The sequence below is a fragment of the Thermobia domestica genome, chromosome 9, assembly GCF_964235325.1.
Source record: "Thermobia domestica chromosome 9, izTheDome1.hap1.1, whole genome shotgun sequence".
Classification (NCBI taxonomy): domain Eukaryota; kingdom Metazoa; phylum Arthropoda; class Insecta; order Zygentoma; family Lepismatidae; genus Thermobia; species Thermobia domestica.
Genome location: NC_137462.1, coordinates 185,957,899 through 186,102,077, shown reverse-complemented (window position 1 = coordinate 186,102,077; position 144,179 = coordinate 185,957,899). Strand labels below are relative to the sequence as shown.

Genomic DNA, 144,179 nt, shown 5'->3' with positions numbered 1-144,179 from the left:
ACATATCTCCATAAAATATATATTTGATTTTAATATACCGGTATTAACTAAAATGATTCTGGTCCCGTTATTTGAACACCCTGCCACAAAGCGAGAACTTCATAAGATTGCTTAAGATAATGAAACTATCTTAATTAATTTTATTTTAGTATCTTTTGCACCCATAACTCCATTCTATCACGGTGCTAACATTAAAGGAATGGTGCACATATATTTGTTGACGCAAATTTTTCCTATTCTAATACAAAAAAATATATATATAATCACTCAATGATCTTAACTGTAAACTAGTAAACATAAAATATTTTTCATTTTAAAAGCATAATGTAGCAAAATATTCGAAAATTACATTTTCCCCAAATTTTCCGTTTTTTCCAAGCTCGGTAAAAACAACTGGTTTTTTACCCAAAATTTCCTTTTTTTTTTTTTTTTTTTTTGCAGGCCTTCACAACACTAGTTAGCTTAGGTTAGAAATGGCTCTTTGGGGTGAAAAACGGAAATGGCGCTGCTATTAATATACTAACGTTTGTGTAAAATTGACATAGGAGAACTTGATGATACAGAGGAGGACCAACCAGTCATTGAGTAAAAGCAATATACTCCAAGATTCACATCTGTCTCCCTTAGCCTCGCCAGCAAAAACATGGGACGTAAAACTTAAAGATTTCCAAGATTCATTTTTGTATAAACTTCTGTTAGTACATTATGAAAACAATTCGTTTTTATATTAGATTTTCTTCTTAATTTAGAATCGGTTTCTTTAGATAATAAGGTTTTTCACAAAAGTTTGTAATGTTTGCACTTGCTGAATTAAAACCATTCGTTCGAGTTTTCTTTATGTCGTTAGGTACATTTCTGTAATACTCGTGTCAGTGGCGTAACAATGGTCTTTGGCGCCCCTAGGCAAAATCTCTAATGGCGCCCCCCTCACCCATTGAATAGCCCCCATATATGACCATCTATAACTTATGCGTACGCGCAGAAACGGTCATAAACTGAATATTATCATTGACAGTGGGAGGATATTGACCATTTTTCTTTTTATATCGTTGTGGTATGTCTTTTAAAAGTAAACTGGAAAGAATGCCCTATTCATTAAAAATATACTCATGTAAAATTCGGACTTTTTTTTCTTTTTTTTGCAGTGGTAGAGTAAATAAACAGTAATATATGAACCAGTATTACCAAAAGGATTTCAATTAATTATAGTATGTTACAATTTTACATAATTATAAAATAAATAATAAACCTTGTGAAACCGATTATAAGCATGTTTCTAGTATCAGTTATTTTTTTAAAAAAAAAAGTCGACAAATTGTAGTTTATACAAAATTGGAAATGTTTCTTTCTCACTTTTGCTTCTGTAAATTCTTTTATCAGATCAGTTCCAATTCATGAGCTCTTTTTCGCTCAATCTTCAGCATGGTCACACCCCAAAGGCGTTCTGAGATATGTATGGATTAATTTGAACTTAAAGATTGATCGCCCAGCAGTTGCAACTGCAACAGGAAGAGTTACATATAAACAAAGCGCAGTTACCAGATTTGGAAATACTGAGCTGAGGTCAGATTCGGTAATAAAATGAATCTCTTTCCGGGTTGAAAGATTTGAAAGTCTGTCTTGAAAAATGTCTCTGAAAGTCAACACTATTCGTGGAAAGTCACTGGATAAATCGTCCGCATACAGAAGCGCAAAGTTATAAGACCGCTTGGTGACCTCTTCTCCAGGAGTGGTTCGAAACTTTGACGGGCATAAGAACGAAAATTTTTCACAAAGTTTCCTCATTCTTTCGAAGCGTACCCTTATGTTTACTATTACGGAGTCGAAGATAGGCCATAACACTTTGATCTCGAATTCTTTGACAGTGTACGTAAATCGCGTATCTTGTGCCAATTCATCACTGGCTTCCTTCTTTCTGCTAACTTATCTGAAACACCAAGTTTGCGCGAGCAAGCACTGGCTTTCTCGAATACTTGAGGCACATTCTTTCTAAGATCTTGCACCATTGTACAGCACTTTTTCAGTTCTTTCTGACACTCTGACAAGCATATGCTAGGGTTCTGCAGCTTTTTTGACACAACATTAATGCTTATTAGAACTTTTCCCGCAAACCAAACATTACCACGAAATCGAACCCTTCCATTTTTCGTTTATAAGAGCTGCTTCTGTCCGTTGTTTTTCCTTTCCAGTAAGGCACATGACATTAAGACATTCCATAACATAATACGAGGTTCAGATTATGTGCTGCGCCGTGAACATATGGGGCGTTTTTGGCATGTTTTTGAATCCGTGTTTGCAAGCCAGAAATACGACCACTCACTCCTGCTGCTTCATCGTAGCCTTGCCCCCTGCACTTCTTAATGTCAGTCTCATTTTCTAATAGGGCTTTTAGTATTAAATTTTCTTAATTTTCTGTACAATGTTCGTTCATATCATAAAATCCAAGGAAGCTTTTTACAATTTCGAACTGTGGGAAATGATCACTAGGTTTAGAAGATAACATAATGAATGATGATACTTGCATGCTCGATTTTTGTAATATCTTGCGTCGAATCCAGGATAATGCTGGAAGTAGGAGTCTCTTGGATCTTATTCCAGATGTCTTTCTTAATTTTGTTTTACAGTGAGATCGATGATTTCATTCTGAATTTGTGAGCTTAGATATTTGATCTTCTTCCTGTCGTTTTCTAAAAGGCTCTTCAAAACTTCATCAAATTCTGCCGTAAGATTGATAGTTTGAAGGAAATTACCTGCACTGAGAAAAATCCGTTCTCCGTACAGCGGTATATTATAAAAATATACGGAATCCTCTTGCTTACTACAGAAATCAGTATGGAGCATACGTCATCCATATGCTACATACGCACTGAACTTAGATGTTACATCATGCCGTTGCAGGATGTCTGACATCTAACAGTTTTTCGTATATCATATGCATATGCTTATGTTACATTCCTTAGCTATATGTTATATACGTTCATTTGCATGTGAAATCCTGATCTCCTATATTGTTTCATACGGATAGTACGCAGGGCTGTAGTCGAGGGTACACTGTGGTACACGCCGTACCAACTGCTTAATCTTAGTCATTAGAGTGTACCTTCTGCTTCGAAGCGTACAGTACTTTCTGCTTTTGTTTCGTTTATTTTGATTTATATATTTAATCGGGCCAGGACTCCAATGATAAACTGACTGTATAACCTTTTTTCTTATATTCTTAGAAGGTGTTTAAATATATGAGTCATGAAGAAGATCCAGCGCGATTTTTTCTGTTCCTTCTCTGAGTGAATTTGTTCCTTCTCCATACTCATTTACGTATGTTATTGATGGTGTGACTAAAGTAAAGAGTATCATAAAGAAAATAGCATGAAATGCTTTAAGACTATAAAACAGCAATGTATGCTTTATTTTAATTGAATTAATTAATACATATGATTTACATTGTCCATTAAAATGCCTTCAATGTCTCTTATGACAATGATAAATGATCACAAATCAGTGTATACCCTCTGAAAATTTTAGGATTGCAGCACTGAAAGTGCGTAAAAGATGGAACACTTATAGGGAAAGTATTATAAAACATACATTTTCAGTTATACGTCTGCTATACGTTAAGTCCAAAAACTACAGGAATTACGCATGTAACTTACCTTTTCAAGTATGCCACCTACAATATTTTTCTTAGTGTGAGTTGTAGTATTCTTTCACAGATTCTCGAGTTTACAAAGTGCCACATTACCAGAACACAACGAAATGATAAAGAAACATTCGCTTTAATTACTACCTACCAATAATTAATGCTCGCTAATGTTTCCAAATCGAGTTTGCTTACCATTTTTCGCCTTTTGAACCATGCAGATTTCGCCATTACTGGCTGAATATGGCTTTTTGAGTTTTCACGTCTTGTTAGTTATTTTGACAATTTCTTCCATGTATATATGCCATTAATCCATTCTTCTCGGAAATTTCATTCCCGCAAACACCCAGCAAGGCTTACAGTAGATCACATCCAACTTGTGAGAATAACATAACCATAGTTATTCTAGGAGAAAACCAGCTTTATTTCGAAACGTGTAGTACCCATTGGCAAATCTGAGGTTTCCATCATTTTAATTTGTAGGATACACAGTAATCATGGCCTGCATGAGCCATAGTTCAAAATCTGCTTTTTTAAAAACAATATCTGTCACTTCAGATGGGCAGTGCTCCTATCTGTCACGTCTACAAAAATACTGTAAGTAATATTGCAATCGGTATTTAAAAAAAAAAAAAAAAAAAATCAGCTAACTATTACTCTCCAATAATGTTGAGTTTAGAGCCCAAAAAGGTCAGTATTTTCATCATCATTTAACATTACGTCATCTTAGTACCGTATCAGGAGCGGACGAAGGCAAAATTTTTACCCGGTCAAAGTGTCTTTTTGGCGCCCTCCCCCACACCTAGTCCTGGCCTTTTTATTACAGCGAGATTAGAAAATACGTTTGCAAATTTATTTTGGGTGCTCGTTTGAGTGCCACCAGACGTTGGCGTCCAAGGCAGTTGCCCGGTTTGCCCGACCCTGGTGCTTCTCCTTGGTTCTCTGTAGCCGCAATACGTGGTAATTGTGCTGTGCTTCATAAACTTCCCAAAAATATAAAGACTCAAGATTCTGTTGCTAAATTTAAAAAAAGAACTCCAGAAATAATCATTACAACACTGCTTTTACTCGGTAGAGGAATACATGAATTGCAAAATGAATAAAAATGTTACATGATGTACAGTAAATCAGTATCATTACTTGCTTTTAGCATTAGATATTTGTTTGAGAATTTCAAAATACACTGCAAGAAATAGCTGCTTGCTCTAACTTTATTTTTAATAGGGTTGGCAAAAACCGTGGTTTTTATTGAAAAAAAAACAGTTTTTTGGTTTAAACCAGGTTTTTTGGGGGGATTTAAATAATTTGCTCTATGTATTCATATCATATATGAACAGAAATAAGTTTGTTTCGCCTTGATGTTATTATGCAACAACCGAGTTACACTGGAAGGGGTCACATAAGCTTAAAGCGGAATAAAAACCGCTTCTCGAGTTACATCCGAGAGAAATTGTCCTCCATTTGAACTCGGGATCAGGACTAATTGGCCACAAATGCGATACGTCTGCCGACTCACTCACGAAGGAATCCTGATAAAAATACGTTGTACTGATCTTTACATGCTTCTTAATATAACTGTCAAGAGTCATTTCAGAAGGACAAAAAGATAAACAGTTGCACAAGTGAAACTATTATACAGAATTACATATGGACAATTTCAAAGTACTACGCAGTGGTAGAGCGTTCACCTCTGGTGCTTGTGGTCCCTTGTTCGATCCCAGCCCCCACCAAGTGAACTTTGTGGTGGACAAACACCGTGTGCGTGGGTTTTCTCGGGGTTCTCCCGTTTCCTCCCACTTTCTTCATTCCACCATTTCATTCATTACTCATCATCACCGTCTCCTTGAGCCTAACCGGCATAAACGTGGGACGTAAAACTCAAAGATTTCATTTCATTTTTTCAAAGTACTACGGAGTACAGAAGAACTAATTTAGTTCAAGTTTCTTAACAACGACTTTTATTAGTCCAAATTAAAAAATACGACATAATTTGCATATCAGTAAGAAAAATGAATAAAGGTATGAATTATTTGAGTCCACTTTGGCTCAGACTCATTTATACATAAATAGATACCAAAGATACTTCTCATTTCACTAAATGCCTCTCGTGGGTTTGTATGACCTCCCACATACACACAAAGTACGGTATTTCGATGTATTTTATCAATAGTAAACATTATTGAAACGAAACCATATTTAGAATTTTTCTTTGATTGCAATTACATAACAATAATAACAAACTACAAAAAATCACAAGACAAACATTCATAAACTTATATAAAAAAAAAAGTTGCTTTTGTAGTATATCTTTCTGAGTAATGAATGGGGAATTTAGGTCTGAATATAATAAGAATAATATACGGGAGTGAAACGTGATAACCCACGAATGTGTGTTCATCAAGATTTTACAAACACTTACACTTTTACGAACATTTTTCGTCTTTTGGTTTAAACCAGTTGTTTTTTTTTTTTAAACCAGTTGTTTATGTGATGTATACAAGATATAAGATGTAAGGCATAACTATTAACCTAGTGTGTGTAATTTTCACTATTATTATTTCTTTTACTTTCGTATTTACATATAAATGACGTGTCCACTTCATATGCATTTCAGTGTAGTGCTAAATGTATGAAAAAAGGACGGAATAAATACAATACAATACAATACAATCATGGCAACACTTTTTAACTCGTTTTAATCCAGATCTTATAGGTCATAGACTTCGTCACTATTATTGAAAGCCTGTTACGCAGGGGGATTTTTTGAAGTTAGTAAGCCCAATAGATATAATATAGGACTGATATCATATTAAAACAGGAGAAATAATTTCTTAATGATACAGTGCTATGACCTCAACGAGTTTACCGTAATGCCAATAATATGATACGCAAATATAATAAACTGCGAGCGAGGTGAGCAGGAATTTTTATTTTTGCCATGTTCGGAAATGAAGACAGCAAAAACTTGGGACTCCATTTATATAATTTGCTTTTTTGTTAAAAACCTGGGGCGCCCCCTAATATACTGAAATGCCCTGTGCCCGTAGGCAATGCCTACCCTATTGCTAAGCCACTGCTCGAGTTTTTTATATTATTATTAACGAGGGAACAAATATTGTTTCCTGATGTGAAAATCCAAAACAAAATGTAAGTCATGGCGCAAAGTAAACACACACGCTTCAGAAAATAATGTTTATATCAATTATGGCTTAAATGTTAACACATGGTAACCCATACAGCAACATACAAAATTAGAAATTCGCTTTATTGATTTGATACAATTATTTTAATCCTTCATGTATAGTCTTATGTGAAAAATCAGCTTTTTAACTTTAAAAATGAATTGTGCAAGAGAAAACTTCTAATTTCTTGAAATAGTAAAATTGTTGGTTATCATGTTCTTGCCTCACACCCTTCATTTAATTCTTGAAGATTTGCGTCCACATCTTCAGTCTCCATGATATGGTAGCTCATTTACTGCAAGAAACTGCGCTATCTCAGCTACGCACTTAACATGGTACGGTACCTGTTTCTTGCTATCTGTTCTGTACCTGGAATTATATTAACACCCCCCCCTGTACAATTTTAACTTATCTTCTTCCAAATTTGAATTCCTTCTATGTGGCTATTAGAGGAAGCATCCTTATCAAATCTTTGCTCCGCTCCAATGCTGACTTCCAATTGCAAAATTCTATTACATTAAAAGTCTGATCTTTTCCTTAAAAATTTCCCACAAGGATAGCAGAATGCTTAGTTTCTTGGAACGGAATATTCTAACCAAGGTCTTGTGTGATACTACTGACTCTGAAAACTACGTTCTTTTTCAACGAACCTTGTTTTGAGGTACTCACGTAGATTAGGCTGAGCAAGTCTTTCCTCCCCAAGATCGATCGCTTGTGCAATGCAATTCGAGGTTGTAACTTTTGCACTTGACAACTTCCTCTGAATACTATCTAGCCTACTGAATGTTCAACGCCCAGTGTTTCAATGTGACTGTTCATGTTGGTCACTTGTGGATCATTGGTTTGAGCATTTGGTCCTCTCGGCTGGCAAATAATAAACTTATCCATACTACTACCACTTTAAACACGACCCGCTCGGGATGCTCCCGAAATGCTCCCGAAAGTACGTTTTTTCGCGTGCTACTCTAGCCAGCTATTTTACGCGCTATTCTAGCCAGCTGTTTTAAGTTGGTCACAAAATTTGTGTAATGGGGGTCAAGGTCGAACAAAACGAGCCGTGGGGGGCTTCTAACAGGTTACTACTGTGCAGTCGCCCCTTGTCGGTCTGAGAGCTCAGATGGTGTGTTAATAATTGATGTGTTTGGGGATGTCAGATCCGACAAGTTGCGCCCAGGATTTGTAAATATAGAACTTAACAAAACATGAGGTACGGGATCTAACCTGGGTTGCATTTAAATGAAATCCAACACGTACAAAAGAAACAGACTGTGATGTTAAAGGGGGTGAAAAGGGGCAAGAAGGGAGTAACTTTCGGGATAGGTTAATCTACTCGCACTTACTTGCAGGTCTGATCGTTGTCCTCTCCACGATTCCTCCAACGGGCCGACGTCCGTCCATCCCTCTGTTTGGCTGGCTGGTCGTTCCAGTAACCAAGGCTAAGAGTTGGCGAAACCCGGACTGAGTAACCAACTTCACGAAGTCCGCAACTTTAGATAAACTTAAAACTTCTTCTTAAAAAGCAATACATCGTCGTTGAATCAAAGGTGCTCTCTAAGACAGCGCAAGGCTATTAATCGTAAATTTCAAATGAAGCTAGCGGTCTACCTTCTATCTCGTCCCTCGCTCCATGTCGACTGTCCCTTCCGATAGTCTCTCAATCCATTTTGTCTGGAGTTCTTTCCGGGTTCATATCCTCGGTTATTCACTCTGATTTGCGTTTCGATGGAAAAAGTGCATGCTCGTAGATTAACCAAGGTAAGGTGATGATAGGAATGCGGACGGGGAAGCAATCTGTTATTTTATTAATTGAAAAATTACAACGTAAGAAATGAATGACAGACAGCAAAGGCAAATGAACTTAGAAAAACAAGTCGATAGGTGATTTAATTTGAAACGAATGATGATGCTTTTGACTGAAATGTTCTTTTAAAATAAAATGTCCCATTGTTCAAAATAAGAAACTTTTCCATATGTCCAAATACACATATCTTCACATCCCCCCCCTGAAATCAAAGTCCCGAATGAAAACATTTCGGAGACAAACAAAAAAAATAACTTTTTAGAATTTCTGTTAAAAAAAAAACTTAAGCATCTTTGTAGTTTCATTCAGTCTTCATGATAAAAACACAGCAGCAAATATAGTCTGAAAAGAATCATATGATAAGAAATGATGAGTACAGCAGAAATTTTTCACACACTAACACAGTTGATAGCAGAACAGTCCATGCCAAATGACGTAAGCACAGCAAGGTCGATGTTGTAAACACAGCATCTCTAAGCATAAAATGTAGGTCTGGAAATCACAGGTACAATGTCCTTACACATCACATAACTGGAAAGTTCATTCAGTACAAGTAGATTATAGGAGTAGGGTAGACAGGTATATGATAGTAACATCACGAAATTTAGGGGATACAGTCAATGACTGCCCAAAACACGTAAGATATGAGAATAGGGACAATAATTGGATAAAATGATGGAATGAATAAAAATCGACGAAAAATCAGGGGGAAAAAAAACAAAAGTAATAACTAAACCATAATCCATACGTATATATCTATATATAGTAAATAAAAACTCCAATTCCAATAAAATTGTAACTCTATAATCAAAATAATCATTACGCGGTAGAAGAAAAATTAATCTAGCTACCCATAGAAAGAACAGATAAAACAACACAAAAGAATGTTGATTTCAGGTTTTAGAAAAACGAATTGTGGAGAATTTAGTTCCACAATGACCGACGTATTGGCAGAGTTATAGCCCTCTGCACTGGCTATTAAAAACCTCAAAAGAAATCAACATGACAGACTATCACCAAACATATTCCTAAATCCCTAGCTAATTATGCGCTAAAAGAAAAGAAACTTCTTTCTTCTTATATGAAAGTAAAAGTACGTATACCCACAGGAAAATGTGGAATTAAGTCAAATCTACAAATATACAAAAATATACATCAAATAAGCACAAATCTTCATCATACATAAATCCCAAGTCATCTTCATGATGAAATACACAAATTTATTATATACACTGCAGGCGATGAAAAATTGATCATTCCAAAAGATCACTAAAATCACACAAGAGGTTATAACAGTGTATATTCCTTTGAAAAGAATACATTGACTGAGTATATTCCCAATAACTAATAACAAATCGTAGGATCAAATCAAAAATCCAGGGAAAGAAAAAAATTGCATTCTTCTTTACATCCACATTAATATCATAAAATGCATCTTGAAAAATGCAAAAAACGTAAGAATTCCTTCTTCATCACTATCATAACATAGATAGCAAACAAATATAAATTCATAGTTGCGTCTATCTCCCTAGTTTTCTTCTGCTAAACATAATGTATCAATAAGATGTTGATTAGATGACCAAGAAAAAGAACGTGTTCTACAAAGTTAACCAACAGTTCTAAGTAACTGAAAAAAAAATGATGTCTATATGAGTACTCCTTTTTCTCCTTATCTTCGTTGTAATTGTTATTGCCGGCAAGACTTAGAAATACAAACAAACCAAAACAAATTCCATAATGACATGGCCAGTGTCAAAACAAAATTCGTCACCAACTTCACAGATGTTCCTAATCCATCAAATCTTCCTTTGAGAACCGTCTTTTTTTCCTTCTTTTTTTTTAAAAAAAAAAACTTCATTGCAGAGAAACAGCTTCCACTTCTTTTCCTTCTTCCAAGGGAAAATACACAGGTAAAAGACGCTGATAGAGATCCCAATTCTCCTTGTCGAAAATACACAATACAATACGGTCTACGTTGTCCACATGATCCTCTAAAAATTTTCGTGTACTCAACAATGCAATTCTAGCAGCAGGTTCCTTAGGGAAATGAAATGCACCAGCAGCGATGCAAGGAAAAGCCACAGTTGAAAACTGATTTTTCAACACAAAATCAAAACAATTGTTATAACAATTCTCCAAAGTCTTCTTGTTCGCATCTCTGGGACCACACGTCAATAATACATGATCAGCGGGGAGATTATAGCCTGGAGCAATCTTCACTTGTCCTGGTTTTAAAGAACGTATTTTCTCACAATCTTTACGAAATTCTTCTCCTGCAGCTTCTTGGATACTTCTATCTGCTCCTCCTAATGGAATAAGTAATTCATTCGTGGGATTGACAACGGCGTCAGCTTTAATCATAGCGATATCTCCTCGAAAAACACTGATTTTCTTGTTGATTGCAGAATTGGCACCAAACTTCGGTTTCAAACCAGAACAATTCTTCCCTGTTTCAGCCCAAGTGGGTAAATGGTTGGCAATCACAACCTCACGAAGATTCACAGATGGAATATCTTCTTTTTCTATCATGTTCACCGCAGGATTAAAAATAATCTCATAGTGTTCTTCTTTTTCTTTCTCTCTCTTCTGTATCTCTTCCTGTTCTTCGGCACAGCAGGCATTCGCAGTAGCATCCTCAACATCTTGTATATCCAAATCAACGTTATCTTCTTCCTCTCCCTCGTTTTCCTTCTCCTGTCTCTCGTAGTACTTCTTCAATCTTTGTACTGCAATCGAATCAACCTTGAATCTTCCTCGCGCAATCTTGAACTTAACAAAATAGGAATTTGGGTGGTCAATATCTTGAATGATTCCTGGACCAAAATAACGTCCACTGAAAGCTCTGGTGGATCCTTTCTTCATGGTGCTGTCCAAAATCCATACCTTGTCTCCGACTTTGAAATTGGGTTTCGAATGACGTTTGTCATAAAATTTCGTTGCCGTCTTATGTCTCTGGAACCATTTATCATGGGCTTTGTCTCGTATTTCTCCAAGTTGCTGTAAACGTTCAGCATTGTCCTGAAATTGACAAGGGGTGTCCAAAATTGCTTCGTGTAGCATTCTACATCTGAATCCATGCAAAAGTTCAAAGGGGCTGTATCCAGATGATAAGTTAACAGTTAAATTGTGGGCTAACACAATAGATGGCAGCAGTTCGACCCATTTTCCTTGATCTTTATTACACAACGCAGATTTCAGTCTCTGTTCAATGTTTCGGATAGCTATTTCAGCAGTCCCGTTAGCGTAATGAGCTTGAACATTTACAAATCGAATCTTAGCTCCAATCATTGCACACAACTCCTTGAATAGGTTACTTGTAAAACATGGACCTTTGTCTGTGACTAATTCTTTGAAAATACCGTATTTCAAAATTACATTTTCATAAAGAAAACTACTTACAGAGGACGCTGTTATGTCTGCTAATGAACCACAAATACTATACCGAGTAGCTGCATCGACTACGACAATCAAATACTTGTGTCTCAAAATATTACTCGAGGAGTACACCCCTCCAATGTCTACAAAAATGCGATAGAAGGGCGGCACTTGAGGATACGTTTGCAATGTACCATAAGCAGAACCAGGTTTGTTTTTGCTGGACTGGCAAATTAAACATTCTTGGCATTTCTGATAAATATATTGTTTCATATTAGGGAAATACACAGATTTCACTAAAAGATCATATGTTTTGGAAAAACCTCCGTGACTTGAACCAATGGCAGAAGTATGAGCCGCATCAAAAACTTTATAGCGTAATGAAACAGGTACAGCAACTAAAAATTTCATACCACTAGATGTTTTTTGTTTTCTATACAAGATTCCTTCTTTAACCGTGAAATAAAATGCCTGTCTTTCAATTTTGGGATTTTTCTTTTCCTTGTTTTCTAACCAATCAAAAATATCCTTATAAAACGGGTCCTTCATTTGTTCATCTCTGAGAGAAGGCTCGTCACTTAGCATATTGTTACACTCTGTAACAGTGGAAGAAAATACTCGAGGGTCTTCCTCATTTTGTTGCTCATCAGAAATGTCCCTGGGGGCACGAGAAAAACGTGAAAGTGCATCGGCTTCTATGTTAGATACCCCAGATATGTGTGTCACAGTAAAGTTATACTGTTCAATAAAACTAAGCCACCTAGCAAATTTGCCTACATTTTTCGTCTGCTTCAAAAACAAAAGACTCTTACAATCGGTTTTCAAAAAAAAGTGACGTCCTAGTAAAAAGTAACGAAAGGATCTAAAGGCATATATTATACTCAAAAGTTCAAGTTCATAAGGGTGTCTAGACTTCTCACTTTTACTTAAGCTACGGCTACAATAAGCAATGGGTGCTAACTCTGGGTCATCTGGAGAGGATATAGGTTGTTTGAGCACGGCAGCCAGACCGCGAGTTGATGCATCACAGAACAAGTATACAGGGTGTTTAGGATTATAATGCATCAAATATGGCGATTTTATGATAAGATCTTTAATTTTCTCAAAAGCATCTTGTTGTTTTTGTGTCCACTTAAACGGTACATCCTTTCTGAGAAGTGAATTCAAAGGTTCCGCAATTTCAGAAAAATTAGGTAAGAATCGTCTTACAAAGCTAGCTAATCCTAGAAAACTTTTCACATGTTTTTTCGTCTTCGGACGTTCATAATTACTAATGGAGTCAGTTATTTTCTTGGAAATTCGCAAGCCATCGTACGAAATATCGTGTCCCAAAACTGTTAATGAAAAATAAGCCAATTTCGTTTTTTCTGGTGCAAGTTTAAGACCACGTTCTCTAATTCGTTGAAATAACTTCTTGGTGAGGTTGATAACATCCTCAAAAGTATTCCCACCCCAGAAAAAATCATCAAGGTACCCGAAAATTTGTTCAGATTCTAATCCTTCCAATGTCATTTTCACTAATCTGTTTAAACCAGCGGAACTAGTGATAAGGCCCTGAGGAAGTGCTGTAAAACAAAAAGAACCAGCTCCTGGGATTGAAAAGGCAGTGACGTGTTGGTATTCTTCCGCGATTTTCACTTGAAAAAAACCACTGAGCAAGTCCGAGCAGCACAGGTAGCGACACTTACTAAGACGCGAAAGAATGTCCTCTATCGAAGGTACAGGAAAACTGTCTGGTGCAATGTGTAAATTGATCGCTCTACAATCCAAACAAAATCTATAAGATCCGGACTTCTTTTTCACGAGAAGAATAGGCGAGTTATAACTCGAGATGCACCTCCTAATAACCTTTTGTTTGAGCAAAGTATCAATCTGTTTTTTAACTTCTTCTCTTAAATGGAAGGGGATAGGAAACTGATTGGTGTGAACTGGGACGTTATCTAGCATTTTAATTTCATGTACGTAGCCCTTGGCCACTCCAAAATCATCCTCTGACCAAGAAAAACAATCCTTATACTCCTCTATAACAGAATAAAACATTTGCTTCTGATCGTCCGAAAGTTGAGGGTTAATGTCCACACGCTTGACATCAAAACCAGCAGGAAAGTTATCGTTGTCTTGTTTACTGGCTAAACCATGATTTTGAACACTATCTGTATCATTTGGATAATGAGCACCCGGCCTAATGTCAATGGCTTCACCTAAATGAAGATTTTTCTCTAAACACAACTTTTTGTTGGTTGGGTTGACTACTCTAATGACAGGATTAACAGGATCCACTCTAGATTCATTGACAAAAATTTCGGCTTTAGAACAGATTTTTTCATTGGGTTGCAAAACATTTTTAATTCCCACTAAATCATTAATTTTTCTAACAGGTACTGAAACACTGGAATTTGGTGGCAAAGTAACAGATTTCGCCGTTATGAAATACGCTTGCATAAGGTTCGCTGTTTGTTCAGAAACTGTGCCTATAGCATGACTTTCAGGTAAAGCGTGATCAGTAGGCTTCCCAAACCTAACTATGTGAACTACGTGAATATCCTGGTTAATAGTGACATGTTGAGGAAGTAACCAATCGTTCCCCAACAAAACAGAAGATGCAAATTTGTCAACCACTCTAAAAGTATGCGTAAATGAATAGCCGTCAATTTTGAACTTCAGTACAGCTAACGTGTTAGTTTCAAGTCCTTTACCCGAGATGCCACGGATAATAGTACGTCTTTTAACGAGTCTAGTGTTCGGAGGAAGGAGCTCTCTAGTGCAAATTGAAATTTGACTCCCAGAGTCCAACAACGCTTTATACTCTTTATTTCCAATAGTAATTTTGATGCAAGGCAGAATCCTATCCCTAACAATAGGCGTAGTAATCGTGTGGGTCTTAAAAACAGGTCTTTCACCATTCCCTGAACTATTTCCGCTATGTAAAACATTACAATTATTACTTCTCCTGACTTGCGCCATGTTGCACTCTAATGCTTTGGCCGGACAGTGTATTTTATTATTCGCGGGAGACGTACTATGATTCTGTTTGCGCTTGTTCTGTTCGTTCTTAACCATAACAGAGGTATTCGTCGCAGAGCCCATTCTATCATGCATATTATTACTATTCTCGGCACTTTTACATTCAGAGGAACAAAAAGAAAAAAAAGAGTTACATTTCTGTTGATGAGACGGAATAGAATCTACAGACTGTTGATCACTGCATTCTTTCTCAGCGGATAAGATATCATAATGCAAACGTGCAAGCATTTCTTTTTTTTCCCGTTGTTCTTCGAGAGGAAATGAAACATGAGAATTATCGCGCAATAAAACATCAGCTATCTTAGCGATAAATTCCGGTGTACTAAACTGCAAGACTTGTTCTTTCGAATTAGATTTAATGAGCGTCTTGTAATTTACTATTAACTCAGCTGACTGTTCTTGTAATAAAAACTCACATAACGCATCAACAGATGGAAACAATTTGTTGCATGTAAGCTTAAAATACTGAGGCAATAACCCTTCAATAAGGAAATTAATTTGTTGTTGAATAGGCATGGCTTTATCAAAACTAAGTATGAGATCTAGCTTCTCATAAATATATGTCATAATAGGTTCCCCTTCTTTTTGATCTCTGGAACGAATAGTATGTTCCGTCACCTTCTTAACTACAAAACTACCAAATAATGTGATCATTCGTCTCTTTATGTCTACATACGACAAGTTCACAAATTCGTCTGTCCTAGTTAAAGCTAGAAACCACGCTAAGGCTCCGTCCCTTAACAGATATGGAAGCAAATGACGCTTCTTTACTGCATTGAACTCATAAATGACGCAGTAAGATTCGAAATACTCAAAAAAACGAATGACGTCTTCCCCATACTTGCCGTGAAAAAATGGGGGGCGCACAATAGAATCTACAGACGTAAGTCGAGCTTGTGCCATAATGCTAGTATTCACCATTTTCTCTAAATATCTCTAAATAATATAACTAAAAGCACACAAAACAAAATAACACAACAAATTGAGAGGGTGGAGGTAGGGTGGCAAAACAAATAGAATTTCATCAAATTCTAACGGTGGGCGGCAAACAAACTAATGCAAAATAAATCGAGGGTCGCAGATATGTGTGCATTCACACAAGTTAAAACCACATCTCCGCCATGTGCAGTCGCCCCTTGTCGGTCTGAGAGCTCAGATGGTGTGTTAATAATTGATGTGTTTGGGGATGTCAGATCCGACAAGTTGCGCCCAGGATTTGTAAATATAGAACTTAACAAAACATGAGGTACGGGATCTAACCTGGGTTGCATTTAAATGAAATCCAACACGTACAAAAGAAACAGACTGTGATGTTAAAGGGGGTGAAAAGGGGCAAGAAGGGAGTAACTTTCGGGATAGGTTAATCTACTCGCACTTACTTGCAGGTCTGATCGTTGTCCTCTCCACGATTCCTCCAACGGGCCGACGTCCGTCCATCCCTCTGTTTGGCTGGCTGGTCGTTCCAGTAACCAAGGCTAAGAGTTGGCGAAACCCGGACTGAGTAACCAACTTCACGAAGTCCGCAACTTTAGATAAACTTAAAACTTCTTCTTAAAAAGCAATACATCGTCGTTGAATCAAAGGTGCTCTCTAAGACAGCGCAAGGCTATTAATCGTAAATTTCAAATGAAGCTAGCGGTCTACCTTCTATCTCGTCCCTCGCTCCATGTCGACTGTCCCTTCCGATAGTCTCTCAATCCATTTTGTCTGGAGTTCTTTCCGGGTTCATATCCTCGGTTATTCACTCTGATTTGCGTTTCGATGGAAAAAGTGCATGCTCGTAGATTAACCAAGGTAAGGTGATGATAGGAATGCGGACGGGGAAGCAATCTGTTATTTTATTAATTGAAAAATTACAACGTAAGAAATGAATGACAGACAGCAAAGGCAAATGAACTTAGAAAAACAAGTCGATAGGTGATTTAATTTGAAACGAATGATGATGCTTTTGACTGAAATGTTCTTTTAAAATAAAATGTCCCATTGTTCAAAATAAGAAACTTTTCCATATGTCCAAATACACATATCTTCACACTACTATTACTACTACTACTATAGGAAAGATGTCGAATATCGGATACTAATTTTTTTTAAAAAAGGAATAAAAACTTTACCAACAGATATTTCATTGATATAGCCTCTTCTAAATGTTGTGTTATCTTTGTAGATTATAACTTAAAAGTTTCGAAGCAATAAGGAAATATTAAAAGAAAGATATATGCACTTTGGTACAAAGTGGCATTTTTCTCAATTTGGAAAAAAAGTTGCCCAATATCGGATAGTAAGAAGTCTTAATATCGGACGGAAATTAAGTAAGAAGGATTTAAGGAAAACAACAATTGAAGACTGTGCATTATTTTAATTATATTACACCTAAAGTTGCAAAACATGTAAATTTAACTAAACGTTCTGCAAAATAAACTACTTTCTAAATATGTGCAAATGTAAATTTATCTTAACTAAATATTGTTCTACGAAATCGTTGACGATTTCAACATGTAGATTTACTTTTAACTAAACATTGTTCTATGAGACAACTTTCTAAATACGCAGATTTTCTGGTTCTTAAACATTGTTCAACAAAAGAGGCTACTTTCTAATAATGTAGATTTACTTGTAGCTAAGCGTTGTTCTACTCATCTTAGTAGGATCTATCAAGAAGTTAAATTACTGGCAAAAATCAGAAACAAATTATTTCGACGTTTTTGGATCAGTGCTCACTTAGCTCGTGTGCCCATTTAAGACATTGGATACATCGTATCCAACGTTCACCACCTTTGTGAAGTTTATACGGCTGTGAACAAAACATTAAAGATTTTGGATGCCTTGAGGAACCTCATTTTCTTTCCCTTGTAGGCAGCAATAGCCCGGAGCATAGCCTCAGGATTCCACTTCTTCCTTCGAGCGATTTCTATCATCTGTAATAATCAAAGAATGACATCAGCAATACCATTCCCTAATATCTAATATCCGATATTTGGAACCTCTGTACTATCCGATATTTGGCAACGTAGATCATGTGGCATCTTTCAACTATATATATCATGTAAACAGAAACGAACTACCAAAACATCATGTAGTATAAAACTACTCTTCTTAACCCATATTATAATCATAGTATGAATATGATTAGGTTACCTTTATGGACGATATAACGCAATCAACTGCAGTATTGAAAATATTTCATAAGGTAAAACACACACACACACACACACACACACACACACACTTCACCACACAAATAAACGAGTTGCGAGAGATATCGTAACCCAGGTGTCTAATGTAGGGCCGGTTCTAAACATTTCTTAAGTGTAAGCAAATAATATTTAGCCGTCCCCACTTAAATGATAATGAAAGAGTAGAAAGTTGTAGTGGACAAAAATCTTCAAATAATTGTTATAATTGGAAATTTCTTTAATATCTGTAGTCTCCCTGTGAATATTAAGGAAAATGGCGAGTTATAACTGATAGACTGTGGATGAATACAGAACAAAGTTCCAATTTTAATAAAAAGAGCATTTTTTTTTATTAGTTAAGCACAAGACACAACTAAGATATGTAGGGCCTTCCGAAGATGTATTTCGACAAGTACAATCGAAACATAAGAAGTCGAAACGGGATATGAAAAACTGATGAGCTTGAAGTATAACATTAACACAGGTTTGATTTTGACATTGAGATATGTTCTTATGCTTCATTAAAAGCATGTTTACATAGTATTTTCTAGTGTCGGTAATCAGGGGTAAAAGTTAATCTGAGAATGTAGGGGGACGCATGACGTCACGCTGTCCCCCTTGCCTATCTTTGCCCATTGTAATTTTTTTAGAAAGTAGGGGCACACCATGGATATTTTCTAGAAGCGGGGGGATGTCATCCTCCCGCGTTCCCCACACTTTTACTCCTGCTGGTAATACGATTATGATTAGCTTAGCTTAATTTCTCGTTTTCTTTGTTACTGAAAAGTTTATATTATAAAGACACTTTTCTGGTTTTCAATTTGACAAAATCTCTTATTATTGCATCCCTATCCATTTCATTGAGTATTAGTCCAGTCATTATAGGTTCAAAACTGAAGGTTTAGAAAAAAAATCATACAAGCAAGGGACTTTGTATGAACATTCTATATACCTTTAAGATTCAAAATATATAAAGTCCCCCAAAATAAAAGTTGTGCTCAAGCAGCCATCTTGGAAAAAGGCGGAACACCCAATACTTACGAAGGAAGTTCTAGTCTTGGGTTTAAAAAATATAGCAAGCACACTAATTGGTCAATTAGTGCAAATTATACCTCGTTAGCATCACAATAAAATAGGCTTTCATACGGCATATAGGTAGCAGTTGTCCGTAGTCCCTATTAAAGAGAAGAAATGGGGGAAATATTTAAGATTTAATGCTTAAATTTCCCTTTTTTCGAATATTTTCGGCTGTAACATGGCAACACTGCATGGAATTCATACCCCCCCAAAAATGTGCAAGTACACTAAAATAATAAATATATTCTGAAAATTACACATTATTCCGACGAAAACAAAAGGAAATAATAATTGGCAGTTCTTATAATTGCATTGTCTGAACTGCGTAAAGAACTCTATAATAACGTTTCACAAAGTAATTTTTTTCACCATTTCACCTGCAGCTATAAATGAGTTACTCATCTCTCGAATCACAATGGAATGGGCACTGAATTGCTATACCGTTGTTGTTTAAAAGTTTTTAATATAATAAAATAGTGGAGGGAATTTTCGGAAAGTTAACTCTAAAAATTCCCTCTTTTTGAGTTATTGCTGTTATAGGGAGGCAACACTGAATGGAAACAAGATCAAAATATTGTTAATAGACACAGATAAACACAGACAAACAGTAGCGTAGCCAGGATGTGTGTTTGGGGGGGGGCCCAAGTGCTGTTATAGGTACATATAGAAAAATTACAAACAAGAAAATATATGAACATAAAAATATATAAAAAAAATTACAAACATCAAAGTACCAAAGTACATTGTCGGACCTCTTTGGGGGGGGGGCCCGGCCCCTCCGGCCCCCCCTTCCCTACGCCACTGCAGACAAAGGATATATCCTTTGTCTGTGCAGATAAAACTGTGCAAGTGAAAGTGCTCAACCTGACATAGAAGACAGTTCTTTCATGCAGTTTGTGTTTGACAATGCACATGTAAACATGAGTACTCTGGATGGTAAGGGAACTGTTCACATCCTGGGTGGTATAAAGTGCATAACCCCAGCTCAAGCAGTATCAACTCCATCGCCTAATATCTGAAATGTGAAAAAGAAAATACCTCCTCAACTGAACAGTATAAATATTGTGCATTACACAAAACCAGTTACATCTTCCTTAAATGTTTCGAAGATACAAAACAGCGAAATGAACAGTGAATTGTTAAGGCAAGGAATCCAGCTTATTCTTTGGATTTATGACTTCTTGTTCTCAAAGAACCGAATGCCATTTTGGAATGGTTACATGAAAACAGTTTTTCCAGAGCAAGGAGACTGTCAAATTACTAAAGTCTTGCCGATTCTTTTTATAAATCTAGAAGCAAGTAATATGAGTGATTCCAATACAGCTTTGATGTATGCTGTTTCAGAGATAAAACGTAAGAACAAGTCATGTGTTGTTACTTTCGACCAACCTCTTTTTGTAAAAACGTGTGGAATTATAGTGTCAGCGGATGTTGAGAGCCCTCTTTCAGCAGTCAATGTACGACTGGGTGGCATTCAATTGCTAATAAGTTTTTTAGGTTCGATAGGTTATATCATTTGAGGTAGAGGAATTGAGGAGCTGTTATCAAGTGTGTATGCTAAAAATACAATTCCCCATCTTATGTCATGTCATGCTTTCTCTCGATCCTTGAGAGCAAATGTACTAATATTTTATGCATTGTTTTATTGCGTATATAAAAGATATAGTGAATTGGAAAGCGATTATTTTAATACATTAATAAGAGAGAGTGAAGAGGTTCTTAGGAATGAAAAGCCATTGGCAGAATTAACATTGTCTGAGGCATATGTCTAAGTGGTAGATGACAAATAAAATCTGTAAAAGAGCAAAGGAAACAAGTCGAACCACAAAATTGTGGATTCAGTATATGAACCAATTGATACTGGTCATGGAATTCTTGCAGCGGAAAGAACTGGAAACTGGAGGAAGCATGTGGAGGACCCCTACCTTTCATGCAGTTAACTTTCCGAAAATTCCCTCCACTACTTTATTATATTTAAAACTTTTAAACAACAACGGTATACCAATTCAGTGCCCATTTTATTGTGATTCGAGAGATGAGTAACTCATTTATAGCTGCAGGTGGAATGGTGTAAAAAAAAAAATCTTTGCGAAGAGTTATTATAAAGTTCTTTACGCGGTTCAGACAAACGCAATTATAGGAACTGTAAATTATTATCCCCTTTGGTTTCGTCAGAATAATGTGTAATTTTCAGAATATATTTACTATCTATTAGTGTATTTGTACATTTTTGGGGGTGTTTTAATTCCATGCAGTGTTGCCATGTTACAGTCGAAAATATTCGAGAAAAGGGAATTATGGTAATTGAATCTTAAATATTTCCCGCTATTACTTCCCTTTAATAGGTACTATGGACAACTGCAATATGTCGTACGAAAGTTTGTTTTACTGTTATTCTAACGAGGTATGATTTGTACTAATTGAACATTAGTGTGTTTGCTATATTATTTTAAACCTCGATCTGCGATTTCTTTCGCAAATATTGAGTATTCAGCCATTTTCCAAGATGGCTACTTGAGCACAACTTTATTCTTGGGGACTTTATATATTTTGAGTCCTAAAGGTATATAGAATGTTCATACAATGTCCCTTGCTTGTATGAATTTTTTTCTAAAGTTTCGTATAATGACTGGACTATATGTCATTTTCAATGGCCATCAAAGTTAGTCCATTTAATCGTTCTTGAAACATATTAATCTCAAACAATTCTTTATTAATTTAGCGGTACTTGTTTAATACATAACAAATGACCAAAGTGTTTGCCTTTAATCGATGTTTTGTTTGTCTTCCATCCAGTAGTGGAACTTCAAAATCACCCTTTCACCTCGCAAAAGTTCTTTTCAGGGCTCCTTAGGCTTATAGAACAATTTAGTCCTTACATGTCTCTTCCGATATAGACGTTAGAAATCAGGCAATGAATAACACAATGTAAACACAAGCAGTGGCGCAGTCAAGATTTATTTTTTGGGGCCGATTTTTGGCAGTAGCGTACAAAATGCAAAGAAGTTCGTGTATTTACGTTGCTAATTTATTAAAAATTGAAAGTTCTAGGGGATCTAGACTCTCGGACCATCTCCGTCGGTGCATCTCTGAAAGCTAGTAGCTATAATCAAAACTTTACTTTGCATTAGGACTATTACCAAATGTTTCAAATTTTCGCTCCATCTAAATTTAATACAAGAGAACAGATTGATAATGATTGTTACACTGTTATAATGAAACGAGCATATGTATACGCTGCTATGATTGGGAGTGAGAAAAATGAAATGAAATTTTTGAGTTTTACGTCCCACGATTATGCCAGATAGGCTAAAGGAGACGGTGATTATGAGAAATGAATGAAATGGTGGAATGAAGAAAGTGGGACGAAACGGGAGAACCCCGAGGAAACCCACGCACACGGTGTTTGTCCACCACAAAGTTCACTTGGCGGGAGCATGGTTTGAACCCAGGACCCCATGCACCAGAGGTGAACGCTCTACCACTGAGCCACCGCGGCCCCGATTGGGAGTGAGAGTTCTGAAAAAAATGTGTTACTTATAATCCTAATGACCTTTCGATTACAGTTACCCTTTCGAGTTCTATACGCATATACTGTACGCAACAACTTTTGAAATAAAATCCGCCTTATGCAGAGTCGTTTTGACGTATGATTAGTCGCATACTAAAGGCCAGACTACTGCAGGGAACATATTAGTCGAACTCTTTATTATGGCACTAATCACGCATCAAAACGACTCTGCATAAGGCCCAATAAGTTTAACTCAGACTCATAACTGGAAAGGCCGTATCTATTCCGTTTTAATTTAACTATTAAATTACTGCATTTAAGTAAAATAAACTTATAGTTTCAAAAGTTTGTCGACTTGCAAATGTTTTGTTAACAGTAACTACTTGACAACCTCCTCACCTCAACATTTGGATGATTATTACTTTCGAAATTTTGTCCAGAAGTCGGAAGAACTATTTAGAGCCTTCGCGTGTATCTCTTCTTCTTTCAAGTTTGTAGCCTCTTTTCTGACAAAATGACCACTTGCTTCTTTCATATTATTACATGAAAAACTAAGTATTATTGAAAAGTTAAAACACATCATTATAAATACATTTGAAAAAACAAACAAAAACGAAACGACTGAGGATAGAAACGAAAATGTTGACAAATGACAAATGGACTAATAGAAGTTAACGAACTTAGATCATTAAGCAGTGGGCAACAATTGTGAGCCAGTGATGTTAGGAGCTTAAGTTAAAATATTCATTACAAATGATCAAAAATCCTATTTGTACCACCTGTCTTTTCTTAGTATTCGCCCTTTCCCTAGACCAATGGACAACAAAAGCCTACCCCATCAGGATTCTGCCGCCTACAGTCGGACAATTTGTTCATGCAGACCAGATGCCGTGGTCGGATTGACGGCGCCGGATGCCGGCGTCTTTCGGCGCGATTTTCGACCGCGACGAATAGTTGCCTTGCCTTGCCGAGCAGTCGACAAACAGCCAGAAATGAGCATTAAATGCGCCGGCGCCGCCGTCGGAAATTTGTCTTACCAAGCAGTCGGCAAACAGCCGTAAAGGCGCAGCCGTCGAAAAGAAGCAGAGGGTCGGAAAGAGGCCTTTCCGACTGTTTTGCCGACTTTGACGGTCGGCAACAGTCAGCACAGAGTCGGCAAGGGGCATTTTATTTTACGATTTTCAACCGCTTGCCGCATCGGCAAAAGGTTGGCAACTTTGAAGAAGCAGATCGTCGTGCCGCCGCGAACGGGTGCCGGCTGCCTTCGGTGGCACGCCACCGTCGACGACGGCAATCCCTCTTTCCGACCGCTACTTCCTGACGGGGTAGTTGCTTTAACTTCGATAATGTGCATTTAATTTACGCAGGACTTTTCTAACCCTTAACTGTGATCATTGAACCGAAGCACTATGTGAGGACACTATGACAAGGCGAAGCACTCTTGAAGACATTTCTTCCAATTGTAATAATACCACCCAATCCATAAGCAAGTCTTACAATTGACTTCCTTTTGTTTGTTGATCCGTTCTCATTTCAAAGACGTATTTGGCAATGATATTCTCTAGCAAGGTCGCGGAACGGTTTTTGGGAATGGAGAGTCTGTTATATTTGTATTTTACGCATATGATGGGGTTGTGGAAAGACTGCTGCTTTCTTTAGTAGTAATGTTGTGGTGCTTAATACATCATCTATTGAAAAGCTAAATTTCCCTGCATTTTATCTCATATTCGTAAAATCCCCCTTCTTTCTTCTTTAAAAAATATTTCCTAAATATCCCTTCTCCGGGGAAATTTTCCTCCAACTAGCATCACTTGTAACTGACATTGTCGCCAATTGAGAACGAGTCAATTTCAATTGTAAGGAGGTGTTTTACAGCCAACTACGCATCATTTATTGCCCTTATCTATTTTATCTATATGATATGTACAATATTTATTTGAAGCTATTTGGAAAATTTTTCGTCATAACATTTTCTCTAATAAATATTTACATTGAAAACACAAAATTCAAGTTTCAATTTGGCGCCCACTTCACCTGCCTTCTCCTGCGAACGCGTAGTTCGCAGGATTCAAGATAAGGCCCTGTTCTAATGGCCCACCGATTGCTGTGCAGTTATGATAACTACCACTAGGCTGCAGCACCTTACACGGAATATTTCTCGGTATCTGATATTGAGAAACCATCCGATATTCGGCATCTTGACCCTACTCCTCCTCCTCCTACTACTACTACTACTTCTCCTACTTATGTGCATAAAAGTAAGTAAATCTCATTTTTGAGTATTATTTTCATCTTATTTTAATAAAAAAGTGTCATGAAAATTTAAAAAATAAAAAACTTTCCTTGGGCCGAGTTTGAACCCCATGCCAAAAGCGATTTTCGTTACTAGCACATAGCGATAGCACGCTCGGCCACGAGGGCCGACAGCAGCTAGTGTTTGATTTCTGTTATTTGAATGCTGCATGGCAAGAAATGGATAATGCCAACCAATCAGAACTGTTTATTTCTCTCCTGAGCTAGTCCTCTTTAAACATACACTACAATATTTTCCTTTCTCTTATTAACAATCACACTTTAAATGAGTAATATAAACACTGACAATAAATACCTTGAAAATTTGAAAGAATTATTATTTAGATAACATTAGTTTGTTCCAAATTAAGCACTTTTTATATTGGTTCACTAACCTGTTGTGAGCAATACTTCTTGATTTAAAAATATGATCCTTTCTAAAATTTTATAATACCCGTAGATATATTTGAATCCAAAGTTTAAATTTGTTTGGACCATCTAAGATTCTGCAATAAAACTATTTAACAGGAACTATTTATAATATAAGGTTAATCGCATTACTCTTATACAGGAACAAATGTGGAGTATCGATTTAAAAATCAAATTAACTAGTCTAAGCAATGAACCCAAGTGTTTTTAAGTGCCGTTGTGAATCGTCGTAATTTGTTTATTATGGGGCGTTTACACTTAGTCGATTTAGTCGTACGACTAAATCGACTCGCTGCACTTGCCACTAAATCGAAGCAACTAGGCCGAATCAGATTGATGGATGTGTTCAATTATTTCAACCACAGAAAATAGAACGTCTTTTAACTCAGTTGCCAGTCGATTAGTCGCCTTCGATCAACAAGCGATTAAGTTGAAGTCCCGTTTACACGGTCGATTAAGTTGAAAGTGACGTCAATTCAACTGAACGCAAATCGACTAAGTGTAAACGCCCCATTAGTATGATCGCTCTCACCAAAAAAATATTTTACATGTTGAGTTTAACCTAGTGAGAAAGGACAGCTGAACAAAAGTATGATTTAATTCAGAGTATATACTGCTCTGATTTACCATAGCATTTATTCCAAATAGTTTTGTTAGTCAAACCACACCTAGCGTAAATATCAATGGACAATGTTAAGATTAGGTTAAAATCCTTCATTTTGGTCCTTTGGTGCCTCAACTCCTAGCTCCGAAATGATGAAAGCTAGTACCGATGGAGGAATGATATTTCTAAATTCATAAAATTGATATAAAACCTAACAAGCAATTTGTGTTGATTTTTCATTTGGATAACATAACTAAATTTTGCGGGGCAAGCCTCCCCGTAGCCACGGGTCTACTCCAGACATGTTGTATGGTAATGTAGGATAAGTAACATAAAACTATCATTTTCAAAATAATAATAAAATCTAAAAAAAAAAAAAAAATATTTGTCCTCAACTGTTTTTGCCCTCCGCTTCCTTCAAAAAATGAAAGTTAGCGTCGTCAGTGGTCAGATTCCTTGATTGATTTGGAATTTAATATCTCTTTCAGTATCGAGACAATTCCTATAGAGACGTAAAATCACAACTCATGAACACCATCGGGAATCAAGTGCGTGTCTCGCGCACCGAAGGGATGTACGCTAATCATAGCTACCAGGGAGTCTTCAAACATGTTAGGATTTCTAGGTACTTACATATTAGTTTGTTGACAATGAATAATGAAAAATCTTTCTCTTTCTCTCTCTTACACACACATATCTATCTATCTATCTATCTAATTCAACTGGTTAGTTGTTGTTTCTTCAAAAATAAATAAAGAAATAAAAACTTCGTTGCATTCTGTAGATTTCACCAACGTATCTATACTATTTTGCAGGGTGTTCTCTGTTGTTTGGTTGGCAGAATCACAAAAAGAAAACTGTCAAGTCACAACGTGAGATGCCTTTGCAGGGCCGTAGGTAGAACAAAGACATCGGAGCCGAGATAATATTACAGTCTTATATACATAACAATTAACAACTACCACCTACTGGCTAAGGACTTAGGCTAGTGACCAGCTTGCTCTACGCTATACATGCTATCGCTTAAATGTGTGGTGAGGACACGATGAGTCAGTGGTAAAGCGCTTATTTTTGGTCCGTGGGATCTCTGGTTCTATCCCTGGCCAAGTAAATATGTAATGGACAACATTGCGTCCGTGGGCACTCCCGTTTGCTTCCATAATTTTCTATAATTATTCACTTGCCTTAATTATCCATCCATAGCCTTAATCATCTCTTGCCATAATCCTTAGCCCAAAGGACATAATCATGGGACGTTAAACCGAAAGATTTCATTATATATATATATATATATATATATATATATATATATATATATATATATATATATATATATATATATATAGGGAGTAGGCACGAACAAAATATAGCAGTGTGCGAAATGTAAATTGAATAGCCGGTTTCTAAAATTTGCAAGTAATAAAAGAAAAATTGAGGGTACCCGAAAATTTCTACACGATTTCCAGATATCAGGGAAGAGAACAGAATCAGGATCAGACATTCACCGAACTTCTACCAAACGTGTGTTCACGTCTAACAAAATAACGTGTGTTCACGTGGGGGCCGGTCTAACAAAATAATAATAATAATCAGTGGCGTAGGGAAGGGGGCGGAGGGGCCGGGCCCCCCAAAGAGGTCCGACAATGTACTTTGGTACTTTGATGTTTGTATTTTTTTAAATATATTTTTATGTTTGTATATTTTTTGTTTGTAATTTTTCTATATGTACCTATAACACCACTTGCCTCCCCCCAAACACACATCCTGGCTACGCTACTACTACTACTACTACTACTACTACTACTACTACTACTACTACTACTACTACTACTACTACTACTACTACTACTAATAATAATAATAATAATAATAATAATAATAATAATAAGTGACGATACTGCCGTCAAGTGAAATTCGCTGTTGCGTAAAATATGTCAAAAGTTTTTTAAAAAAAGTTTGGAAATGATTCTGTTGCGTTTGTGCTGTACTGTGCCAATCAGTTTTTAATTTGTGTTATCAAATGGAAAAAAATAATCAACGAAATAAAGTGGAAAGCCAGCAACCAAAGTATTTCCAAACTATTTTCAATTTACATTTAATCAGTTGTGCTACGTTTGTACTATCAAGATTTCGCATCTTTCTTATCATGTTATCAATAATCAGAAAGCTAATGAATGTTGCTGAATTGACATCATGTGAAATCGCCAGTTTCAAAACTGTTTCAAAACGATTGTGCTGGGTTGTGCAGTTGATATTTTTCGTTTGCACTATTATCAGGAACAGTGGCGTATTTACGATTTTGTTTCGGGGAGGGCTTTGCTAACTTTCGGGGGGGTTTTGCCTGAAAATCTGAAAATTCTGCAAGATTTTCATATACTTTACTATAGTAAGTAAGATTTCGGGGGGGCTTAAGCCCGGAAGACCCCCCTTAAATACTCCACTGATCAGGAATAATTCACAACAGCTTGCGTCAACGCCACGCAATATTTGCGTATTAGTTTGCGATAATAAGCATTACAATGATACACAGAGAGAAAATGTGCATCAGTGAGCCGGGAATCGAAATTGGGATTTTTCGGGGCACTCTGCCGATTCATTAACCACTACCCTACACATTTCGCTGCCAGAAAAGCCATACAGTCTCTTATTCTTGACGTCGGTGTTCTTTCACTCAAGAGCAGTTGTCGAGGTGAGACGGTATGCAATGGTATGCCATACCGCCTCTGATTTTTTAGTAATGAGGACGTACCGTCTTTGGTTTTCCAGTGATCAAGACAATATTTAAATATCCGGTATGTTGAGTCAAAGTTATTATAAAACTTCGAACACTGCCTCTGTTTTTTTTTTTCACTTCGAACACTGCTCAAGAGCACTACTTTCTGTTTTGCTTGGATAATCCAGTGTGCTTATTCAGAACACCTCTGTTGATTGCATTATAATTATTTTAACGAATGAAGAAAAAACTTATTTTTAACACACCAACTCATCCTAGGTTTAAGTCCCGATCAAGTCATACATTTTTCATTGCGTATCGTTGAATTCGTACCTATAAAGGAGTTGTTGCAAGAAAAATAAATTTTTCCTACACTAGTAAAATATAAAAATAAGTATAACAGTTAAAATTTATTTTGAATATTTTGCGTTGTGTTACGCTGCGCAATTTTGTTCTATTCTACTCTCCATATCGCTATATGTTAGTCAATTTCTCATTGTTGATATGAATAATTTCATTTTACTCTTATAGATGGCAATAGTACTGTCACCGGAAGTGTAGCTTGGACCATGTTGAGGAGAGTGGTTTTGGGGAGAGTTGTGTATGATTATTAACTGTATTATAAAAGCAGAAGACATTTTTATTTAAATTTGAGTTTTCCCTCGAAGCGGCAATGGTGAAAAGGAAAAATCAGGTTTTAATTGATTCAGATAGTGATGAAAGTGAGGGTAGTGCGTCAGATCTGGATTCGGTATGTGATGAGTACTCGTAATTCATAATTCGAATCATTTTTAAAACATTAGTACACGTTAATAATTTCATGTTTTCAAGTAAGGAAAGAAATGTGTAGACCTAGCCAGTGGAAATATATTGTCTTTGAAGTTGATTGCGCTGTAAATATAAGATATTTTGCAATGACTACTTGGCATCCTTTAACTAGAAATTCGTACCGGAAAAATGATTTGAAAAAATGTAATAAAGTCAACTATGCCTATTTTCTCAAAACAATGACGATAGGTTTTAATTTTATTGTAAGGTAGCATCATTCAGTGAGTATTAGGTACATATATTTCCTGCATAAGGTAAACAAATTGACAACCTAGTGCAATCGTCAGCTGAATTGAGTATTAAATAGATAATTCGGCTAAACTGCCGCAGATGGCGGCTCCAGATAAGACCCATATGAGCCTCTTTTCTACGTTGTATTACTATTTATTTGTTCTTTCTTTAATGATGACCATTCACTTTGGGTATCTTAGTTTCTCCCCCAGTCTTGCACATATGATATCCAGTGTCACTTACTTCACAAAATATAGCTGAGCGAGCGAAGGGGGTTAGAAGCCCCACAGGGCGTGTTGTTTTCTACCTTTATCACAATTTATACATAAACAAAGTATTCGGTTCTGAGGCCATGACACCAGTTGGGCGGTATTCTAAATGCCATTCTCAACTTTTTTTTGTAGTCTCATGTTGACGTTTCGTCTGATTCTGTTCATTTTCCTGTAAATTTTGTATTCCAGGGCCCCATCTGCGGAAGTAATCCGATAATTCTTTATAGCAAAATAAGAATCACATCGTTCAGGTTGATATTTAGTATATTCCCCAGTCTTGCACATACAAGATCTCCAGTGGTATTTACGTGACAAAATAATTTGAAAAAGCGAAGGAGGTCAGAAGCCCCGCATGTTTTTTTTTTTTTTTTTTTCCTTTCCTAGATTACAATTTAGACAAAAACAAGGTACTCGGTTCTGTAACCATGAAACGAGTCGGGGGAGGTACTAAATTCCATCCGAAGGTTCATCCCATGCAATTGAAAGCAAACTAATAAAGTAGCCTATCCAAATAAAATAATAATAATAACGTTATGTTCTTAATAAACAAATAATTTGAACTTAATGAGGCAAGGTCCCCGAACCCCTACATACTTAAAATTATAATCTAAATGAATGAAATACTCAATAATATGGACAATAAACTAAACCGGCGTACCTGAGAGAACAAAGGACCTTTCTCCGATAAACATACCTTGTAATACTTTCTCTTCCAGAAAAATAAAATGCAAAATGAAACATAAATTGTCCGGTCTATGTGTAATTTACAAGATGCTTTAAGTGACTACACGAACACACTGGTGATTCTAAGCACCTAATCACGATCAGCAAAATTACGTAATTGGTTAACACTCAAATACAGCCAGTGTTCTTCATCCAAGTCGCTATATTCCTTCCAACAACCAGTTAAAAATAAATGCCTTTTTTGAATATACCTAGAAGTACACATATCAAGTGCAGCACTTAATCAGAAACAATGCTCACCAAAGCACCCATATAACAATTTGAAGCATATATTTCAACGACTAGTTGTAAAGGAAATTTATCAGAATATTATTATTTATTATTTTGCCTGCGATAAATCGTGGGATTAATAGGTTTTTTTTTTTTTTTTTTTTTAACCCTGTAGATTCGGGTCTGGAAATGTATCTTCCACATTTCTCCGGATCATACAATCCAGTAATTCATATATAGCACTTAGCGTTTTCCTTAGTCCAATATTTGCTCACTAGAAGAGGCCTTTTCTTGTTGAAGGCCTCTTTGTCTTTGGCAGTTCTTGACCTGATCTCTTTAGTGTGGTAACACAAACAGTGAAGAGGTGCACGACTGGATGTGGTCTGACTGAATGAACACAGTCTTCGAACAGTAAGTAAACGTATGACTGTTCAAGGAGAGGATTGGACAGCGTAGTGGTTAACGCTTAAGCACAGTACGGCGATGATCCAAGGTTTAATTCCAGATCCAGTCGTGCATGTTATTCACTGTTTCTGTGCCATTGAATTCTCGTTTATAGAGGAATTCGTGTGTTAAAAGTCGATTGTTTCCTCCATTTATCAATATAATACAACCGTCAGAGTTGTTTTGAATATGAACAAGCACAACAGGAGCTGTGGTGCAAACCGTGTGGTCTGACTGAATGAATACCGATTTCAGGGAGCAAGGGAATGTATAGCTGTTCAGGGTGCGGACTGCGTATGGTTAATGCATAGACTTGATACGCCGAAGTTCTAGGATTTGATTCTCGGTTTAGTTGTTAATTTTTTCACTCTGTTTATAATTGAATTCACACATATAGTAGGGATGTACCGATATCACTTTTTCACCGATACCGATATTTTTGAACACATTTCTTATATGAATTATTATTAGAAATTTTCAGAATATTATTATTAGAAATGATCAACATTGTAATAGCGTATATTAGATATAAGGCCAAAATTTGACATTGAAAGACAAAAAGCAGAATTTCATATTAGGTTCTACACAAAAAATATATTTCCTCTAAATTTAATCCAGCTTACATAAAATGAACTAAAAAGCAGCAAATACTTATATAGTGTAAACTTAATTCTAAGAGTCAGTAATTGATATTTAGAGTGATAATGCACTTTAATAGTTACGTTGCATTTACTGTTCTCTATTTACATACATACAGTGGCGGCGATTGGACGTTAAAAGTGGGGGGGAGCAAGACATGATCTGAATATTTGTATATCAATGTTAGTTTTCCTGATTGTTTCTAACACTTTGACGAAAGGTTGTATAATTAATAGGATACTATTTTTCAGTTTAAATACCGTATATCGTATTTCATATTTTATTAAATAAATTGACAAGAGCAACGCAACTAGCCCCTTGTACTCTTAAACAACGAAGATCTAAGAAGAGATTTGATTCCTTCCTTATGAACATCTTGAAATTTTGTCTGGAAAATTGTGTGATTTGGCCAGTTAGTCGGGGGCCACCGGTCAGTATTTGGTACCAAAATGTTCACCATCCTCTTAAGTATTGATCAACACCAATATCATCTCTCTTTTACTTACTGTTCCCAAGGTATTAGCCAAAAAGTTCCGATTTCGGGAGATTTAAGGAATAGTGTGTCGGGAAACTTAAATCATAGAGAGATGATATTGGTGCTGATCAATACCTAAGAGGATGGTGAACATTAAGTTCGTTCTGGTAGTACTTATGCGTTTACTACGGACGGTAAAGTGGTGTTGTGCCAAGTGTGTGATAAAAAAAATTGGATGTTCAATGAAATCTCAGTTAGAACAACATATACGAAGTGCACTCCATGCAAGAAGTTTGCGAACTGCAAAAAACAAGCACTCTTGACACAAATGCATCAAGATACTTCAGTGAGTGAGTTTTTCAAAGACTTATTCAAAGCAATAATAGCAGCAAACATTCCTTGGAACAAGGTTCAAGTGCCAACATACCGTGCTTTTCTGGAGAAGTACTGCGGGCGTCGAATTCCTGACGAATCCACTCTTCGAAAGTATTATCTCGAAGTTTGTTATAGGGAAGCTATAGATACCATTAGGGCAGAAATAGGTAGTTCATATATTTGGATTTCTGTGGACGAAACAACAGGCGTTTTGGGACGTTATGTAGCAAATTTAGTGTTTGGAAAGTTAAGTGAAGGTGCTCCATATAAATCCTATTTTATTGCGAGTAAATTGCTGGAACGCACGAATCATTCCACGATTGCTCGCTTTGTAAACGATGGTCTTAAAGTGTTGTGGCCGGGAGGAGTTCAGGAAGAAAAAGTCCTTGTTCTCTATACAGACAGTGCAGCGTACATGTTAAAAGCGGCTAGAGCACTTACAGTTTTTTACCCCCACTTAATTCTTTGACCTGTATGGTCCATGCTCTTCAGCGTGTTGCTGAAGAGGTGAGAAACAACTTTTGCGAAGTAAATCAACTAGTTTCTTCCACGAAAAAAATGTTTGTTAAGGCGCCACAACGTGTTCAAGTTCACAGAGGTCAACTGCCAGATGTGCCACTTCCTCCAGAGCCTGTGCTGACGCGATGGGGTACTTGGATACAGGCAATACATTTCTACAATGAACATTTTCAAAAAAATTAAGCCTGTTGTTCATTCATTTCCATTGGAGTCTGCTGTGTCAGTTGGCATTGTTCAGAAACTGTTTAATGATTCAAAGAGAGAAGATGAATGAAAAAATACCCTCTGTCTAGAGAAATCAATTAATACGATGATATAAGGATGCCTAACTAAGTCTAGGATGCCTAACTAAGTCTAGTCTAGGAGGCCTAACTAACTCTATGGCCTATGGAACCCGGAGGTTCAGTGCCGCGTTCACAAAAGCTCTCCACTGACTTCTATCCTTAGCTAATTGGATCCAGTTTCTACTTTGTATTCCTATCTTTGCGAGATCCATCTTAATATTATCCTCCCATCTGCGCCTAGGTCTTCCTAATGGTCGTTTTCCTATGGGTCTACCAGGCAAGTCTTTGAAAGCGTTTCTACTTTCTTCCATTCTAGCTACATGACCTGCCCACCTAAGCCTCCTAGACTTGACGACCCTAACAATGTTGGGTAAACCGTATAAACTATGTAGTTCCTCGTTATGAAGCTTCTGCCATTCCCCATTCTCGTTCCTCTTGGGTCCGAATATTCTTCTCAGGATCCTGTTCTCAAATACTTTCAGTCTATGCTCTTCCCTCAGAGTAAGCGACCATGTTTCGCAACCATACAGAACAACAGGCCTGATTATCGTTTTATATATTTTAAGCTTCAAATTCCTCAACAGAATTCGCGACGACAAGAGATTTTGAACCGAATAGTAACACGAATTCCCTGCTTTTAGTCGACATTTAATTTCTTCGTGAATATGATTTTCGTCTGTTAATATTGATCCTAAATATTTGAAAGTATCCACTTTATCAAAAGTATTATTTAATATTTTAACGCCTCCACAATTTGCAGTATTACGGTCCCGACGCACTTCCATGTATTTAGTTTTCTCTGCATTTACTTCTAAACCCATGTCCCTGCAAGCGTTTAATAAGATCTCTGCATTTATTTCTACTGTTCTCCTATCATCCCCTATTAAATTTACATTATCAGCATATGCCATAACCTGGTGAATGCCGTTCAGCTCTAGGCCCTGGTTGCTATCTTTGATTTTCCTTATGGCGTATTCCAGCACAAAGTTAAATAATAATGGCGACAACGTATCTCCTTGTTTCAGGCCATTTTCGACGTGGAAGCTCGTGGACAAAAAATTTCCTACCCGGACTTTACTTTGGGATTCATTTAAACATATCTTAATTAATCTAATTAGCTTTCTCGGTATTCCAAGTTCTGTAAGAACGTTGTGTAATGTTTCTCTCCTAACCGAGTCGTAAGCCTTTCTAAAATCAATAAATAGTTGATGTACCGGGGTATTGTGTTCCCACTTCTTTTCGAGTATTTGGCGAATGGTAAATATTTGATCGATAGTTGATCGATTTCGTCTAAATCCGCACTGATAATCTCCAATAATTTCATCTGCGTATGGGGTCAATCTTGCTAACAGAATATTTGAAAGGATTTTATAGGATGTTGACAGAAGATAAATGCCTCGATAATTATTACAGTTTTGTCGTCTTTCTTGTGAATTGGAACAATGATTGACTCTTTCCACTCGTGTGGCAATTCTTCCTTGTTCCAGATAAGGAGAATGAGTTTGTGTATCTTGTTCCACAATTTTTCGCCTCCAGATAAAATTAACCCAGCCGGAATTTCATCTACACCCGGAGATTTGTGTTTCTTTAATTTCTTTATAGCGGCTTCCACTTCTATTCGATTGGGTTCTGGAATATACGGTTCTGCGGTGTGTATCTCCTTTTCTCCAGGCACATTAGTTTTTGGCTGCGTGTTCGGCAAATCATCAAAGGAATCTTTCCATCTATTTAAGAGGCTATCCGCATCAGTGAGAACTGTTCCGTCAGATTTCTTTAAAATATAAGCACGAGGTTGATAGCCTTTCTTAAATTCGCTGATCCCCTTATACATGTCCCGAATATTTTTATTTTTACTATTATCTTCAAGTTCCTTAATTTTAGCTTTCAAAAAATCCCGTTTCTTTGTTCTAAAAGTTTTGGAAGTTTCCCGCCTGATATCTGCGAAATTTTGTGTAGTTATTTCATTCGGATTTTGTAGCCAGCGTAATTTTGCCTGTTTTCTCTTCTCTGCTAGTTTAATGCATTCTTGGTCGAACCATGGTTTGTTCCTACGTATTTCCGCGTGTCCCAATTTTTCTATTGCTGAACTTTTAATGCTATCTCTAATTGCAATCCAAGTATCCTCAACACTAGTGCACTCCGAGTCTTCTAAAACCGAGAATCTATTCGAAACTTCAATCTGGTATTCCTCTCTTACCTGGCTCTCTTCTAATTTCTTTAAATTAAATCTCTCCGTTTTCGGACATTGAGTATTACCTTTATTCAACGATAATCTCCCCCGTATTATCACTGCTACCAGGTAGTGATCAGTGTCACAATCAGCCCCTCTAAACGACCGTACGTCAATTATGCTAGATTGTCTTCTTCTATCTACTAAAACGTGATCAATTTGATTATGTGTTTTTCCATCTGGTGATGTCCAAGTGTATTTATGAACGTCGCGATGTGGGAATTTTGTACTCTTCACGATTAGGTTTTTGGATGTTGCAAAGTTCACGAGTCTAACACCGTTGTCATTACTTTCCTTATGCAAACTTTCGTTCCCTATAATCGGTTTGAAAATATCCTCTCGTCCTACCTTCGCATTGAAATCCCCTAATAGAATCTTCATATGGTATCGCGGGAGTTGGTCAAATATCCGTTCCACATCTTTTATATCGTCACCCTTATCTTCAGTTGGAGCATGTACATTTAAAACAATAATATCACACCACCGTCCCTTAAGAGTAATAAAAGAAAGTCTGTCAGTAACAAATTCAACCCGTTTAATTGCTGGTAATATTCGTTTGTGAACGAAAAACCCTGTTCCTAACTGGTGATTTTTATTTCCTTCCCCGTAAAAAAAACGTAAAATTTCCGGAATTCTCATATCCATTTCCTTCCCACCTAACTTCCTGAACTCCTACTAAGTTCATCCTGTATTTCTCTAACTCACTCGTTACAGATTTTAACGCGCCTGCCCTATAAAGACTTCTAATATTCCATGTTCCAAATCTCATGTCCATTTTCTTTTGCTGATGTCGTGCCAAGTTATCGGTTTTTGTCCGAGGCTTTTGTGAATGTTTCTGAACAAGTACTTTTTTTTTTTTTTTTTTTTTTTTTTTTTTTTTTTTTTTTTTTTTTTTTTTTTACAGGATAAGGGTGATAGCCTTACCCAAACCCCCAAGCTGGAGGACCACTCCTAGTCGTCTGTCCGCGACTGCTTATTCAGTATATTCGCAGCTAACCTCTATATCTAGGGGCCTTCTCCTCGATCCGCAACCTGAGGACGCGCCATGCCGTGGTGACAGGAACCCACGTTACACGGAATACGATGATATATAATGACAAATAGGCTAATTTTTTAGATTAGTTTATTTTGAAAGAAAAACAATTTTTACAATTAATTTAACGGCTAATAAAAAATGGCAAAAGCGTTTCAAAAAATAAGCTATATTTGAGGCTATAAGCATTTCGTAAATTTGTATGGCCTCTCCAAATAGGCTAGATTGGCATCACTGATAAAAAGTGACAGCTCAATATAGCTAATTCAACAGATCCCCTAATACGCAGGTTCCAAATATGTAAGTGTATTATCTATTGAATTTAATCAAATACATTTAATATAAAATTTCATATAAGTTTCAAAAAAAAAAAAATTCACTTTGTTCTGGCAATGTTCTTCAAGCATTCTCACTTGTTTCTTTGTTGTTTTCTGTTTAAAGAAAAAAGCCAGCGAAAAGGGCTTTGGTGCGTCTGCGAAAAGGGCATTATTGTGTCTGCTAGTGAAAAAAGGGACTTTTTTCTTTCACCACCAATTTGTAACTGCGGAATATCATAAATGCTGTAGGCAGAACAAGAAAAAGGTAGAGGTTGATTCTTATTAATCTTTTTTTAATCAATATTCCTTACTATTAGAAAGAAGAAAAGACATTTTTAGGAACTGTCGATTTTTGTGCAATTAAAGAATAACTTGTGAACTTTTTTCTTTTTTTGCGAAATGTTTTTTCAATTAATTTCAAAGCAGCTGACTAACATATCGAATCCTTGTAAGAGGAAATGAAAGTACGCTGGAATTATTGCGCTCCAAAAGGTTAATTTTTTGGGCCATTTTCGTGGCAATTAAAACGCAATTCATGTAGCTTTCTTAACTCCACGGGAAGACAAATAACCAGTACGTACTCACGCCACAGCAAATATTATATTGCACTATTTTTTTCTATGAACCAGTAATACGTACAAAAAGTTTACATTTCTAAATGAAACTATATACATTATGAGGTCACTTCAAAAAAGTGGGGATATCTGACCCCTCCTGCCCCCCTCATCGCGGCCACTGCATACATATAATGCAAACGGATACTACCGTTACAAATTCTTATTGTTTAAAAAAATATGCATGGTGAACCAGGTGTATACCATAAAAAAATAAGAGGATTATTTAAGCGAAGTCGAAATCGATATTTATTACTTTAGAACTAATTGTTTTTAACCAGCAAGTAGGAAAAAATAATGACAAAGTGAACGTCTTGTGGGTTTCTTTCATAGCATTTTCCTCTGAATTGAAACCTCTGCTTCGTTTGGGATTTAAATGATGGGTCTGCTATCCTATCATGGGCGCCCGAAGGGGGAAGGCAGGGTGAGGTCTGAGCCCCTGGCTCACGAAAATGTATACGTACTATAGTAAACCACGTATATTAAAAACCAGACGTAATATAGCATGGAATAGGCCATCCCCAGAAAACTTTCTTCGGACGCCCATGATCGTGACTGAGGACCTTTGGCTTTTCTTTGTCGGTATTTTGGCATGAAGATAGTAAAAATATCAGTTGAGTACGAGTAGTGCAAATCAAAGGCGTACACATGCATAAAGAAATCGATTGTACAAATGATAATAATTTAGATCAACTTTAAGTCTAAAAGAAATTGAAGAAATATAAGTGTCATTGTTAATATTAAACAAATTGAAAATAGTTCCGAAAATGTATCGGTAAATATCGGTGCCCATTTGTCGATACCGATACTCCCAAAAGTGGCCGATATCACCGATACCGATATATCGGTACATCCCTAGTGCAAATCAAAGGCGTACACGTGCATAAAGAAATCGATTGTATAGTTGATAATTTTTGATCAAAGTCTAAAAGAAATCGATGAAATATAAGTGCCATTGTTAATATTAAAGGAATTGAAAATAGTTCGGGAAATGTATCGGTAAATATCGGTGCCCATTTGCCGATACCGATACTCCCAAAAGTGGCCGATATATCGGTGCATCTCTAACCTATAGAGGGGTTGATGTATTAAATATTTATCGTTTCCTCTATTTATTGATATAACTTAGATATTGGTTTCTATTCCATATTGTTTCTCAGTGTCAACTGTTCTATTCGTAATCTCCTGTAGTCCTTTGTTGGTTTTAATTGTAATAACTATTTCGTCTGCATACCTTTCCGTGGGTTAAATCCATATCAACACACCCAGTGATGGTTGCTCGACCATTTTTATTTTTTCTTTACTGTATATCTTTAAAAAGTTCGAAAAAAAAGTTAGGCTTATTGTGTAAGAACAGAAAAAAGTATGTGCTAGGTTAGACTTATATATGCCACGCATGTTTTTTTTTTCTTTTCTTTTCTTTTCTTTTTTTTTATATACATTTGCGGTTGTAACATCTCAAATTACTGCTTCACTGAAAAACTTGACACAAGAACCAGTGTACGCTACACAAAAAGCACTACATTTTATGTTATGTACATAATTTTTCCACCTTGTCTATCAACACCGTAAAGTTAGCTCCAAATTCAAGCATTCAAACCTGCAAATTCCAATTTTCGCACCAGCATCTCATTGTTGACGGAAGAAAAGAAATAAATTCTAATATTATAAGACTCTTGCTTTACACGATTCTAAAGACCTTACGTATAAATTTTAAAGCCTGATATACTTTTCCTTTATTTTTCATGCAAAATCAAAAGTGATATTTTTTCCATACGTACGATTTTTGACGTCTTGTATCTCAAATGGGAAGAGTAATAAAAATTCAAAAAATTTTACCGTTTGAAGAGCCATAGAGATAGAACAGGCGGGAAAAACAACAAAACCAGGGTGTCTATCGGTCCCGAAAGTCATGAAATCGGAAAACGGTCACGAAAGTCAAGAAAGAGTCACGAAATTTAGCTTTTGGGTCACGATTTTTTTTATTTGTACAAATTTAAGTATAGACTGAAAACTTTTGTTCTATAAAATATCAAAATTCGAAGTAGAAATAGAAATGGAAGCGCCATAACAATATGTTTCGGAAAGACGAACAAAGTGATTTATTAAGATTGAAGTAGAACGTGGGCGCAGTGCACAACAGTGTTTTCAGAGACTTTGTGGCGTCCGTCTATCCAAAATGAGTAACTCTTTTGTGGAAAACATTGCGACACAAGAGAAGCCATTATCCGGCCGTATGGCCGTCCCTGCTGGACATCGACAAAGATTGACGAGCTGACGGTGTACGAAGCCTTCCACATATGTGGCAAAAAGTGATAGACATGGAATATGATGGTACTGAATGAATATAATAGGTGGCCTTCTGTATATACAGGGTGGACCATTTATCTTGATAATTGAGAAAAAAACATTCAAATTTTATACGATGCAAGTGTCGGCAGGGGGACATTGACGTAGTTTCGGAAACCACTAAGTAAACAGCGTTGCCAACTCAAAATAAGTTAGGGGCCATGATGAGTCAATGGTAGAATGCTTACCTCTGGTGTGTTGTGTCCATGGGTTTTCTCGGGTTACTTTCGTTTTCGCCTACATTTTTATTCCATCAATTCTTCTAACATTATTCATTTGCGTCAGTCATCCGTTTCTCTTAGCTTAAAGAGTATAATCGCAGGACATTAAACTGAAAAATTGCATTTCATTTTCCCCAACATATGCCTAAAGTTATATATATATATATTTTTTTTTTCAAATGTCAGGTTGTCACATATTTTAAATCTACATGTTAAACGAAAACTTGTAATATCGAATTTTGTAAACTAAGGAAGCTACAGTATCATAAACATCAAGATATTGGTGATTACGACTGCAGTAATAACGCAAGTGAGAAACGGACGGAGCAATTCACATCTAAAATGCTTTAGTGTCTAATATTGTGATCGTGAAATAGTTGATTTCGAATGAATAGGAACAAAGTTACAATGAATTGAAAGTTTATAGTTTTTCAAAAGCCTTTCTGTTGGAAAATTGCCTAGATAAATACCTCATCCAAGATGTTTCAATAATTTTTATGATCATAATACCGTTTAAAACGATTTGATATCTCAAACTGTTCTGGAGATATAACTAACAATTGTAAAGTTTACAACGCTGCTAAAAATTATGTAATTCCGAGAATTTGTAATTACACCTGCTGAAAGCTATTGTTAGGATGTTAATAGAAGCAAAGGAAAGCAACAACACTGAATGGGGTGACATGTAAAAGTAATACAAAACGTCTAATATTAGCGTGGAAATCATGGTTTTCTGGGTCTTTGAAATGGATAGTGATGCTTCCAATGTCGTTTAAGTCCAAGTTCAGGGGAAGTGAAAAATTAAAATAATAATGTCGAATTCATAATATTTCGGGGTTGGGAAACGGCTGATTCGCTGAAATGACTTTTAGAAAATAGTACTCTCGTCAAGCTATGTTTTAAAATCATATCAATTTGATTCAATACGTATTCTATTGAACTAGGTTGTTTCAATATTTATGCCAAAAGTAGAGTATCTTCTGTATTTTTATCATTACACTTTCATTAAAATAAGTATCCTAACGGGGAAGGGGAGTCCTGTTCTTTTCTTTTCCTTGCAAAGAAGGGGCATTTCAGCTAGCATACTATAAACCAATGTACTGATCAAACGTTGAACAGCCTTCCTACTGGTTCCTCGCTTTCGGTACACGTTGTCCCAGTTTCGATTCCCGGTGAAAGAGCATTAAAATTTGAACACATTATGGTGGTTCGGATTCCATATAAATTGTAGTTCCACATTTCAAATAACCTTGTTGCTAAAAAAAGACACTAAAGTTTTATAAGCAAATAAACGCTGAACACGAGAGAAGCACGGAATTGAAGTGCTACAAAAGACAAAAAAGACACTTGAAATCTTTGAAAAATTGTTGTAAATTATATAAATCACATTTTAACATTTTTGGTCCAAAGAAACTTAGAAACTTAAGAGAAATTAAAAAATAAAAAAAATAAATAAATAAAATAAACCCGAAAAAGCAACGATTAAACAGATATGAGTTCAGGTAGTATTTTTGGGGGGTGGGGGGGTTGGTTTTCAATCTTTAGTATGCGCACAATAATATTTCCAGTGTGGGCAACAAAGATAATTTTTCACGATCATTACGCTTGTTTACTTGCTCTTTCGTAGGCAATGCAACCATTGCAATATATAGGAAATCTCTTGGTAGTGTATCTCCAGTCGGGATAGGTCTTGTTAATAAGTGACTTAAATACTTTCATTACATTATCTCCTAATCCCTTAAGCATATTCGTAGGTACTTCGTCGTCTCTAGTGGCCATTATGCTTCGCATGTCTTCGATGATTTGTACTACTTCACTTTTCAATATGCTGGGTCCTTTTTCTTCATCCATCTCTTCTTCTGCTTCGGTCACAATATCTCTTGGGGAGTTCTTTTGGTCATATATATTCTTTATGAATTTCTGCCAGATCTTTTTAATGGTCATTGATTAGGTACGGTCATTGTGGATTGTGATTCCAAAGTGTATACATTTGTTAAGGTCTCCTTCCGAATTCGTTCTTTTCGATACGAAAGTTTCTATCTTGCTAATATTGAATATTGTTGAGTGTATCTAGCAGAATCTGCTTAACTTTTCCCTTAATTTTCTACGCTGCTTACATATCATCTATTGCACAGAATGTTTCTTCTCTCTCTTCTTTGACATTACTGTCCATACTTTATGGTTATTTTTAATTGATTTCGATTTCTCCTCTCTCTCTTTTTTGGTTGGCTTAAACAGATTTCCACTTCCGCCACTAGAAATTGTGGTCCGAATGAATGAATAAATCTCCTGGACTGTTCCACGTGTATAGCTTCGTTTTATCTTTCCGAAAACCACTTATTCGTCACCACTATATCATGTTAAAGAAGTGGTTAAGCATCTGGTCCCTCGCATTTCTACTACCTAGTCCAAATGATCCCTCTACCTTACTCGCAATTCCCTATCCCACCATGCTATTGAAGTCTTCCATTATTATGGCATTAATCTTATCTCTTCCCGCCTGATGCAATATGTTACTAATCTTATATATCACTTCGTTGTCATCGTGGTCAGTTGTTGGCATATACAATTATATTAAGAGTTTTTTTTTTTTTTTTTTTCGCACTTAGAGTTACAAACGTTAGGCGGTCACTACAATATCCCACCTTGGTTACATTTTCTGCTGTTTCGCTTCTCATTGCTATCGCGATACCATTCTCGGTCTTCGAGTATTGTGTAAAATATTGTAGAAATAGTATCTTCGACACTTTTGAAATGAAATCTTTGAGTTTTACGTCCCATAGTTATGCCGGTTAGGCTAAAGGAGACGGCGATGATGAGTAATGAATGAAATGGTGGAATGAAGAAAGTAGGAGGAAACTGGAGAACCTCGAGGAAACCCACGCACACGGTGTTTGTCCACCACAAAGTTCACTTGGCGGGGCTGTGATCGAACCCGCGATCCCAAGCACCAGAGGTGAACGCTCTACCACTAAGCCACCGCGGCCCCTATCTTCGACACTGTTTCACATTTTTCTGACCATTGTACTTCACTAAAAACTACTACTTTCACTTTACACTTATCTTTTTCCACTTTTAAATGGAGGAGAATAAAAACAATGATGGTTTTTCTGAGATAAGATATTCTGAAGATAAAATAGTTCCCCATGAAGGTGGAAATTACTTTGGGGAGGATCATCAACGGAGAAAATAATAATAATTTTTATTTCAGCTTAGGAACCTGGAACGTACGATACGCATCAGAATATATAGTTCTAGGAGCAGTGTGATTTCTTACGGAACGCGGATTCAGGATAACGACAATTTGTCGTTGAAACGTATGCGTGGAAATGTTATACGAGTGGTTTGGTGAGTATTGTTTCTGATTAATATGCATCCCATCACGTCAGTATATAATCACAGCACTTCTCTTGTTATTAGAACACACACACATTAAAAAAATAATAATAAAAATAAAAACTCATCACTGTCCTACGTATATACCTCCAACTATCGACTTCTATCTTCTCTGCATTCGACAAATACGAAGTCGGTCACACATACTACTTCTTCATAGCAATACAAAGATATTTCTCATCAACATTTAACACATGTATTTGCACAGAACCAGAATTCGAACTGTTGATAACTCGTTCATCAAAAGGATCTTACAATTTCATAACAAGCGATGACGTCAAACAAAATACGAAACACGTAACCTACGACGCAACCATTAACTCCGAATACTAGGAACTCGTGAATCGGTTCTTAGAAACTGATATACTCATACTAAAATCTTACTCTGTAGTTAATTGTTTTATAAATTAAACTTCGTAAGTTTATTATATCCGTACATGTTATATCCAGTTTCAAATTGGAATTTGACAGGAACGTATAATACTTTAATCAAAATATATGTCTTAGAAGCCGGTTTATCATAGCAACTAACAAGTGATTACACAAAGGACGATCCACAAAACAATGTGTTATGAAGGAGAAATAAGTTGAATTAAAGTTTGAGTTGTAAGTCTTTCAATATTCTGGTACACAACATACTTGTATTTATTACAGTACAATGGAAGCAGAGTGATATTAAAAGTACAGACCCTCGTGCTAGATTGTATGCAGCTACCGTCCTGCCAATTCCTTGATTCCACATGTTGTAGACCTACTTAGAGGCAGAGAAGTCAGTCACTGTTGTTTTCACCTCCTCCTGGTTGATGAAGCATCCAAGGATTTAGAAAGTGCGCTAAGGATCGAAATAGGTAGTAATCCGAATGGGGCAAGGTCAGGACTATATCCTAGATGTAGTACTAGTTCGATGCCGTCAAGTTCCTGAATTTTTTGTTGCATTTTTCGAGTCGAGTGTGTTTTCACATTATTCTGTTGTAGCAGGGTGCGCTCTCGTTTTACTAACAGGGTATTTTTGGTGTAGTGCAGCGTATATTCGCTCTAACTGTTCGGAATAAAAGTCTGCATTGACAGTACGGCAATTAGAAACGAACTTGGAAATTAATTACACCTTTATAATTCCACTAAGAGAACACGAATTTATGTTCGAAACGGCTGTTTGACGACCGGTTTCGGAAGTTGGCTCTTGCTCAGCCACTGTCTTTGCACGTTCGGATTTCAGAGAAAATAAACACATAATTTCGTCGCATTTGACATTCTGTTTCAGAAACCTCACATCACGGGGATTGTGCAGCAGTTATAGGCACACATTCACTCTCCTCTGAACATTAGCTGGGGCGGGACAATACGGCAGCTTTTGTTGGCTTGACAGTTGTGTGCTAGTGGATGGATTTTCCTGAATGGTATGTTGTATGACCTCCTCTAAGGGCGGCTCTAAGATATTTTATACCCTAGACCCCCCCCCAAAAAAAATGTCTGCGCCCCCATAAACCCAAACCAAAATGAAGCTTTGTTACCCCTGACGTTTTCACCACATCATCACATTGCTACCATTTGTTTAAGCATTAAATAAAATAAAACTTACTCGCGATGCCTCTCTCTTTGGTATTAATAAGTAATCTATAAGCCAATTATTTTTTAAAAACATTTTTATTTATATGGTGTTTGGAATGAAATTTTATTAATAAAACCACAGGGCAACAAGAAATTAAAGTTTTATTGCAATGTAAACCATGTCGATGTCCATTTTAAATATAAAACAAAAGATGGTTCTAATCTACCGGTATATTATAAAATTGAAAGTGACTATGTAACTCTTAATCTCTTGAACCGAGCGACCGAGTTCGATCAAATTTTTGACGTAGATGCGATTCTGGCCTGAGAGCGTTTTTAGCTATCCACTTTGATGGTAGAACTAAGGGGGATGGGGAGTTATAAAAAATAAATAAATACATAAAACTTAATAACTCTTGAACCAAATGACCAGTCTCGATCAAATTTTCAACATAGATAAGGTTCGTGTCTGGTGGTATGTTTTATCATTTCATTTTGACGGAGCAACATTGGGGAGGGGGAGGAGATATATTAAAATCAATATATATAAAAATAAAAGTGACTATGTTCGTGAGTTAATAACTCTTAAACCACCCAATCAAATTTTCAGCATAGAGGAGGTTCGGACCAGGGGTGTTTTATCATATCACTTTTATGATAGAACCTAACGTTGGTGGAGAGGAGGGGAGAGATATATAAAAATAAATAAAACTTAATAACCCTTGAACCACCGGACCGATCTCGATCAAATTTACAACGTAGATGAAGTTTTAAACCTGAGATGTTTTTTGTCATATCACTTTGATAGTGTAACTTAAAGGTGGGGGAGAGGAGAGACATTTAAAAACGATCGAAAACGACCGATATTAATGTCAAATCCGTAGTTTTCGGGGTCGATGAGATGAACAGTAACACTTCTGATGTCGTTTAAATCCAAATTCAGCCCCTCAACTTGAGGGAGAAGGAGGGAGATATATAAAAATGATCTAATGACCAATGCCAATGTTAAATTCATAGTTTTCGGGGTCGCTGAGATGAACAGTGACACTTCCGATGCCGTTTAAATCCAAATTCAGCCCCCCAACTTGAGGGAGAAGGAGGGAGATATATAAAAATGATCTAATGACCAATGCCAATGTAAAATTCATAGTTTTCGGGGTCGCTGAGATGAACAGTGACACTTCCGATGCCGTACCCCGTAACATGGGAAGGAGAGAGGTATATATAAAAATCATCGAAATTGACCAATATCAGAGAGCGCTTTAATAATAGTAAAAAGTGACTGACTAACGGAACATATTATTATGTTTTCTTAATTTAACCCAGCGAAGCTGGTAATTGATGCTAGTTCTTTCTAAAAAGATTCCATACAAAACGTAATTAGTGACTGCAGTGTGTCCAAAAATTTAACTTTGCCTTTTTAAGGAAATCAATAGTTAAGACGTGTACTATAAAAAGCTTTGTGTTTTGAACAATTTATGCGATAACGATTGGTCTAAACTAGTAATACAAAGTTTACACTTACATATAATTTTTGATTGGATTAGATTTATCTACATTCAACAAATATCATAGAAAAATCAGTTCTGTTTGCACCAGTGTAAAAAACAACATAAAGTTCGTGATGAGATAGTACATTTTAATATTTCCAAGTCTCTCACTTGCTGTTTGAGATAAATAGAATAACAGCAGTTATAACCTTAACAGTACTTTCCCTGCTTTGATACTTCCAAACTCTTTCACCAGGACTATCGGGTCTATTTTTATTTCATTTATTTATTTCAACAGATACTCAGATACAACATAACGATCGCCATTTACGCAGGAAAACGAAAAAAAAAAAAAAAAAAAACATGTATTAACAATAGAAAAATAAAAATAAAAAGGACAAAGCAAAGATAAAGTTTCTTAATTCATTTTTAGTTATTTTGAATTTGTGTAATTATTCTGTCAAAATCTAAGTAGCTTAAAAATGTCCACGTCAGTTGTTATCTGACTGTATAAATTTGATGCTCCGTGAAAGAAGGAACTTTGAATAATCGACAGTCTAGAGTAGGAAAGGTGGAAGAGATGGATATTTGTGCTACACGGGTTGGAATGTGAAGGGATAATTTTTGAAGTAGGGCTTCAGACCTTAAGTTTCCATTGACTACCTTATGTAGAAACTTTAGGACAGTGACATTTCTGCGAGCATTCGGAGTCTGGATATCTGGATATTCAAATAATGCAGGAGATCTGCAGTTATAGAATGAACAATGAGAACACGGAAACGTACTATGGCCAGATAGATGTTCCCCTGCTCCATATAAGAGGATAGTAATCGATCTTGGGTAATCCCACTTTTTATTAATTTCCTCTTCCTAAATGTGTAGGTGCACGTACATTTTGGCCAATGTTGATAAACTGCACTTTAAAAAAAAAAAGCGTACCATTCCGACCCTAAATGTTCCCGCCCTAGGCAGCCGCCTAGGTTATCTACAGGGTTTGTCCGGGAAGTAATAGGACTGATTTTATTCCGCCATGACTGTACTTCGGAGCGTGCGCGCACCGACTGGATTCGGTAGAGGGCGTTCCTAGCTAACGAACGAGCGGCTGGTCAGTTGTCTCCGAGCACACGGAGAGTCAGGACAGGCATTTTCGCGCGACGTGTTTCTGTGAGTGGTGCAAGCCGAAAATGCAGCGTTCGTTAGAGCAGAGGTACGCGATTAAATTCTGTGTTAAACTCGGTAAATCTGCGACGGAGACGTTTGATATGATCAAGCAGGCTTACCCAGATGATGCTTTAGCAAGAAGTGGTGTGTTTCGGTGGCACAAGGCCTTTTCGGAGGGCCGGGAAGAGGTCGCCGGTGAAGACCGTGCTGGAAGACCTTCGACTTCGACAAACACCGACAATGTGACTCGTGTGCGCGAAGTTTTGAACTCAGACCGTCGACTAAGTATTCGTTTACTTGCCCAGATGTTAAATTTACCAAAAACTGTGGTTCATGAAATTGTGACGGAGCATTTGAACATGCGCAAGGTGTGCGCGAAGATTGTCCCAAAAGTGCTCACTGAAGACCAGAAATTGCGGCGAGTGGAATTGTGCCAAGAAAATTTGAACATGTGTGAAAGTGACCCCCAATTTTTGAATAACGTAATCACAGGTGACGAATCATGGATCTTTGAGTATGATCCCGAGACAAAGAGGCAATCTTCCGAGTGGCACACGCCGGCGTCTCCTCGCCCAAAAAAAGGAAGAATGAGCAAATCCAAAGTGAAAACGATGCTCATTGTCTTTTTTGACAACAAAGGCATCGTCCACCATGAATTTGTTCCTCCTGGACAAACCGTCAACGCCAAGTTTTACGTGGAAGTGCTCAAGAGACTCAAACGAAGGGTCAATCGGGGCCGACTGGAAGCTGCACCACGACAACGCCCCGACTCACACCGCCTTTCTTGTGAACAGCTACCTGACCAAGGCCGGCATCCCAACGCTTCCGCAGCTGCCCTACAGCCCAGATGTGCCCCCCCCCCCCCGGACTTCTTTTTGTTTCCTCGCCTGAAACGCCCGATGAAAGGCAAGCATTTTGAGACGACAGAGGGGATCCAAGCAGCTTGCACCGCGGCTCTCAAGGCTATTCCGGAGAATGACTTCCGTGACGTCTTCAATGCTTGGAAATTGCGCTGGCAGCGCTGCATCGACGCAGAAGGAGCCTATTTTGAAAGTTTTTAAAGAATTGTAACGATTGGCTCAATAATTTTTTTTTAAATCGACTCAGTCCTATTACTTTCCGGACAAACCCTGTATATGAACGAGCCGGCCCTGATAACCTCAGAAACTGTTACTTTGGGATTGCTGGACCTTTGCTAATATTCGACAGTTTTACAAACTGCATTAAATTTCTGGAAACAACGAGTTGTAAATTGTAAGTCATTGCATGTTCCTCTTTTGCATGACTAATGTTTTGGATTGCTGCCGTAGCGCAGTGGTTGAGTTCCGCTTTCATACGTTAACAGTTCGCATATCAGACGTTGTTGAGCACTCTTCGTCACTGCTACTAAGAACCGACTGAAGATCTAACGGAATGGCGGTCATTGATTTAAATAGTCCGCTTGCCATACCACCTCTTGGGCCAGTTTGATCTTGTACTTACGTTCGATCACGTCATGTACACACGCTGTTGTTTAGGTTGTGTAAATATTGTATGACTCAACTCTGTATGTAAACAGCCTTAAGTGGCAATTGTGTGTTAAGGAAGTAATGAAAGGAAGCACAGGGATGGATTGTAAAAAGTCATGAAGAAAGCCGTTGTGTAATGTAAGCTGTGCTGGTGTAACCAAGTGTAAAAGTACAATAGCAAATACTATTGTAGTCTAAGAGACAGTGAATAAGGATACTGCCCATGTCTGCGGCTTTGGAGATCTGTGATCCTCTCTACGTGGCTGTTTCCACTCGGCTTAATGAAGTAAGGTATGTAAGTGTATAAGATACAAGCCTGAGGTCGTTAATATATTATGACTTTTTAATTCGTTAGGATACTATTTTTGCAAAAGCCTTATACGGAGTGGAGCATTTATCTTGGAACTTCCTGTGAACTCCCTAAACTATTAAAAAGTACGCTGAAATTTTGTCTCGATAGGAGGAAATAGTTTGACATATTCCACAATAGTACCAACCATTAACAGTGTTGCCAACCTAGCATAGTTTTATATATATATACAGTGAAACCTCTATAAAGCGGACAGCCGTGGGGAATAAAAAATTGTCCACTATAGAGAGGTGTCCGCCTTAGGGAGGTTTCAATATTTTCTTACGTAAATGAGTAAACAAGGTAATATGCAATTCGAAACAAATATTTTTTTGGATGAATCATATATTTACGAATGTTGCCAAAATGTTACTGTACCCGCATTATCCTCCGCCATCCAATACTCTATGTTCGAGGGATAACATGGAAATAAGATGTTATAGTTCTCTGCACTTTACACTTATCACTTTACTGCGTTTTCAGTATGTCAATTTAATTTGTGGTTAATTACAGTCCAGTAGTGTCTTTTTTTTTGGGACAAAATGCGTGCCCGCGGGCTAAAAATACCAAACTTGTCTTTTGCTTGGTTAGAGATTCCACTGGGACAGTAGAATAACATGTCATTCCAAACGGCGGACAATTATCAATCACTTTTGTGTCTAAAACAGCTTGGGTGGGAGTGGGATGCAAGCAAAAAACATGAGAGTGTTGTTAAACAGAGGCGCTTCGTCTGGATTGCAAGCAGACAGTTGAGAAGGCAAAGTGCTGTCATAATGTTCCCTTGGTGACACACCTATGAATTACTAAAAGTGTATTTTTACTGAACTTTTCAACTTGTTTCTAGAGAAAGTGTCCGTAATACGGAGGTAAATAATACGTATAGAAGACAGATAAGACTGTCCGTGTCCGTACTAGAGAGTGTCCGCTTTAGAGAGGTTTGCCAATATGTTTTTTCCTATTACAGTGTTCGGGGATTACAAAATATGTCCGTTACGGGAAGTGTCCGCTTTACAGAGGTGTCCGTTAGTAGAGGTTTCACTGTATATATATATATATATATATATAATATTTTTCAAATTATACTAAGTCAGATTATCACATATTTGAAATCTTCATACTAAACGAAAATGTACAATGCCACATTTATTATTCAGTATTACCTGCTAAGAACAGAACTGAAGAACAGTATCCCAAACATCCAAACTTTGATTGCCTTCACATTACTAATAACGCAGGTGATACCAACGGGACAATGCACATCTAAAGTACTTCAGTGTATGACGTATTTCGAATAAATAGGAATAAAGTTATAAGGGATTGAAAATTTGACTTTTTTTTAAAAGACCTTATTTCGAAAACCTGCTTAAATGAGTATCACATCAAATCCCATATATAGTTTTCAATAGATTTAGGGATCATAATGTCTTTTACAGTTATTTGATATTCTAAACCGTTTCGAAGTTACAATAAACATGAGTAAAGTTTAAAACAGATAAACGTATTCATTATCTGATTACTACAGCTACCAGGTGTGCTCTCAAATAATTGTGTACAATCTCATCTGAATAATGAAAGTGCTGGAAATTAAGAGGTTGCATGCACGAATGGCGTGCGAAAAAGTTGGCATTTGAGAGTTGGATTTTTAATTTTCTGTTATAGTATCGTTATTCGATTAGTAACTTTGTTCGTGTATTTTCTACAATTAGTAAAATGTCATCACAATGCACAACATTTCAGTCTCTTTTCAATTCAGAACTGATTATCATAATTGATTTTCAGACTGTTGCCTTTCATTGTTAAAATTGTGCAACCCAGTATCATTAGGCACAATCCATCACCAGACAGTCAGAGGTATTTTTCCTTAAATTTGAATATGTGAAACTATGAGAAAATGTAAGAAAAACATATATTTTGTTTTAGTTTGTAAAAATGTGTACCGGAGATATAGCACGTCAAAATTGACCATGTGGAAGCCACTGGCGAACGCAATATTAAATCACAAAACCTTTAACAAATAGATTATGAAGTTTTTTTTAGTTATTACTACACAGTATAAACAAGTAAATGTAGACCTGTGTCCAAAACCAGCCTTTATACAATTACGAAGCAATTCTCAAAAACACCAATCTCAAAAATTCTGAAAATAGTACAAGAGTTGTAGATCTAAGAGTACCACTTACCCTGAAAACAAGAGCACACCACTTTCCCCTCTGGATTTCGTAATCAGATTTTGAAAATGGGCACCTTACCTGCAAACAATGTGCAAATACATCTTCCATACTAAAGATAAAGCAAAAGTATCTGTCCAACTTTCAGTCAATCTTTATGATTTTGCAGAGGATTGTCGGGTATTCTACCAGAAGAAGTTGAATTTCAGACACTTTGCATGAATATTGTTGTGTGTATTCATGCAAAGAATTCTTTAAAGACATTGATCCACTGTTTTTACGATCGAATTAACAATAGTAGCTTCGTTCACATTGTGGTAACCAGTGTGAACGCGATGTATTGTGCTGTACCGAAAGGACAAAAGTCGAATCTGTCGGAATTAGTTCAAAATTGCATGCAGTTAATCAGAAATAATATACGGTACAAACAATAGAACAATGCATTTTCATAACGCAATGCATTCGCTGATGCGATAATTTCACAAATATTCACTCAGTTTCGCTGTGGGCGTTCGAGATGTAGTACTTTAATGTGATATTTTTTTTTCTTTTAACGTGAAGTAGCAACAAACGATAATTTCATGAAGGGGTTGAGTCGGCCAAGTTTAATGGGCTCATATAACAGCAATATTGTGCATGTAGCTATCTTTAATGAGGTTTTCTGAAGTTTGTACCGAACCCTATACAGAGAGCAGTGACCTTGAATCGGATCCCCCCCCTTTTTCACTATAATAGATTATTTTGGTGTTTTTTTCTTGCAGAATGGATAACTCTTGGAGCTACAGAATATATATATCGACGTACTAGGTTAAGTCATTGTACGGAAATCATCGCGACCAAAGAACTTCTAAAATGTACAAAGCAACTTACTGCTATTGTGTGATCCTCTTCATTTCATCAGAAACATTGCTTACGTAGAAAGAAAATGCGATAACGACATTGAAAGTTATTTTATATATAGTCGCTGCACATTAAATAAGTTACACATTCAATGGAAACAATTCAAGACAAGAAATGGTTTCAACCTTTTACATTTTGTACCATGCGTTGTACGAAAGTAACTATTGTTTTTACTTTTTTGGCACTTCACATTTGGGCTAAAATACACAAATAGTGTCTTGGCCGCAAAAATTCGATTTAAGTTGAAATCAGATTTTGTCCCGAATCCTCGTTGGCTCACCGCATTGTGCTCTGAAATCAAAATTTCTGGATTTTTTTTTTTTTTTTTTTTTTTTTTTAACGAAGCCTTTGAAACACACGTAATTCTTAACTTGTAGATAGCAGCTGTTAGTAGATACGGAATACCTAAATACATAACAAAGAATTATGTTAATTGATACGTAATAAATTAATGACTAATCCCATTTCTTTTAATTATCCAGAATACTGTGGATACAGTTTATTAGATCATAATAGGGTGGCATTCTAACTTCTTAATTTTTATGAGATAACTCGAAAATAACTATTACTTGGTTGCCGTGTGTTTATTATTTTTGAGTTTTTAACAATAATTTAGAAAGAGGATAGGAAGAGTAACAAGGAACTTTGGAATTGACAATCGAATAATACTTGTATTCTTAATTCTCAAGTTTTCTCATTATTGTGTATTGTTATTTTTAGGAGTTCCTGTCTTTAGCCAATAAAAAGAAAAAAGTCGATGAATCTCAAAACTCCGACGCCAATAATAAGAAAGAGGAGGAACCAAAGAAGGAAGCCGAATCTTCTGATTCTGATACATCAGATTCTGACGATGACTGGGGCGCTCGAGGGAAAGGCAAGAAAAAGAAGAAAATCAAGACAAAGAAGGCAGGAAAAAGAGCAGTGGCGCGGTCTTCAGAGAGTGAAGATGAAAGTGACAAAGAAAAGAGTTCAGAGCCTGAAGAAGGTAAAAACCAGTCTCTTTTAACTTAAAGATATTCACAAATTTGCTGTATGTTGGTAAAATTGATGGTAAATAGTTTGTACTAGGTTAGTGTTAACACCTTCACACAATAAAAAGAAAGAGAAAAAATATGTTGTTCTCTTGGAGGTACATGTGTACTTATAAATAAAATAAATTACTGCATCTGATCAGTCATCTATTTCGCTTTACACTAAATAAAACAAGATTATTAAAAACATGATAGCAGATTGTTCTATTATTAAAAATATGACTGCAGACTCTTGTAATTATTCAGTCTTCTTTGGTGTTATATTTGGCTACAGACATATTACCCAGCAATGAGGATTTAAAAAATCATATCTCGTAATTATTATGAATAGCAAAACTGATACAAAAATTGTCGTACTTATTAGTTTTAGCAGTCTTGAAAGCATACCAAATGAAGTTAACGTTTGTGAATATGTTTCATGCAAGAATTTTAGTCAGTATGTTGTAAATGGTGGCTCAGTTTGAGTGTTGGACTGATTACTATATTGCTGTGCGGTGGGAAAGCTAGTGTCTGAGAGTTGGACAATACATGCGATGAGGATTGGACGCGCGGTTACCAAAATCTCTGCAACAATAGAGACAGTAGTTCTATCGCCAAAATTAGAACGTTTAATAAGGCATAATTCTATAATCAATTTTATTGCTAATTAGATGCTCTCATTTAAACCGTAACCAATAGAGGACTGTAGCGACAGTAGTATTTCAATGTTAAATATTAATGTAGTTTAGATCGGTCTTACGGTATGTAAGATATATACAGGGTGTTTCAAAACAACACCGACAACGTTTGGGAGCTGATTCCTGACACCAAGATAAGACAAAAAGTATAGACCATCCTGGGTGCACAAATGTTTCCGTTCAGAATTATAGGATGCCGAAAACATGAAAAAATGAACTTTAAAGGTCCATAGCTCCAAAACTATGGGACCTACCCATAGTTTAATATGTGCTCTATCCAAAAGTACATGTTTCAGAATCCTAAGGTATTCACGAAGCAATTTTTATAGAGGGAGTTTGGCTACAGTCATATAATTTGAAGTACTCTCCAACTGCCTCTATAAAAAATGTTGGGGAAGTACCGCAGGATTCTGAAACATGGATATTTGGATAGGGCACATAGTAGTTCCTAAGTGAGGTTTTGACCCGACTACGGTAGGTCCCATAGTTTTGGAGCTATGGACCTTTAAATTCATTTTTTCATGTTTTCGGCAGCCTATATCTTCGAAAGAAAGCATTTGTATACCCAGGATGGTCTGTCTATACTTTTTGCCTTATCTTCGTGTCAGGAATCACCTCCTAAACGTTATCGGTGTTGTTTTGAGTATAACACCTTATATAGTCCGTTGAACCGCTCAGTCCATAATCTTAATCCGACTATCATGGTTGATCACGATCTTTAGCATAAAGGATAGAATCGTGCGATGTTAAACTAAGGGATAAAGGTAATAAATCCATGATGTTAATGTTGATTTCACTGATGTTAGAAATTTGAAAGACTATTGGCAGTTCCAAACGAGTTAAATGCAGAACAGTAAAGTCTCTTTAGATCCTTCTTTGTTGTTTTTGGCTGAGAAGAGAATAATTGTAATGATTTTAATTACTTTGAAGACAGATAGACACTCAGAGGTAGAGAATATCCAGAGCAGTTCCACCTTGTAAATGGTGCTTCGCACATTTTCTTCTTACCAATTTCAGTATTCTTCTTTCAGTCTGTACTGAAATGTTATTAAAATTGTTTCCTTAGAACCAAATCATTAACATGCTTAACTTCATGTGTATATGTATGCACGCTTTATGTAGCTCTTGGGTGTGATTCCCAATATAGTGCAAAGCAGAATTATTGTGAACGTAGCATACCATATTGGAATCAGTCCGAGGTAGAAAGTTGAACAAATTGAAGAGAGCACAGAGACCAGATCCATTAAGTTCTCTTACGTTTTGCGTTATTGTATTTAGCAGATATTGCAATACATTCTAGCCATATCCTTTCCTTTTCTCTTTTACCCGTGAAGGAACATAATATTAAAGCACTTCGATAAGTTGAGGTTTTATATAAAATAATTTTGAAATATTAAAATTGTATACGAACAAAAGATAATTTTTGCTTTCCGTTGTAAGGCAAATGTTGGAATTGATTTAATAGGATGCATAGTCAGTATTTACTAAAATAATACTTACCCCAAAATCACCCATTTATCAGCGTCAATTGAGCTCATTTCTTTCTACTTGTGCTTTTCGATTCGTGTGTAAAATAGGCACTTTATATATATTGAACATTCGTTTAGGAAGATCTTATGCAAGTGGAATGATTTTTAATTCTGAGTGCTTTTGAGGGGAAGCACTTTCAAATGAACATTTCCATTTCGTTATTCTTTACAAGCGGGTAATAAGAATTAATAAGATGGCAACAAACCTGGAAAATCGGAAATAAAAAGTTTAAGATGATTTCAAATGTAGTTGAGTGCTTATTTTTTAATTCACAATTTCAGTCTTAGAAACTTATCTGTGTTTTCCACTAACGATGTGTAACGAACTTGTGTTCTGTAGTTGTGCGCATTATATTTTGCTTCGTTGTTTAGTAGAATATTATTGTGGAGAATTATCCACAAAATGTAGTTAGATCAACGATCCAGTGGGAAATTCATTTTCGACGCGCACATAATTCTAACTTTTTTTTTTTTTTTTTTTTTCGTTCCCACTAGATTCGATTTTATCGAAATTTCCTGTTCTGAATTAAGTGATGGTAGCTCGTCATACAAATGAAAAGATGTTGAAATACAGCTACTTGTATTTCAGCTTCTGTGTTTTCATTATATTTTAATTCACAAAGAGGCTTAATTTGGGACGAGTTACTTCCACAGTGTACTTAGGAGTTCCTTCAAGTGCTTATGAATTTACAGAAGTAGCTGATAAAATTACACATCAGCGTATGCATTGGGTCAATATTCGGTGGATACCCGGACTAATTTCATCATATTCTAGATCTTGTTCTTGAAAGACGGGATATCCCCCTATGGACACCAAAGTATACTTCCTATGTTGTGTTTATAATGTAATATTTATTGTTATACATTTATAAGTACATATTTAATACTTTTCCAACAATAATTATACATTTATAATTATGATGATTCATCTCATACGTTTATAAAAAATATTGCTTATTCTTATTTTAAAATTATTCTCTCATTAAAAATAATGCAATAATTTGCTAACAATACTTACGGTACGTGAGTTCAAATAAAGTTTCAATTTCTCTCTCGTTAGCATTCTTTGAGCCATATTTTGTATGCTTTTTCAATGCCAGTTCCAATTATTCAGTTTTATAAAACAAGATTTTTTTTTCTCAAGACGTGTAAGTGCATCTTCTGAGAGACGAGTATAGAAACTGTTCTGTGAGCTGGAGAGTGTGCTGCCATGGAGACACTCCTGCTATTACCCTCCAAAAATACGTAACAAAAACTAGATTTCTTTCCTTAGCAATTCCAAGTGAAGTGAAAGACCAGAAAAAGGAATGGTCAAAATTTGCGATTCGGAATATCGTAAAATAGAAATTTGTTTCCAGTACACTATAGAAGTAGCAAAGTTTCATGATGTATAATTCTTGTAATTTTTACATCTTCATAACTTTACTGTAGAAAAAAAAAATCGTAAAAGGAATTTCCATCATATTCCTAACTTGTTTATCGCTAAATTTCTGTGATTTTGGAACTAGGAAAGCAAACAGTTTCTTTCTTACTGACGGTTCATTATCAGTTGTTACATTATTCAGTTCACGGTTGTTACATTAAATGAAGGAAACTGATCCAAGCTACCGATCATATTTCAGATTGCGGGTTTGAAATATTATGCATGTTGACACTAACTCAAACACAAATTTGGTGACATAGTTGGTAGAGCAGTCACTTCTGGCACCAAAGTTCCTGCTTTTAACCATAAATGCACGATATGGATTTTGTAGTAAATATCGAGTTACTGGCAGCGGCGTAGCGAGCATTACAAGATTGGGAAAGGGCGTGGGGGTGAAACTTGAAATTGCCAAGTCTTGATAAAAAATTGCCAAGTGTTTCGAAAATCTTAGTCTCACTTTTACCAACCCTGTGGAAAACTTTAGAGTAACCTTATTTTCATATTCGTCCCATTCCATGCCCCATCTGAGATACGAATACGAACAACTCCCCGGTTTCGAGTCTAATTTCACACCTCAACTCAGGATCATTATCATCACCCATGATGCACAACTGTTAATTTGACAACTCATGGCAAGTTTAGGTAATCCCCGCCAGCCAATCCTCACCAGAAGTGCGCGGAGCTTTTTTTTTTCTTCTGTCTCCCGCTTCGATTTCATGATTTCGCATTCTGATAAAAAGTATTAAATACCGGCAGGAAAAATACTAATATATAACCTCCAACAACGCGCCCGGGGCACGTGAATTGATTGTTTCCTCATAGTTGCGGCCCTGTGAGCTACGTAAGTAACATACAATGGTTACGTAATGCTTTGACTTATAAATATGTACTATAAAGAAAGGAAGAACTGCATTTTTTGTTAAACTTTCCAAAAGAAGCAACAACGGGATTAAAAATAAGGTAGGAAAGGTAACACATCTGTATGAAAATGAAGTGAAACACACACCGGTCTATGCTTTCACCCAGCAGACGTATTGTTTGGCTCCCCAAAATGTGACTTTTGGAATCATGCACTTAGGTTTACAGCGAAAGCGACAAAATGACTCATCCATTGTAACTTCCCCCTATCGAACAACCTCTCAGAAACCTACTGTGCCCCCAGTCCGTGCCATGGAAATCAGCGTCTGGGGCGACGACGACCCTGTACATATGAGTGAGGTCGACAGACCAACCGCGAAGCGCCACCATGGATGGCGCGAAGCGCAATAAAAGTTTTAAAAATAAACCCTGCTATTCTCCATTTTATATATGTGCGCATATATTTTCCTCGGGGCGAGAGTACATGATGGCGCCTCCGTACACATGAGTGAGGTCGAAATGCTAGCCGCGAAGCGCCACCATGGTTGGCGCGGAGCGGAAGAAAGTTTTCAAAAATAAACCCTGCTTTTCCTTGATTTTGAGCACTTTTTATTACTTTTTTCCTTCCATTTTATATATGTGCACATATATTTTCCTAACATGAGTAACATTATAGGACCACCTCCTAAAGCAGAAAGAAGATTTTAGTACATACTAGTAATATTCCAAGTAATATTTCATTTCTTTCTTTTTCTTTCGTACTCTTCTTTTCTTTTTCCTTCCCAATTTTGTGCCCTCTTCGGCGCCCGGGGCTGTTGCCCCGCTCTCCCCCCTTACACAAGGCACTGGACCATTCCCAAAACACACTTTTGTTCAGTTCTCCCTACTAGAAAAGATCTGTAAATAGAAAGTCTTACTGCAAAACAGAACTGAAATAAGCTATTGTTGTCCTCTGTATTAATATGATCACCTTTTGTTTCAAAGCGAAAGGTCTATTCACACACAAAAGAGACACGGTTACACAATATATTCACTCTGGTATCAAAATCTACTTCCTTTTGACATTTTACTATTAGGAAAAAAAAAAAAAAAAACTCTTAAATTTGTCAAATTTACATACTATGCATAGTAAAAAGTTTATACTAACCAGCAGGAGCGGATTAATGCTTTTGGGGCCCTGGAGCCGACTATTTCAAGGGAGCCCTATGCTACGAATAATCCTAGCGCATAAATTTTCTTTGCTGCCTTACACAGCCTCACAGGCTTATCGAAACACCGAGAACTATGCTGTAATACTTTAACGTGTTAGAGTTTACAATAATTAGTTTAATTACATTCATTATTAACAGTTAAATGGTCTTATACTGCTGTGTAACACAAATGCCAAATACAAACCAAATGGTCAACAGTCCCTGTAAAAATATTAATTGAGTAAAGGAGATTTGGAAAACCTCGTAGATTTGCTCTAAGTAATGACAGATATTTCAAATGAATTGTCACCACAAGCTAATTATTTGGTTTATAATAGAGGCTCAAAATAACTCGCTCTCTCACAAAATAAGTATCGTGAAGACGCTGGTGGAAGAAGACTTGACCCTAGCAATACCACGAGCGGAAAAATGATTAGCATGGGCCTGAAGCCTATAATATAAGTTAATTGCTATATTTTAGTATTAAAGAGAGAAATTTTTGGGGTCCCTGGAGCCTGGGCTTAATTGGCTCCGCCCTTAATCCGCTCCTGCTAACCAGTCACTGCCTTGTTCTTGTTTTATTAATATTAATTCTTATTAGTCTTTTATTAATTTCCACAATATGCCTGTTGTCTTGTATACAATCTTGCATCAAATGCTTTTGTTTTCAATGTACCTGCCACCGAAACGCCTCTCCTGTCTGTCTTTGTTTTAATTTTGCACGTCACCTCTATTCTGCTTTTGTCAGTGGTACAATTTCTCGATTTTTTATTGAAGATTCTTCAAAATGTTTAGGAATATCAAATGAACAAAAGGGAAATGTTGATCACTTGCAACAAGTAAAGAAGCTTTAAACGAATATATCAATTTATTTCAAGATAGGAAATTACACAAAATTTATGCCAAGTCTATAAAAGAACTGATAATTTACAGCAACTGGATACCTAAGAAAATGTTAAACCAAATAAGTCAAGTGAACAAAACGGCATTCTTCAAATTGCCAATTAGGTATTTTAATTTGCCAACTTGTCAAGAAATTGGTAACGTTGGGAGGAGACCCCCCTTTACCCCCTTAACGACGCCCCTGGTGGATGAGTTTTCTTCCGTTTCTCGTCCTATTAACATTCTTTTCGTTCTTACATCATAACTCAGTACTAATTACTATTTCGTTTTCTGGGACGTTGAAGTGATCCTTTAATGTGAAGTACAAATGTTGAGCAATTAGTTTCCGTCTTGTTAACAACCGTAAGGCGCCTTTGCTTATTGCGGAACCACAAATTTGCAATGTTCCGAGACACGATTTTATTCTTCTCAAGAATAAGCCGTTCTCTGCTCGCTTTCTGGCATGGGAATTCGGTTTACCTTCGCGATAGTATTTATTGCTAGGAAATAGAATTTTGTAAATATCTAAATATGCTGAGCTAATAGTTAATACAAAGTAATAAAGGCATTATTACAAAAAAATTCCAAATGAGTAAATAGCAACCTGAGATTGAGAATGAATACATTTTATTATCACATGAAGCGTGCCATAACTTCATTGTGTACGTGTTTTAGTTCATTTTCATTTCTTAGAATTTTAACAATGCTTAAACGCCTAGACTAAACATAAAAACTGACTGTGTCCTAAAAAGGAAAAGAAGTAGTAAATGCAACTTAATATATGCAGTGGATCGAGGCTGGAGTAGAATTGAGGCTGGATAGACGGCCGAGTCAGCAAAAAATTATTTTGTTTTCCTAGAAATCGATACCATTTCCTGGAATTGGTAGTCAAGTTTCGACAAGCCTTTAGTTGCTATGTTCATAGCCTTTTACGGCTACCGCAGAAGCGCGTGGGAAAATTTTGGTTTATTTGAACCCCCGTTACCCCCTACTCCTCTTTAGTTGCTATGTTCATAGCCTTTTACGGTTACCACAGAATCCCGTGGGAAAATGTTGGTTTGCTGTTGCTATGCCCATAGTCTTGGACGCCTACCAGATGTAAAAAACAAGATAAAACATGCCTTTTCGTGTTCTTGTCGTTTATTGGCTAATAATTTGAATCCCCAAACCCCCCACCCCACCTCCTGCGAAGAGCGTAAGCGGAACGTATGTGCTTGTGTAGATCATTCTGTTAGCAGCTGCTGCAAAGGAAGAAACGTCAAAAATTTTAAAGACGTCATCGTCAATGAGTTTATTAGATAAGCTTAATAAGCCATCAATGGTACCCTTTACAAAAATGCGAGATTTGGAGATTGGAGTACCATTTCGTATTGTAAACTGTGAGATAATTACAATGGCATATGGCAGGAAGGCATGTGTGACATTTGAAGGAGGCGAAAAAGTGATTTTACCTGGACGTTGTACTGAAAAATTGGAAGCAGATAATGGTGCATTATTAACGTATTTACAAAGTGGGAATGTCTGTTTAATATATAAAGGAATGAAGATTAATGTATCTGGACGTAACATGCACGATCTTGAATTTACTGAACTGGTTTACTCATCGTAAGTGTATGGTAGCATGTACAAACAAGATGAAACATGAATTTTCCTCTTCGCTCTCCTCTTCATGCATGCGCAGTCATCTGTATGCATAGTGTCGTTATTCTGTGCTGACCAGCGACTGGAGTAACATGTCTGAGTGCTTGTGCGTCAACTATGGATACCAAGAAAGAGTACTTGTTAAATGTTGAATATGGACTTAATTCAATGAAAACGAAATTAATTTGTATTGGACTGGATAGTGATACATTTGAACCAGTGATTCGTGTTGGCAAAGGACTTGTGTTTGGAGTGGAGTTAAATTTGGCAGAGTGGGAGAAACTTGTACATTTAACCCCATTTGTTACGGACTATTTAAATTCTCAAGTGGAAATTACATTTATAAAATCTCTTGGTCGAAAAAACGAACTGGTGGTGCGAAAACTAATGGGTGAAAAATTAGTGATGTTAGAGAAGAAAGGAACACTTCACGCTCCTCGAAACACTGTGTACTTAACTTCAAGTGATTGGCTTTATTTCTTGGAAATATTACCGTGTATTGAACATGCTGTGAAAAACAGTAAAGTTTGTAGTGTTGTGCTACGTGAATATTTTGACTTGTGTACAGATACTATTCGTAATCATGTACAATCACAGTGTCTTACATGCAGAGGACTTGCCGGAATCCATACCTGTGTAGATGAACAGAGTATTATTAATGGTATGAACATCAGTTTTCCAAGTGTCTCTCTTGATAAGAACAGTGATGTGAACATTGATGGTGAACGATTAAAATTGGAAATGAAAGTATTTTGCAAACAAAAACTCATAGATTCAATTATGGCTGATTTATTTGATAGTGTATCGACACAGCCATGGTGAGGGGAAACCGATACTCAACCTTCGGAGGGTATCAATGAAGTGAACGACTCTTCATAAAGAAGGAGAAAATTGATTTGTTTTTTTTTTCATGTATGCTAAACAACGTAATATCAAATGTAATAAACATATATATAGTAAAAAGTGAAATGTTTTATTTGTGTGTGTTTTGTGTTCGTTTCATACACCTCAATATGATAGGATTTTTAAGCTATTTATAAGAAAAAAAATCCTAACATATTTTTTTCCTCGTATATTATAAGTGATACGTATAATAATAATAATATTAATCATAATGAATTCAAATTCTTGAAATGAATGTTAAAATAAAAATTAGTATTTGAAATTATTATTATTATTATTATTATTATACAACTTTGTCTTAAGTATGATAGGACGTTTTTTTAATTTTTTAAAAAAGGAACTAAAATAATTATTAAAATTTTAAAAACAAAAGTCCTATCATAATAATAATATTGAATTCACATACTTGATTTAATTTACGAAAGAATAACTGATTAAGTATTTGAATTCATTATTATTATGTAGTTATATGATTACATCATTGAATTAAAAATCAGTTTTAGAATCTTTTTTTTTAAATCACTATGAAATTCTTTAATTCAATGACTTAAAAATATGTTTTATGATATGTGTATTTAATTACATAACTGATCATAAAACACATTTATTTATTAGGAAACGGAGAAAATAAGAAATAAAACATTTGTTTTCAAAGAGAAAAAATAATACAAAGTGTTTATTGCTGATGAAAACTATTTACACAATAAAAACGACGGTAAGTATAGTACATTTTAAAAGAACGTTAGATTTTGTTTTCATTGTTCATGTGTTGATAACATCACAACTGCCATATATTGTTCACTGATGATACTACTGCTGTTGATGTTGGTGATGAAACGTAGATAGAAGTCAATCTGTAGAATGAAGATGATGTCCATACACACGATGACGATCTTTTACTCTTTGAAATGAAAAAAAATGAAAAAACAAACTTAAAATTTATTTTATCTATAATCATGAACAAATAAAACAACAAATAATAATAATACATACAAACACATTATAATAAAGAAGAAGAAGAAGAAGAAATGACTACCTGCAATAATATGAAAAGAAAGTAATCAAAACAAACGAAGAAGAAGAATGAAGACATGATTACCTGTAAAAGTAAATACAGCAAGTGACGATCATTTTTTTCTGGAGTTGATGAGAAAGTGTAATGAAATTCATTTAAGGACTTTCCTTTAGCTTTGAAGCACAGGAAAAGATATGAATAATGCCCACATAGGGACGATTTCACACTTTGAATTTGTTTATTATTAAATGTATAAGAAGTGGAATTTCTACGTAGAAATTGAATATGTTGCATTACATATGGAGGAAATCCAAATGTGTCGAAGTAGTGGGCACGTCCGTCAGTATGAATATATACGGAAATCCAATGTGAGCCAAGTTTGTTCGAGGGATCTGTATTTATGATGATAGCTGCAGGTAGTGGAACATGTGCTGGTAATTCTTTGGCTGCATATACGCCAACGAAATGATTGTGAAATAAAGAATTTGTTTGCAAAGCATTTAATAAATCTAGTGTAGAGGACATCATGTATAAAAATGCAGACATGTACATATATGATATTTAAATAACGCACCTTTAAAAATCCATGATGATGTTCCTCTGATGATCCACTTCTAAGAGAGATTGGAATTCTCCATACACAATGCAGGAGATAGGTGCTGGTAGAGGCTTCGTAAAATGAACTTCCAGACGAACACAGCCATGACGTATAAGATTCCAATGCTGCACAGCGCTGGCTTCTCCATCTTGAGTAATGTCGAAAACAAAGATAGTGTATCCTTGAGGAAAGTCAAGGCGAGGAATATTGTTGCCATGATTGGAAAAGTGAATGCCTGATCCACAAAATAAGGTGTGATATGAGGAAACATAGAGGTTGTTTTCGAAAATTGGTTGTAATGGTTTTGAAGGTACAGGTTTTCCATCAATGTATAGAGAGAAGAATTGATGTCAAAATGCTTGAAATGAAATGGATTTGAAGTTATTGTTCCTGTATAGGCATCATTTTGTGTAAACGCCACAATCACTCGAGTTGGTAATACTCCCATAAATAACTTATCAATTGTTTTTGATTGAAAATCCTTTGGAATGACGAATGACTTCATTTGCACTCTTGCGAGAGGATATTTGGCTGTTGTTGATTGTAGAAGCTTGTTATGTGCTAGTTTTATTGTAGGACTAACATTAATCTTTTTAATATGTAAAGCAGCGTCTAAAATATTCACTTTAGCCTCAACAGACGCATCACTAGCGATGAGACAAAAGTTTGGCTTTGCAGGAATTAACTTGAGACGTAATTCTACTCCTTGGATTAAAAATTTATCTTGATTAAAAATATCACAATGAAGATGTCCAAGCATGTCGAATTTTGCACTTTTTTTGTTAATTCATAACGTTGTTGAAATCCTTTATTACCACTAGATGTTGCATCCATATGTCCAGCAGTATCTTGAAACCAGAATGCACATTGAAGATGAGTATTTTTAGCAGAATCATCATAATTTAACAGTTCTTCAATGTATGATCGATATGGATGATTATGAGATGGAAATGAAATCAGTTTGTTATTTAAATACACTTCCACTTCACTGAACATAGAATTTAAAAAGTCATTAATAGGAGCCACAGCTTTATCACTTTCACCAAATGCTGATCCATCAGGCTTAACGATTTGAGCTTCGATGTAAAGAAGAGTATGTGGTAGATCTATGTATTCATCACTTGTTCCTGGGATGACAAACTCTATAGGAGCATTATCAGCTAGTGAACTGATTGGTTTGTATGTAACAACATGATTATCCAATATACTGGTTTGCGTTGGTTTTGTAGAAAAAATATCTAGTTCACTTTTTACACACTCGCAGGATTGATGATGTAAGAAAGCCATAATGGTGATGATTTAATCAAAGATATCGTGTGATAACTTCCTCTTCTTATAAGACTGATTTTTCTTTGTTTCCTGTGTACTTTTCCTCTTGCCCTTCTTCTTCTTGCGCTTGATGATGTGTAATGATGAAGGGTTAAAGATGGAATGATGTGTAATTCTTCTTTTCCTTCGTTGATATCCAGATCCTAGCATAGATTTCAGTTTATTTTTTGCTTTATCTTGCAAGACGGATCTCGCTTCATCCATTCGTTGATGAAAGGATTCGTTAATAGGTTGATTATCGATGATGACATCAGTAATAACGTTTGCTCCAGATTTTAATAATTCCTTTCCTACTGTTTTAGCTCCTTGTTTTACTAGTGGCATGACAGAACGAAATAATCCTCCAAGGAAACTTCCAATACCATGTCCAACTTGATAAGGGGAACCAACATAAACGTTTCCAGTTCCAGAAAGAGCTTGTTTTTGATAATATTGTAAATATGGATTATTCATATTTGTCGATGTTGACGCACTGGTCGAAAATGTAGTTTAACGCATACAGTTCCGAAAGTGAATGCCAGTGGAGAGCCTGTACTATCTCTCATATCTATTTTGATATGTTCAAAATGCATCTTCTCTATAGGTACATAATGTGGAGGATTAAAAATTTCTATAACACTACTTCCAAATGTATGATTCACAGGATTCATATTTATGATACGTAATAATGGTGCTACTGTATCTCCAACAAATACAGATTGAATTATTTCAAATACACATACATTGTAGATGGAAGTCCTAAACGTAAATTTGGAATGCTTTGGCCTTGTTGCATATTCTTTAAATCAACGCTTGGATCAAACCCCAACATCGCACTAACACTTGGTGATAATGCAACGTCTACATCTATGTCTTTATGAAGACGTCGTATAAAACAGGTATTACTCTCACGAGTATAAGAAATATGTAAATTTGTGAATCTGTTGTACGTATTTATTATCTTTATCAATTCTGATATGTCAGTGTAATAACGTACAGGAATAGTTATAAATTTCCATTCATCACTTTTTGCAGGTTTGTAAAAAATTTTATTATTTTCGTCATTAATATTTAATATTGAATGAGGATAATGAATTTCAACAATAGCCACTTCCCACTTTTCATGGAATTCCATTCTTTGATGAAGTTTCGTAGTGTATGATGTTAAGGTGTTGTCAGGAAAATATTCCATAGAACTATTACTGGGAAGCGTAACGTAAAAATCTCCATCAGGTTCCATTGTACTTCTCGATCTTCTTTACGGATGATGCAGGTATCCAGGAATCGAAAGAAGAAGGATATCCTTTCCAATGAACAAGATATTCTTTTCTGCTGCCTTTTCTTCTTGTACGTATGATTTTATCTATGTAAAATGTCTTTGATAACGTCACAGGTTGTAATTCCTCTCTGTAAAATAATCCATCCAGTGGTTCCTTGTTTAAATCTTCAATTTCATAAACAGGTGGATCTCTTGGTATTATCTTCTTCACTTTAAATATTTCCCAAGTCCAATTTTGCATATATCCTTTATCAAATGTACGTTTAGTTTTACTAATTCGTACTGTATCACCAATCTTAAGATGTTTTGAGAAATTTGGATTCTTCTTCTTTATTTTATTATCATATTATGCCATACTTGTAATAGGTTATTTTGAGAAACATTTGCAGGTGACATCTTTATGCTTGAATGATAACCTTCATTGTATGATTTCACAAGAAGAGGTAATACATTTAAATAATTATACGTTTGATACTTTGTAAAATACTTCCACATTTTTTCTTTTAGAGTTCTGTTAAAACGTTCTACAATACTAGCTTTTATATCAGGATTTTTAGTTGTAATATGTTTTATTTTGTTGTCCTCTAAGTACTTTTGTATTGTTTTATTAGTAAACTCACTTCCTTTATCTGTTCGGAATGTAATTGGTTTTCTGTCTTTGAACACAGTTTGCAATGCTTTTAAGACATTTGTACTTTTAGATTTTAATGGCACAGCCCATGCATATCGACTGAACACATCTATCACTGTAAGAATATAACGATATCCATCATTAAATTTATGAAGAGATTGAAGATCATTAATATCACTTTCCCACTCATCATCAATGTTATTCACTACATAGAAATCTCTTTTAAAACGACGACGTACAGGTTTGTGTAACGTATATGTTGTTTGTTGCAGTAACCATCTTCTTATACAATGTATAGGAATTTTCTTCTTTGTAGCTATCCACAATTTTTTAACAGTTGAAAACGAGGCAGGATGTGAAGGATTGTAGTAAATCTTGCTTAACTGTTTGTTTACGGTTTCCACCTTGACCATACTGGACGTTTACAGGCACGTTTCCTTTTCCTTATAGGAGATATTACTTTTTCCTTTTCTTCTTCTTCTTCTTCAGCTTCTTCGTCGTCTTCTGGAAACGATTTCAGAGGTACTTTTTCCCTTGACGATGATGCAGTTGGTGATGCTTTAGTTCGTCGTAAAATATATGACAAACGTTTTGGATTTCCAATAAGTTCTTGAGGTGTGTTATTAGAAGATAAATAATTACAAAATTTCTCCCATCCCGGTGGATTTGTTTCCGGGGTCGCGACACATCAGAAATTAAATCTACAATGTGAGATCCTTCTAGTTTATCACCTCTGATGTAAACAGTTCCTTTATTATCCCACGTGATATTATCATCATGTTTCATTCTATGTAGTAGTAATTCAGCTCTTTTACGAAACATTTTGGGTATAGATAATAATATTTCTTCTACTTCAGGCTTCTCTGATTTAGTTGACGTAATTGAAAGTGTCACAGGTTCTTCTTGTTTTCGTATTAAATGTAAATATTTTTGAAGAATATTATTATACTGATTCCACTTTTCTTCATCACTAAGCGATGATAACTGTAAAATCTCTTGCATTTCTTGATCCAAATTAGATTCACGTTTCTCCAGGGCTGATGATGATGATGATGCTGGTGTTTGCATACGATTCAGAACTTCAGGTGGAACTAAAATCATCTTCTTTGCGTGTTCCATTGTACTAACGGAATAGTAAACTTGATAATGCACCAGTTAAAATAGGAGCTAATAATGCCGGTAGGAATCCACCCTGCTGCTACACTAATAAAGGCTTCTTCTTCTTTTGGATGGAGTTTCCTTTCTTCACAAGATATCGAAGCGTCCTCTTGTATCGCTTTAATCTTGCTTTCTGTGTCTTTGTAAGAGGTACATTCCCTTTTAATACATTATAACAACATTCGCAAATACTTCGAATCACTGAAGAGTCTGCATTGGCCAGTATAGCTTTACGTAATTTAGGATTTGCTTTGCTCAACGTACGAAGAAGATCTCCGTGTTTTACTCTTGGAGTCATATTGTCAGAATGAAGAAACACAGTTTAAAACAAACATTATAAACACATCTTCTATTTCGATGGAACATAAACGTAATGATAAATATCATCAGGAAATATATTTGTTTGAAAACGAAGTTCATCTGGCGTATCCTGTTTTAAATCAATAAAGAAATATCCATATGGTAACTTTGTTGCGTTGTTGAAACTTTCTTGAAGAAATTTTGGATTCTCAGGAGTTAGTTGATGACTTAAATGTTTAATTTGTGATTTATCTCTTGGATTTTTAAATAATACGAGATAAGAACAATTCAAGCTCATATCTCTGCTTCCTGTTCCCTGATGAAATATGTTTTGTGTAATAAATAGTACACTAAGATTTCTATGATGAGAACCCTTTGTAAAGAAATCAACTATATTGCGGTTCACTTCACACATTTGATCATCAATAATAATAAGATGTGGTCCAGTTTCAGGTAAAAAGTCTTTTGTTCGAGGTAGTCCTTCAATAAATTGTACTTTTGTCGAAATTTCTCTGTATGCATTTTGCCATTCTGCATAGTACCAATAAACATGACGAAACGATGTATTAACCATACGTGATAAATTGGACAGGAATCGTATTACAAAGGAAGTTTTTCCACATCCACTTGGTCCAGCAACAATACATGAAAAGGGATGTTTCCACGTCGTGTCCATGTTAAAGAGTATGATCATTCTTTCCTTATACGTATATTTATAAAGGGCCTTATTACATTTCTCTTCTTCTTTTGTTGGAAGTAGTGTAGCCATATGGAAGAGTATCATATGAATTTGGTATTCTACGTCGTTTAATATAATTTATCTTATAAATTTTTGTTTCGGGCATGCTGACGATAGTATGGTCTTTCCTGCGGCAAATTTTTTTCTCATTGGTAATTTTGAGTTCCGTGGAACGAGATTCTTCTTCTTCTTCTGCATCCTCTTCACTATCTACTATCATTTTCTTCATTACATCAAAATTTAGGTGTTTTGAAGATTCATAGTTTAATGAAAAGCCTCGTATCTTGCATACTTGAAACTTCTTCTTCGTACTGGGATCAAAAATACGTAAGCTGTAATTCTTCGGGCCCGCCGATACATATTCTGAAATATAGGCTTCTTTACCATATTCGAGGACTTCATTTGTTAAATCGCCTAAAAAGTCACCAGTTGGAATTGTACTTTCACCAGGTTTTTGCGTATAAATGACGGAATCAGTATCAAAATATAATACTCTTTCTTGTAGTTGATCTAAATATTTGTACAATTCTAATCTTGCTTGTGCTGTTGTGTATGCGGCTATGACAACATTTACTGTTGGTAGTGAAACAGGAACGTCATCGGTGTATTGCCAATATACATATAACATGTCATCATTTACTGGAAATATTTGATGAACATCTATATCATGAGATGTTAATTTCTCATATAAATCCTTGGGTTCATTAATAATGCTGACATGAATCATGTTCTCACGTTGACCAAATTTTCCCCAAAATGAATTTAGCATTAATTTAGCTAAACTTCTAAGTGCTGGATTATGTTTAATTTTGTTCTCATCTAGACGTATTCCTTCCTTTTCATAAAATTGCTGAATGTACTTCTTCTTTAATTCATCTGTTTCACACCATGATGGCCATCCACTAGCTTCTGTTTTTGCTTTCAGGAAGGTGTTTATGTATTCTGCAAATAAGCCGCCACTTTTTGTTTTTTCATATTGAACAACGTCATATGCCCATATTTCATGAATATCTATTATTTTGTATCCTTTTTCTAATGCCTTTCTTACTTCATCGGCTACCCATGTTCCATGTAGAACTCGGTCTTCATCGTTGTGATTACAAGGTGCTTGGTTTAATTCATCACAACATGTACGGCAGAGTGGAAACATCAATCTATCATTTGATTTATAAGGGAGGACAGGATGAAACAGTTGTTTTGGAGGCAAAATACTGAGCTTAACTAATCCTTCTACTTCTTCAATGGTGGGAATATTTGAATCTCCAGGCAGATAGATAGTAGGATGACGAATTGGAAACTTCTTGGTCTTAGAGATAAATGGATAAAGTGAAATAACATCTTTGTATTTTATGGTTTCTCCTTCAGATTCTTGTGCTTTATGATACAAACGTATGGCATTCACACGTCCTCCATAAAAAGCGTCACGAGGATTTAATGGAGTTTTCTTTGTATACGGATGATTACTAACATACTTCTTCATCTCTTCATTTCCTGCCAATTGTTTTTTAAATTCACAACCCCATATTTCATGCACTTCACAGCCAAAATCTTTTAATTTTTGGATTTTCTTCTTTGTTGCTTCATATCGAAATTCCATGGTATCTGTAGCATTGTTATAGATGGGTTTATCTCTGTCGTTAGGGTAACACTTGATACAAGCATGCGTCCAGCATCCCTCATACTCCCACACGTGTATTTTTCCTGTATTGGGTTCTGTCCATACACCATCTACTTTCATTGATGCTATTCGTTTTTCCTTACTACGTGCAGCATTCGTAATTTGGATGTTTCTGTTTTTTTCTTCCCAAGCTATCCATTGTACTGCTTCAATTGATTGTACATCTCTCCATCGATATCCGTTCTTTGGTATGATACCAATTGTATTTTTCTTTAAGAAATTTCTACGATACACTAAATTACATGCACTGGCAATTGTAATGCATTCAAGTAAGGGATTGACATTAGTTTCAGATTCAAATGTATTCATAAAGGAAATACATGCTTGACGTAATACTTCGACATCCTGTACACAATACTTGATGAGTTCTTCTTTCATTTTAAAGGTATCGTTTTGATGTTCGGTATACCATTCGAGAAACTTGCGTCTTTCGTCTATTTTCATAGTATCTGCTCCATAATATTTAATGTCTGGAAGCGCCCCTTCATAGGTTTGGTTCTCACGTCGATTAAAGAAGTGTGGGAAATATCCTTTGCACGATTGAAGCCCAAATGCACCACTTAATTTACTTAAGGGCATAGGAAGAAAGCTTAGTGAATCGATGAAGGTTACGTTTCCTATTTTAAGAGAGAGAATTTTTGCTCCATTCATGATTACTTCTGGAGTCCAATTCATCTTCTCAACCATGGTCTTAATGATGAAATGTGCGTCATATCCCTTTGAATTATGGGCAACACAGGTTACTGATTTAATGTTTTGGTCGACGTTGTTGAAGATGTTTTAGAAAATCTTCTATTACATTTTCTCCGTCAAAAATATTTTCTCGCTTTCCACAAATGACACAATCATTCTTGATGTTGTTATCTTCATAACACTGGTAACATACATGTTGACTAACCAAGACATTAGGTATGTGTTCATATATGTTTGCGTCCTCATCTTCTATTTTCGTATCTTGTGTGCATTCAATATCATAAAACAGAATCATAGCTTTCTTCTCCATGATGATTTTTTCATTGGCTTTTTTCGATTTTCTTCTTTCATTCACTTTCATGTAACATTCATGATTGGGTGGTACTATAGCATAGCAAATGTTGCAATAAGTTTCTCCACATACGTGAGAACCTTTCTCTTTTACTACATAAATTTTCAAACACTGGGCACAACATTTCACAATGGAACATAAAGGCTTTCCATTTTGATACGGCGCTGACTTGTGATAATCATAGCATGACTGTCCATAAAATTCTCGATTACAATCATTGCAAGTAATATGAGTTTCTTTAAAGTCACATGGTGGCTTCTGATGACAACGATAACATACAGCTGTACAATGTTTCAAATGTGCATGCTTGTTTTCATATTTCTTATGACAGCTTTCGCAATAATAACTACAGCTAAAACATGCTGTCAAGCTTTCAATGACGTTGTAATGGTTATCTACAAAGAGTAAGTTTAAAGGTGTTCTTTCATTATCACTTGGTGGTGCTTCAAACATAACATCACTTCCTGAAAAGCCCCTATACACTGTGATTTTATAATCCTTTAAATATTCCTGAAATTTACGAATTTCAGGAATTCCACCACCATGACTAAGATCTACATCGGCAGCTTCACACAGATCTTCTGCTTCTTTTTCTATGATATATTTACTTTGATGTTTTACATATCTATTGTATTCAGTTTGATTTCTCCCCTTGTATTTTTTCAGTCCTATGGCAACGACGATTGCATGTGCTAAACATCTTGTGCCTTTATTCTTAATTGTGATAATACCACGTTTTGCCTTTACATATTCTTCAGTATTCATAACATGTTGTTTTAATCCACCTTATCCTCTTGGCATACGTACATGATGAAAATTCACGATGCAATCTTCATTTATAAGAAAAGCCGCATTACTTTGCAGTACTTTCTCATAACTTGTCCATAGAACTTCTGCTGAGAGATTTCTTGCTTCTCTGAACGATAACCAAAAAGGGCGGTGTCCTTCTCTCTCATTTGTAATTGTTATTCCTACGTAATCATGCTGGTCCACATTACGTAGTAAATAATCTATTAGTGCCCGTAGACTTGCTTCAATTGCCGTAAAAGGGTTTTCATCTGCACGCACGGGGGCTAGACGGAATCGTAGCATTCTACCCTCCATATTGTATCTTCTGTATTGTCTTCTTCGTTCTTCTATTATATGAAATCTATTGTGCCCATCATTACGGTTGTTATTTCCGAATCCTACTTGTAGATTTGAATTTCGTTGTGCTTGAAATACGACTAGCAATTCGTCCATTCTTTTTTCTATGTCGTCTAAATCGACTTCCATTTCTTCGTGTTCTGTACTAGCCTCTGCTAATATTTCCATAATTGAGGGATATATTACTTCTTCTTCTTCTTTTCTGGGATCGGGAAACAAATTGTTAATCCAATTTTCTAGTTCATTCTTGTAAAACTTATCATCTTCTTCTTCTATCTTCATCTCTTCCTTATTGTAATCCTCTCCTATTATTTGGGAAAACGTGAGATTAAGCAGCTCTTCTTCATTTCTCCTTTCTTCGACGTCTTCTTCTGTTCCTTCTTGTAACCATTTTATAATTTCTTTAATACGGCCTGATGCTTCTTCTATTATCGTTCTATTGCTAGCACTGTTCAATATTTGTAATAGTCCTTCTTCATCATATTCTTCTTTTTCTACTGGAATTTGAATTTCAATAGTTTCTCTTTCTTCTTCTTCTTCTTCTATTGCTGATGCTGATGCTGTTGCTGCTTCTTCTATTCTTTCTTCTATTTTCATTTGTTCTTCTCCGTCTTCTTCTTCTTGCATTTTTTCATGATGATCTATTTCCATTTCTTCTTTTGCGTCTTCTTCTTCTATCCCGATTATGGCATTTATTTCACTTAAAAGAACCTGCGTTTCGTTATTTACGTCCATTACCTCTTCTTCTTCTTCAATGTCATTAATGAAGACCGTAATCTCCTTCAGTAAATCTTGCGTACTCTCTTTTGCCATTTTTTTCTTCCTCAGATGTATATACGTAATGCAATATATGTAAATGGTATATGTAATAGTATATGAATATGATATATAATAGTATATGTAATAGGATATATAAATCTTATTTAAATGGAATATATATGTATATAAATATTTTGAAAGGATATATAAGCGTTTAAAAGAATATACGAATAAGTAAAAATGTGATATATAAGTAATTAAAAAGGAATAATAATAATATCAACAGGAATAGGGAAAAGGATTACACTTATCTTTATTTGTATGCAACCTAAAATAAAAAAGAAATGAATTTTGTTACTTATAAATCAATATATATTAGATATATAAATATATACTATATAAGACAGAACTTTATGATGATAATGAAATAATCTCTCATCATACCTTTTAAATATTTTTAACTTTTCTTCCTATTCCACGGGATGAGGAGTGAAACAAATGTATACTCACAGTCTCTTTCAAATGTATTGACTAATGAAGATATGTAGATTACACGGCCTTTTATACTTATTCTGTTTTAGAATTTTATCGTTAATTTTAGTGAACGCGAAATCCGTATTTCCTCCTCCTCTCTACACGTCTTTCTTTTATACTGTCATTAATTTTAGCGACCACAAATTCAATGCTATCTTCTTTACAACTTAACGAAAAGATGCTATTGACTTTCCCCGGAAAACCGTTCCTACATGTGTCTTATTCATATGCTCCCCTTAACGTGTGAATGAGGGAGGGAAGACATTTTAAACTAAAAGATTTCATCTCTTTTTCTTACGTGATACAGCGTTCATCTTTAGTGCCCCTTAGATGTCATGTTACTGTTTTTAAAGTGCCATTATTGAATACAACGTTCTGAGAAACTATGGATTCGAAACTAATGTTGTTTATTTTAAAATATCTTACGTGTATGAATTTTACCCCCCGGGAGCCCCTCGTCAAGTGAACTTTATGTTAGATAATATTATTACATGAGTACTGTACTTTGATCTAAGGGGACTCGGTGAATCAATGGTAAAGCGTTCACTTGTGATGCGATAGGGGACCTTGGTGATTTAGTGGTATAGCGTTCATCTTTTGTGCATAGGTTCCGAGTTGGGCATGAAGTCCTCTTCCTCGTGTTCAACATTTGCTTCCAACAAATGAATTTTGTGGTAAACAAACACCGTATGCGTGGATTTCCTTGGGAGTTCTTCCGTTTCCTTCCACTTTTCGAGTGTACGGTGGTTCAGTGGTAGAGCGTTCACCTCCGGTGCTTGGGGGCCCTGGATTCAAACACCCTGCTCCCCCGTCAAGTGAACTTTTTGTGTTGGACAAACATCACGTGCGTGAGTTTTTTTCGGAGTTCTCCCGTTTCCTCAACCGTTGGACGTAATACATAAAATACCTCTTCGTAATAGATTAGAAATACATTCTGTTCATTATGTCCAGTCGAGACGTTTTTCACGTCATCTGTATCCTCAAAACATATAACACTGCATGTGTACTCTTTCTTATAAAAACAATCTAATACTATCATTTTTTATGACAATATAGATGAAAGTATTTTACAAGTACTTATTGTCTTTTCGAGTGCAGAATAATACGCGTTCAATACTACACAGAAGCTTGTAGTGTTTGAGCCCCGTCGCCCAAAGCTTGGACCTCTCCCAACAAAAAATTTCTTGATGCACGTCTGTGTACATAGCTAGTATACGAATTCTATGACGGGATTCTGAGCATTTTAAAAGAAATTGATGATAATAATAGGGAATATTTTAACTACTTTCGTCCTTAAAGTAATATCACATACAGCTTAGACTATAATATGGAGAAAACTGTACAAAGTTCAACTTCCTAGATCAACTTAAAGAAATGGAGAAATGTTCTCTTATTTGAGAATAGACAATTGTTTTAACTTGAAGATTTGTGCCCATGTTGAAATCGTGGGGGTGCTGTGGATCAGTGATAAAGCGTTCACCTCCGGTGATTGGGGTCCCTGGTTCGATCCTAACTCTCGCCGTGTGGACTTTGTGGTGCATATAGCCTCGCTGCTGAACGGAACGTTAAACTCAAAAATCAATCAACATCATGTGTACATGGGTAACGACATCCGAGATGAATAGGCAACACTAGTTTTGTCAAGTTTTAGATCTCAAACACTGTTTTAATATTACCTAAAACACACACACACACACACATACATATCTTCGCTTCGTGTTGTCTGAAACCATGACCTAAGATAATGTTGACGCGACAGCTGGAGAACAACATTGAAATACAAAACATGTTCTGTTATCTTATTTTTCTGCTCTTTCCAAGTAGACAGTTCAGATACAGAAACTCTCTCAGTTCGTTGACTTATGTACAGTATGTGTTTTTAACGTTAGATTTCACTCTTATTAACATTAGAAAATTATGAAATTAACTTCAGTGCCTCAGTGGTAGAGTGTTCACCTCTGGTGCATGAGGTCCCGTGTTCAAATCACATGTCTTTTTTCTATATACTTGTCATTAATTTTAGCGACCACAAATTCCCTGCTTCCTTTACAACTTAACGAAAAGATGCTATTGACTGTCCCCGGAAAACCGTCCTTATCATTTCATTTTTACGTTCCAGAGGGCACGGTGGCTCAGTGGTAGAGCGTTCACCTCAAGTGCTTGGGTCCCTGATTCGATCCCAGTTCGTGCCCTATGAACTTTGTGGTGGACAAACATCGTATGCGTGGATTTCCCTTCGGAGTTCACCAGTTTCCTTCCACTTTCTTCATTACATCATTTCATTCATTTTTTCATTATCACCTCTCCTTCATTAGCCTAGTAGACGTAACCGCTGGACGTAAAACTCGGTGGACAAACACCGTGTACGTGAATTTAATGCAACATTTCATTCATTCATTTCTCATCACCACCGTCCCGGCGGGAGCTCATGTGATTCGGATTCCACGTTAATCAGTAGGTCCACGTCTCATATAGCCTCGCTGCTGAAAGGGACGCTAAACTAAAATCAATTCAACTCAACAACTCATCATCACCGTCTGCATTAGCATAGCCGACATAACTGTAAGACGTAAAACTTAAAGATTTCCCATTAGCCTATTCATCATAAGAGTGGGACGTAAAACTCAGATTTCATTTCATTGTTTCTCTCGTTAGATCTTAGCTCGGGGGGTTTGGGGGTGACGGTGGTTCACTGGTAAAGCGCCAATCAGAATGAACTTTGTGGTGGACAAACACCGTGTACGTGAATTTAATCCAAGATCTTAGCTCGGAGGTGATTTGGGGATGACGGTGGTTCACTGGTAAAGCGTTCACCTCTGGTGTATGGGGCCACAGGTTCAATATCCTGTTCCCATCAAGTGAACTTTGTGGTGGACAAACACCGTTTACATGAAAGGTCGTAGGTTCAAAATCCTGTTCCAATCAGAATGAACTTGTGGTGAACAAACACCGTGTACGTGAATTTAATCCAACTCTTTCCTTTCCAACATTTCATTCATTTCTCATCACCACCGTCCCGGCGGGAGCTCATGTGATTCGGATTCCACGTTAATCAGTAGGTCCACGTCTCATATAGCCTCGCTGCTAAAAGGGACGCTAAACTAAAATCAACTCATCATCACCGCCTCCATTAGCATAGCCGACATAACTGTGGGACGTAAAACTTAAAGATTTCCAACCGGGGAACGTAAAACTCAAAGATTTCCCATTAACCTTGTTGGCATAATCGTAGGACGTAAAACTCAAAGATTTCATTTACAGACAGAAAGACAGACAGATCTTGTTGGCTTTATTATTGGACGTAAAACTCTTCATTGTTCAAATATTTCATTTACAGACAGAAAGACATACAGGTATTCATCATATTATCAAAATTAAAGCACCAAGACTTGTGTCAGCTGATATATATATAATTGCAATGCGAGCCAGAAAACATTCAAGAATTCCATCTTATCATTTTCTTAGAAATCAGCGAACAGAAGTATCATGCAAGCTCACTTATATATGTGTGTTTTTAACTAGGCCAGTATTATCTCGTTGCAATACGAATCATCAAAACATTTGACAATGACATCTTATCTGTTGCTCTTGAAACTAAACCATTTTAAGATGAAGTTCAATGTTCTAACAAGCAGAGAAAGAAAGAGACTAGCAAAACAGACATTCACATATGTGTCTCTGTTTTTTTTTTTTTTTTTTTTTTAATGTTAGAACATGAACGGAACTTTGAATAAATACACTTGTTCTTTCAACTGCCTTTATAACTAAATGAAGAAAGAACATATATATATTTTACTTACATAACAGAACATAAAGAACATATATATATATACAAAACAAAACACACACTACAGCTTTAAGCTGAAAACACAATCAATGGCAGGCTTCAATCGTGATAGCTGAAACGACTCTGATGAAGAACCGGTAGCCGTTCAAGAGTCTTTGCGGGAGGAGGGCGGGGCTTGGGAATTCAAATTAGCTAACCAATACAAGACGACTAGAAAAGGCATGTTTTTTCATGAACCTATAGCTGATGGTAACCCTAAAAGGCATGTTTCATCTTGTTTCTAGCAACATGATGTTCTCAAAGGCTATGAACATAACAACTAAACAGGAAGTGATATCGATTTACTTGTCATAGCAGACATCATCATATGAATATTCATATAACACACTTCACATCCTACGTTTTAAACAATATGATATGCTATGAGAAGTTTCCATTATTAGAATTTGCTCAATCATTGGAATCCATTCGCAGGATGTCTGGGGGGAAGGAGTGTATAGGTATGTGTTTCGTTATGAGACTCATATATGGTTTCATGTCTCACGTCTTTAAAAAAATTGTGAAATACAATATTTACCTTAGCAACTAATCCAATTTCGTGAGAAGCTTTGATCATTTGACTATCACGTCTTCTACAGACACTTTGTGGGAATAGGGCCAAGGGGCTAAGCAACACGATTTGCATGGGTATGTGTTTCGTTATGAGACTCATATAGTGTGTCTAATCTCACGCTTTTAAAAAAAATCATGACATATAATATTTACCTTAGCAACTAAGACCAATTTCATACAATCTGCTGAGAAGCTTCGATCATTTGAATATCATGCTTTCAGTTCATAATCTACAGTCATCTCGTGGGAATAGGACCAAGGGGCTAAATCGCTTATGCTCTTTGGCTTTCCAGGAGGAGTAGGGGGTAACGGGGGTTCAAATAAACCAAAATTTTCCCACGCGCTTCTGTGGTAGCCGTAAAAGGCTATGAACATAGCAACTAAAGGCTTGTCGAAACTTGACTACCAATTCCAGGAAATGGTATCGATTTCTAGGAAAACAAAATAATTTTTTGCTGACTCGGCCGTCTATCCAGCCTCAATTCTACTGCTGGGTACGTGGCAGGAGAAAAATATTTAATGCAATCGTTAACAGCGGGCTTCTATTTACGGCAGCAACATTGTTGTATAGAAAAGCGGTCGAGAAGGGGAGGGTGTGTATGTGTGTGCATAGTAACAGTTTCTGATAAATGTATTGGCGCTTTTTTTTTTTTTTTTATCATTATTGATGATTTAGCATGGATGTTCAAATTACAGAAGCAGGATCGAAAGTGAAGAGGTGTTGTACTTGCGGTGTTCGGTGTATCCAATGTTCTGTGCAAATAACAAGCATATCAATTTCCAAATATTCCAAGGCCAATTTCAGTCTTTTATGGTTGTTAGATAATTCTTTATTATAGATTCGGGAAGTACTAGGTATTTTTTTTTCTCGCTGCAGTATTTGCCAAACCGTCTATTCGCTGAGTTACGTAGGACCAAAAGCAGTAGCAGGTCACATGAAAGGTTAAAATCATATGAAGGGTAAGGAAAAAAAAAAAAAGAAGGAAGTCACAAAATTGCATTTTCGAGAAAACGGCGTTTTAATATTGAAAACCGCGTACAGAGGATAGCGTTAATAAATCTTTCGCCCCTTTTTACATGGACGTTTCTATATCGACGCATGCATGGCATATACAGTCAAATAGTACCAAGAGTAACCAACAGATAGGACAAAGCACCCGATAAAGCACATGCATGGACATTCCTTGTTTTTTCCCCTTACCCTTCATATGTAGATGTCCACATCCATTTCAATATTAGGAATAATTACGCCTTCGTGAATCAAGAAAATAAGCCAGCACCTTCTGACTTGGAGTGTCATTCTATTTGTACCTCATCTGTACGGAACTTAAAGGTTTCTGGTGATATTGCATGCCCAAATGTGAACTCTGCGATGCAAGTGGATACGAGTTCGGGTACGAAACAAAGTAGTTTACTGGCTGCGTAATACAGTTCATGGATTATCACCATACTTTAGGAGTAAACTAATTCAGTTGTTGAAGGAAACATAAATAAGCGATTCTGGAATACTGTAAAAGAGCAAGTATGCACGCGTTATTTGACATCAGCGTTTTAAGGGAATCCTACAACGTTTAACCTTTTAATCTCTTTCAGAGAGACGCTTTCACCCGTGAAGTTTAAAAAAGATCATTCAGATTTCAATGGATAACCTTAATGTAAACTTGACATTTCTGCATAACTTCAAGTCAGATATCAAGATATCGCCAAATTATCCTGCAATACTTGATATAGCTAAGAAGATTAACATAATGGAAGATATGCGCGTGGAGAAGTGAAGTGAATTACGTAATACTATTGATTTATTTTCTAAAGATATGGTGCAGCAAGTTTTATGTACATACATCCACCCTTTTTGGATGAATATCTCACTGTAACTTTTTTTTTTTTTCTTTCTTGCATATGTGACGAAACTTTCGCCATGCGTTCTGTTACAGATTCAGGTTTCGGAGAAGATGGTTAATTTCTTGGCTTGTGCAGAAATTTTTATTAAGTAAGTGTTTTGTAATTTCATAATGAAAATTACTTTTATATTATTCATTTTTCTAGTTGATTAGGGAAAAATATATTACTTAGGTATCATCGTTATCATGTTTTCATTTTTTTTTTTTTTTTTTGTTTTGTTTTGTTTTTTCATCAACCTGGGAAAGAGTATATGGCTAACTACATATTAGGGGAAATTAAAAATAAAGTTCTGGAAAACCGAGAAAGGTCAGGGAATTCTTTCCCATAATTTTTGTCGCCACCCTGACTTAAAGTCCCCCTTACTCTATTCTGTCTCTTGTGACAATCTGTTTGTTGCATACCAATATCTGAGCTTAACGCACAAGTTAACATTATCTATATAACATTAACTTTTATTCTACACTTTGAATAATTTCACGTTATTAATACCTCGTAGCACTATTTAAAAGTAGGGTGTTGTTCTTCATCGTGGATCAATTAACTCTTACACATTGTTTATATATATATATATATATATATATATATCGCGAGTATAATATGCTTCATGTATTATGTTTAGATTATTTTCTTTATAGGAGAGGTGTCGGACTCGGACGGAAGTAATTCTGATTCCTCAGACTTAAGTCAGGAAGAATTCAACGATGGTTATGACGAAAACTTGATGGGAGATGAAGAGGATCAAGCACGACTGGCACAGATGACTGAGAAAGAAAGAGAACAGGAAATATTTAAGAGAATAGAACAAAGAGAAGTTATGAAGACAAGGTGAGTGAAAACGTTGACATGTAGTAAGAATTTTTTTAAAGTAAAAATATACGTATGGTTGAGAGGAAGCTTTGTAAGTTAAAGGGAATTTCGAACTTGTTTCGAAGCACCACTTCTGTCTATTGAAAAGAAACACTCTAGTAGAAATGTGCATTGGGTGTTGCTTCTCTGTTAGAAAATTGAGTTTGCTAATTTTCTTTAGGTTTTATTTATTTATTTGTAAAAAAAGGAAAGAGTATTGTCACTGTAATTGTAAATAGTTTTACACTTCAGTTCAAATCGATTTTTTGGAAATGGTCGAAAGGCTTGAATTAAATAATAAACAAATAAAATGATGCTTTGTTCTGAATTTAACTGACATTTCCTGTATTATCAATATGTACTGAGGGCAGTTTCTTTCTTTTTCTGCATTTCGATTTTTGTATAAAGCAGACTTACAAAAGATAACCGAAGGTTCGTGTGAGAAAGTCTGAGACAGGTGCGATGGTTTACATTGCGAGTTCATAGCTTTCTTAGAAACTAAATATTTATCTGTTGCCCATGATTATAGAAATGTATTTAATGTTTATTAAATGGTTCAGTATTTCTGTCGCATCATCATCAAGTCCTCGGCAATTTTATCTTCCATTTCATGTCGGAGGGAATCTGGGAGACCTACATGACATCGAAACTCTTTAACTATTGTTTCACTTGTTCCACACTAGCTTTACTATTTGATATCAGTACACTACTTCAGAAACAAATCTATTTGCGTTGAAGAGAAAGAGTTAAATATTGTAAGAAACTTTGGTGCTGGTTTCCATTACGGACATTGATTCATTATATTGAGCCGAATTTGAATGTGGAGGGGCCGCGGTGGCTCAGTGGTAGAGCGTTCACCTGTGGTGCTTGGGGTCCCGGGTTCGATCCCAGCCCCCGCCAAGTGAAATTTGTGGTGGACAAACACCGTGTGCGTGGGTTTTCTCGGGGTTCTCCCGTTTCCTCCCACTTTCTTCATTCCACCATTTCATTCATTACTCATCATCACCGTCTCCTTTAGCCTAACCGGCATAACCGTGGGACGTAAAACTCAAAGATTTCATTTCATTTCATTTCCGAATTTGAATGTGCCATTTTCCTGGGAAATGATGTATTTTCACCAGTTGTATTTGATGTGCAGGCTATTGCCTCTATTGCCTCACTTCGGAGTTTCCATTGCAGGAGACTTTGTTTCAGATGGACCATGGGGATTGCATCCCACTTCTCTGTACTGTCTTTCCACAGGCTGGAGACGGTGCAGACTCGATGATAGACAGGCGCTGCTTGAGGAGTCCGAAGGCACGATAGTCCATTGGGATCTTTACTCTTGACAGGGATGTCGGAGAAGGGAATTGCCGAAATTCTAGTTTTCTAATCCATACGGTGATAGAATTCCAATGAACCTTGTCTTGTTGCAGTTCAACCTGGTTCACGTGTTCTCTGCACAGTGCTGGGATTTCTTGCTGGTAAATTTCAGTCAGGATGAATCTTGTAGTACAGAGCATTAATTTTGACGTTTTGCTCTATCTATCGGAAACTTAATTTACCCCTGTACGAGAAACTGAACACAATCATGAACTCGAAACTCACTGCGCACTGGCGGAAGAACGTGCTGCATCAGCTTTTGGCATCAACAGGTCTGTGTGTAATGACACGAACTTTACCACCCCTGTAACTTAAATCCACGCCTGGTTAAGGATAACAACAAACTTCCACCGATCACCCACGTGGTAACGTTCGTACAGCCTCCTGTAATTCCTTTTTCGCTTAAGTACATGATGTGGTTGATAGTCGCCTGGCCATTACATACTGTGTAGGAGGATTTTCGGAGGTTGCCATAAGCCAAACCACAAGCAGTAGCTGCTGGGTCGTCTTTACGGGATCAGTTTCTAGCTGCTCGTATTGGCGTGGTAGGCCCTGGACTCTGTGCGACATATTTACGTATAATTCAGTTTACAGTGGCACAACGTACACCACAAAAAATACGTACTAGACATTTCTGTGATGCACGACGCCGTGAAATTAGCGTCGGAAAGTGTCACAATAAATCCCTTCTCGAATCTGTTCAGTTTGAACTGCATCAGACTACACTCGATCACATGTTCTACTGTGTGGCTAACAAGGTACTGTTGCTTGCCTCGTGGCAATCTCATGGCGATGGGTTGCGAATGCGCGGTACAGTTACACATTGACTTCGGCTCAATATAAATGAATCAATTGTATTTAAATACTATTTTTTTCCAGCAGGGAAATGTCAATTTTCCTGGTTAATTCATTATTATTATTATTATTATTATTATTATTATTATTATTATTATTATTGTTATTGTTATTATTATTATTATTATTTGGTGAATTCTATATTTCTATTAACACTACCGAAAATTATTATGGGATAATGTACTTGAAATCGTGGCTTTTAAGATGTGTTCTTTCTAGGGAATGAGGGATGACAAATAATGCTATTGCACGGGGTGCAAATTGTCTAGTGTCCTCTGTGGTTTTAATAACTTGTCCGTATTAGCATTTAATTAATCTGTACTAAAGCTACAAGACAAGACGAGAGATGGGAATCATTTCTTTTTTCATAAGAATTACTGGATACTACTCGTGCGGAAGGAACGAATTCTTGGCGCTTGGATACATAGGAGCCCTAACATTTTTTTTTTTTTATTTTTTTTTAAATTATCGAGTCGAGTATTTACAAGTGTGATTTTACAACGAACTGTCAGCTTCGATGTAGACAAATTCTATGTTGATAGGGGCAGGGTATCTAAAATCGCATTACTTGAAACATTTGTATTAAGTTATACATTAATATTTCTTGTTCGAAGCTATTTGTTACAATCTTTAGTATTTGAAAATTAGTTCTAAATATACTTGGTCTTTTCGAAAGGTTTGAGATTGAGAAGAAGTTGAGGTTAGCGAGAAAGCAAGAAATTAAAAAGAAGAAAGAGCAGGAGAAATTGAAGATAGATGCCAAGGAGAGGAGCAAAGAGAGAAAGAAGACTGTAGAAGAGTTTAAGGGAAAATTTGACAAGAAGACTCAAGCAATGAACGCTCTCAAAGCTCGTAGGGAAGAGAGAAAAGAACGAGGTATTTATTTTAAGTTTATATTAGCGTATTAACACAGAGATTCAACCCAAATTACAGTTCTCAAACTGTTCGATAAATTAAAGTCTTGATTTCACTTTCTATTATAGTTTTTTGGCGGAACAGAAAACAAATGTATTTTATTGACATATATGCCAAAATTTCTTCCAGTAAGGTTTAAAAATATTCTGAAAGAAATCACCACGCTATAAAATCAAATAAATAAACAAATTGTGCTTATTCGGGGTGAACCTGAAAGATGTGCATAAACTCCGGGAGGTGATTCTGGCATCAAAAGAAGACAATAGGTCCTCTTGCATATTATCGAGTTCCACGTCATGTAAGAGTGACAAGGGTACCAACTCGGAATTGAAAATCGATCAATCGAATTATGACAATTGAAACGGAACAGAAAGATGTGCACATATTTCGGGGAGGTGATTCGTGACGTCAAAAGAAGAATAGAATCATAACAATTAAAACGTAACAGGAAGATGTGCACATACTTCATGCACTGATGTGCACATCTTTCTGTTTCGTTCTAATTGTTGTGATTTGATTTTCGATTTCAAGTTGGCACCCCAGTCACTCTTACATGACGCGGAACTCGACAATATGCAAGAGGACTTTTTTGTCTTCTTTTGATGTCACGAATCACCTCCCGGAGTTTATGCACATCTTTCAAGTTCACCCTCTATATATGTATTGGGTGGTGTAAAACTCTCACCCATGCTCAACAGAGGTTGATGGTAGAAGTAAAGAGACGACGAAAACAATATGACCTCCAACTTCCGGGTCCTTGTTTCGGTGGTAGGGGTCTGTTAAGATATGACGTTGTGATAATCCCACACGGTGATGGTAGCATATTTCTGTTAAACACTGTTTTTACTTCAAGCACCTCCACCCATCCTGAGTACTGGCGTGAATTTTAGAACTTTCGATATATAATAGGTTCGATTCCCTGTGAGAGTCCAAGTCGTCGGATCCCACGTTAAGCTGTAAGATCCATGTCTCATATAACCTTGATGCTGAAAGAGACTCTCAACTCCGATCCAATTAAACTATCAAATGGTTTTTAAAGTAGTCAATATTTTCATCTCGTTCTCTTAGTCTGTTGAAAACTATAGAAAAAACGCGTTTTTAACTTTTTATTTTTCCTTACTGACTAAATATCGTTGAGACTTAGAGGCTGAATGTTGTTCTAAAGAAAATTTTTCTCAATGAATTTGAAGCAAAAATTGTGTTTCCTTTTACTATGGCTTGCAAAGTCTGGAAAGCTGTAAAGCTCAGAATCAGAGAGGATATGGGATGAAAAGAACCCAATCCACTATTAATTGCAAATAGATACATAATTCCAAAAGTCGCTTATTGGAATTAAGTATATCTTTTAACATTTTTATTTTATTATTTTTATTTATTTTATTTTATCTTGACACAAGAATGAGCTTTTAAAATTCATCTACCCGTACCGTATTGTGTAAACAGTGAACTAAAATATGTCACTTTACAGAAATTTTCTCGAACTTATATAACACAAGTTGTTGTGTAGGTTAAACTGAGAAATCAGTTTACACTTTTGCTGTAATAGTGTTCTTATAATAGTATCACTTCATGACTATCTAGAATGGAAATCTTCAAACAGATAAATAAGTAAATAAATAAATAAGGTAGAGAACAGTATTCTCTCTTACATAAAGAAAAGCTATTTGTCCCCCCCCAAAGGATATAGATTGTATTGTACGACACACTGAAGATTTTGTGTAATATTTTGTGTTTTTTGTTTCCAAAGCAGAAGAAAAGGAGAAGCAAAGGATAGAATTGGAGAAGAAAAAGGAAGAAGAAAAACAGGAGGGTGAGGATGACGAGGAGAACCAGGACGAAGAAGACAAAGCTCCGAAAACTAAGTTAAAAGCTTCTGATATTTATTCGGATGACAGTGGATCAGAAAGTGAAAAATCTGAGAAAGCAGAAAGTCGAAGAAGAAGTAGTAGCAGTGATTCTAAAAGTAGCAGTGACTCGGATTCTGATACGAAGTAAGTTTTGTTTTTTCCTTTCTTGTCAATGACAGGTATTATATAATTTGTGTGTGTGTGTGTGGGAGAGAGAGAGTGCGAGCATATATAGTTCAATGATATACTGAAAGAGCTTGGATCTCCACTGTTATTTGTGTGAATAGAACTATTTAAAAGTTCATCCCAATGGAGGATAGTCCTTATCATGATTTCAGTGTCTGAAATTATCTCCGTAATGTTTACTTTTATAAACAATCGTATTTTATTTGTTCTAGAAGGTACAGTTGACATAATGGGTCTCAGTGTACGATCAAATTGCTTCAGTATATTCCCCGCTTATAGGGATTCGTGAATTGATCGGAATTGAACGTCGTTTCAGCACCGAGATGATGTTACATATGACTGACTGACTTACACTGAGGTTCGAATTGTTGGTGCTAGTGTTAGTGTGGTTTTTATCAGACGTTTACTACTCCCACTGGAAGTTGAATGCGGCACCGTTGGTGTTAGTCAGTTGGCCTAAAAAAACAAGCTTACACAAATTGCTGATGAGTAATCTTTAATTTTTGTCAAGAATCAATTTTGATAACGAGAAAAGTAGGATTATTAAGGTGCAAGTTTGAAACTCGAAAGTTCACCTCACCCCATTCCTTTTCCAATATTTCATTATTCGAAAGAAATAAAAAAATAACCCTCACACTTCTTGCCTACTCTTTGCTCATCCCGTCAGAATGTCCTAGCGCCGTCCCTGAATATTAATTATTAGTTCAAAAACTTAAAATGGGGCTAGGAAGAAAGAAAAAGAAAGAAAAAAAAAGTTTTGTAGGTCAGAGTAAAGGTGCTAGTATAATGTTTTTGTGTTTCAAAATAAAACTAAACACACAGAATTTTAGATAGACATAACAATGTATGCTTGAATACGATTTTCGTTGCTTGTTTGCTCCTTTACGCACCGAAGTTATATGAGACGTAGAACCTACAGTTTAAGGTAAAATCCGAACTCCTGTAAATTTTTATAATCTCCCACTGGGGTTCGAACCATGCACCAAAAGGCACACTCGCTAGCTACTAAACCAATGGGATGGACTCATATAAAATATAATATGTTTAAGAGTCATAATCGAATTCCTGTTTACTTCCATATTAGATCATTGTATCTGTAAAATAATTCGTTAAAAGTGTAAATGGTATTATATAAAATATGCTCAAAAATTATATATAAAATATGCTAAAATCGCACCTAAAATTTTGTATATGTTCAATATTTATCAATGTTTGAGTTGAGTTGAGTTTGAGTTAGAATCCTATTCAGCAATAAGGATATGTGAGACGTGTACCTACTGATTAACGTGGAATCCCAACCACATAAGCACTCACCGGGAATCGAACCCGGGTCTCCCACACCAGAGCCGCGTATCAATCTCTCAGTATTATTTCATTTTCAGAATGGGAAAAAACTATTTTTATTAAGATCCAGTGAAGTTAAACATTATTATGCTTTAGTTATAATTGAAAGAACTTAGTAATTGAGGTTTGCTATTCTCATCTACGCAATAATTTTGTACTTACAAAAGTGATACAGTTAAGTTAGTTACCCAACTAATACAAGAAAGTATCGTACCTTAATGACTTTCTAACAGTAATATGCGTCATATTAGTTGATATATTTCGGACAAAAATCTATATCTGTCCTGAAGACGGAAGACAATACAAGTATTTAAAACATGGGATAAAATTACGTATCCGGTTGTTTATTGGGACACAAGTGATACAATTAATTACGATACTATTCAAGGAACTAAACTGAAGCATGATTACAAATAACCTAAACTTTGATATATCAGATTTTAAGATAATACGTTATTGCTATTGTTGAAAAGCTATTAATTTTCATTTTTGCTAAACCATTCTTAGAGACCACTAGGACAAATAGAAGATATTTTAGGTTGATTTTATAGATTGAGAGCAATACGTAACGTGAGACGCTTATCTAAGAATGAACACACAGACGTGTTCAAATTATTAGACTCAACATTCAGTTTCTGAATATTTTACTGTTAACAATATTACATCAGAAAACGCGTTTTTATTTAGTCCAAATTACTGCTCTGTAACTCTGTCTTAATTTATTGTGGTCATTGCACATGCTTTTCAATACCAATAAAACAAATGCGTACGGGACATTCAGATTTAAATACTATACATGTGTGTATCTGAATTGGGAGCAAAAGTGAAATGGAAAACTTACAAGAAAATGATCTCTCACACAAAGGTTAATGTTTCGTATGAAATCCGTTATTCTTTATAAAGTCTTTTATCTTTTGTGGCATGCTATATACGAGTTTAGCACATTTTGACTTCAATTCAGCATCATGATACCACAAATTGTTGATCTCCTCGATCAGTTGATGTTTGTTTGTAATATGCTTCTTCTTAGCTTTTCCTTCATGAAGCTCCAAGGGTTTTCAATCGGGTTCATATCAAGACTATTGTCCGGCCACGGAAGAACACTAATTTCGTTGTTCTCGAAGAATTTTGTCATAGTTTTGCTCCTGTGGCATGGGGCTCCATCATGCATAAAGATGAAGTGTGCGTCATCAAACCAGACTGCAGTCTGGGGAAGCAGTTCTTTTTGAAGAACTTGTAGGTATTGGTCGTGCTTCATTGTTCCCTCTTTTATATACAGTTTCCCAGGCCCAAAGACAGATATCACACCCCAGACCATGACTGAAGTAGGATGCTTCACGGTTTGTTGGAGGCATTCCAACTTGAATTCCTCCCCAGGTCAACGTCGCACATATTCTGAACATTCATCAGACAAGAAGACACATGATTTATCACTGAAACACACTATTCTCCAATCATGAACAGTCCAATGTTCTAGGCCTTGTGCCCATTTGAGGCATTTCTTTGCCATGATTGGAGTAAATTTTGCTTTCTTTCTTGGCCTGAATGCTGTTATTCTCTCAGCACAAAGAATCATTCGAATATTTTCAGGCGAAATAGCTACACTATATTCAGCCATTTTTATGATTCTCTAGAAGCTGCGTTTGTATTTCCCAGAGCCAATCTTTTTAGTTTTCTGATACTTCTTAGCGATAGCTTTGGTTTTCACCCACACTTTCGAACCCTATTTTGCTGGTACATTTGCTTCCAGCTCATTGCAACGCAGATTTTACTCACAGATTTTTGCCTTACCCCAACTCTACTAGCAATTTGTTGTTGTTTATATCTTTCTTCCGTCAGAAGTGTTTTGACAACTTCCACTTTACGCGGAGAAAGGTCTCCGGATATTCACATTGTGCCGCAGTTACAGGACTTCACAGAATAAAAGATTAGTACACAAAACACGTCACGATCACTTTAAACTGGCCCATTCGAACTGTTGAACGCTTTGAATGTCGTAACTGCTTACGACTGCAATTACAATACTTAAGATTGTAACTTGTTCTTTCTACAACTAAAATACTACTTTCAGAATTCCCTCCCCTCCACTAATGCCATCTGTTGTTCAACGGTATCATCACTTCAACTGTACAGTAAACAAATAAAGGATTCTATATTGGTGGATTCTATGTAACCATTAAATTACATGTTCTAAAACTCCGAAATTAGGACTGCAATATCAACTTTGCATTTTTCGAGCGTGAGTCCAATAATTTGAATGCGTCTGTAGGTCAACATTTATAAACAAGTGTTGACTATTTGTGATTTATACTGCATATTATATGAAATACTAGGCAAAGATAGATTTAAGTTATAATTTTGTTAACATATTTTCCATTTGTGTTTACAATCATTCATACTATATTCTAGTTTTACTATTCATTTTTATTACGTGAATGCTTGTCAAACAGTTTAAACTTTCCAGATAACAATAAAATATATTCAGAATTGTATGAAGCGCTTTCCAGGTTCCTTTACATAAATAAGAAATAGAAAAATGGGTAGGTTAGATATATTCATCCGTTTAACTTCAAGGACATCAGAACATACCTGTTTCTGTTACGTTGACTTGATACTTCTTAGTTTCAGTTTATTTGGTGTTTTAAATTTCGGTAAGTTCATGTTATTGTGTTGTGTGTTTCACTTCTGATGCAGTGAATGGAAAAAATTATTCTTTTGACATGCCATTTTATAATCTTTATTGAATGTATTTTGTTTTTGTATTTCAGATCAATTGCTAGTTCTAGGGCGAAGTCAAAGAAGGTGGAATATATTACGACAAAAGAACAGCTGAATAAGATTCGGTTATCGAGGCACAAATTGGAAAGGTAATTTAGATGTATTGTGGTACTCTTTACCCAATGAAAAGCACAACGAGATTATTGGACTCATAATTGAAATCTATAACATGAAGCATGCTATTTTCCAGTTGCCTAAATTTGTTTCCACAGACAGCTTTTTTTTTTTTTTTTCTGACAATTTGTTTCTTTATCGATGGAAGAGTGACTAACTTAAGCCGCAGGACACACATTGTCTAGTTGGCTCCAACTCATTAATACTTAAAGCTCTATACAAATGAAATGACAGAAATCTTGAATTCCTTGAATCGGAAATAAAGTTTCTTATGGTCAAAATTTCGAATTGGATAAATACGCACTTTGAAGGAAACAACAGCTATTAAAATCGTCTTACTTAAACTCTTAAGCAATAAGAAAAAGTTGAATAAAAAGAAAAATGTTAGATGATCTATGCTTTTAGTAGATTAGAAATTCAATACGAAGTTTGGTGATTTCACAAATCTTTTAAGGAGTTCGTTGTACAAGCAAGCATTTAGCGACATCTATTAGTGTGAGTGTTTATTATTATTATGAATCACTTAACACAAAGGCCAAGACGTTTGCTGTTTATTATTTGGATAAATTTTCAGGTGTATAAAACAACGAAGGAAGATGGAGGTTATCCATTGAAACACTTTGGTCAATTGAGTAAAGGACGGTTTATGTTAGATTTTTAATATCACAATAGAAGTATTGAGGCTAATAATAGTTATATCTTAGAGTAATGTTTACTTTCTAAACTAATACGAGAAGAACGTAACAAATATACGTTATGTTACTAGTAAGTTTCGAAAATTTCTATCCATAATGTCCGAAAAAGAATGAAAGAAAAATATCTGACATATATTACCGTATAGGAAGGGTTGCTGGGAAGTTTTTAGCTTTGTCCTCTTCCCATTGTCCGATTTCAGTAAGTTTTGTTTTGAGTGAAAGGTACAGATATTTATTTCTATATATTTGTGTCGCAACATCAAAATACTAGGACTAATGGATCAATTTTCGTTGTAAGTGTGGAGTAGAGATGGCGGGTCAACAAATGGAATTCAATGATATTGAAACTATGTAAGTTCTTCTTCCTCCAGGGGAAATCTGTAAAAATAATCCATGATAAGATGCTACAAACAATTGGGGTCTGCGCTCCGTATTTATGCCACTGTTAAGAACTGTTTGTTAAATTTAGGACAGGACATTCTGACACTGAAGTTAAACCCCGCCCTGGGAGACCCTCCATAGTGATTGTGCCCGAAACTATTGAAAAGATGCATGAACTGAGTCTCTCAGATCGACACATTTCTGCTAAAAAGATAGCAGAGGATCTGGACACCTCCTGTGTACGCGTTAATGCCATTATTTGTGATCATCTTGACATTAGAAAACTTTCCGCCAAATGGATGCCCAAATATTCACTTGCAGACCAGATGCATACAAGTGTGCTGACTTTCAGAGACGTTTTGAGCTGTTTCGAGCAGGATACAAACGTGCTAATTTTGTTGCATGTTTGGTCACGTAGGTTCAAACATGAGTCTTTCTGTGTGATCCGGAGGCAAAAGAATCACCAAAAGAATGGCGTCACAGTGGTTCACGAGGTCAAAGAAGTTTTGGATGCAAAAATCCAGTTCAGAGTTTACTGCTAGAGTTTTCTGGGATGAAGATAGGGTATTCTTTGTTGATTATCTACAAAGCAATACTATAATCGGGGCTTACTATGCATCAGTACTAGAAAGGCTTCAGTCAGAGCTGGTTGGTTGGGGTATTCCGAACTGTTGTTTTTTCGGTGACCCAGGATGACGCCACCCGTTTGATTGCCGTTTCAGCTGTGGTTCATACGCTCTGGCCCAGGTCTCATCAATAGTAATGATCTGCCGTAAGAAGACCATACCTTCATGTTGATACCGCTTAAAGTGTGTTCGAACAGCATCATATCGCAGCCACTTGTGTTGTTCAGTCAGATCATGTGGAACCCACCTTGAGGCGATTTTACGCAGTCCCAGGCTCTTCAGAATTTTCTGCATAGTCGAATGCGCTAGTTCTGTATCGTTGGCCAATTGACGAATCGTGGCATTCCGATCCGCTAGCACTAACGCGTTCACGTTCTGCACATCATCTTCACTTATAGCAGGATGACCGGAGCGAGGCATGTCTATGACATTTTGTCGTTCGTCATTAAAGGCTTTGACCCACCTTGCTATTGTACGGTATGGTAATGCATTTGCACCGCAAACATATTGCAATACTTCGTATCACTGTTTTGCATTCCTACCTCTAGCACATTCAATTTTCAACCAGCTCCTCTGATCTTACTTCGTAAACATGACTGTGTTCTGCGAGCACTCATGCAGCGTGACTGTAGTCCACGAGCACTCACTCAGAACTGCCTTCTAATTGCTGGCGCTCATGGAGGGGAGGGCAGGCGAGTTCATGTGCTCTGAGGGAGGGTCGGCATATAACCTACCGCTGGTATGAATTATAATGGATTGCTTTGTTCCCGAGTATATATATATATATATATAGCAGTGTTGCCATTACTAAAAATCCAACCCTTGTATTTTAGTTAGAAGCATTTTGAGATATAGAAAGGATTTTTTTACAGTATTGTTATTTACGGAACCATTGTGCTTATTTTATAGGAAGTAAGCACTTAAGATTTAAGTCTCGGAAATCCAAGAAATGTATGCAAATGCAAGGTCGGTCCTCGATGTGCTGATTCCTCTGAAACTTGGCGAGATGATATGAGGGTTGAAGGGTATGTGAACCATAGATATGGGATACGAGGGCTGTCCAGAAAGAAACCGAACTTTCAGAAAATACGATTAACAAAACTGTCCTTGACTTTCTGCTTGTTAGCGCTGCGTAGTGGATTCTTTCCAAGCATTTTAATGATAATTGCATCATCCTTACTTGTGTCATTGTGAAACTGCGATTGTTGGAGTGAAGTTATGTTTCGCACTTGTGGCGATTTTGTAGTATTACGAAAATTAAGAATTTGGAAGAGCAGCGCGTGTACAGCAAATTTTGTTTTAAATTGGGCAAGAAAGACATTTACATAAACTGAAAATGTTGTGGGAAGTGTACGAGGAAGAATATCCGACTGGTGCCGAACCCAGTGTTATGGCCGGTTCCAGCGTTTTAAAGTAGGAACAAGATCCATCCAAGTCAAGGCAAAACCTGGACACTCATCAATATCATATGACGACGTTCACATTCATAAAGTGCGTGATGTTGTACAGTAAAATAAGAAAGAAAATGTTTATTTTCCGCAAAAACGCTAAGTAAGTAGAAATCAGGAAAGTGTCCAGTCATATGATATTATTGAAAAACTGAACATTCATCTCGTTGCTGTAAAATTCTTCCACTGTTGCTCAAGATCTTTCGAATTGTGCAAACGAGGATGATAGCTTTTTGAAAATCATTAAAACAGATGAAGAGACTTAGGAATAAGACTACGGCGTTAAAACAAAGGGACAGTGTTCTCAGTGGTTATGAAAATCTTTATCAAGACCCAGAAAGCACATGAAACGTTAAAGTGATACGTATTGTTTTCTTTGATTTTTGTGCTAGTTGTTCATCATGAATACGTTCCGTGTCGTCAAATCATCAACGAAGAATATTGTTTAGAAATATTGAGGCATTTGAAGGAGCCTGTGAGAAAGAAGAGACCGGAAGTTTAAAAAGATAGAACATGGATGCTGGACGATGACAATACTTCTAGCATTCAGCGCTCCTTAGAGATTTTTTTGGCGAAGAACAATACGACTGTTGTACTCTAATCATCCTACTCGTCTGATTTGACACCTGCAGACTTTCATTTTCCGAGTAGAAATCCTTTCTTGAGAGGTCGTCGTTGTTAGTCCGTAGAAAAGATTAAAAAAAATTCGCTACGAGACCTCCAGACTTCTCCAAAAAGTGCGTTCCAGCAGTAAATTACTTGCTGTCATCGATGTATTTATTAATAGGGGGTACTATTTTGAAGGAGATAAATCTGAATAACTTTCAAAAACGGTAAGTACCGTCATATTATTAAGTTCGATTTCTTTCTGCACAAACCTCGTATGAGGAGGAATACAAGACAACTTCATGTGGCTATTTTTATATTTAAAACAGTTATATTCATCATCCTATGTCAAATAGTAAATGTCCTGAGTCATTTTAAATGTATCCTCGCCAAGTGATTATATAAATAGTATGTTTAAAAATCATGAATAACATTTTTTATTATTACGGCTCGGATTTCTATGACCTAAGAACTTTGAAAATATGCATGCATTTATGCCCTAAAAATGACATAGAACGACTCGCAAAAAATAAATAAATATGTAGCAAAAATCGTTAAAAATAGCATTTTATTAAGAAATTTACCAAAATGTTTTGTTCTAAATAAGTATCTTAAGCTCTGAAGCATCAATTGCAGCTTACCGCTTACCCCATAAAGACAAAGGCTGAATGGTCCTCTCTCATTGTCAGTACTGACAAATGAATTTCTGAGCAATAACTGAAACTCACCTAAATTAGTGTTTCCCACGAGACTAGATTTCGGGATGTTTCTTTTCGAGAAGGTGCCGAGAAAGTGATATTTCGGAAAAGTGTGTATGTTTCTATTGAAAGAGCTCTGTCTCCTCTTGTAACTCTTCAAGAAAATTTTGTTTCATCTCGTCCTATGGGCAACACTACCTAGAATACGACCAAAAATATGCTTTTATATCACTTCTGTTCTAAATATGACCAGAAGCTAAAATGTGGTTCAAATATGCCTTTATATATGACCAATGAAAGTGGTATTTTTATGCTTACAAGGGTCAGAAATGTATATATAACGACTCGTGAAAAGATGCCAGATTAAAAATATGACATACCATAGTAGTCCGAACCTTAATTACTATTATATGTATATAGTGATCAGCTAGTTCATTATTACAAATTCTTTTCTTTTCAGGTTTGTTCACTTGCCATTCTTTTCCCGAGTTGCGCAAGGATGTTTCGTAAGGATTGGCATCGGTAGCAATAATGGAAAACCTGTATATAGGGTGAGATATTCTTTCTATTCGATCTGTCTTAAGATGTTTGTGTATTTAATCTGTAGGAACTAAACTCCAATTATATGGTAACCCCTACTCCAATAAAATTTTATCAGAGTTCGATTCGTATGTATATATATATATATATATATATATATATATATATATATATATATATATATATATATATATATATAGTGTGTGTGTGTGTGTGTATATGTGTGAGAGAGAGAGTGAGTAAGTGAGAGGCAGACAGACAGAAAAAATGAAAGAAAGAAAGAAGGAAGGAAAGAAGGAGAAAGAAAGAAAATAATAATAATAATAATTGTATGCGTTGTCTTATCATGGTGGTGGACATATTTATGATGCGCCCTTACTTACATAAATAGTGCTGTTTTACTGGAAACTTATATTTTATTCTTAATACTCACATTTGTCATTGGCGTCCGAAAAAGGGAAGAACTCTATCGACCATATTATTTATTAAGACGTACAGCTACAGTAACTGGAATCCGAACAAGCGTAGTGCGTTCAAATTTCAATATTATCCCATCGAGAATCAAACCTGGGATTACGTGCACCAAAGGCGTGTGTGCTAGCCACTAGACCAGCGGGGAGATCTGATGAAATTCGAGTAAGACTGAGCAGGATAGTGGTTAATGCAGCACTACAAAAAAACCTGAGGCCTGAGTTTTGTTATCGGCACAGTTGTGATCTTTGAATTTCATGTGTTGGTTGTTCAAACGAGTTCTTAATATGTTGTCCTATGTTGTTTATTAATTACTTTTTTCTTTGTAGGTTGCAGAAATTGTTGGTATATGTGAAACTGCAAAAGTTTACAGCCTAGGAAGCACGAGAACAAATAAGGGATTAAAATTAAGGTAATATATGTATATAAAATTTTCTTTTATTGGGGTTTTATCATCATGTTATAATGAGAAGTAAATATTTATTATTTCTGTATTAATGTGGGTACGCAAGCAAAACATTTTATTTAGTATTCATAACTGACATACATTGTTGAATCAAGAAAATGCATTAAACCAAAAATACGTGGGGTTTTATTTTGATCCCAATTTTACAGTTTTAATGGAATCTTTCACTTTCCTCGTCTAGTAAAACCTTTTTGCGAAATGCTTCCACGTTCGAAATTTGTATGTTAACATCATTTCAGTTGCTGACTGGAAGACACTAACTTCTAAACGCGTAATTAATTTTTCATCAAGACTTGTAGTTGAATATGTTGATTTGCTGTTTGTAGACATAAACTGATAATGTCACTCACAAGTAGAGAAAAAAGTGTTGATTTCGGTGAATTTTCCTCTACGAATTAAATAGAAAACTGCAAAAATACAAACGAAAATATTTGTTATTTACAATTAGAGATTAAAAAAAAAAAAGAAATGCAAAAATACAAACGAAAATATTTGTTATTTACAATTAGAGATGTAAAAAAAAAGCTTTTTTTTTTTTTTTTTTTTTTTTTTTTAATGGAAGTTTTCGCTTTTTGGCTTTTGATAATTTTCTTATTTATTTCACACCTTGCTTTCCTTTAGTTGATTCTCCTATTAAGAAAGTGGCTTTGCAACATTCAGTAATTGTAAGTTCCACATTCTGAATGTACTGGTCTAATATACGAGTTGGCGAGTTTTTATTATTTTTATTATTTCATTCCCTCGAGTTTTTCTTTAACGGTAGGGGGATGTGATGGCTCAGTAATAGAGCGCTTACCTCTTGTGCGTGGTGTCCTTGGATCGTAAGTTTGTGGTGGATAACATCGTCTCCATGGGTTTTTTCGGGTACAGCCGTTTCTTCCCACATTATTATTCCACTAATTCTTGAATCAATATTCACTTGCCTTAATCATCCGTTTCCCTTAGCCTAAAGAGCATAATCGTGGGATGTTAAACTGAAAGATTTAATTTTCTCTCTTTAACGAGGAGCTGTTAGTGACTGGAAAATAAAATGTTCTTTGTAGTGCCTTTAGTGGATATGTATTGTAAATAATCATTTAAATACCTTGTATTTTCATTATTATGTACGTATCTCCTTTTTCAGATTATTACTATTATTTCTGTCACTTTCAGACATGCTGCTCAGGAGCGTGTATTTAGGTTAGAATTCGTAAGCAATCAAGAGTTCACAGACAGTGAATTTTTCAAGTGGAAAGAAAGCTGTATGCTACAAGGAATATCGCTGCCAACGTTAGACGAGATGAACCAGAAGTTAAAGGATATACAGGAAGCTTTACATTATGAATTTAAGGAGGAAGACGTTGAAAAGGTTCGCTATATCCATATCTTACTTTTTCTTATGTTCTGGTTATTATCTTTACACTTCAGTATTTCTTATATTCTGATATTTGGTTGGTTGTATTAGTTTCTTTTGGAATGGAATTGTGATGAGTCCTAATTTTGTTAGTTGCTTTTATCCTTATGTTTGGCGATGTCAGGGATGGGGAAGAGAACAGTTTGTGTAAAGTTTAAAAAGAAATATAGTACTGGAATCATCTTGTATAATTTTACTTAATTTCGTGCAAATGTCTAATCATTTAAATTAAAACTATTGTTTTCTGAATAATAAATAAATAGGTTTGACAGTAGCACAAAATGGGTAATAAAAGAGAAGCTAAAATTTAACAATCCATATTTCATCAAAATATCATGTAATCCATCGTCACTTAAGCATAAGTATAAAAGCTTAAGAAGCTTAAGATATCAAAATCATCCACATTGCAACCCGCAAATGAGACATTATTTGGAGTTTGTTCCAGTGTCTGGGAATGAGGATTAAACTACTACTACGGACAAAGATCACAATAGACCAAGTGGAAGCAGTGACGGTCATTGTCCCTTTCGCCCAACATAAAAAAAAATAAATAAATAAATAAAAAATAAAATAAAAAATAAATAAAAAGAGTTTATACCCTCTGCAGCGTGGCTCTCAACCTTCCAATTTTCGCAGAGCGGTAATTTAGGAAACTTTTCGCAGATTATGAAACCAGTTTAAAAATAAGTTGTTTTTGAGTGTTATTTTTAACATTCATTATTGAAGTATACAGAGGTTGATTGTTTTCTATCCGAACAACTTGCAAACAGCAGCACCTGTCAAACCAGGTTGTTGCATAGAGCAACAAAACTGTACGCACACGTGTATCCAAAGAAAGCGTCTGTGAAACTTACAAGATCCGTGCTATAGAAGATCCGGAATATTTCGATCTGTGAGAATAATTACCACAGCATGTTATGGTCAAACGATTACATGTAACGCATTCAACAGTGAATCGTGTAATCTATCACAAATTGAGGCTGCAAACTGTGCGCAAGGTCAGCGTTCGTGTGTTAACACTACGATATATCGCAATCGGAAGAACAAGTGCAGAAGGTTGTACGAGCATCATCTAGCTGGTGACCACTTGAAATTTGTTATGATAATAGACGAAGTATGGATCTTCATGCCTAACCAACTGGAAAAATTCAGACCATCACTCATCTACATAGATGTTGATGAAAAAGACCTAAGCAACTTCTTATGTTAATGCAATGAAACTTTTTCGAAAGATTTTATGGTTGCTACTAACTTTTGCGACAGAGAAAAGCTCAAGGTTCGAAGAATACGTAAAAATCAATACTACTTATTACGAAGAATAAAACTTATTCCCAGTTTACATAGACAAAATACGAGCATTGTATGACGACGATAACCATCATGTAGAACTGCACTAGGACAAAGTTCAGGTCACACGGCCAAATGATCGGTGGTCTTCTAACAAGATATAACAGCTGCAATTGGTATCCGTTTTACTCCATTCGAGGATATTCACCTTAAGAGTCTAAATGCTAGTCCTATAGATTACTGTGCTTGTAGACTTCTCAAACGGCGCTTTTCGTCATGTCGGGTTCGCACGTAAATAGCGCCAGGAAAACCTGTAAGCAAGAGCGATATAATAGGCTATATCCTTGGTATAGTTGCAATGATGTCTACTGCAGTGGAAATTGCAATTTTGTGCAATGGTCCATCTAATGGTCATCACATCGAGCATGGTCAGTGATGACAAGGTGGAATATGTTAGGTAAACAACACTTTCAGTTTGTTCGGATGGAAACGGGTCAACCTTTGTACAATATTTAAATTTTGAAGTTATTCATGTTACCCTTTTCTTCACCGACCAATAATTTCTAGAGTTCTCTCGTGGCTAAGTGGTTAGTGTACGGGCTTTTGGGGTGGAAGACCCGGCTTTGATTCCCGGCGGGACCTCGTGTGGTTCAGATATCACGTTAAGCTGTAGATCCATGTCCCATATAGCCTCACTGCTGAAAGAGGCGCTAAACACAAAATCAATCAATCGACCAATAATTTAAAGCTTTTGTAATGATAATTCGGTGTTCTTCGTTAATAGATAATTAAAACAATTTAATGTTTCGGCTTCAGTGTTTTACCATTAAAACGTTCAATCAAACTTCCTTCTCATATAAAATGAACCTGTGAAAGTCCCTGTCTTCTGGGAAAAAAATATCCACCTAAATATTTCTTTTGCGAGGATTCTTTTCCTGTAGGTAGTATTCAGTTTTCAACCAAAGCGCTGAAATGTTCGAACATTATGTTTGTTGACTGATGTCAGCAACAACGTATACTATATTCGTAAGGGGCAATATTTCCACGTTCTTTTCCTGCATTAATAGTTGTATGTTCTGAGCGTGTTAGCTTATTGCCCAAATATAATGAGGTTGAGAATGTAAAAGAATATATATATATATCGGAAGAGATTATCTCAAACAAGGGAAAGTTTAGGAAACAGGGAGAGAATGTTGAGGACAAAGATGGTAGTAAATGTAATTTGGAATGAAACTCTACGAAAGGCGAATATACCCAAAAAAGAATGTAAGTTAGATTTCAGTTTTCGTTATTGTGAACAAACTACTCGCTCGTGCCATTTACATATTCAAATGGGTTCTATCAGTCTTTCTTACTACATATAATTACGTACTGTTTCACCACAGTAACAGCGTTGTCTGTTTCCCTGCTTAAATTCGTTCTTAGATCTTTATTCTATCTTATTAAAACACTTTCGTACTAACTTCTCAAGTAAACTCAACGATTAGAAGCAACTAGCAACTATCAACGTGTCGGAACGAAATGAACATTAGCTAAACAATGCAATAAACAACTCTTTCTTCATTCATTTCTCATCATCACCGTGTCATTTAGCCTAGCCGGCATAACCGTGGAACGTAAAACTTAAAAGATTTCTTTCAACGCTATAGCAACCAGCGTTTTTTTTTTTTCCGTCTACTTTGTCTTTGCCATAAGCTGGTTTCTGTTACAGCAATCTCCGTCCCTAATCTTCGATACTTTCCACCAGATACAGGGGATGGGCGAAAATATGGAAACGCCAGAAAAAATGCACATTACCTTTATTAATAGTGAGTAGGACCACCTTTGATACGCAGAACGACCTGCAGTCGACCGGAATGGAAAACTACAGGTGGCGTGTAGTTGTCAAAGGAATGTTGTACCATTCTTCCGCCAAAGCAGCTGCAAGTTGTTGTAGAGACGTCGGTAGTGGTTAGCGGGCTCACACCTTGGTCTCCAAAATTGACCACAAGAGGTCTGGCGATTGTGGAAGCAATGAAGACGTGACGCTTCATCTTTGTGCCCATCAAACAAGTTCTGGACAATGGGAGCTATGAACACGCGCTCTGTCATCTTGAAACACGGCATTACCATGTGGGAACAAAGTTTGCACCATGGAATGCAGTTGGTCACTCGAAATGGTTATGTAGTCCTTGGCAGTGACATGTCCATACAGTGTGACGATGGATCTATCAGAATACCAGATATGGCTGCCCAAATCATCACTGAACCACCGCCATGCTTCACTCTTGGTAAAGACGCCGCCATGCTTGTATCGTACGCTTGTGCTGGCGTTCTCCACACGTACACTCGGCCAGCAGTTGGAAATATAAAGGAAGACTCATTCAACCAGATGATATTCTTCCATTGCACCATTGTCCAGTTTTAATGGGCGTTGCACCACTGTCCCTGTGTAGCAGCATGGTCAACAGCTACGAGTGGTTTGGAAATTGCAGATTTATCATAAATACTCTGCTTCTGGAGTTCTCTTCTGACTGTTCTGACGCTAACAGGGTTGTTTGTAAGCACTGTATTGAGCTCAACTGTAACTTTTGGCGCCGTGCTGATCTGCTTGGTTACAATCCTACCCAATGTGCGCCTATCTCTGTCACGCAACACATACCTACGTCGACGCTGGTACTTTGCTGATGCGTTTTTTTCGGAACACTCGTAGACAGTCATGATCTTCGAGACTGCCTCTTGATACACCAAACATTTCCACTACTTTCATCACGGAAGCTCCCACCATACACGCACCCACAATTTGCCCTCTTTGAAACCCTCTTAGCTCAGATGTGATTCACGATAACCTGCACGGACCGGTCGCTGAACTGTAAGAACGTTTGCACACGTCCCCGGCAATACGGGTCCGGTTCCGACAATGCCGGCGATGGAATCGGCAGCAGTGTAATCAAATGGTAGCTTGCACACGCTTTCCGACCCGGCAAACAAGCCGGTGGAACTCCCGGGACCGGCAAATGCAGTTGGCCTAGCCGCCAACAGTGTCGGTGTCAGCTCCGGCTCCGGTTTTGTCGGCGGCAATGCTTTCTTATGCGAGGATGCACACCAGCCGGTAATGCCGGAGCCGGCTTGGTGATAGGTTTCTTCAATCTAACTACAGTGAATGAGTGGCAAGGTGTTGTGTATTCTTGTTTCTTTTCCTGTAGGTCTATTTGGACTTTTGTTTACTTAAGTTTTTTCTATTATATTCTTTTTTTTTCCACATCACTTCAATATATAATGAAGAATAAAATAATCAGAATGGCTGTGAGGTACCACAAATATAGCGGCTTGCTATTTACAAAAATTCTTAGCAAGGGAAATTCGTATCTTGTTTGAATTATCCAGCTACGGCAACGCGGAAAGTGAGTTTCACAGATGTATGTATGTATATTAATTTGTTATCTTCTACAGCCGAAACTGACTTAAACGATCTAAACAAAGGGGTCGTTGGATTCGTTTTGATAGAGAATATGTCTTAGCATATATGAAGTCATAATAAAAAAAAAATCAACATGACGGAAATGAACAAAATGGAGATATGAAGAAAGTTGCCCAGTGTTTATCCTGTTAGTTATGCAATCCGGTATGTAGGATGTGAATAACCTTCATAATAAGAAAACAAGGGTTTAAATCTCTATCATAATCGAAGAAGTAGGCATTCCCAAGCATAACAAAGGTTTCTTCTTTCTTCGCCGTAAATACAGCAAGGCAAGGAGATATCTGTTTATTTTTGGACTTATGTTCTCTCCTTCACGTTCAAACTCAAACTACTACTCGGCACCAGCATTACCGGGATGTGTATGCAAAGCAGCGCCGGCACCGACATTGCCGAAACCGGCATCGGTTTTGCCGGCCGTGTGTGCAAAGCAGCACCGGTTTCAGTTCCAGCATTGTCGGTGTCTGTGCAAACGCTGTAACTGGCCATCTGTTCGATTGGCCAGGTTGTATACCTCACAGGATGTGCCGGTGACCACAGCGCATGTACCATTCAAACGCAAATCGTGTTTGAAATTGCAGCCTCTTTTATACCAAGTGTTTCCATATTTTTGTCCATCCCCTCTATATTGTTATTTTGTTTAGAAATACCGTCCAAATTTATGATGTATCCTATATAAATATGTATGTCTCCAAGCACTAAGGTAAAATATAATCCAATGAAAGAGCGTACGCTGTAGCACACAGACATAGTTTGTACATCAGGCTAAGAATATTAATCCTTTTTTGACTTGTTGGTTTACATTATACATTTTTGATTAGGGTGGTTAGTTCGTGCTCTACTTTTCAGAGTTATTTGCAGAGGATATATGTGCAAAACTACCATGTGTTTTATCTGATTACTGTCCAAAGGAACAAAGAACCTAAGAAATACTTGTTATATCAATATTATAGTGATAAGGAACTAGATTTCACTAATCGTTAGTCTGTATTTCTGGATAGGATAAGACGTTATATTTCTTGCAAATAAGTACTAGTAAACAATTTTAAAAATATTTTTTGTAGATAATTAAAGAGAAGGAAAGGTTTCAGACAAATCCATACAACTATGCAATGAAAAAGACACAGTTAATGAAAGAGAGAGACATGGCTCAAGCAAGGTTAGTAAAACATCTTTTTTCTTTTTAATGTAGAGTTGTGTGTCTCCGTGTTCAGGTAATATGCTTATATGAAGTAGGAGATAAAATATGTTAGTATATACACAGTTAAAAGAAAGAAAAAAGGAACTACCCGTGCTACTTCATTGCAAAAGTTTTCTACTTACTTTTAGATAGAATACCGGAATGTGCACATGCTTTCTAATACAGTCATCTTTGAAAAACGTGTCATTTTATATATATATATATATATATACCGAGGAGTCAAAAGTCCCTTGCCATAGGCCAACTCGGTAACTATTGAAGATATGAAAAAATGTTTAAGAGAGCGTTTTGATGGCCAAGTGTGGGTTGTCAATCTAAAATGGTGGAATTTTTGTAATCGGACCAACCGTTTAAGCTCGACACTAGTATAGCACCCAATAATAAAGAAAAATATGCAACGTCGCCACGTCAGTGGAGGACAAGATGGAATGAAATAATCTGGAGCGTGAAATACCCTGGGCCAAGGAGAATAGAAGCGGGAGCAAATTAAAGAAGGAAGGAGCAGACCTATTTGCAGGGCCCACAACAGTGGCGTCAGCACCACAAGGGGAAGGAGAGAGGAGTATACGAGGAAGACAAACAAAAATAAGTCGTGTCGTTTTCTAACAGGTTTACTGTACAGTCACGAAAGAAAGTATTTTTCAGTTGACAAAACTTCTCTTCCTAATAACTCAACAAAAAGATCCAAATTAATTCATTTGTTCCCGAGTTATTGGCAAATGAAAATTTGTCAACTGTGAAATACTTTCTTTCTCGTGTGTACATGTTAGAAGAAATGTACATACCTCACGCACGCACGGCACTTTCTTCCAGACGCAACAGTCCTGGCACTATGCCAATAGGTGCTCAAATTGGTGTCCGTCCTGCTGGGGACACAAACGGATACGGCGTCGCACACTACCACGCACACGCTGGAGTGTTTGAGGTGTTATTGCTCTACACACGTTCCGAATATTCTCCTGCAGCTGTTCCACGGTTCTGGGTCTATTCCGATACACAACGAACTTTAGATACCCCACAAGTAAAAGTCGAATGACGTGAGGTCAGGTGATATGTGCGGCCATTCCACGGACCCCTTCGACCAATCCATCGGCCAGGAAGCGCCTCGTTGATCCATTGTCGCATTGTGCAGCTGTAATGTGACGGTGCTCCATCGTGCTGGAAATAAAATACACGCCGCGATACCAAAGTCATTTCATCCAGATACGGCTGTAATATGGTGTGCAGATGATGTAGATACTGGTCTGATGTTAACCTATCGGGCAAAAGCACGGGCCCTAATATGACGTTGCCGTATATTCCACACCGCACATTCACTCGCAGATCGGCTTGAATTATGCGCTTCAACAACTATGTGGGGGTTCTCGTGAGACCAATACACAGCGTTGTGTCTCTTGACTGTGCCGTTGAGGTGGAAAGTAGCCTCATCACTGACTAGAATGTCAGCCTCCAGCATAGGATGTTGTGTTCGCGTTCGGTGACACCACTCACAGAACTCTGTTCGTCTGTCTGGGTCATCCCCATGTAACGCTTGTACCAAATGTATCTTGTAAGGATGATACCGTTCACGTGATAAAATTCTGGAGACCGACTTCTTATATATGGACGCCCCTTGTGCAGTCTTCCGTGTCTTTCAGGACTAACTGCCACCATTGCAAGCATATCAATAGTCATGTCGCAGGATGTTGCAGTTCGTGGTCGTCAACTACGGGGCCTGTCCGCCACGCTACCTGTGGCTTTAAAGCGTGCCATGAGATCGAAATGAGTTGGTAGGACGGTGCTACCTGATTTGGATGACGCTTGTGATACTCTGCTGCTGCTCTTCCCGTTGACTTATTCCAGCCGCATGAAGGAGCACCATAGCTTTTTCTTGCATTGAATACATTTCACGTCCTCCAAACACACGTGTTACAGGTGAAATCGATAACACAGAACTACTCTCAATTCATCCAGAGCGGTCGCAGTAGACACCCCACGAACAAATGGCCGCGTGGCACAGGTAGCTCCGATTGCTAGGTACAAATTCCACCATTGCACTCTGGTGATAACGATCAAATTCACTCAGACAAATGATCATTGTACGTACAGGTTGCGACCTTGCCAACTTCGTTCAGGTGTATCACAGACCACCAGTTAATTGGATTTGCTGACCCTTTGTTTCTTCTTGATTAAATGACTCCGATATACTGCTCTGACAGAACTTAACAACAACAACAACAACAACAACTACAACAACTACTACTACTACTACTACTACAACAACAACAACAACAACAACAACAACAACAGTGATAGACAATTACATGGACACAAGGAATGACACGATCTAGTCATCCCGACTGCGATTTTCCATGGTTTTCCGCAGTCCCACCAGGCGAATGCCAGGATGCTACCGTCTCTAGACTGCTCAGGGCTGCTGCCTTCCTCACTCCTCATCTTATCTAACAGGGCCGCTGTGACCTCGGCGTTTGCGGCCCTAACCATTTCTGTAGCCCTTTCTTTCCACACATACCTAAATCAATAAACCAAGGGTAGAACCCGGCCATAGAAACAGACGACTTCAGTTGGGATATTGGCTTCCGCACGCTTACCTCTCACAGTAAACGTGTCAAAAACGACACGACTTATTTTCATTCGTTTGTCTTCCTCGTATACCTCCTCTCTCCTCCCCCTTGTGGTGCTGACGCCTGTCGTGGTCCCTGCAGATAGGTCTGCTCCTTTGTTCTTTAATTTGCTCCCCTTTCTATTCTCCTTGATCCAGGGTATTTCACGTTCCAGATTATTTCATTCCATCTTGTCCTCCACTGACGTAGCAACGTTGCATTTTTCTTTATTATTGGGTGCTAAACCAGTGTCGAGCTTAAGCGCTTGGTCTGATTACAAAAATTCCACCATTTTAGATTGACAACCCACACTTGGCCATCAAAACGCTCTCTTATCATTTTTTCATATCTTCAATAGTTACCGAGTTGGCCTATGGCAAGGGACTTTTGACTCGCTCGGTGTATACGTGAAATGTAATCTTTAGGAAGTAACGAAGTTCTTCAGTAAGACTTAGATTGCAAGCTTATTTTATTTATTTTTGGTATGCGCGTGTATGTTTTGGAGAGATTGTATAAATCTCGTTCGTTGTATGCAATTTTACTAAATCCAAGTACATATTGAGATATTCTGTATTAACTATTATTTTGTAAGTGTAATAACAACTAAAAATTAAAAAGAAGAAATCACGAATGCCACTTCTAAAAAAAATCGGTTATAGTTATTTCATTTTGATGCCATTTTAAATTTTAGTCTGCTAGGCAATATATTTGTTAGGTTCTTAATTTGTCGAAATTAAGTTAAGAATTTTAAAATAAAAGAATTCACGCGTTTAAAGGGTATATTTTTTTTAAGTTGACCATAACATTTTATTGGTTCGTAGCTTTCAACATAGATGAAATATAATGAGATTTACTTACTGTAGACTGTTGTTTAATGGAAAACTCGACCAGTTGTAGATTTGAACCCAAAACGCCTTTTAAGGTGTCAGTGCTTTGCTGTTGAATCACCGTTGCTTATTGCTTCGAATACCAGACAATAAGGGATACTTTCAAACCAGGTAGTTTAAAATATTGTATAAATCATGTTCTGGAAGTGCTGGGATCTTTATATTCGTTTATGGATTTTTCCTATGGATGCAGACTTGTAAATTTTTTATGTTTATTTATTTATTTATTTATTTATTTATTTTCACACGGGGTGGTTAAACTCGTAAATAATACGCCAAACTCAAGATTTAGAAAAGCCTAAGCGTGAAATATAATTACGGAGTCTTTTTTGTGTATTTTAAGGTAGGTGAAGTTATTAGATGAATGACGGTACTAGAAATGGAACTCATTAGTGCTATGTGAGTGCAATAAATACATTTTTACCATTCTGTGTATTTTCAATATTGATAACCTGATTTCGTTGAAATTGAAGTATGTTGGGCCTGTAATATTCAAAAGAAGGATAAGAAGAAGCACCATAGAGACTCCATAAAAGCATTGTATTCGCAAACTATCTTGTAAATGTATACATGTAAACAGAATGCCTTATTTTACGGCCTGCAAGGATTTACCCTTGCTTAGGAAAATGCACCTTGAAAAAATTTCTGCGGGTCCCCATGGCTCACTTATAACTCCATTTTAGATCAATAAAATTATATTCTAAAGTTAATATCTTTTGCTTTCAAAGCAACATGAGATGTGGATTTACGAAATATTTAAATCAAATCTTTTCCATGTTTGTGTTTTGTAGTAGTGGATAGAAACGGTAAAACACCGAGGAAACGCACGGACATCATGTTGTGCATCACATTATTATATTATGTGGAATCGTACCAGGGACCCTTTGTACTAGAGATATGATCTATCACTGATCCATCAAGTTTACGTGCGATTTACGTGAGGTTTACGTGTGGCGTGGAATAAGTTTCCATTGGAGTCGAACTTAGAACTAAAGGTGAGTGTATTTATTACTTGTTGAGGAAAAACTGCTTACTAAACCTTTTGAGGTTAAGAAAGTCTGAGGCAATTTTTTACCTTTTTTTAATTTTCAGTTTTCTTTAAACCAATAGGGAGAATTGAATTTAGGGGAAGCATTTTTTTAAAAAAAAAGAAAAGAAGTATATTCAGCACACTTGAAAAAGGAATATATATCCCATCGCTCCTTTCAAACTTGTTAAAATCTTTTTTTTTTTTTCTTTTTAAATTATCTAACTTCGATGACCTTCTAAATCGTGACCTCATCAGAGTCGAATCCTAAAAAAAGCAGAAAGACGAAGTTATGTTATCTTCACAGTACTCTATATAGCTGAAGCACTTCTTTCTAAACTGTATAATATCGAAAGACTGTAATAAAGAAATTCTTTTCTTTCGTAGATATGAAATAGCTATAGATAAGTCAAAAACGAAGTTGTTATTTATTTATTTATTTATTTATTTATTTATTTATTTATTTATTTAATTAATTAATTAATTAATTAATTAACTTTCACATTAGTTTGAAAGCGACAAACTGTTTTTAAATGCTGCCCTCCATCAAGAGTTTATTTCTTCTGAGTTCATTTCAAATGAAAGGAATATTTTAACAAATGGAGATTAAACAATGTTAACAAATGTTAACATAAAAGTATCTTTCATTGGAAGTATACTTAGTAAATATTCACAGTAAAGATAACATCCGCATTAGAAAACTCTCTTGCTAATGGAATATTATGCGTCTTGATCATGCTATGAGTAAATTTTGCATGTATCTATAATCGTTTTGTAATGTAGCGTTCCTTGTCAGCACTGAAGGTATAAAACGTACACTCATGTCCAAAATTATTGTCGCATGTCTACAAATATGTTGATATAATTAATTTGCGCATTCGCCCGGTATTTCTTATAATGTTAGTATGTTTATAGTCAGCAAAGACATGTATGTAGCAAATATCACGTCAAAAGAGCAGCAAATAAGAATAATAAAACGAAAATAAAACTTTCTTGTCCATTTAGCAACATTTTGTTTTACTCATTCTAATTTTCGTATTTATAATACTTTTCCTATGAAATTTACCACAAATATACATTTCCTGATTATACACATAGTATCGGTATTAAAGTACCCTGCAAAATCATCATCAAATTATATTCTTACAAGGAGACAGTTATAGATATGCGACAATCATTTTGGACATGAGCGTACATCTAAACCGCATGATATACCGGGAATCAAGTTCGTGTCTCTCATCTAAGATGAAAGGCCTAACCACGAAGAACCCCACGTGTGTCTTGAGTAAAAGCTTTTAATAATAATATTAATCAACCTTTCAGAAGATGGAAGTTTTTCATTAGGGGGGATTTGATTTCTTTATTCAACTACCAAACTCCTTTCGTGTAGCAGACTACAATTAGTAAGCAAACTTTACGACATGCAATACGTTTGAGTCTTAGGTACAATACAGTAGTTTCATCTTGATTAGTTTTACGCTGGTATTTCGTGTTTGCCTCAAAAGTTGTTGTACAGCAACGCAACTTAACATTGGTATTGTTTTGGTTACCTAACCAATCATATCAGTGTTTAAGTTACAAGCCTTATCATTTGGGTTTGTTGTGTTGCATAAACTCAATCTTGTAGGTAAGAAAAACAACAAAATAAGTAAATAAATAAATAGATTTTTCGTTCTTTTATTTGTTCAAATAAAAAAACGAAAAACCTATTTATTTTTTTAAATTTATATTTATTTATATATAATAGTGATGTTCAGACCACATCCTTCAGTTTACAATCGTCAACTGGTTGGCTGTTCTCGAAACCAGTGGTTCTCAACGAGTATGTTACGAAAAATTTTAGAATATAAAGTAATGAAGCATTTAATAACTAGCTAAAATCAGTTTTGAGACAGACTGTGCCAATTACCGTCTCCAATGCATAGTCACTATGTTATAGAAACTTACAGGTTTACATTACTCTTATAATTTATATTGCTATTAATAAAAAGTCAAACAAATGTGTCGCAATGCCTTGGGCGTTCAATAAAATGTATTGCCAACTAAAAAATGAGAACCATTGCTGTACTCAATATTTGGAATTGAGAATTCACTTCGTCGATGATTTGTCCTTCTCCTTTCCAATGGAATAATCAAATTTTCTTATACAGATTAAATGTTTTTTTCTTGAGAACGCATTTTTTTTCGAGTTTTATAGTAAAAAAAAAAAAAAAAAAAAAGATTAAACAAATGTTTCTTCATTGAGATTGAGATTAAAGAAAAGAAACCTTGTAAATATTTTCGTAAATTAATGATTTCTACCTTTGCAAAGTAATATTGCTGATTGATTTGTGTAAAGCAATGAAAGATGGCTAAATTAGAACATAGAAATGAGCGATTAGGCTAGATACCTAATATTTCTGAAGACTGATTTACTGTGTCTCCCACAAGCAATATCATTGGTGTCTTATTGTTCATATGGCTTCATTCTACCTTCATTTCGGAGGTTGCATGACTCAGTGATAAAAGAGCGTTCACATTGGCGCGTGGGGTCCCTAGTTCGATCTCAGCTCGTCCCAAGTGGCTTTTTGGAGGCAAAATACCGTGTGCATGGTTTTCTCGGGGTACTCCGGTTTCCTCCTAATTTCTTCATTTCACCATTTTCATTCATTCTCATCATTATCGTCTCGTTTAGCGTGCTAGTTGTGGTCGTTACAATTAAACAGTGTCAGGTAGCGCATGTTATATGTGTTGACAAAATAGCAACTGTCTGTCAAATGTAGTTTTCAGATTCTTAATAATTTCTTTAGGACAACATACACTTTGTTCTACATTGAAGGAAATATACCATACGTACTAAAATATTAAATATGTTTGCCAAACCAATAAAAGCAATATTTTATACTCTTTAATCCAGTGATGTAACTAAGGGGGAGGGGGAACGGGGCTTATGACTCGGGCGCCGGGTTTGGGGGAGGCACAAAACTGGGCAAATATTTATTTTTACTATAAGGTAAGGAAAGGAGTTTTAGCAAACTCAAAATCATTAAAAAATTAACAAGACATCCGCAACTCACCAGCTTCAAAGCTATCTTTTGAGGACGTTGTAAAAAACCTTGGCAGCCAAAAGAGCCCGCAAAGTTAAATTTTAGTTCCTCCTTTTTGCGTTTTTATTTAACTTACATCGATTTAAGAGATTTGCAAAATGTTCGAGTATAATACTCGAGACAGCAGCTTGACCGTTTGTCAAAAGTAAATATTCTATTCTAAAACAACAAATTGTTGATTCATTCTACACATATGTACATCCCGATATAATTGCAAAAACATTGTGATTTGCAGTTATTATGATAAAAATATAAGACTATGTCAAGCATGCTACTCTCAGGCTATTTGCCAATCAAATACTAATTAGTTTAATGTTTTATCCTGTCCTAAAAATTAAATTATGTACTGCAATTTTGAAATCAAGCTTTACCAATGAAGAAAAGTGAAATAGGAGAATTACTGTGATGCCAATATCAGATGTAGTAGGGGAGTGTTTTAGTTTGGTTGGTCAGTGGGGAGGAGGGGCTAAGGCGAGGTGAGGCGAGTTCTTGCCCCAGGGGACAACTAGCGTAGTTGCGTGACTCCTTAGATCTTAGGTTAAGAATTCTGTTTGTTCAAAATTTTGCGTCCTTTTTCAGCATTGAAGACATATGAGACATTTAAGGTGGAATTCGAACTATTTTAATTCGTTCAAAGTCCCCCTCAGAGCGAAGTGCACCAAAGGTGCGCACGCGCTAGCCAGTACACTAGTGGGGAGGTCGAACACCGTTTATTATTTCAACGAAAGGAGATGTTTTTCGTATATAATTTCTCAGTAGGTACATGTTTGCTGAAATTACATGTATGGATTACATTTTAGTTGTGGCTTTCTTGAACATTCCGCAATAAACCGGGTAAGTATTCTATTTCCAGTGCACCATGATGGAAGATTAATACGTGACCATAAGGAGATACACACTGAAGGACAGGCTTCTCTCAAAATTTCAATCATCTTTAATGATTTTAAATATTATGACATAGACGAAATTTCGGAAGTTCAGGAATAACCATCTTAAAAATAATATTATTGATATTGTAAAAATCCGTAAAATTTAAAATATTTATTGTAAACATAATTTATTATAAAGATTTCTGTATTACCAACCCTCGGTTAATTATTTTAATAACATATTCACGTTTTTGCACTACAGTGTATTTGCATTTCTTAGATTTTACTGCATTATTAAGCATTGTCACAATTCTATCATACGGTAACTTTTCAGGTACATTTACACACCTTTAGTTTAGAAGAAATGAAACGAGATAATGAGTTTGGATATAGGTATATAACTTATAATTAAGATCGAAACGATTTTACCCGTATCTTTGTAAATAGAATTTCCTTTTTCAATACAGCAGGCAAATTTCGAACGTTGTGCATACGTATATGTTATTATTTCGTTTTAGTGCCTGTATAGTGTCTAATTCTTTTGTAACGTCTAAACACATCTAGAGAATTAATACTCAGATATAACTTTTAAACATGACGTCGGTGTGTAAGATACTATTACATGTACACTGTAATAAATATTTCGTTGTTTCTGGTTTTCGTTATCAATTTATTTGCCTTATTTTGGGATGCATAATTTACAGGGGAGATGAAGAAGAAGCGTCAAGGATTCAACAGAAGCTCCAAGAACTTGAGGAACGGGCGGAGGAGCTAGACAAACTTCGTACCTCAACCATTTCCAGTATTAGTTATATCAACGACAGAAATCGGAAGAAGAACGTGGAGGAGGCAGAAAAAGCGATCTTGGTACGAATATTTTTCCCCATGTATTTTTAAGCCTTCAAATTTTCTTTTATTAAATCGGAACAGTGGTTGTGCAATATCTATATACAAATGGTTATCAAATTAATGTAAACACCTGGACTTTGCAATACGATGTGTGAGATGATAACACTGAGGGTGTGTGCGCAAGGCCTGACCGTTCTTATTGATATGCTAGGCGTCATCTGTAATAACGTCAGATAGGGTAGAACGGAAGCAGGCAGATGTTCATAATGCAAAATGGGAGACCTCTGTTAGTTTTAAAGAGGCCGAATTATAGGTGCGCTGTTGGGGTTGTTATATTCGTTATCTTACTTAGAAATAGGACAAATTATAGCTTAAATTACATAAGGCTTAAGATACCTTAAAATACTCCTTCAACCCGTATTAAGGAACTAGCCTACGTCATTTTATCTTTATTGTTTCCAACTTACAATTCACTATTGTAACTTCCTTGAACCACTACGTGCGGAACATACACTACCGTGAGTTTACAGCCGTAATCATAAAATTCCTTACGCTAGTATTGTTAGCAGGTGTCAAAACGGTGCTGTATGAGGGTTTTCGTAATATATATCCGTAATTTTCTTTACACAGAAAATTTAGAACTTGCTTAACTTTGGACTTACAGCCTGTGCATAAAAGCGGCTCAGATGAAAGAATTTTCAAGCAGCACATAGTCTTTCCCCTTTTCATGGTCTTCTCCCTTTGTCTGATCTTTTTGTTCTGAGAAGTCTGGTAGACTCGCCAGAAATCATCATTCCAATCTAGTTTCAGTGTTCCTATGCAGTACATAACCTCGTTAAATTAATGTTTTTTTTATGGGACAAAACGAGGCAATATTTCCTAATTACAATGTGTTATTAATTTCCATTGCGTGGAGAAAAAAAAAATAAATAAATGTCATATTGCCTAATCAGAATTCGAACATTTATGCCTTTCGACTAGGTATCTGGCATCTCAATTAAATATTTGGACATGAAACAGTGTGTGTTTCTCCCTCTCTCCCTATGTGTGGGTCACAGAGATAAAGCCACTTTGAAAGATAAAGCTACACATTTCGTATATTCAGAGTTGCACATGTTCTGATATTAAAGAAAGTAGTATTGAGTTGACAATACGCATCTTCAGTGTCTCGCTCTAAAATTCATATCTTTGTTCAAATATATATGTATATTTCTTTTGAGTCTTTCCTTCGTTTTTTCAGCAACACGTTTATGGCGTCTGTACTTCATTGCCTTCGATCGATCCTTCCTACTTGAGCAATAGAAAGACTGGAAATTGATTACTTTCCACGGCTTAACAGTCGTAAATTCACGCACAAAACTTGCTTGTAACTACAGAAAGCTGCCTGAGTACACAAAGTAGGACAAATTATAGCTTGAGTCACATAAGGCTTAAGATACTCTAAAGCACTTCTTCGAACCATATTAAGGAATTGCCCTACGTCAGCTATTTTGTTATTTCCGTCTTATAACACACTATTGTAACTCCAATAAATCAGTAATACGACCGTGTATATAATAATCTCAGATTAACCATAGAATTCTTGACAAACTATCTTCCATAATTTCATGAACATCAATCCAATATAAATAACTGAATAGATTCTCTCGCTTCTTTTGTTTTTAACACTTTGTCCGATAATTTTCACAATATTTCTCTAATACCCAAAAACTGCAAATGTGTTTAAGATGGTCAGTATGTTAGATGTGTCGCGAGGAACAGTATCTTCGATAACTCATGGAAAGACATCAGCAAACAGTACTAGTAGTCGGAAGACAAACCTCAGTGGCAGGGATTGCCGAGCATTGAAGAGGATTGTCATCAAATACCGTAGAGCAAATGCGACAAAAGATACTACTGAATTCAATCAGCACCCGAAACAACCTATTGCGACAATTGCCGTTCCATGCTGAGTTGTATAATCTGAATATCCGCGTTCTAACCGCTGATCACCGCCAACAACTCTTTAGCGCGAACAAAATGGTGCCAAGGACATGCAAAGTGGACCACCAATGATTGGGAATGCATAGTATGTATGATCCGATGAATCTTTTTACATCTTATTACCAACAACAAGTCGTGTTTATGTAAATCAGACACTCAAGAAACTTATGCTTCGAACTGTTTCCTTCCTATTACGAAACGTGGCGGCAATTTAGTGATACTGTAGGCCGCAATTTTTCGGTATTCTATAAGTCCTGTGATTACACTCACAGGACACATTACTGTCAGTGATTATGTGGACATTTTAAGTGACCAGATGCATTCTACGATCCAGATGTTGTTCCCGACAATGAAGCAGTTTTGCACCAGTTCACATTGGTAGAGCTGTTGAGGCGTGATCATGAACATCAGATTAACTAAAACATCTCCCTTGGGTCGCCTAATCTCTAGACCACTACATAATTGAATATGTGAGGTCAGTTCTAGAGCTCAAACTCTAAAGCAGATACCCTCTTTCATCCTTGTTGACGGAATTGGGTGCTACACTGCATGATAAATGATACAACGTTTCTCTGGAAACCATTCATTACTTATATGTCTGCATTTCAAGACGAATCAGAGATTTTGTGCGTGTTTTGCACCACGCCATATTAAGCAAGAAAGTTGCATTTTACAGGTGTTGCCATTATTTTTGATAACTATCTATGCATATTTAAGTATAAAATGTAAATTAGATTAAGGCTGAATTCTTAGTTTGATTAGTGGATCCATCCCTGTCAAAAGATGTTTAATTCTTGATATTATGTTGTATAGCTGTTTCCATTGTATGAAATACTCTTCGCTGAAACACAGCAGTGACTTTTAGCTTCAGTGATTTTTCACAGCTATAGATGTATTATTAATTTTCGTTGATAACAAACGGTTCTGATTTGTTCTAATTTTATATAACGGCTCTTGTTCTAATTTTAGGAAGAAATCAGGGCAAATAAAGGAAAGAAGATCGATGATCCATTTACTAGACGTCATACAAAACCACGAATGGTGTTCAAAGTTAATGACCAAATGGATCAGCTTCAAATCCAAGAAAAGGAGAAAGAGGAAAAGAAGCAACAAGCTGCATTATTGGTAAGATTTTTTCCATTCGTTCATTTCATACAGTAATCTTCTATAGAATTATGTTGTGTGATTTACTCTAGATTTAGAACATTGTGCGTTGTTAAAAGTTTTTTTTTTTTTCTCTCATAAAAATCTTTTTGGAGTGCGATTAAAAATCGGGACAGAACTCAACAGATTTGAAAGCTAAAAAATACAAAACTGATCTGAAGAAGGGCAGCATGGGAAACATCAAGCTGGAATTACTTCTTGCTTGTTTTTTTCTGTCACAGTGTTTTACAATTTCCTCATTAGCTATACTATTTTAGTGCTGCTCAATGTAATAATAAATGTCAGTTTTATGGTAATGACGATCACAACTCTTCGAAAGCATTGAATGAGATGAATGCATTCAAGTGCTCCACTAAGGAAAGAAACTTGCTTTGAAGAAACTATTTTTAGAGGAAAGGAAATTTAATACTGACCTTCAATGTCCATAGAAAGACGGATACTGGATATTGTCATCATTTCAGTCTTAAATGCTTACCTAATCGTTAATTGTAGTTTTTTGTTGCTCGTGCATGCTTTTAAGAATTGTCATATTCATTTTTAGAATACTATAAAAGATGCGTTCAAAATGATTTCAGAATAAATAATAAATTTAAACGGGATACAACAGAAGACAATAGGTTCAAAACTGAGTAATGTAAATTTTTAGTCTGTCATAGATATCTGTGTTGCTCAGTCGTGTTGCAGTTCAAATTGCTAATTAACTATATACTTTTATCTTATGTTAAGATAGAGGGAAAGAAAGAAAGAAAAAAAAAATAACATACGAAGAAATCATAAAGAAATTGGGTTATATTTTAACTTAACAATAAATGCTCTAATTTAGAAAGAAGGGAAGAAACAAGTAAACCATCAAATGATTTTTTTGGTAAATATAATACTTAAAAAGACAAGATATCTTCCCTGTATTCACCTAAATTCGTATAGTTTCAAGGCTTCTCTCCCCTTTTCCTCGGTGCTACCATGCTAAACATAGAAAGGGATTTTTCACTCTGGAAAAACCCCTAACTCGAGACCTTTTAAAGCGAAACCTTGTCATTTCGCTCCATACTTCTAAGTTATATAATACAAAAGTACTGAAATGTTACTCATGAAAACCATTACTAATTTAAGTAGAAAAATGTTTCATGAGTGTTTGTTGTACTGGAAATATGCTTCAGTTATATTTGTATATTATTTAACTATAGGTAATTGTATACACATAGTCAAATAATTTAATGGTTTGTTATTAATCCCAGATCAATTAGGGTTCATCGCTGCAGAAACAATAGCTCGAAATACTATCCCGTTCAATAAGGGCTATGTTATCCTAAAGTCCGTCTTTTATATCTACTATCTTACATGTCGCATCAAAGCTGCTATCACAAAATTATACAATCTTCTTTTCTTCGAAATGGAACTACCTGTTACATCTCGTATTTTTTGCTGATACGTACCCAGTGGCACTCTTGCCTAGAATTTGTTGTATATCTTTTTTTTAAGACGAAAGTTAGCAGCGTTGATCTGTTTGTCATAGTACTGAAAACTACATCGATAAATAAAATAATAAAAAGATAATGTGATACAGAAAGTTGCTCTCGATATAATAGTCGACTTTCACGGGTTCACTGGCCATCCTGAACCGCTGTTATTTCCCGATACATTCCTAGCAACGCTTGTCCTGCATGGATAACAGTAACAGTTGAGCACAATCTATGGAACGATGAAGGTAAAAGGGACGGTTTTTTGGGAGGAGTTCATTTATGGACTTCCCGCCGACCATTATAACCACCCAGCTATATTGAGAAAATGCAAAGAAAGTTGAATCGCCAGCGAAGCTGATGTGGGTTTCATCATCTGATGATGTGCCCAACAAACCCCTGTGATACATAGTCGGCTGGAAATTGTGAGAAGAGCACGGCTCCAGCCCACTCAGAGCCTCACCCAATACACTTAAGTTCGACTATACGACACGGTATTTCAAACAGCAGTTTCCAACATCATCATGAAGAACCTCACATTGGAAACTCATCACAAAGCATGTGGACATCGCCTTATAGGAAAGCTTCACACGCACCAGAAAATTGAATGAACATATCTCGCAGGGGACATCTGGAAATGGATGTGTACCCTGAATGAGGGGTGACTCCACCTAGAAGAGGCGAACAGAATACAATCCATTTTCTACCTTCCAACAGGCTACAAGAGCCGTCCTGAATTTGCGCTGCAGTGCAAGGAAAAGTTTTTAAAAAGTTTCTTCTAGTGGTGCGGTTGTCGGGGAACGCTGCCATTCGTCAAAGTGCCTTCCAACACCAAGCCAACGCAGCTTATTTCCAAGAGCACGTCATAAACCCTCTGTATGATACATACGTCCCCCACCGGTGACGTCGTAACGAGACCACAAATGTATGGATGCATATGAATAAGGCCTCTAGTCTAACCGCTCGATCATCGTAGGCGTTTATTATAAAGGAAACAAACGAGACGGGAATTCGAGTGATCTCATTTTCTCCTATCCCTATGAAATTCCAGAACGATTTATCAGTTTATTACTGTGTGTTGGGACTCCAACTAGGCGTTTGCACGACGCCGTCCATCCTCATACTTTGCAGGGCTTCGAAAAGTTACCAATGCGATATGGCGAGACATTCTTCTCCCATTCTATGCAGGAATATGCTACAGTGGAAACTATTGCCAGACGATCGTTCGGGCATGTCCATCTCATCGAACACATCTTTGGTGAAGAAAGGGGATTTATTACCCAAGTGAGAAGTTTAAAGTCGGCTATTTTTTATCTTGGATAACCTTCTGTAATTGTGTGCAAACCTTGAAATGAAAGATAAATTACAAGGGATGTTCCGAAACTACTGAAGCTAGCTGAATAATTCATTGACATCGCTGAGCTCCTTCGTATCTATATGGTTGTTGTAAGCGCCTTCGGAGAGAGACTCGGGCTTGATTCCCTGTTGGAGCTCATGTGGTTTTCATCCCACATTAAGCTATAGGTCCACGTGTCGCATAGCCTCAATGCTGGAAGAGACGCTAAACTCCAATCGAACCAACCATTGACAAGCTGGAATTACTGAAAATGTACTTGGAATTTGTATAATACTGAATAACTGTAAAAGTTCCCTTTGAGAATCTTCAAGATGGCAGCCCCGTCATCTGAGTGTTGATGGTGATATGGTTAACTGGCCAATCATTGGAAAAATAGAAAAATGGTTAGTTCGAGAAATAAAATAGATAGTGTATATGAGACCTTAGTTAATTGGTTGGCAGTGAGAGAGTGAGTGAAAGTCAACACACTAAAGAAAGCTATTAAATATCACAGCATACAGTCGTATGTGTCACTCACTTTTGTTTGTCCTTTTACCCTAATATACTATAAATACAGTGACTCCTTGTGACAGTATACAATCTGTGATTTCACCTTATAAAGTTTCCTAGTAAATAAAAATAAGTAAATTTAAGGTAAGAAGCACATTACGATGCACTGTCTCGTAAAAATTGTGCATACTGAATAAAAAGTCCATTAAAGATTCAAAAAGTCGGTGAGTGTGTTGAATTAATAAGGATTACGTTTTTTCTTCTTTTTAAATGCAGATGCAAGTAAGACCAGAAAAATAAGTGAAGTCAGAATCGTAATATTTAATCGGCTGCGGTGCAAAATATGATTATTTTTGTGGAATGTAAATGTCATATATCGAAACACAGGAATATTACTGATAGTTTTTTTTTTAGACTCCACTGACTAAAGATAAACGGAAGTTTAATGTTTGTTTATTTCCAGGCTGAACAGAAGAAGAAAGAAGACCAGATGAGGAAGGCTGCTGAAGCAGAAGCGGCTGCAATTGCGGCAGCAGAAAAGGAAAAGGAACATGTGAAAGACAAGAGTGAGGTTAAAAATGATGACCTGTTTTCTGCTCATGACTTTGATATTAAAATAGACCTTGAAGTTCCGTTGCCTAGTAAGTATACTTTGTATAATTTCTCCTCTTATCGCGTAAACATACATAGTAGCTTATAAACATCTTGGACTGGAAAAAACGTGTGTGTGTTGGGGGGGGGGGGGAGGCCGTGCATCTTCCTTTTTGAATACATCATCTCAAACGGAAGATATGTTAGTACTTCATTAAAATTTCTAATGATTGTTAATACGACACACACAAACACATTTTTCTATTGAATTATATAGAGAAACTATGCCAACAAGTGAAAAATTGTGACAACATTCTAGAAGTCTAGTGCTTAGGGGTGCCTACAGGCGGGTTTTAGGCGCAGGTGACGCTTATGATATTTTTTGTAGGGGGACAATTTTTGGTTGAAAATGGTACATGCAACCGACCTTTAATTATGGCATTATGGTGTTTTTAAAACGGAAAACGTTCCGAAATTGAATAAAGTTTAGTCTATAAAGCAAGGTAAGTTGGTTTTCTCGTAACCAACTCCTGTAGTGCAGATTTTCATGCAAGCGTTCGTTGCTTGCGATTTTTGTGTGTAGCCAACAGAAAGTTGTGTTACACATAGAACCGTACTTAAACAACTTTCACAATTGGCTATTCAGCCAGATCCCAAGCAAAGAACGTAACGGACGCTTGTATGAAAATCCGCCTGTATTCTCTGTTTTATTTCTTCGGGGAGATGGTAAATTTGGGAGGGATTGCGCTCAAGCACTCTTTAATCTGCTATTCTACGATTCGGCACATTTATTCTCTAATCCGGCACCGATGTAGTCTCTCACTTTTTTTTTTTTGGGGGGGGGGGGGTAAATTGTAACGATTGTTGACTTTAAGAGCCTGCCTTACTAAAAATAATACAAAGTTTACCACTTTTCCTTTGCTTGTTTATTCATAACTGAAAGAAAATAATGAAATGCAACTTACGTCAATTATAGATAATGTTATTCTACAACAAAAAATATAAACCTGAAGAATTTTCAGTGTTGCATCCATAGAAATTACAGTGTTGCCAGAATAACAACGCCCTTAAAATATAAGTTAAGGCAGCGATTAGAGGAAAGAAGTCAGCTGCATTTGGTTATGTATCATGTTGTTTTGGTTTCCTGCGAACTGCTTTTTAAATAATAGTTGTATTTAGTTTGTAATAAACAAAATAGTTTTATCATGCAGTTATTAAAAGTAAGTTATAATGTTATTTAAAAAGTAATTTACAAGAAACCAAAACAACATGATACGTAACCAAATGCAGTTGACTTCTTTCCTCTAGTCGCTGCCTTAACTTAGATTTTACGGGTGTTGTTATTCTGGCAACACTGTAATTTCTATGGGTAACAACACTGAAAATTCTTCAGGTTTATATATTCTCTTATAGAATAACATTATCTATAATTGTGGTAAGTTGCATTTCATTTATCTCCTTTCACTTATGAATAAACAAGCAAAAGAAAAATGATAAATTTTGTATTATTTTTAGTAAGTCGTTCTAAGTTGCGCCAGTGCGCTGCTAACGTTTTAGTACGCTCATAGTTTATCGTGATGGTCGGTTTTCATTTCAGTATAGTGTTTCTTGATTTCTAGAAAGTTACATATCACTTTCGCACAATATTACAACCGTGTTCATAGAGTTCACCGTGTTCATATTGGAAAATGTTCTTGAAGCCTAGTACGAGTTCTTCAAGTGCTAATATGCATAAGCATATCATTCTCACTATATAGCGAAAACTAGAAATATTAATAATCTGGTGAAAAGCGGAAACAAAAACTTCATAATGCGTGATTTCAGTTTCGTCGACAATTTTTGATATAAAAAATTGACGAAATACTTTGCACAGTAGGACGTTTATATCGTCTGTTCAGGCTCAAAATGTACGTAAACATATAAAATACATCTTTTAATTCTTTGCATCTTTGATATTCGTGTTAAAATAATATTGGTTTTCAATAATCCGGCATAATCGTTAATCTGATACTGCCGTGGTCCCGAACGTGCCGAATTAAAGAATACTTACTGTACTTCATTGTGCGTGTGGCTTAGTACAGGATGTACACTCATGTCCAAAATGATTGTCGCATATCTATAACTGTCTTCTTGTAAGAATATAATTTGATAATGATTTTGCAGAGTACTTTTAATACTGATACTATGTGTGTAATAAGGAAATGTATATTTGTGGTAAATTTCATAGAAAAAGAATTATAAATACGAAAATTAGAATGAGTAAAACAAAATGTTGCTAAATGAACAAGACAGTTTTAATTTTCGTTTTATTGTTCTTATTTACTGCTCTTTTGACATGAAATTTGCCACATATATGCCTTTGCCGATTATACACATACTAACATTATAAGAAATACCAGGCGAATTCGTCATCAAATTATATTTTTACAACATATTTGTAGACATGCGACAATAATTTTGGACATGAGTGTACATAAAAGAGTATTGGTGTTTTAAAGCTGAGCAATATCTCTGAACTTACAATTATGTATTACACATGAAATGAAAGAATATACATTTTTTATACAAATGTTCAATATGAACAGATTTTGCGTAGTCTTTTAAAGTCCACTTCAGCCCATGCAACACCTTCAGCTTACAATCAACACGTAGATTAGTTTTACGTGAACAGGAGTGGCAACAAAACGCAATGTGTAGAAGTACATTGAACTTCTACATGATCCATTGCTATGATCATACGTTTGCAACGTTTCCGTTTGGAAAACTATAAATATTCATACGTCACCGACACAATCCTTGGTATACGCAGGACGAATTCATGATCTAAACCATAAGCACATTATGTTACAGAGCTTGTGCGAGTTTTCCTGTTTAGATATGTCAACACTGGAAGAATTCATGCACATAAAGAGAGCGAATGAGTGAGAGTAGGAACAAAGAAATGTAGAGGCGGGCACGGAAAATAATATGTATTCACGAATAATATCACAGTAAAGAAATAGAAGAAAACTAACGTTGTAAGCTCTTTCGTGGACATTTCAGTAAACAGGGTGTGGAAGAATATATATGGGTGGAAACATTCTAAGAAGAGCTAGTAGGAATTTATTGATCTGGCCCAAAATTGGTACACAAGAAGAAGGTAGGTAAAGAGATTTCAGTACATAAATACATGCGCGCGCGCGTGCACACACACACGCACATATAGGGTCCGGCAGAAACAATCTACCATTTTATTATAGCTTCTAAAATAACATTATACAGGGAATGTAAAGGACGAGAGTGCTAATTAGTAAATAACATAATGATATTATATAAGAAAATAACCCAAGTCATGTTTCGTTTTGTTTAGGACATCTTTTGTTTATTTTTTGAAAACTACATCTGTGAGATAACCACCGTCCTTTGTGATGCACTGACGAAGTCGACGAACGAAACTGTCCATTACTTTCACCAGCGTTGCAGGTAAAATTGCCATGAGCATTTCACTGATGCGACGCTTCAGATCCTCTAAGTTGGGGACACGTAATGCAATCGCAAGTACTTACATCGAGGAATCTGGGTAGCCATAGTATGTCCCCAAAATGTAATACGATTTTGCCCCCGAACACCGTACGTAACGTTGCCATCGTTTCTCGAGTAGTATGTGCAGTTGCCCCACCTTGCTGGAAATGAACTGATGAGAAATAAATTTTGTTATTAATTCAGGAATCACGAAAGTCGCCAGTAGGACTCTGTAATGTTCCGAAGTGACTGTGACTACGTTTCCGTGATAATTCTCAAAAAAGTAGGGTCCAATAATCCTGGAAGCCGAAACACGGCACCAAACCGTGATCTTTGCATTATGGGGTGGTTTTTCGTGAAGTTCCTTTGGATTCACATTACTGCAGTATATCACATGTTTTGTTTGTTGACGTGGTCTGTCAGTTCACAGTGTACCTCATCCGACAAAATCAAATTGTGAAGAGTGTTCCTATTCTCTTCCAATAGGTTGATAAAATCTGTACTGAATTGTTTCCTGGAAGCATAGTCGCGCTCGAATAACTTACGGGTCATCTGCATTTTGTACGGATGATAACTTAAATCCCTGTGGAGAATGCGGCGCAAACTTCAGTGTAATATGTATAAAACTGTAGAATGTTTGTTTACTGAACGTCTACGATTCCTGTCAGTAGCATTCCGTACCCTCTCAGTGTTTTCTAGTGTCCTCAGTGTCTTCGGCTTTCCGGATAGTTTCTTATTCGTGGTACTTGCTGTAGCATGAAACTGATCAACTCACCTCCAAATGGTTTACGGTTCTGGTACTTTTCCATGTCTCCCAATGTTGAAGTGCTTTCGAAACTTCTGCTGCGTAGCTACCACACTGTCAACCACGTTTGAAATACCCTTCAATCACAAAGGCACAATGCATCTTGTCTCACACCTAATCGTAACTAAAATGACATCCTTCCTGCTACATTCTGCACTACTGGTGCTCACTGCGCGGCCATATATATATATATCAGAAATTTATTCTGTGAAATTAATAAACATACTGAGAAAGGTAAACTGTCAATTTTTTTTTTCAAACATTTTACAAATGTTCTATGTGAACACCTCGCGTAACATGGCACACACCAAACCGATAGTCTATCTCTTGCCAATCCTTTTGCGCCATATTGCGGTCAGTATCAAGCCATTTATTTACAAATGCAACCTGAATCTCACAAATGTTCATACCACTTACGAATCACAGACTTGAATACATGATAATCAAGCACACAGAAAGCTCTCTGTTCTCCAGTCAACGTCATTTTCCTTAACTGTTCGATACTGACTCTTAGCGTTAGAAGGGGCCGCGGTGGCTCAGTGGTAGAGCGTTCGCCTCTGGTGCATGGGTCCCGGGTTCCAACCTTGCTCCCGCCAAGTGAACTTTGTGGTGAACAAACACCGTGTGCGTGGGTTTTCTCGGGGTTCTCCCGTTTCCTCCCACTTTCTTCATTCCACCATTTCATTCATTTCTCATACCGTCTCCTTTAGCCTAACCGGCATAACCGTGGAACGTAAAACTCAAAGATTTCATTTCATTTCATTTTCTTAGCGTTAGAAAATGGAAACACTGCGTAGAAACTAAATTTTGAAAGTTAACCTTTCGAAGAGCATGTCTGACAATAACATATGCTTATTGGGTTTCACACTAAATTTCCATGTTACAATATTATTCTGTTAGTCTTGTTATTGATACTTATTTATTATTTTAAGAATTTTGATTTATGAAAACGTCAATATATTTACTCCTGTCCGCGTGTCCGGGTGACAAAAAAACCTTGAGAACTATTTGCCGAATTACCACCAATTTTGTTCACGATGTCTACATGTTAGGTCAAGTGTTAGGAATTGGTTCATGGAGGCGATATTCAAACCGGAAGTGGTAGAAATCAGCCATTTCCGGGTTTTACGTTGATTACTACAAAGCAAAAACGGTAATAGCGAAGCAGTTTCGTTGTGCTTCATTTGGTGTTAATGGCGACCATCTTAAAATCCGCCATTTTGAATTCAGGTCTAGTATTTCAAATAGGAAGGGAGCATGCAACACATGATTTTGGGCTAGAATTTCACCAGAAATACGAATCTGAAGTTATTTTTCATCTAACAAAATCAGTAATGAAATTTTGTGAAGTAAACATTGCATGTGGGATCCTACAATGTATGCTGTATGTATTCCCCGTTGTGTGCTACACATAACTCAAGACGTTTTTTCCAGTCCTGATGGACAAGTTGCATTCTCCTATCTGGTCATCCTCTGTTAGGTATTGGAGTTTGTATGGATGTCACTTTTTTGTGTCCAGGAGTATCGATCTCTGACTTACACTTGAAACAAGCTAAACGTCTGGTACTGCGTTCCGGGCTTTCGTCAAGGATGCTACAATTGCCGTTGCTGTTGCGTCTTCCGCTGCAGTTCTCAGACGTTCACTGCGCTGTTTGTTGTGTACAGATCCAGCAACTAAATTTCTGCAGAATATGCGACACTGTAGTATGTGTAATGTTGTCCCTCTCTGGATGCGGGACATTGAAGTCATCAGCGATGGCTCTAGCACTGTGTTCCCCACTGATGAGAACAATTTCAATTCTTTCTAAGCGGGTGAGAGCCATGCTACATCACCTGAAAAGACAAATCAAAACCCATTACATGATGCAATATGCAATGTTTACTTCACAAAATTTCATTACTGACTAAAGTTAGGTGAAAAATAACTTCAGATTCGTAGTTTTGGTGAAATTCTAGCCCAAAGTCATGTGTCGCATGCTTCCCTTCCCATTTAAAATATTGGAGCTGAATTCAAAATGGCGAATTTCAAGATGGCCGTCATGATGTCAAATTTCACCAGCTGATACGCCTTCATCCGAATTACCCACATCCAAAGTTTCGTCATCTGTCCTCAAGCCGCGCTGGACTTCTGTCTCATCCTGAGATCCTGATACGAAATCATGAAAAAATATGAGTGCACTTCGAAGATATAGCCCGTCTAAAATTGGTTGAAACTATAAATATATATATATATATATATATATAAAGATCATAACTTTCGGATGAATGTCAGGGAAAAGAACATAATTATTTTGCGCCGTGATTCCCTTAGTGCACTAGTGGATATGAAATGTGTGCCATTTTTCAGTTCCTAATCTGTCATTTTTCTTTTGTAGAAAGCTTCATGATTTTCTAATGCTTCGAAGCTAACCTTGTCACTGCCTCATTTCCACATTTACCTTACATAATGGAATCTAGGTTCAAAATAAATGCTATGTTCTTTTTCCCGATATTTATCCTACATTTCATTCTCAAGTTATGACTTAATGTTATCGTTCTGACTGTAGCTTCGAAATGACGCATTTGTAAACTTTTTAATGTTTATTCGTGAAGATCCATTTCCCAAAGTTTTTTAGTATTGTTACCCGAACATCCTGTAGAAGTGTAGGATTATGAATGTAGAGAGAGAGAGAGAAAACAGAAACAGTCCAAGATGTGAAACAGCAGTCTATTATATAACACTAAACTAGCTTGACTTATATGTTTATGTTGAATACTATTCATAAGTAATTATTAACGGAAGAAATTTATAAAAGTTTTCTCATGAAATTTATAATGTGTTGCAGGTACACCTGTTAGCGTCACGCCGAAATTAAATGCTGTGAAAGACACTGGTCCAAAACGATCGCTAAATCTGGAAGACTATAAGAAGAAGCGTGGATTAATTTGAATTATTTTCATAATACATTATTCTTACTCTTGAATGACTTTTATTTTTCTAGAGCACAGTGGTGCTTTCGAAATAAGGTTACTTAACGATCCTAGAAACCTCATTTTTCTTTATCCACATCCCCCCTCCATTTTCGTTTGTATTATATTTTACATCAGTGTGAACCTAAATTTTATTGTTCTCGCAAAAAAATTGGAGGGGAAGTAAAGGATTGACTGAGTGATTTTTTTCCCTCCTGGATACCGATTAAAGAAACTTTTTGGAAAGTTTATGAGATCTCGTGTGTGAGCAGATGTAGGTGCTTTTCTGTATAAGTGGAAAAGAAGCCCTAGGACTCATGAAATATATATACGAAACTTGAAATATATATATATATACATAGTTGGAATTATGAATATGATGCGAGCTAAACTTGCATTCTGTGCTGCATTTTTTTCTGTGTGTGTATGAGTGTTTCATTTAGGTGATTTTTTTTGCTTCTGTAGCAAGAAGAAAGTCTTCACGTAATATATATGTGTGTGTTAGCATTTTCCCGTGTGAGATAATGCATATAACATTCTTACGACAGACTACTAGATATGCAGCACAAAATTGCCAATACAGTTTATTGTTGAACCAATACGTAAATCGGTAAGGGAGCAACCAAATTTTCTTTAAGAAACATTAAAATCATGTTATTACAATCTTATATCTATTGTAATAGGGAATTATGTATGTGTGTGTATGTGTGTGTGTGTGTGTGTGTGTGCCCGATAAAGAACCACTATTTTTTTAACTAAAAGATAAAAAGTGTTAACTCGTATGTTGTAAACTCCGAAACTAACTTTTGGATCACCTGTATTTCGTAATGTGACTTAACTGAGAAACTGAAGGAAACCCCAACAGTATAAATCTATTCGTGTAGTATTACACAATAAACTTGCTTTATTTCAAAATGTGTATCACAAAAAATGTTTTTCTTTGATGAGAGTAGTAATCAGCGCTGAAAGCAGTAAGGTTGAAAAGCGAAAAACAAATACATGTGTTTTGATAAGATTGATTGTTAAAAAGAAGGAAAAAAGCCAATGTTGTACGATGACGTTCGTATTAGGAAATATACATTATGGATGTTTTCCTTACTATTGTAAAGTGTAAGTAGTTAATACGTATTAGATTTTTTATTCCTATAATTATTATTATTACTATTTAAAATGGATTGATATTAGTGGAAGGAAGAACCAAGAATTTCTAGAAATAAAAATTAAAACTTTATCGCGTAACCGGACAAATCCTATTTTAAAAGTACAGATTTATAGAAAACACTTATGTTTCCGCTGGATGATTACAATGTTGTTTTTGTCCAAAGTATCATTTTGCATATATAAATAATCATGATGTAGCAAAATATCTGCGATTGGGCAGTGTATTATAATCGTTGCGCGCTTGTATTGTGAGTTATGAGTAAGAGTGCTGCTTTTGTAATTTTCGATGACGATATCCTATATTGGAATAGAAGAAAATTTTCATTGGATTTTCCTTCCTTCCATTCAATATTTCATGATAATTTAATTTGGAATATTTCAAGCAGTATTCCTTATTCTTGTCCATATTTAATTTTTTTTTTTTTAAAGTCATTTGTAAGATTTTCTTTTAGAATTCTAGATACCTATTAATTTCTTTTGTACATTATCGATTTGTGAAAGCTTCTTTTCAGTTTTGCATTTTGTATAGTTTATTCATTATGAAGTGCTAATGTTAATTGGGACGATTATTGTCTCTTGAAAACAGTTTGCCTGTTTTAGCATTTATATAGTATGTTGTTCCGGTCTTTCAACATGAGATAGTTTTGCTTATACACAGTACTTCAAGTATACAGTTGTGTTATATAAATTTCTGATACTTTGCAGCGAAAGTTTTGTGATGAATGCTCAGATCATTCCTGTGTCCAATATACGTATTTATCATTTTTCATTTACCACGGCTAACGAACATGAGCAATAATGGTTGAAAACAGCTTACTCCAAAACAGTTCTTGTAGTTCTTTGCTGGTAATTCGAGATATTAACAGTCACATTTTTTTTTCTTTCTTTCAGTTTTAGTTATAACGCTGGTACAGTGTACAACGCGTTCGTTATATAATAGGCTTATTAATACTACTTTCATCAAAAATATATTTTGGGTTTTGATTTTCATTTCGTAGTCGGCCAATTCTGATCTAATATTCCTCAGGCAACAAACGGAAATTGAAGGATTTTTGTCTCAACCGGTGATAAGCTGGAAATGTGTTTTTGAGTTCAAAACAATCCTTTTACTAACGTTAAATTGTGATTGCGTATGCGTTGTCCTTATGAAATGTTTGTGTATGAAATTATTTCCTTTCTATGTGTGATTATTTTATTAATTATGTGTTTTCATATTAGTGCAATTGGAAGTTCAATGTAATAAAACATTTGATACATTTTTAGCTATAATTTATCCCATTTATGTAAAATTTATAATTTGGTGGAGATTGACCGGAAGGGGTAAATGTAAGATTTGAGATGTTGCATGAAAGTATTGTTTGAAAGCAAGAGGAAATGTCTAGAGATGAAAGTACAATTAATACATCTTAACTATACATTGTAAAGTGGTTACCAAGAAACATCTTAAAAAAAAAAAAATAATAATCTAAACCTATTTGGATTCACCGAGCGATTAAATGATATAAGACATTACGAAGGAGGTGCTGTGCGTTTTTTAATCTTCTAATGACATGATACCTTGTTCATGAAACTATTTTAACCGTATGATGCATCTCATAAGGATGATTTTTTTTTCCTTTTCAAGACCTCGTGTATGTAGGTAAAGGTATGTATTAATACAGTGGTCATGAAGTCTTTTCCTGACATATATATATATATATACACAGGGTATAACTGGAGGTAATGCAAATACTGCGGTAGGTGATACGTGACATCAAAAGAAGACAAAAAGTTCTCTTGCATATTGTCGAATTCCGCGTAGTGTAAGAGTGACAGGAGTGCCAACTTGGAATCGAAATTCGAATCTTGACAATTGGAACGGAATAGAAAGATGTGCACATCAATGCACCACGGAAGAGGACTTTTTGCCGTCTTTTCATGTGACGAATCATCTCCTGAAGTATGTGCACTCTTTCTATTCCGTTGCAATTGCCACGATTCAGTTTTTGATTCCAAGTTGGCAACTCTGTCACTCTTATACGACACGGAATTCGACAATATGCAAGAGAACTTTTTGTCTTCTTTTGATGTCACGAATCACCTACTGCAGTATTTGCATTACCTCCCGTTACACCCTCTGCATATATATATATATATATAAAATTGTCGCATGTAAAGTACAAGAGGTAGGTTTTTTTTTAAATACATAAAACTTTAAAAATTAATGTTAAGTTATATGTTAATGAAGCTTCCATATAGGCCCCGTTAATTGTCCATAGTGGCCGTACTTAGTCTGTGTAGATACTTTTCAACGACCATTCCCGATTCATGGCCTTAAAGGTTTAATATCATCAACGGACATCAGGTATACTGTATCCCTGACCTAGGAAGCAGGGTGTTGATTCGTTTCTCCCAATCTATGGACTTGGAACTATGATATCCATGTATTCACGAACAACTTCAAGTCCAGTGCGGCAGAGACCCGTCCATTTGAAAAGTAACTTTTGAGTCCAACTACGATAAAGCTTAAAATTTCAGTGTCCAAGAATGTTTTTACTGTAGTGGTGGACTCTGAAAAAAGAAAGGGTCTATAAATATTATGCATTAAACCTCACCGTACGTTGATATTTGAGATGTTTCCTTTCTCGTTCTTGTATATTTAGTTTTGAGATCCATAACATTCTGACTGACATTGAAGGTGTGTTCATCAGAGAAGCAAAAATGATTCAGAAACATGTTTATCTTTGTTAGTGCATTTCGGGACATCAGTCGCAAATACAGCACGAAGAGAATGACGTGTGGCGCCAGTTCTGTAGAATGTGAACTTTATGAGCGTATAAGTGGAGATGTTTGGGCAGAAATTTGAGCGCCGTAAACTAAGGTATCCAGTTACTTGATACAGGACGCGATAATTTTCGCGGCTTCGTGTGAAATCATCTTTCACAGCATCTACAGTTTTTTTTTTAACTCCATTTGACTGATTATTCCTAGAACGCTTAGTGAAACTTTACTGTGTTTCAGCTTTGTAAATCAACTTTTTATGCGCTTTAACACATGAATACCTTTCATTCATACTCTACTTAAAGCAATTGTTGCACTGTAAATGATGATTGGGTTTCGTATGCAACCACAGCAACACTACTCTTTCTCTTTCACAGATAACTACTGTACATAAAAATGCATTATTGTGTTACGTATTGTTGCAAATCACATATTCCGGAACCAGGACTTTTGCTTGGCTTTTATGATTTTCTATATATAACCAGGGTAATCATCCTGAATGACATCATGCTAGCGTTACATTTTTTTTAAGTATTTCTAATCTCATTTTTTTCATCCTAGCCTGATAAAGCGTTAGCAGAAACTCATATTTGCTTTATGTGACATTATTTTTAACAGATTGTCCAGTTTTTTGTCGTAGGGAATATAAGAAATATAATGCTGTGAAAAATTCTTTATTGCGCAAATAATTGCTCTTCGATGATCTTGCTCCATCGTACTGACAGCTTCGAAATACCATCAGCATAGAATTATTTTGGTATAAAGACGAAAAAGTTCTCGATGTGTTATTTGACATCGTTGGAGTCACAGAATGATTTTCCGTACAGAAAGTTATGTAAAGATTGGAACAAGTGAAAGCCTGATGACGTAATGCCTGGCAAATTTGAGGGATATGGCAAATCGTCCCAGCCTAACCCGTTCAATGTTCTATAAGTACCAATGGCATATGCTATGCTCGTTGTCTTGGTAGAACACAATTATTCTTATTTACTAGCACTGCACTTTCTTTGATGCTTTGATCAAAATATAGTGCACGTCTGCATTGATCATGCGATTTTGTAGGAGCAACCCATAGTACAGAATGCCCTTGAAATCCCACTAGACACATAGCAGATTATCATTAAATGAATAGTTAGCTTTGATAGTTTGCCAGTTGACCTCATGATAGTTTTCGCACGTTGTCACACGCGACCCACTTTTCATCTGTAATCATTATTTGTTTCAAAAAGAGTTTCGTTTTCAGAAATATATCGCCGGCGAAATAATGGTCAAAGCAGTGTTTTCTCGGATATTTTGTGTGGGACTCAAATATCGCAACGAGAGATGAATTCAGATTTCACGAAATGTTTGTAAAGATTCTTACATTGCTTCTACTATTTCTTTGGTTAACGATCTTGGGGTAAGCCTACATGCTTCAATTTGATCGTGTTCAGCAGGACCGGCTTTAAGCCGATTGAACCGATTGCTTCCAATCGGGCCCTGCGCTAGTGCCGTCTACTCTACTGTCCAGTCTAATCTACTCTCCAGTGCTGCATATTAGGCATATTTGGCCCCAGAGCAAACAAGTCTGTTTGTCGTCTCATATCTAACTCTATGAATAAATTTCGCTCCTAATACATGTAATTAATACATGCCATTCTGCTCGCGGAACCTCCGGCCAAGTGGCTGTGATACCATTAAGATGGCTCTGGTACTCTCAGTTGTCAAGTAGACACAACAACATATTGCAATACAGGTACATGGACTCCACAAGGGTGGGTATAGCCTTTCCCTAACAAGTAAATGAATAGTTTGTATTAAGTTTCCGGGCATAAACTTTTTTTTTTCTCTGAATTTAATGCTGCAGTAGTTTATTTTTTACATTTACCTTCTGTTGTAAAAATAGATATGTCCTGGGAGTATTGTGCACACCCCAAATTTCCTTACCTATACCCCTCGCGTAAAAATATTGTTTTCTTTGAGTTTGTGTAAAAATGTATATCATTATTCTGAGTGCACACCCTCTTTTATTTTGAACACTCCACTAAGTAAAAGTTCCTAGCGTTTTTATTGATTATGGCATGCGATATTACCGTGAATACCGAGGTGGTATTAAATAAATCAGCCTCAGTACGACTTCTTTGCATATTCTTGTTATAGCTATATAAAATATACAAAACCGGAGGACAAACTCTGCCCTTTCCTGCGAAATATCCCGTAGAAATGGCTTATATTTTTAAAATTAAAGTCCGGAAAACCGAATATATACTAGTGTGCACTGAATAGGTGTCTGCTTAAGATGGTTTGTCTTCTAACTTGAATAATCAAATGGAAAATATGTCATCCATCTTCCATCAGTTCCTTTAGGTTTGTAATCGTCTCATCACCATTTCATTTTGTTTGCAGTCGATAACGATTTCACGTTGATTATACATTTCATAAGTAGCTACGTACGATGTTCTTGCTAGCGTACATTAGGCTTTCCTAACTTGAATTCCTTTCAAAAAATACACCTCTTAAGAAATCTTAGAACCAACGAATTCATATCAATGTTCAATTCATTATGTGTTACAAATATAAAGTATGGAAACAAGACTTCACCATTTCTCGTAAAATTCTAGCTCAATTTAATATATATTTAATATATTACATGACCCCCTTCCTATTTGAAAAAAGTCGAGCGAGATACAAGATGGCCGACTTTAAGATGGCTGCCATAATAAGCATACCCTGAAATAGATGTCTACTTCCTCCCAGTATCGGTTAATGTGTTTTTGTTTTTCACACCTTTACCTGTTTTGCAAATAAAATGAAATTTTCACCACTTGAAACACATTATTCTGCATTATTCTGATCAAACAGATTTTGGCCACTGCATCTGTCTTTATGGGCGGAAGCACTTTAAATTTTGCTTACGTTCGTTTCTTGAAATTCCACACTTCTCTGCTAAGTTGGGTCAAGAAACTAGATTTCGACGTCGACAGGTTTACTTGTAAGAGAAGAAAACTATGAAATACTGGTAGAGAATTATCTTGAAAAATTGCGAGAGACAAGGGTGAAATATGTATTTTAATATTCATTCATTGTCTGCATATCCATTCGAGTTATTTCTCTGAAAAATGAGCTGCTATAAGCAATGAGCAGAGTAAGCCTTTTCACCAGAACATTTTGCACATGGAAAAACGTTATAAAGGAAAATGGGTATATCCACTAGACCAGCAAAGTATATACGTATATACTGGTTTTACAGACCTTGGTACAAGTTAGTTGCAAACCTGGGGCTCCGCAAAACTATCCCAATCGGGCCCCGCATCACCTAAGGCCGGCCCTTGTGCCCAGCACTGTTCTAATCCCTCAGGCTGAAATTCCCAGCTTTGAATTTAGCAAACCATTTTTAAACAGTTGATTCACTTACAGTTTATTCGTTTCCATAGATGTCTTAAAGGTCGAAAATGTAACTTTTGACCGCTCACATTGAATACAGGATACCGAAAAAAGTTCTAACTTGACACGACCGAACAGCACTTGCCAGTGCAATCGAATGTGTGCTTCTCAGTGCCACCAACCCTTTATGGTTCCATAAGGGCGTTTACGCACATCTCAATAACATTTAGAACTGGTATTATAGTGATGCAACTGGATCTCTTTATAATTTCTCTCTCCACATCACTAACGAACCGTTCAAAGCTTGAAAGCTAAATTGCTATATAATGTGTTCCAGAAGTTCGGTTTCAGAAGGAGCTGTTAGAATTGTATAAAATTAATATAGAATTTATTCATTGATTGGAATATGTTTCTCAATTGTATAATCAAGAAACGCGTTATCGTGATATATGTTTAAACTGATGTCCGATCCTTGCTTGCATAAAAGCTCTTTGAATGGACTGTTGGCATGTTGTATACAGAGGTTGTTTAGTCTACGTTTGGCCGATATCGTTCCTTCCCCCTCCCGGGCAAAATGGACTCACCCGACCTGGCTCATGGCGTCCTGCAGTGTTGTGCAGTGGCTTCCTGGGAACGGAGTTGTTTTTCCGCGCGGACGATAATAACGCACAAAACAGGACCAATGTTGTGAGTGTTGTGTTAAATTTGTTTCCAAGTGTGTGGGTTTCCGCTCTGTGACTAAAATGCCGTCCAAACTAAACCGGTTTTGGGAAGGCTATGTTGCGGCTCTTTATGACGCCAACTTTAGTGTTTCTGTCATTAGAAAAAAGTGCAAGAAGAATGGTTGCAACATTAGTTTAAATGGAATAAAAAATGTTATTAAAAAGTACAAGGGCAACGAAGTTCCACCATTTGGATCACCAACGAAGTTGCCTAGGAAGCGGGAATGCACCAAGGCCACCTCCACCATGCAGAGGAAACTTCGCAAAATGGCAATGCAAGAAAATCCGCCAACAGAAAGATGTATGGCTAATCGTCTTGACGTGTCTTTGTGAGCCGGACGTTACACCATCAACTCAAACTGGAAAAAGTCATGAAAGCTCGCGGCCATCTTCTCACGGATGCCCACCAAAAGAAACAAAAGTGTAACGCCCGGAAGCTGTACGAACGGCTTCTGGCAAAACAAAGGTGGATGTACGTCGTAACGCTCGATGAAGCATAGATTTACCTTTCCGACTGCGGCAAACCGAGAGCCATCATGTACCGAGAGAAAGGCGCCAAGAACTTCAGAAGGTGGGTCCGTGTCTGTAAAGAATCCTTCCCAAAAGGGTTCATGGTCGTTACTGGCTACTGTTACCGAGGTAAGCTGAAGATTTGTAGGGTGAAGAAGAACTGCAAAATAAATACGCAGTATTTTCAGGAACAGATCATGCGGCCGATCTACGAGCATGAGATTCCAACAATGTACGGAAATGACGCCAATCTGGTGCGCATTCACATGGACAAGTCCTCATCACATACCTCACGATCGTCCCTCGCATTCTACAGGGAGATGGAGGAGGCAAGTGATATACGAGTGATACCTTTCAATGAGGTACCTGTTAAATCTCCAGATGTAAGTCCTATGGACTATTGTGGATTTGGATTGCTGAAGCGGGCTTTGGGAAAACGGCGTGTGACAACTGTGGAAGGACTGGAAAGCTGTGCAAAGGGAATGGGACAAAATTCCCCTCCCAGTTCTTCAAAGAAGCCTATTACAGTGGAAATTACGCTGTCGGGCTATTGTTAGAAACCAAGGGAAACACATCGACCACTTACGGACCTGGCGCCATGGATTCTTCTAAATTTTTAGGTAAGTCAAAATTGGCCAAATGTAGACTGAACAACCCCTGTACATAAGGCATTTAAAATGATCTTACGTCCGTGGTGAGCCATTTAGTAGGTTTCCAACGACCTATTCAATAAACAGGAAGGAATGTGTCGAAACTTCTCGGGCTCAAATTTCGAAATATGAGAGAGGTCTGTATTGATGATAACTCTTTTGACAGTGCTAATCGTCATATCGTCACAGTACAATTCCACACGCATTGCAATAGGTCTGGATGCCATTCGGCGGTGACATACCGTCAAGAAAAACAAGTTCCAAGAGCTGATTTCTATATATTGCACACCACACTATTAAACTATGATCAATTTGGAAATGAATGTCTTATATTACACGGTGTCTTATATTAATGATAGTCTCTTGCGCCCAGGATCTCCTATTTTCCCGGTTACGTATTCATTCAGACGAAAACATGTTTTATCGCTCAATAATATTGCTGGGCTAATCTGATGGTATTATTTATTATCCAGTCGCAGAATTCTCGGCGATTTATGTCGTCAGCGTTTAGTCTTGCACTAACTGAATTTTGTACGAGTGAAATCTACAAGGTTGTAACACACTGCACTGTGCCTTTTAGTCTTAGCAGTTAATTATTGCAATTTTTTGCATAGAATACGAGGGTGGGGATGGAGCTGATAACTTCTCGGCTCGATCAGAAGGACTTTAGCCATATACACGAACGTTTCAGGTCCATTCTACGTATTCTCCTTGAAGGTCAACGTTGTTAAAAAAAAAAAGTTCGGGGCTGCAAACTGTTCTTGTGCAGCTGCTATAACCTCACTATCACTGCTAAATTTCTGTTTCAGATTTTTTTTTAGTAGTTTAGAAAAAAGATAATAATCAGAGGGCGCAAGATATAGCAAGTAAGGTGGTGGGTCAATGCACAGAAACCCTACGTCCTTCAAAACATCTATTTTTGTTCCAGCTTGTGAATGGGAACATTGTCATGCAGAAACAACATATATTTTCTAAACTTTTCCTGGCGCTTTTCTTTAATAGTGTGTTTTAACTTAGTCACAAGACTGGAGTAATATTCTGGTGTTATTGGTTATCCACTTTGAAGGTAGTCTAATAACAAAACACCATCATTATCGCAGAACATTGAGGCAAGCATCTTGCCTGCAGACTTCTGTGCTTTGAACTTCTTTGCCCTTGGAGATCCTGAGTGACCCCACTCGCTTGACTGCTGTTTGGTCGAAGGATCAAAGTAGTGGCACTTTCATTCTGGTAACGAGCCAATATTATATATAATAATAATAATAAAATAAAAAAAAACGCAAACTGAGAAGGTGTCACATGTTTGCATTTCAAACATTTGGGCACCCATTGGGTCAGGGTTTATTGATCAAACGTATTTTTTGAATATGTGCAAAGTCTCAGGTTTCGTTTGAAGTGAAATTCCTTTGTTGCTCAATTAAGACATGAACCAGATCTACGTTTTCCAGAGTTGACACTGACACTTTTCACTGTCTTCTGTGGAAAAATCACCGTGCTTAAAGTTTGATCACTTTTTGTTGACAGTGGAGTACAAAGAACAATGTACACTTAATGTGTCGAGCATCCAACCATTAATTTACTTTGACAACTTCTGTTCCAAAAACAACTACTTCGTGACACCTCACAACTTCTTGGATGAATTTCATATTTGGCTCCGCCGTGGTTCTATCAGTGACGTATAAAGAAAAAAATCAGTGCTACAATCATCCCTACTGGCTTAAACTTACAAAATATCAATGTTTCAAATGTAATGAATGATTCCAGAATAACATATGCAAAGGGGATTGGGCCGAGAACTTACTAGCCCCCTTCCCCTCTTTTGTATGTGGAGCTTGTTGCTACTCTTGTAAGAACAAAACAGATCTGTTACTGTCCTTTTATCTTTATTGGTATCCTGTACGTGATTTTGTCCGCAGTAGTACCGGTTTTCTTAAAGCATTGGAAGATTCGCCCGATCATTTACTATCTAGATTTTTAGTTTCTGTAGGTTTAGCATGTGACAAGTGCAGCAAGAACGCTGGTTCAAATGAAGACACTCATAATTGACTGAATTCTCTTACTCAATCAGAACATTACATCGTCTATTACTTAACAATAGTATGGTGTTTTTCGTATAATATGCATCCAGAGAAGTGCAGAAGCCGAGTCAAATGAAGATATAACTTGAAGATACTATGGAAGAACCACTTCCAAGGATGCAACGACAAATACATAGACGAAACTATATATCGTCGCATGAGAACCATAGGAACTAACTCCAAAAATATAATTTTCGTTTTCTTCATGTTTCGACATCGTTTTGAAAGCCCCACTTGGTGCAAATGGAACGTAACGCCATCTGTTCTTGTCGATTCTTGTCGATCATCTGTTGTAATGTAGCTCAATTTCCATCTTATTAAAAACACATCTTTCTAAGAAAATAATACTTTTGTCCTCTCGCCTGTAAACCTACGAAAATGGAGTTACGTTCCTCTGGTTCTCATGCGACGATATGATAGTAATCAGCGGCGTGCCGTCAAGGGGACTAGGGGACTAGGCTAGTCCCCTGGCATTTTAATTAAAGTATTTTGTGATAAATATATACCAAAGAAAACGAAAACATTGTTTGTATTTCTCTATTTTCGTAAAAGAACACTATTTCAATTGTTCTGACACAACTTTAGTCAGCGCTCATGTGCTGGGTGCGACAAAGTGGAGATCGGAAACGTTCGGGTTTTAATCGGCTTTTCTCGGGGAAGGGAACAGGGTCCAGCCAGCTAGTCCTCATATTATGTTGTCTAAGCTCTAAGCACGGGCGTTCTGTCGTAAGCGAATTTAATACTCGTTTGCTTTTTACAGTTAATAGTTTTAACGCTATTAAATTTACAGTATTAATCTTGACACTTTAAGAGATCTAGTGAAGTGTGAACTTTTTAGATGGTCAATATATTTTGAAAATGACTCAAAGAGTAAAGTATGGAAGGGGACTCGTTTGAGAAACCGAGTCCCTTGCAGCAAAGCGATGGCACAAGCAGTGATATTACTTCAATTGGTACAGGAGACAGTAGGGGTGGGGATCGGCCGTTTCAGTGTTGTATTCTGGACCAATTATTCATGGTATCATTTGGATTCCTTAATTTTCAAGAAAAGCAACAAATAATAACCAGTGGTAGAACAACTCCAAGCATTTCCATTTAGACAAAAATGAAAGATTATATACATAATATCAAAACGGATTATTTTGTTTCTTCGAAATAGTTAATTGCATGTAAGACAAGAAACAAACTGTATTGCTGGCCTTGTATTCTGTTCCACATAGAAAAGGACGTGTGGAATAATGATGGCTTTTGTGACACGAGCAATTTTCACAAACCCAAGTTGCTCCAAGAAAAATATTATTCACACCTGTCTACAATAACTAAATTGAAAACTTTCGGGAAACCAGAATTGATTTTCAATTGAGCAAGCAATGCAGAAGTTGATTCAAACCGAGAACTAATGAACCGATTGATTTATTCCTCTTGTTTTATGGCTAAACAAGAGCTATCATTTAGAAGTCATGACAAACAGGAAGATTCTATCAATTAGGGAAATTATATTGAAGTAATTCAGTTACTTTCTAAGTACGACATTAAACGGACTTGCAGGGGCGCCTGAAGAAAATTTTCTAGGGAGGGGCCCATCTCCATGGTTGCTATGTTGCGTCTGGTATTTCTGGTATTTAATATATGTGGTTTGCTATATTACGCATACATTTTCGTGAGCCAGAGGAAGATCCGGGCCCCACCCTGCCCTCTCGTTCGGAGGCCCATGTTGACTTGTCATATTCACAGCATGGGAGTGTTTAAAGAAACATCAAACAGAATTCAGAATTATATTATTAAATGTGTTGGTGAGTAATTCTGGATAAAATTAAGTCAGAAATAACCAATACACTTCTTACAGCAATAATGTTGGACAAAACTACGGACATTGCAAAGATCTCTCAACATTCAATCGATACGTGAAAGACGGCAATTCATGAAAGATTTATTTGTTTTGCAGATGTTACTAGTGATTGCACTGCGACTGCTTTAAGTGAGCATGCTTTCCAAATTGTCTCTCATTTTAATTGTAAGCAAAAGCTTGTAGCACTAGGCTATGGATGGAGCTGCCACATTTTCTGGACATTTGAACGGTTTACGATCTTTTGTGAAAAGGTGTTTGAGTGCACTCACCATACACTGCTATCATCACAGACTCAATCTCGTTGTTCCACAGTCTGTTAATCACATCAAGGAATATATATATATATATATATATATATATATATATATATATATATATATATATATATATATATATATATATATATATATATATTTTAAAGAATAAATGGCATTCCAAATTTCTTTTCATATTCATCGAAACGCTGTAATGCGCTTGCTGAATCAGAAGTAACTAAGCGATTTCCAACGGTTGCCACTATAAGATGGAATTACAATTCCAAAATTGTGAATGCAGTAAATGAAAATCAAATAGAACTCTTACCGTATTCTGAGAACATTGTAGGAGATTCAGATAATTGCGGCACCGAAGCTTTCATGACTACAAAAAAGAAAAAATGTGTGTTATCATTGAAGGATTTCAATTTTGCATTTTTACTAAAAGTTTTCAGTCATTTTTTTCTTTTCGCGCACGGATATACTATTCAACATTCTTTAAAGTAAAACCTTGGATGTGAAATATTGCATCCAAAAAGTACAAAAGATGCTATCTCAACTTAGAAATGCAAGAAACGATTTTGAAGACTTATAGAAAAGTAGAATTGGATGACAACGGGAACCTTCTAATAAAAGACGTAAAGTAGATGACTCAACAGATTCAGAAATTAAATACGTGCGTCTCTTCAATGACATTATTGATACTGTGATTTCAAGATCTCAGTGAGTTACAGTTTCTTGAGCTGTTAGATTTAAAGAATTTTCAGTGCTTGAAATCTCGATTTTCTGATTGCTTGTTTTTGGCCCTTAAATCAATTTACGGGAGTTTTTGTTTTTAATTTTAACAATTTGCGGAGTGAATTAATATAGGTTTACAGACTCTTACATTTTTCAAATAAAACTGTGACTGAAATTATCCATTTCTTGAAAGAAAGAGGCTTGGTTGAAGAAGGGTTTACAGAAACATATAAATTGTGTTATTTGGTGTCAACAATACTACTCAGGACCTCCACTCTACAGCACACATTCTCTTCGAACCTGTCCCCTGTGAGAAAAGTCACGGCACGCCACTGATAGTAATACTTGGCGAAGGAACGATTCTGACAATTGTAACTTCATATAAGGAAGGAGGAAAGTATTGAAATTATACATTGAGTGGACTAACGCTCCTGCCGAAACACATTTTAGAAGAGAAGTTGCCTGATATTACAAAACTATCTCAAAAATTTTGATGTGATTTTATGGAACTGGAAGAAAGTTAGAGAAAAGCCTGTAAGGAAGAAATTTAGAATTGATCTGCCAATTTTCTATTAACACTATTTACTTGTCATTGTTTGTAATAAGGACTTTCTCAGTTAGAACTGTTCTTAATCTTAAAACTTCTATACTAAACTACTAGAAAGCCCATTCCTTGCACGGAAAAAATAAGATGTAATAAGTATAACACTAGAATTTTTTTCCCCTTCAGAAGCAGATTATTTGAGAACACGAACACAAGTTTTCGCTCATTTTTAGTGAAGAGATTGTGTGTCTAAACATGTATTTAAGTCTTACTTATTTCTAAATAAGAGCTTATATATCAAATTCATCACCTCAAACTTAAACGAATCTTTACACATTCAAACTTTGGAATAAAGAAAGGGAAATTTGAATGTTATAAAAATAATGTCTCCTTTCTTAGACGAGGAATTTTCAAGAATGCTGAATCATGTATTCCCTTGTTTCTAATTAAGAGTGTGTGTCCCAAATTTCACACCTCCAACGTCCTCTTTCCCCTTTCTGACAAGGAAGGGTCACGCAGTGGCTCCGCTGAGATCCGAACGAGACAATTGTGTTTGCATTTGAAATGTTATAACTAGATGAATTCCAAAGTTATACGTGCCACCGGGAGGAATATCGTGAGTTACAACATATTTTGTAATGTAAGAACTTCAAAAAAATTACATGG

General features: G+C 36.3%; 1 protein-coding gene across 2 annotated transcripts; it reads left to right on the top strand.

The window, feature by feature from the left end:
* The first annotated feature begins 29,355 nt into the window (after positions 1 to 29,355).
* Positions 29,356 to 131,301, top strand: Rtf1 (RNA polymerase-associated protein Rtf1). 2 transcript variants are annotated; one of them, XM_081725636.1, is made up of 14 exons: positions 29,356 to 29,572; positions 53,847 to 54,111; positions 82,387 to 82,576; positions 85,491 to 85,690; positions 87,480 to 87,720; positions 91,875 to 91,973; positions 96,913 to 97,003; positions 97,793 to 97,875; positions 99,082 to 99,277; positions 105,131 to 105,225; positions 114,444 to 114,606; positions 117,541 to 117,696; positions 121,502 to 121,679; positions 128,761 to 131,301. In XM_081725636.1, exons 1-14 carry the CDS (start codon positions 29,495 to 29,497, stop codon positions 128,862 to 128,864), a joined length of 2,139 nt encoding a protein of 712 aa, XP_081581762.1. In that variant the 5' UTR covers positions 29,356 to 29,494; the 3' UTR covers positions 128,865 to 131,301. The 2 variants fall into 2 exon arrangements, with proteins under 2 accessions (XP_081581762.1, XP_081581761.1); XM_081725635.1 differs by having other exon boundaries at positions 29,357 to 29,572; positions 87,477 to 87,720.
* Positions 131,302 to 144,179: the final 12,878 nt, after the last annotated feature.

Excerpts from the sequence above, each read along its gene's own strand:
- Rtf1 (XM_081725635.1), top strand. The coding sequence starts at position 29,495 with ATGGTGAAAAGGAAAAATCAGGTTTTAATTGATTCAGATAGTGATGAA. Across the intron at positions 85,691-87,476 it reads GGAAGAGAGAAAAGAACGAG|CAGAAGAAAAGGAGAAGCAA; the intron begins GTATTTATTTTA and ends TTGTTTCCAAAG. Across the intron at positions 99,278-105,130 it reads AGGAGGAAGACGTTGAAAAG|ATAATTAAAGAGAAGGAAAG; the intron begins GTTCGCTATATC and ends TATTTTTTGTAG.